The sequence below is a fragment of the Phocoena sinus genome, chromosome 10 (assembly GCF_008692025.1).
Source record: "Phocoena sinus isolate mPhoSin1 chromosome 10, mPhoSin1.pri, whole genome shotgun sequence".
Taxonomy (NCBI): Eukaryota; Metazoa; Chordata; class Mammalia; order Artiodactyla; family Phocoenidae; genus Phocoena; species Phocoena sinus.
In genome coordinates this window covers 62684189-62823743 of record NC_045772.1, presented here as the reverse complement: position 1 = coordinate 62823743, position 139555 = coordinate 62684189, and the positions used below count along the sequence as shown (strand labels likewise).

Sequence of the window (139555 nt, the reverse complement as noted above, 5' to 3'; positions counted from 1 at the left end):
AGATAAGGGCACTTTAGGCTGCTCTGGGCAGCACATCGTTATAGACACCGCACGGAATTTCAAGAAGCAAACCACACCCTTCAAAGCAAATCAAATTTCATCTTTGACCTGTCATGAAAAGGGAAGCATATATACCTGCCACTCCTGGGTATTGATGAACAATGAATTGCATTTGAAAACTTTTATTCTAAGATTTCATCTCTGTCTCATTTCACAGGAGCTAGAGGCAGGCCTGTGTGTGCCAGTGGTTGAAAGGGGTGGAGAAAAAGGAATTGCTTTCCTTCAGGACGCCAACCCCCTTGGAGGGAAGCTGGTTTGGGCACTTGAACGAGGGCTGCATATGCACTAGGACTCTGCTCCCCTGAGACGTAAGCTGAAACCAATTAACCCCAAGCCTGACAGTCCAGATATTTTCCACATAGGTATGTGCAGCACCAATGCAATTATAGGCAGTCTCAGAGTATGGGTGAAAATGCCACCCAGTCCGTCCCTTGGGATCGGAAGGACCCGCTGGCATCAGCCTGGTCAATCAGTGATACACAGGTGGACAACAAAGCCACACAAACCCAGGACTCTGTTCCTGACGTCAAAGGGAAAAAGAAAAAACACCTGAGACTGACAAAAAAAAAAAAAATCCAGAGCAAGCCAGGATTTCTCAATCCAGGAAGAGAGGAGCTGGAAAAAAAAAAGGGGTGGGGGGCGTGGAATTTGCCTCAGACAAATATAGTTTAGTACACCAGCTGGAGGCAAAGCTGGAAAGGAGAGGCATTGGAGTGGGGTGAGGAGAATGGGTGGGATACTGGAAGGAAGACCTTGCTGGCTTCAGGAAGTTTTCTGGTAGTTTTAAGGAAAATCTGCTTAAAAAACATATGCAATAAATGTGATAGAAAAAATTACGTTAGAATGGAAAAGAAAGAAAAGCAGCAATCAATTCATATCCATCTTCTAGCAAGAGGCTCTAGTGCCTACACAGAACAGCCATAGAGTCAGTAGAAGGAACTATGGATCTTCTGTCCTCGACCCAAGACGAAGATCTCTTCATTCAAGTACTAAAAGTCATCTCATTACAACTTGACCTATCTCTTTGTCCTTGTTCTACAGCAGACAAGTTCCCTAAGGCAAAACTGCCTTAGAGGGCATCCCTGGTGGCGCAGTGGTTGAGTGTCCGCCTGCCACTGCAGGGGACACGGGTTCGTGCCCCGGTCCGGGAGAATACCACGTGCCGCAGAGCGGCTGGGCCTGTGAGCCATGGCCACTGAGCCTGCGTGTCCGGAGCCTGTGCTCCGCAACGGGAGAGGCCACAACAGTGAGAGGCCCGCGTATCGCAAAAAATAAAAACAAAAAGAAACTGCCTTAGATTGGGGCTCAATTTGTTCCCCTTCATGGGAAAGTAGAAGAAAAAAAGAAGAAATATGAAATCACCCATGAACTAACCTGTTGCAGGAAAAGGCCCTATTTTGGTTTAGGACTTCCAAAATAGGGATGCATTTTACAATGAGACTCTACCATAGCCCCCCCTATTGCCTCAGGAATTGCTCCCAACTTACACACTCCACTCTTTCCTACTAGGTCCCCACTGTTCACTTATAGTAACTGACAACATTAATGGAATTCTTTTTATGTATCAAACCCCATATTTAACACGTTATAAACAGGAATTAATCCTCGCAATAAATTTGTGAGGCAAGAACTGTAATCTTTATTTTGCATATTAGGAACCTGAGTCTGAGGGAGGTTAAGTAACTTGCCTAAAGACACACAGCAAGTTAGTGATAGAGCCAGGCTTTGAACACAAATTTGTTAGATGCAAGAGCCAGCACTCCAACTACCATACCATAATGCCTCCATCTTACACACCTAAAACAATTCCCTTCCATTCAAATCTCTAGCTTGGAAATGATCTCTTTTATAAAATCCTATTAATGTAAATTCACTGAGCATTCCACATTACCACGATAGCCAACTGATTTCTAAATAGATGTTAATATGTATCTGCATCATGTGTGCTCTTTATTTAAATAGGAGACTTTTCCTCCCATACTCACCTCCCATCCATTCTCCAAGTATTCTTTTTCATGCTTTTGTTTCCCCTGAAACAACTGTCTGAAATTAACTCCTTCCAACCCTCCCTTTCTGTTGGAGGACGCAGGCAACAAAAAGTGCCCATCAAACTGAGAAAGCACCTCGAGACAGAAAAGCAAGGCAAGCAGCTCCATATAAGCAATGGATCAGTTTATTATATGGTAACTTACTCACAGGGTGGGATTGGGCAAATAATGATCCAGAGGCATTCGCAACTGCGCTCCACACCACCGAAGGGCCATTGGGACAATTTTACAGTTAACCTAGGGTATGGGGGTAGGTGCTCGAAACAGGATGTGCACTCCTAAGCCAAGATTTATGAATGGGTAACAAGTCTCGAGGGAACACATCAGCGAAGGTTGTCATCATTGTTTGGGGACCAACAGAGCATCAGGGCCACCTGGTCCTAATGGTTATTAAACAATATCTATTAACTACAAACCACTTGGTAACAGAGAAGTGATTCACGGCACAGTACAGTCCTGGGTTGGGTCAGGGGAAGGACAAGAGGAACTGTAAGGGCCAAGATGGCGTCAGTTACGCTAACAGCCATATACCTTCCTTACCTGGAAAACTCATTATTGTTGTAGTTACTGCTGTTGTTATAGCTTCCACTAAAATATCCCCGTGTTGGAGCATTCCCTGACTCCTCCAGGCAGAATTAGCTCTACATTCTGTCTGCTACTCAAACACTCCTTACTCTACTGTAGCCCCAACTCATTCTGAATATATTTATTGAAAATAACTACACACCAGGCAGAGGATGGGTGGTACAGATACAACACAAATAAGATAAGCACAGCCCCTTAGTGGGTTAATATTTGTGTGCTTTCTTCTCCCACTAAAATGTGAACTTCTCAATAGGGGCGATTATCTTATCTTTGTACACCAGGTGCTAACAAAGGCCAGATACATAGGAGGTGTTCCATAAATATATTATCCCATTTTTTAATATGTTCTGGCTGTCAGGCAATGAAGACAAATAACTAGGCTATATCTGTTTATATTCATGTTTCTATTTCCAAAATTGAGTCTTCATCTATCCTGAAAATATTCTTCCCTGTGATAATGCTGGAAAGCACAGGAAGGATCCCCTTTGAGAAAGAAGGACTTATTACCCCTGTTTGGAGTGGGGATGCTGCTGGCCTCAGGCCTCACGTCAGGCCCCTTTCTCAGGCAGCCCACATCAAATGACTGATCTATGTGGGAATGTAAAGATTCATCCCTCTCACCCCAACCGGGGACAGCTCTGAAGGTTGGCTAAGCCTTTATCCTATGTCACAGCTCAACTTCTCCTGTGCAGACTGCTTCCTTCCCTTCCCTTAGTGTCTATCCCAAGATCACTTCCTAATAAACATACTGCCTCCATCTTGGAGTTGGCTTCCCATCCTACTACTTTCTGTATCCGGAAATTAATGTGTCTGAAAAAGTGATCTGCATTCCTCTACTTCCTTAACACTCATTTTTCCACCATTTTGTGATCCACCCTAGAAATTACTTTCTCGTTAGCTAATTGAGATCATCATTGCCAAGTAGAGTCAGAACCCACGAACTCTTCAACTTTCTCCATATTTGAAAGGTGCTACCATTCCACTTACAACTCTTTCTTCGGCTTCCATCACACTGTGCCCTTTGGGTCGTTCTTTGGGTCGTTTGAATTGCCCTTTTCTTCCTCCTACTCCTTACATGTAGGCATTCCTTAGGTTCACTCCTTTGTCGTCTTCTAATTCGAAACAATCTGTCTGCAGTTTCAACGTAATAATACTGGGGACCCACTCAGCATTAGAGACATTCATGGGACAGGTTAGAGTAAAAAGAACAGCCTCTTAAGGGTAAAATAGACCTGGATTCCAGGTCAAGCCAACTGAGAAACCATGGGTAAATTATTAAATCTTTGTGTTCCATTTCTTTATCTGAACTGGGTACAATACCAGCCTCATAAGGATGCTCGCCATATTTTTTGTTCCCCAAATGCACCAACGTTCTCTTTTCCCTTCCTGTCTTTTCACATATTGTGCCTATGCTGCAACATTCTTGCTCTGCCCATCCTTCATCTAGCTAACTCCTACTCACCACTGATGTCTCACTTTAGATGTTCCTTCCTCCAAAAAGGCCTCTGTGATCCCAATATCTGAGTGAGGTATGTCTTCTGTGACACCCTATAGTGTATTCTTCCCTTTCCCGTAGCACTATCCCATGGAATTGCTTTGGCTGTTTGTCTCTAATCCTCTTTGAGGGCCAGGACTCTGTCCTGTTCACTCCTGTATCCTCAGGGAGGACTCCAAAGCTGGCAGCATCCCTTCACAGCCCCAGCACCATTTCACCTACCTGAGGATGAGTCTTGAGGGCTACTCTCTGTAGCCTCTTTCCCCGAGCTACAGCTGCCATTTTGTCTCTCTTCCCGGATATCCAGCTGGAAAGTCAACATTGCTGTATCCCAAACTATCCTCCTCTCTACTCAGACCATCCTGTTCTTACAATCTGCCTATATTTGCAGTTTCTGGGGCTTGAAAATGGAAAGTTCTCATGGATTCCTCATCCTCCCTCTCACCAAACAATGCCATGACTATAGCCTATCTGCACAAGGTCAGTTGTCCCTGTCTTTCTATTTCAGCTGTCACCTTCCTGCTTAGGCTTCCACTCCTCTGACCTCAACAACCTCAAGATCCTCCTGATCTTTTCTCTTCCCCACTTAGAAACTTCCAAAGGCTCCCTACTGCCTACAGAGAAGGAGAAGGAAGGGGAAGAGACCGCACATTAACTGAGTGTTAATGCCCACATTATCAAATTTAAATACAGAATAGATTTTTCATCTGACATTCAAGGTTCCCCACACCATGGTTCCAGCCTTCTTTCCACCTCACCATCTCTCCACCACGTAAACCCTTCATTCCAGTTGAATTTCATATTCTCTCCATCCTGAACACAACCTGGACTTGCCTGACCCTGTGCCTTGGCTCCTACTGTTACCTCCACCCACACTTCGAGTATTGAAATCCTGTCCATTTTTCAAGACCTAACTCAAATGCCACCCACCCCTTAAAGCCTTTCCTGATTCTCATGGGATGTGACCTCTTCTGCTCCTGAATCTTTGTGCTTTTTTTGGCTCATATTTTTTCTTTTACTAATTATTTGTTTATTCTCTAATTTCTGCCACTAAGTTGTGATCCTCATAAAGACAGCTGTACATTAATTTTATATCATTTACTGCACCTATTACATCATTAGTACTTAACAAGCATTTGAAATATTGAACTTCGGCTTGGATTTGACTTTATATATATATGTGATCTATAACAGTGCTTTTCAAACTGGGCCTCAATACGTGATTGGACTATGAAATCAATTTAGTGCATCACAATCAGAATTTTAAAAAAATGGAATAGGAAATGGCAGAGACTGTCACAAGTACTAAGGTAGGTATTATTTTGTGACACTTTATTTTAATAATGTGTGTGTACTGGGTTGATGTAGTATTTATTTCTTACTGTAGTAGTCTAAAAAAGGTGGAAAAACACCACTGTAATACATATGCATTATTTCAGCCAGCTGATTACAAGCTCCTTGATGAGAAAACAGACCTGGCAAACTCTACCCTTGCAATCTGTGAGAGCCAACCCTCTACACTGAGCCCCGCTCATTCCAGGGAGCTGCCCTAGGGATTAAAAGACTCAAGGCAAGGAGCAAGGTCCTGTCTTTAAGAGAGTTTCTCTTCTATTAAGAGAAAAAAAAAAAAATCAGGAAGAAACTCTACAGATACTTAAGAAAGCAGCTGAAGAGCCACAGACTAGGCTTTGAACTTAGAGCCAAATAACTACTTAGAGTTCTTGCTCTGCTATTTATTAGCTGTGTGTTGTTGGATAAATTGCTTGATTTCTCTGAGCTTCAGTTTAGCCTACTAAAAGAATATATCGTACCTCACATACTCATATTAAAATTAAGTGATACAACCACCTAGAGGGGTGGGATAGGGAGGGTGGGAGGGAGACACAAGAGGGAGGGGATATGGGGATATATGTATACGTATAGCTGACTCACTTTGTTATACAGCAGAAACTAACACACCATTGTAAAGCAATTATACTCCAATAAAGATGTTAAAATAAATAAATAAATACAATTTAAAAAATATATGTGATACATATATACAAGATTATTTTGTAAGCTATATAAATGTCAAAAGTTTTAAGTAAAAACCTGCTTGTGTCATTTAGTAAACAAGTGAAAATTGATGTAGTACAGCTAAATGTGCATTAGACATGATTTTCTTTCCTTTTTTCTTTTTTGGCTGCATTGGGTCTTCATTGCTGCGCACGGGCTTTCTCTAGTTGCAGCAAGTGGGGGCTACTCTTTGGTGTGGTGTGCGGGCTTCTCATTGTGGTAGCTTCTCTTGTTGCGGAGCACGGGCTCTAGGCGCGCGGGCTTCAGTAGTTGTGGCTCGTGGGCTCTAGAGCGCAGGCTCAGTAGTTGTGGCGCTCGAGCTTAATTGCTCCACAGCATGTGGGATCTTCCCAGACCAGGGATCCAACCCGTGTCCCCTGCATTGGCAGGAGGATTCTTAACCACTGCGCCACCAGGTAAGTCCCATAATTTTTTTTTTTTTTTTTTGGCCACTCCTCACAGCTTGCGGGATATTAGTTCCCTGACTAGGGATCAAACCCGGGCCTGGTAGTGAGAGTGCCGAGTCCTAACCACTGGATCACAGGGAATTCCTTTGTTTTGTTTTTTGATTACTAGTGATAGAAACCCAATTCAGAATGATTGTGTTCAAAGCAAACTGAATCACTCACGTAACCCAATGGTATAGCTAGCTTTGGGCAGGGCTTCATCTGGGGACTTAGATAATATCAACCAAGCTGCTGTCCACTTGTCTCTTTCTTTCTTCCTCCCTCTCACTCTGGGCTCTACTTCAGTCCCAGGGTGGTTTTATTCTCAGACAGGTTCCGCCTGCATGGTGGGATGACGGCCACCATCTGCTCTGGGCTTGATGGAATCCTCCCCACTAGCAGGCAGAGTATCTTTTCCCCTATTGTTCCAGCAAAAATCTCAGGGCTCTGTCTGACACCTAGCTTGGGTTACGAGCCGAGTCTCAAACCAAAAATAGTGGCCAGGGGTGCCTGGGACACGAGCTGACCCTTGGAGTTAGAGGGTGAGTCACCTGGACTGAAAAAGAGATCGGTGAGGAGTCTTCTCAAGAGGTGGGGTCAGAGATTCAGAATGACCAAGTTTCCAAAGCTGAATAGGGTTAGTTTAGAAAGACATCTCAGTCTCTTCTATTTAATGTCACCATACAACATTAGAAAAAGGACACACAAACACAGATGTTTGTTCCATTTCATTTGATTGCATTCATTTCATACAGCATTGAGGATCTACTATGTGCCAGATACTGTTTAGACACGGGAAAATAGCAGTGATCAAGACATACAAAGTTCCCGCTCAAGGAACTTACTTTCTGGGGACGGGGGGCAAATAATGAACAAGTCAGTAAGCATATGTCAGGCAGTGATAAATTCTATTTAAAAAATAAATTTAAAGAGCAAGGTAAGGAGCAGCAAGAGCCAGACGTGGGAGGTAAGGACTATTTCAGAGGGGCTGGTTAGGGGAGACCTCACCTTGAAGGATAAATCTGACCGGAGTGAGAGAGCAAGTCACATGAATAGCTATCTGGAGGAGAACTTCCAGGCAGAGGGAAAAGCAAGTATAAAGACCCTGAGACAGGGCCAATGAGTTCCCCCTGAGCAATACATGTGCATTTAGCAACAAACACATTTGCATGTGTGTGTGAACATATTAATCCTTTATTTTCCTACATTAGAACATTTGATAGTGATATTATGAGAGTGACATTAAACTGCAAAATCCATGGGGTCTTTCTAATATTGACTCAGCTAGGTAAGACACTTAGGAATCTTGCCGAATATGCCAATGTGCCTGGACTGAGGGTACCTTGAAGCAGGGGCTTCCTTTTTTCCACAGAATCTGAACCCAGGAGAAGCTTAGTGAATGGTGCAGATGGAATAACGAGCCATGTGCCACAAGAAACATCAAGGCTGATGGTAGAGATCGTGGGTGACCCTGCCAAAGCTGGGTGGGGAGACCTTCTCTCCAGGAATGTCCTCACCTCTGTCCTTTTGGTCTAATTGCTGTGGACATGCCCGGCAGCACAAAGTGGCTCCCGAGGGTGGGTCCTACTGATGCTGGGTAAAGGTCCCCTCATTCAAAGACTAACGCAAAGGAAAAATTCCTCTGATCTTCAGCCTCAGCAAGGGTTATGTTGCCTAGAAGAGGAAAAGCTTGGGGTGGGGCATGTGTGTGGCAGGTGGAAGGGAGTGGAAGAAGTCAGAAGGCAAGAGACCTGCCCTCCCTAACTGGTTGGTAACAGTTTCCCTGAACTTGGAACCCCTATAACCTATCCCTACTAGGCACTGCTCTTCACCCAGCGATGCTCTTTTCCTCGAATTGCAGTGACTTCTGACATGTTTGACGTTAATTCTTTACTGTCCACAGTAGCTAGATTGGTCTACCTCTTCTTTATTGTCATAAAGATATGTCCTTTGTTATCTGCTTATATTAATTTTCAGAGTATGAATTCTTAGACCATGTTCATGAGCAATACATTCTAAATTTAGTTCAGTGTCTACCTTAATTGCTCATTGCAAGCAGGCACTGATAAAGGCTTTTTGATGATTAATAAGACTGCAATGATTACACTAGAAATCAAAGACTACTTCTCGTACTTGGGGATTCTGCTCCTCTGGAAATGCTAGCCTCCTCTCTTACAAATCTTCTCTCATAAATTGGTTTCAAGCTGAGCTTGCCTGAAACCTTCCAGTGTGATGATCAGGAGACCTGGGTTCTCCATTAAATTCACCAACAAATTCTATGTGACTCTATGTGCCTCCGTTTCACAATCTGCTAGTGCAAGACAAAAATAAAAGGCTCACAGGGCTTGAAGGTAGGGGAGAGAGGTAAAATAAGAAAGTAGATGTGGAAGGACTTTAAAAGTAGGACATAAGGGGACTTCCCTGGTGGTCCAGTGGTTAAGACTCTGTGCTCCCAACGTGGGGGACCTGGGTTCGATCCCTGGTTGGAGAGCTGGATCCCACATGCTGCAACTAAGAGCCCACATGCCGCAACTTAAAAGATCCCACATGCCGCAATGAAGATCCTGTGTGCCGCAACTAAGACCCAGCGCAAGCAATAAATAAATAAAAATATTAAAAAAAAAAAAAAAGTAGGACATAAGGATCCTGTCTCAAGTCCACACCTCCTTTCTTTCAGGGCCAGCCCTCTCAGAAACTCTTCTTTCTCCCCACAGGTATAATTCTTCTTCCAGGAGCCTTAGGTTCTTTGTGTAAAGTATGAAGAACCACTTGTGTATCATCTTTTGAAGAGATTCCTCCCAATGGCTCCTTTTACCGCATCTCTGCCACTGGCTTCTTCTTTACAGGCCTTCAAAGAGGTAGTTTTCTAAGCCTGGAGCTTCATTTATATTCCCATTCTGTTATTTCTAGGAGAAAAACTCAGAAGGAGGAGGTAAGATGCCTAGAGTGGCAAAGATTTCTCACTAGAGAGAAATGTGATGAAGAATCAAATGGTGAGCCCCAGAAGTTTCAGAAGACAGAAAAGGAACAGGCAAAAATAAACTCCAGGTGAATGAAAGACCTGAAGTTGTAAAACAAAACAAAACAAAACAAAACAAAACCTTCAAAATTATCTGAAAAAAAAAATAGAATATCCTCATGATCTAATTTCTTAAATCAAATTAAGAAAAAGCAGAAGTATGAAAAATGGACAATTTTGATAAAATTTACTATAACAAATATTAAAATCTCCTACATAAAAGACATCTCAAACAAGGTTAAAATACAAGTGACAGACAGGGAGATGGGGAGAAGGTATCTGCAACATACATGTATATCAGAAAAAGATGGGTGTCTGTAAAGGACTCCTACAAACCAACAACAATAATAATAATAAAGAAGAAGAAGAAGAGAAGCAACTCTATAAAAAAATGGACAAAAGGCATGAATAGTCAATTTCCAGAAGAAGAAATCCAAATAACCAATAATACATAGAAAAACCTACTCTACCTCTCTAGTAATCAGGGAAATGCAAAATAAACTGACAATGAGATTCATTTCACATCTACTGGATTAGTAATAACCTGAAAGTCTGACCATTTTAAGCGTTGGTGAGGATGTGGAGAAACTAGGACTCTCATAACCTGTAACTGACACAATCACTTTGGAGAGCAACTTGACAATACATATTTACTGAGGTTGAAAATGCACATATCTTTTGACCCAGAAACTCTACTGCCTTACAGCAGTGTTTTTCAATCCATTAGTAGGTCATGAAATAAATTTATTGGGTCACATCCATCATTTTACAAAAATGAAATAGAATAGGAAATAGAGCGCATTTAGCAAAAATAGGTGTTATTTTGTTAAACTTTTATTTCATAAACGAACTGGGTCTTGATATAAAATGTATTTCTTATTGTGAGTTACACTTAAAAAGAAATAAAAACACTGTCTAAGAGAAACTCTCATTAATAAGGACAAGAAGGCATGTTTGAGGATGTTCCCTGTGATGTAGAGTTTGTAATAATGAAACATTGAAAACAAAGTACATGTCTATTAGCAGCAAATAGATAAACAAATTGGAGTGTATTCATGTGATGGAACACCACACAGAAGCTACAATTAATGAACTTGTTCTATATGGATGAATTCTGAAAAGAAGTTTGAGGGGAAACAAAACAGAAAAATGTCACACTAAACCAATTATATGAATTTTTAAAACATATAAAAATACTATATCCTATATATATCTATATATATCTATATCTATATATATATATACCACAAGTAGTATATGGTACACATATTTTTTTAAAGTATTAAAAGTGGACTGGTATAAAAGGGATGCCTAAAGGAAGGAAGGGAAATGGAACTTGGGAGGAGAAAATAGGTATGATGTTATTTATTCATTTTGGGTGGTGGACACATAGATGAATATAATAATATTCTTTGTTCTTTTCCTTTAAAAAATTTTTTTAACACATAAGAAAAAATAAATGGAATTATAAAGTTTTTAATCTTGCTCTGAGATGCAATAAAATAAAAATTGCATTAACCATTGGTTATTAAAACCCTTTGGGGAATTCCCTGGTGGTCCAGTGGTTAGGACTCTGTGCTTCCACTGCAGGGGGCATGGGTTCGATCCCTGGGTCTGGGAACTAAGAGCCTGCATGCCACAAGGTGTGGCCAAAACAAACAAAACAAACAAAGAACTCTTTCATCCCGCGATTTTTTTTCAGTGCCTTAAGAATAATAATCTGCCCCAAATCAGCCTGTCAAACTCAATAAATTAGTATCTAGAGGTGGCAAATCACTATGTTTATTATCTGTACTAGCAAAAGAGATTTATCTTTCCCTGAAGCTTCAGTCTTTGCTTTTCACACATGCTGTTCCCTGTTCTCAGAAAGCCCTTCCTCTATTGTCTGCCAGTCAATCTCCCAATCTGCCAGTCATCTCCTCCATCATCTAGTTCAGACCTGACTTTTCATGGTGAAGCCAGAGGCTGAGACCTATCTGGCTGTGGGTACAAGGCCACACACCTCCCCAGGCCTCTCCTAGATACTCTCGCAGTTTCCCTCCCCCCACAGGAAAGTCTGAGGTCGACACTGAATTGGATATCCTTGCGCAACAGGGGTTAAGCAGTTTGGGACATGGAGATTAACATCTAAAATGAAAGGGATGGGCCAGAGGCTAACCCTATTCACTGCATATGGTTTTCAACATATGAGCTCTATAAATATACATGCAGACAAAATTAAGTAGATGACCTTCTTTTCTCTCCCTTCCCTTCATCAACTCCTGGGGATGAGCTTCTCCTCCTCTTCCTCAAAAAAGAAAGTCTTCATGGATGACCCCACCACCACCAGAATTTAGCAATTTACTACTCCTTCCTTTAACTTTCACTGTACCTTGACATTTCTCTGTTATAGCATCTATCACATTAGAGCTCAATTATTTTTGAATATCGATCATCTCTACTAATCCTCTGAGTTTTTTGAAGGAAAGGCCTGCCTCGTATTTGCCTTTATTTTCCTGGAACCTAGCAGAATGGCTGCAGAGCAGGCCCTCAATGTTTGCTGAATTAATAGCAAATGCTGATGACAAGCTAAATGATGCACAGGTTTGGGGAGCTCAAACTGGTTCCCACTTATTGTACCACAAAACTGGAACCACTTAAAGATGGTCATCATTTGGGGGCAGTCTGATGGTTTCTCACTCTCTCTTCTCCAGACCTTTGTAATAACCTTACTGGTATCCTTAACCTCCCATCTTTTCCCACTCTCATACATCCTGGAGGACACTTCTCCAGGCTAGTTTTTACAAAACACCCCTTTCATCTTGTCACTCCCTTGGGAAAAATGCATTATGATTCCCTAATACCTTTCAAATCAAATCCAAATCCCTAATCTTCACACATAAGTCTGCCCAAGCATCCTCCCTTGCTCTAGTATTCCAAATGTATCTCCCAATCATTTTATTTTAATATGTTCCTTATCAATTAATACTGTATCTTTTTTTTTAATTGGAGTATAATTGCTTTACGATGTTGTGTTAGTTTTTGCTGTAGAACAACGTGAAAGAGCTGTATATATATATATATATATATATATATCCCCTCCCTCTCGAGCCTCCCTCCCGCCCCCTCTCCCAATCATTTTATAGTGTGAAATATACTGGGGCTGGAATCTATCTGTCTGACCTCTGATTTATTCCAATCAATAAGGACAATGCCTGGCCTGGGGGAGATGCTCAATAATTGTGGGATTAATGAATAAACAGACTATTTCTAAAATATAACCATTTGTTTCAGCCAAGCTAGTTTTCTTTTTGTTCTCTGCAAGCTCCTATCAGCCCATCTTTGTGTCTGCTAATACTTAATAAACAACACCTAATAAAATGTACTGCACATTTTAATATATGTGCCCAAATATAAGGCAATCCTTGTTTCCCCAAAGAGAAGAACTAAAAAAATAGTTTTTGGTCAACCTGATATACATGAAATAGTCATATGTCTACTTTAAATAGTTACTAATTTAGTGAAAATTTAAGTCTAATGCTATTTAGCAACACATATTTTAAATCATTTATAAAATATTTAGATATAATGCTTTTTCACTCAAATTTCATAACAATTTAATTCAAATTATCAGTGCCTTCATCATCATTCAAGTCACTTTTATTGTCAACTTGCTCAATTTGCAGATCATGTCATCCTACGTATATCTGAATTGTTTGAGGACAGTTGTTTTTTCCTTTTTAATTCATGCTATGCTTGCATATTCATGATATCCACAATATAACCTCTTTCTGTTGCTTTTTTCTGTTGCTTTTAATATTTATTTATTTATTTGGTTGCACCAGGTCTTAGTCGCGGCTCCACGGCTCCTTAGTTGCGGCAGGCGGGCTCCTCAGTTGTGGCATGCTCACTCTTAGTTGTGGCATGCATGTGGGATCTAGCTCCCTGACCAGGGGTTGAACCCCGGCCCCCAGCATTGGGAGCACGGAGTCTTATCCACTGCGCCACCAGGGAAGTCCCTGTGTTGCTTTTAAAACGCTTATTAGTAACAATATCTAACACTTAAAACTGTGAGGTCCTAACCCCAGAATAATTAATTAAATCTGTGTTAAATTTTTTTCCTTTTCTTTTTTTCTTTTTGCCACACTGCTCGGCTTGCAGCGTGCAGAGATCTTAGTTACCTGACCAGGGATTTAACCCAGGCCACAGCAGTGAAAGTGCCAAGTCCTAACCAATGGACCACTAGGAAATTCCCTCTTTTGTTTTTTTAAGTGATTCCATCCAGTGACCTCTATATGCTTGCAGAACTAGCATTGACTGAAGTTATCTCAGGCTGCATCCTCCCAAGCAATACCTTGATTCAAAACAAAATATCATATATAAAAAAAATCAGACATTGTGGACTATAATAGGAGACTTTATAAGAACACAAAATATAAGGCAACTTCCTTTCTGAGGAATTATTTTGAGAGGAAAAACAGTACCTTATATTCAGGCATATAAGGTATTTATTAATTTAATAAACATTTAATGAGAACTGCTTGTGTGCTAGGCACTGTGCTAGGAACTGGAAATACAGTGAGCTTAGAGAATCTCACAGGGAAGACAGTCATTACATGTATAATGCCACAGTTAATTAATTGTGATCATTTAAGTACTGTGAGGGATAAGTTTAGATAGCTACAAGATGAATAATTGGGGAACCTAGGTCTGTGGGGTTAGAAGTCTCCTACACCATGCTGTTTACGTACAGTTTAGCAGTAATTCACGTGCCCAGTCGGTCTGGGTTTAAATCTTGACTCAAACCTTAAGTAGGTTATTTAACCTCATTTTCCTCATTTATAAAGTGGAACTAACAGGGCTTCCCTGGTGGCGCAGTGGTTGAGAGTCCGCCTGCCGATGCAGAGGACGCGGGTTCGTGCCCCGGTCCGGGAAGATCCCACATGCCTGCGGAGCGGCTGGGCCCATGAGCCATGGCCGCTGAGCCTGCGTGTCTGGAGCCTGTGCTACGCAACGGGAGAGGACACAACAGTGAGAGGCCCACGTACCGCAAAAAAAAAAAAAAAAAGTGGAACTAACAGCAGTATCTACCTTATGAAGTTATAGTGATGATTAAATGAGTTAATACACTTAGAACAATGATGGCACTCAGTACCTGCTCGATAAATGTTAGCTATTGTTGCCATTTCAGCTGAAACCTGAAAGACAAGCCAAGAGGAAGGGAAGAAGGAAGAAACTCTAAGCAGAGCGACATGTGCAAAAGTCAAGAGGCATAAGGTTGCCTGGCCTATTCTAGAACTGAAAGGCCAATGTTTCTTAGCATAGAAAGCTAAGGGGGATTCACTTTGTTATAAAGCAGAAACTAACACACCATTGTAAAGCAATTACACTCCAATAAAAATATTTAAAAAAAAAAAAGAAAGCTAAGGGGAAAGAGATACCATGAGATGTGAGGCGAGGCTGGGAAGGTAAGCTGAAATCAATTATGTAAGGCCTTGTAGGCCAGGATAAGGAGTCTGAACTTTATCCTCCAAGTCAGAGGAAAGTTGAAAGGTTTTACAAAAGGGAGTAACAAGCTTAGATTTGCAACTTCAAAGGCGGTCTCTGGCTACAGCATAGAGAACTGGTTGGAGGGAGGCCAAAATAGATGAAAGGAAAACCAGTAAGGAGCCTACTCTGGTAATCTAGATTAGAGGCTTGTCGCTTAGACTAGGGAAGTGGCACAGAAGAGAGAAGGAAGCTGGATGATTGAAGAAACAGAAGACAGAACCAACAAGGCTTAGTGTATGTATGGTAGGGTGAGAGGGCATGGAGGGAGAGGCCCTGAACAGTATATAAATATTTGAGGAAGAAATGAATGAATTTCTGTGTTCCTGCCATATTGTTTTACCACATGAAATGTCTTCCTTCTACTCCATCCTTCCAGGCAAAATTCCTTCTCGTTTCCTCCACAAAACTGTCTGAATGATCTTAGCCCCTTCTTTCTGGGAGTGTTGTAGAATTTTGGAACTGAACTTTTTGGCCTTAAGAAGCGGCATGTGGAACTTCCATGACGAGGGATTGAACCTGTGCCCCCTGCATTGGAAGTGTGGAGTCTTAACCACTGGACCACCAGGGAAGTCTTAGAACTGAACATTCTTGAGAAATACATTGAGGGCTGTTGAGAGAACTTAGAAATTGTCTGAAGATGGAGATGATGTTTTAGTCAACTTTCTATCCCACCCACTCCCATATACCTAACACTTGTAGAAATCCACCCATTTATAGAACTTTTCCTCTGAATACGTGAGTGGTTCAAGCATAAACAGCCTATGCTAACATAAAGCTCTGTGACCCATAAAGCATTATACAGATGTGGGAGCTTTCACAACCATTTTCTTCTCGGGTCTTCACAGAACTCTTACAAAATAGGTACTACTATAGAGGAAATAAGCTCACAACTAAAGTGACATGTCCAGGGCTTCCCTGGTGGTGCAGTAGTTTAAAATCCTCCTGCCAAGGACAGGAATAAAGACACAGACGTAGAGAATGGACTTGAGGACACAGGGAGGCGGAAGGGTAAGCTGGGACGAAGTGAGAGAGTGGCTCAGAACTCAGAAATATTTCCAATTCAGTGTCTATTCTCCAAATTGAGGCAGGACTATGTCCCATTTTAGCAGGAAGTGGCAAGAGCCATCGTCGACCAGTTTCCTGAATTAAAACTGAACAGGACTTTGAGGGGCTCAAGAATACAAATCGTTTCTGTGTCCCCTGTTTCTTGTTTATAGAATACAGACTTCATTCAACTTCCTTGACCTTCCTGGAATTCCAAAGGGCAGACTCAAACAGTTGCTAATCAGGAAAGGGAGGGGATGCAAAAACAGGGGAGAAACAGTCAAATGGTGGTTCAGCCTTGGGCAGGCACCTGGTTCCTCCTCAAGGAGCATGCATAACTGTATCTTTGAGTTCTTCTGCAGAAACGGGACCGCACCCAGGTGGAGGATGGTAACTTCAGGCTGAGTGCAAGATTCCTAGAGCACCGTCCTGTTACCTCACCTCCAACCAATCAGAAGAACCCTGTAGCCCTCACCCCAAATTTTGCCTTCCTTTTCTGGGCCCAGCGATGACCAACCTGTTAGGCCTCCTGTTTGGCCCATGTGTTTCAACTGTTTACAAGGTTCATCTCCAACAGGGTCCAACAGTTTCAGGCTAAATTTAGCTAAATTTGTTACTACGAGGGTGAACGCTAGTTTCGGGCACAGAATTTAGATCAGGTGGGGAGACACTTCTACTCTACCAGGCAGGACTACGCCCACCCCCAGCAGAAAGTAGTTACAGAAGAAAGAGACCTCCGCCCCAATTCCCAATAAGTATCTTGACTATGAAGTCTCTCGGGGGGGAGTTGTTAGGGGAACCACTGACTGAAACCACCCTCCCTGGCTGGGCAAGATAGTAACCACGTGCATGAGTTATCTTACAACAGGAGGTCCTGGTAACGAACGTGGAACTAACGAGCTACAATTCAGGAAAGGTCAAAAGAAGAGAGGAGACGCCAGTCCATATGTCTTACCAACCTCCTAGAATCCTTCTCGCTGGAATCTCGCTGGATGAGCAATGCCTGCACCACCGGGAAGGACCCTGAGTCAGAGCAATTGGCCAGAGAGAACCCGGAAACTAACCCCATCACCATAAAACCTGAGGCTGTGAGCCACCACGTGGCAGAGCAGTTCTCTTGGGTTCCCTGACCCTGCTGCTCTCCACCGGGGTGCTCCTTCCCAATAAAGTCTCTTGCTTTGTCAGCACGTGTGTCTCCTTGAACAATTAATTTCCGAGTGTTAGACAAGAGCCCACTCTCCCACTTCCTGCAATACCAATTCTGGGACACCGTCCCAGTTTCAGGTATTAATTAATGTAGTCAAACATATTTATTGGGCTTCCCTGGTGGCGCAGTGGTTGAAAGTCCGCCTGTCGATGCAGCGGACACGGGTTCGAGCCCCGGTCCGGGAAGATCCCACATGCCGCGGAGCGGCTGGGCCCGTGAGCCATGGCCGCTGAGCCTGCGCGTCCGGAGCCTGTGCTCCGCAACGGGAGAGGCCACAACAGTGAGAGGCCCGCGTACCGCAAAAATAAAAAACAAACCACATGTTTATTGAGCAATTACTAGGTGCCAGGCATGACACCTAGCGGTGGGGATAAGGTACAGCAGAGAACAAGGCAAGAAGATGCTTGCCCTCAGTGTGATTCAGGGAGCCGGTCAAAGGAAACAAATGTATAAATGATGCGGTAACTGCTATAAAAAAAAAAATACACAGGGTGATGGGAGAAAATATATGTCTCTCCGGTCGGAGAGAGCCTCTCAGAAAAGTGGCATTAAGGTTGAGACCCGAGCTTGGTCTTCAGGAGGCACTTACCTTAAGACATTATCCCCACAGACCTACTTTGAAAAACGCCTACAAAAGGAAAGAGCGGACTTGGTCCACAGAGGGGCTGCTTCCAGGCATCCAACCTTAGCTGCAAACTTTGACCGGCACTAGAGGGCGCCGCGGGTCCTCCCAACCCCCATGAGGCACCGTAGACACAGGCCCTGCCTAACTGACCTCCGGCAGCTGCCGCGCCAAGGCCCCGAAGTCCGCAAACGGACAGAGAGCAAGGGCGGCGGCGCTAGGAAGCCCGAAGGCCCTAGAGCATCGCGAGGGGTCACGAGGCCCTCAAACAGAGGACATTCTCAGAATCACAACGCAACCAAGAGCAGATACTCTCTCGCTTCCTCCGGGACAGCCGGTTTCCGGCGCCTCTAAACCAGGAAGTGCCGGCGGCGCCCAATCCTGGCCCTCCTTCCGAACTTAGCCTTAGCGTACGCTCCTCGCCCGGGCAGCGCGAGGCGAACGGTCTATGGTTACCAATCAGCTCTCAGGAAAGGCGCATGCGTCATCAAAAGAACGCAACGTACGGGAACTTTGACCTGAAGACGACTTACTCTCGTCTGCCCCTCTCTCACTGCGAAGATGGCGGTCTCCAGAGTGTGCTGGGCGCGGGCTGCTTTGTGGGGTTCGGCGGGGCCCCCTGGACCTTATGTCGCCCGGAGGCTGCAGTTTGTTCGCTCTGGCATGGCCTGGGGGGCCCCTCGGTGAGGGACTTGGAGAGAGAAAAACATTTTTGACGTTCAGGCTCTTCCAGTGTCTCAGTTTTGTTTGCATGCTGTGTCTTAATTCTCAGGGCTCCACGCCCTGGCCCCTGGATTTTTATTGTGCCGCGCAGAATTCGCACCGGGAACCCTGCTAGAGACCTGGCTTCGTGACCCTCTCAATTCTCAGTGCCCCATGTTGTTTGAATTCCCCACGTGTCCTGAGCCTCCCTTTTTCGGCTCAGATTTTACTGCTACTTATCCGGATCTCACCTCTCTGGCTTTAGCCTGCTGCCCAGATTGCCCCTCAGGCCTTCCGCTCTCTCCAGACTCGCCACTTACCCGACATCCATTCTTGCCTGGCGTCTCATCTGCCCTATCTGTTTTTCTCAGTCTGACTGCTTATCTCTCCATGATCTCAAGATCTTTGGATTTCAGAAGTTTCAGGTCTTAGCATACATTCTCTGAAGCAGATGTTTTACATTATGGACCCCAGGCGCGAAGGGGCTTCCAGGCTGGTTCCCAGATAGTCTCTTTCCTCTTCCTTGTAGGTCTTCAAAGCTTCACCTTTCTCCAAAGGCAGATGCGAAGAGCTTGATCTCTTATGTGGTGACCAAGACAAAAGTGATTAATGGGAAATACCATCGTTTCTTGGGTCGTCATTTCCCCCGCTTCTATATCCTGTATACAATCTTCATGAAAGGTAAAGACAAAACTAAAATAAAAATCCATTGAATCAGCTCTTGGGCAGTGTCAGAGAGTTAGAATAAGTAAGATCACTTGCAGGCTCTGCGATGGGGGTGTAAGCTGGTATGTCTTCTGTTTCATAAATGCTTGAGCATTAAACTGTTTCTTATAAGTTAGCCCTTCTTGATGTTTCTAGAAAGGTATGTTGAGAAACAACTTCTGACAACACCCTGGAGGATTATAGGTATTTTTGCACTTTTCCTAACCACACATCTGACTATAGTAGAAATGATTTGTCGTGCACAAGGGCAGAGATCTATAGCTGCACAGACCTGCCCTGTGATTTACCAGTTGACTTGTCTTGTAAGAAAATGTGGTCTAATGTTTGTCACAGATCTCTCCTGGGTAGCACGTTGTGGAAATAGCACTACACGTACTTGGTTTCTGAATGTTTCGGTTCAGATCAGAGCTCTGCTAGTTACTAGGAGATGGTAGAGTGTCACGTGTCCACTCTGGAGCCAGACTGCCTGGGTTCAAATCCCAACTAGTCACTAGCTGTGTGATTGGACTTGTTACTTAACCTCTCTGTTCTTTGGTTTTCTCATCTGTAAAATGAGGGTAGTAATAGAACCTGCCTATTGTCTGCATGGCTATGAAGGTTAAATAAATCCATACACGTAAAGTCCTTAGGACCAGATTCATAGTGACTGCTCAGTAAGTGTAGCTATAACTATTATACTCTACTTTTTTTTTTTTTTGCGGTACGCGGGCCTCTCACTGATGTGGCCCCTCCCGTTGCGGAGCACAGGCTCCGGACGCGCAGGCTCAGCGGCCATGGCTCACGGGTCCAGCCGCTCCGCGGCACGCGGGATCCTCCCGGACCGGGGCACGAAACCGCATCCCCTGCATCGGCAGGCGGACTCCCAACCACTGCGCCACCAGGGAAGCCCTACTTTTTTTTATCATAACACCAATTATAGTAAACTCCCACATTGTCAGCTCTGAATATTATAATTATTACTAGCTTCATGTACTTGCAAAAGCTGTAAAGTGGAGATAAGAATGACTGCTTTGTCTGCTCCCCAATTTATAACTAGAATCAAATGAAAAAAAGAGTCTGAAAGCATTTTGGTTGTTTGTGTTTAAGCCTTTTATTATAGAAAACTTCAAACATAACACAGAAGTAGAGTAATACAATGAACTTCCATATTCTCAACCTCACTTCAACAATTATTGACTCACGGCCACCAGTATTATATCATTTATACATTGGCTTTCTCCTGTATTATTTTGAAGCCAACCTAGACATTATACCATTTCATTCATAAATAGGAAAACATTTTTATAAACTAAAGTTCTAGGTCAGTGTAAGGATTATCTTGGAATGAAGTGAAAATGCAATCTTAGAAATGTGTTGAATTCCAGTAATTATAAAAGTGTTCTAGGGGCTTTCCTGGTGGCGCAGTGGTTGAGGGTCCGCCTGCCGATGCAGGGGACACGGGTTCGTGCCCTGGTCCGGGAAGATCCCACATGCCGCGGAGCGGCTGCGCCCGTGAGCCATGGCCGCTGAGCCTGCGCGTCTGGAGCCTGTGCTCCGCAACGGGAGAGGCCACAACAGTGAGAGGCCCGCGTACCGCAAAAAAAAAAAAAAAAAAAAAAAAAAAAAGTGTTCTAGAAAGGAGATAAATTAATATCTGGTTGAGATATACAAAGGGTTAATTGAGCAAGACTTCCTGAGGTTAAAGAGCTTTGAATTTTTATTTTCAAAAGGGAGTGAGTAATGAACCAGAAGAGGGAGACCATTCCCTGGTAGATCACAGAACGCCAGCTTGGCAGGAAGAGAGGTGATATGCTGGGGGCAGGGGGGTGGAAGGGGGCAGAGGGGAGAAGGATAAGAAACGAAATATAGGTCAGCCTCACAAGAGTTTCAAGTGACCTAGTTTAAAGCTTTGATTTAGAGTAGCATTGGGGAGGGAGGGACAAGTGTGTGTTGTGGGTGAACATGGAACAAAAGGCTGTGGTAATCAGATTGGGATAACATCACACTCTGTCCTCTACTTTAATGAGGTAGGATTGCAGATGTTATGGGCTGATGCCAAAAAGGCTAGAAGAATAAAGACAAATATGTGGAAGCACAATATAAAGTTTCATCAACTTTCATACCGGGAGATGGAGCATTTGAGACAGGTATGCACCAAGGGCAGATATCCAGAAGTTCACGGTGATGTAATTAAAGTTAACCCAGAACTCATGTCATTTCATTCCTATTTTCTTCACCACTGACCAAGCTGTTGCCCCTTGCCGTGAGATCAGATCATTTGTCAGAATCAGTTCATTCAGAGTTGTGAGCCTCCATAGCAGAGCTCCATAGAGTTTCTGGAACACTTTCTGAATAAAAGTGAACAGTAAAGTCCAGTTCGTTTCTGAACATATAAAAATCTGCAAGGAAGGATCCAAAGGCAGCAGGAAAGTAGTATTTGGTGATAACTTGATGGTAGTTTTGAAGCTGAGAGTAAGAATCTAGGACCATTCCGCAGATCAGGAAGAATTTACTTAGGGATTTGGTATACTGTCAGGCCCTGTACTAGACATTGTTTGAGATACAAAAGTAAACAGATCAGGGCTCCTGTCCTTAAGGAACTTACCAACTAGAGGTAGATAGAAATAACCTTGATCCTTACCTGGGCTCTAATAGAAGTTTACTGCACAGTGGGGTGGAGGGATTGTCCATTGTACTAAAAACTTACTTGGGTTAAAACTGCATCTGTGTTTATTTCTGCTTAGTTCCGTCGAGACGTCACCAAGTGTCTTTTCCTAGGTATTCTTTCCATTCCACCCTTTGCCAACTACCTGGTCTTCTTGCTAATGTGAGTACAGAGTTCTGTCTCTCTGGCATACTGAAGATATGTAGATTTTTTTTTTTTTTTTTGCGGTACGCGGGCCTCACTGTTGTGGCCTCTCCCGTTGCAGAGCACAGGCTCTGGAAGCGCAGGCTCAGCGGCCATGGCTCACGGGCCCAGCCGCTCTGCAGCATGTGGGATCTTCCCGGACCGGGGCACGAACCCGTGTCCCCTGCATCGGCAGGCGAACTCTCAACCACTGTGCCACCAGGGAAGCCCTATGTAGATTTTTTTAAAATTACAAATTAAGAACTTTCCATTTCAGAAGTTAGGCAGAGGTTATCAAACTTCTGCTCCAATTTTCTCATTAGCCCAAGGTTCATAAAAGCCACCTGGGTTACTGCGACGGCTGTAGGAGTAGGTGGCCTGGCTTCTCCCTGTCTCTTAGCTGCTCCTGTGTGATGTGAAATAAGATAATGATCTTTTCCATCATCCCTAGAGGCAGCAACCCACTCTCTAAGAGGCATAGCAACTTGGGACAAATTTTTTTCTTCAGGAGAAAAATGCATTTCATATTCTGATAATACCAATCTTTATTACTTTACCTTATATCTGAAGATGACAGTTTTAAACTATGACCTTGCATGTTGTTCTAGTTATCTATTGTATAACAAACAACCTCAAAGCTTAATAGTTAAAACAACCACCATTTTCATGATTTTATGGGGCAGAAATTTGGGCAGGACTCAGGTGGCAGACAGATTTTTCTCCTGTGTCCCTCAGTGATAGTTAAAACTGGTGAATGGACTAGTCTGGACAGTCTAAGGTCACTCTTAGGTCTGGTGCCTTAGCCGGGATGGCTTTGGAAGACTGGAACTGTCAACTGGGGTGCCTGCATATGGCCTCTGTAATGTGGTGGCTTCAGGGCAGCGGGACTTCTTACATGGCAGCTTAGGGCTCCAAGAATGAGTGTTCCAGCAAATAAGAATCTGCATGGGGCTTCCCTGGTGGCACAGTGATTAAGAATCCGCCTGCCAATGCAGGGGACATGGGTTCGAGCCCTAGTCTGGGAAGATCCCACATGCCGCGGAGCAACTAAGCCCGTGCACCACAACTACTGAGCCTGCGCTCTAGAGCCCGCGAGCCACAACTACCGAGTCCATACGCTGCAACTACTGAAGCCTGTGTGCCTAGAGCCCTTGCTCCACAACAAGAGAAGCCACTGCAATGAGAAGCCCACACAACACAACGAAGAGTAGCCCCTGCTCGCTACAACTAGAGAAAGCCCGCGCGCAGCAACGATGACCCAACACAGCCAAAAATTAAATTATTTAATTAATTAATTTTTAAAAGTTTCAAGAAACTTTAAAAAAGAATCTGCATGGCCTTTTAATTTTATTTATTTATTTATTTTTTGGTTGTGTTGGGTCTTCGTTTCTGTGCATGGGCTTTCTCTAGTTGCGGCAAGTGGGGGCCACTCTTCATCGCGGTGCACGGGCCTCTCACTGTCGCGGCCTCTCGTCGTGGAGCACAGGCTCCAGACGCGCAGGCTCAGCAGCCATGGCGCACGGGCCTAGTTGCTCCACGGCATGTGGGATCTTCCCAGACCAGGGCTCAAACCCGTATTCCCTGCATTGGCAGGCAGACTCTCAACCACTGTGCCACCAGGGAAGCCCTGCATGGCCTTTTATAACCTAGCCTTGGAAGTCACAAAGACTTCTGCTCTATTCTGTTGGTTGATGCACTCACCCAGATTTTAAAAACCAGAGGCACAGACCTCACTTCTCAATAAGAGGAGTGCCAGGGAATTTGTAACCATGTTTTAAAACCACTGCCCGTATAGAGAAATGAATTAGAGGAATTCCATTTTGTATATACATAGGGACTGTGAACAGTTTGAGGTTGTCAACATCACATACAAAGTCCAGCTCTGTCTGCAGCTTTGTCCAAAATATGTTCATCACATGCTTTGATTCAAAAGGAGTCATTTATCTGATTGCTGCGTACAAGGCTGTTCCCATACTGCTTCCTTTTACATAACCTCAGTAACGTTGCTTGAAATTGGGCTTCGGTGTATCTTTAAATCTTGGTCTGACACTCATTTACAGGAAAGAACAGTAAGGTAGGGAAATAGTGTTTCCATCTCTTCCACCAAGCATTCATGTCTGCTAAATGCTTTCTTAGCTCACTTTGAAAGATGCCCGTTTCAGCAAGTGACTTTGTGATTCCTTTTCTTTTCAGGTACCTGTTTCCTAGGCAACTGCTGATCCGACATTTCTGGACCCCAAAGCAACAAATTGATTTCTTAGATATCTATCATGCTCTCCGGAAGCAGTCCCACCCAGAAATTCTTTGTTATTTAGAAAAGGTTATCCCTCTCATTTCTGATTCAGGACTCCGGTGGCATATGACAGAATTGTGCACCAAGGTATTCCTCCAATTAACCCTTCCTGCAAACCAGGAATCTTGCTAGATCCAGCGTGCACTAAAACTGGGTAAGAAGGCTAGTCTGGACCTTCCTAACATCTGCCCATCTCTTACCTCTCCCAAGATGCAACGTGGTACCCACCCAGCAATACATGATATCCTGGCTCTGAGAGAGTGTTTCTCTAACCATCCTCTGGGCATGAACCAGCTCCATGCTTCGCAGATGGTGAGCACTCAGGCTTTCTCCATTCCATGGCGTCACCTCGCTTCAGGTCTTACTTGCAGTAACACGGAGTTGACTTTCTCCCCCTATATTATGTCACAGAAAGCCTTGAGTCGAGCAATGCTTCTCACACCTTATCTGCCTCCTGTCTTGTTGAGATACCGTTTAAAGACTCATACCACTGTGATTCACCAACTGGACAAGGCTTTGGCAAAGCTGGGGATTGGTCAGCTGACTGCGCAGGAGGTGAAGTCGGTAAGTGCTTGATTGCAATATCAACCTGCAGTCCTTGGTGGGCTTTTGAGCTCACGGGGCTGGGAGCTTCCAGGGAGCTCCTTGTCTTGCTTGTTACAGCAGAGCCCAGGCTCTTGATTCTCTCACCTCATTTCTATGTCTTTTTTTCTGAGTGAACTTAACTAGTGGGAAGGAGTTGCCCACAAGAATTTTGGTTTACGTATGTTTTCTTCTGGCCCTTCAAAAAGCAAGGACACTGCACTTTAGGTCTATTGTTTTAGATTGTATAGGCCTTTTTGCTTCTCATCCTGTCCATCAGGTTCATATTGCCATGGTGAAAGGTTTCTTGTGGGGATGAGGTTTTAACTTATTTAAAGGGGATTTGGGATTCTCTGTGGGTTTATACTTCCTTGGCATACTTGCTCTGTGATAATTAAGGATTGTTTCTCTTCTGAGCGATCTAGGCTTGTTACCTTCGTGGCCTGAATTCCACCCGTATTGCTGAAGAGAGGTGTCGAACTTGGCTGGGAGAATGGCTGCAGCTTTCCTGCAGCCTGAAAGGTGAGACAAATGCCTGTGGTTATGCCACTAAGATCCAAGTCATTTTTGTATTTTATTCTGAGGTTTTATTTGGGAGTTAATTATTAAGTAGCGTGAGACCCTTATCTAATATATATGTCTAATTGAAAGGGCGCAGACTCACTTGCCTACAGGGGCTAGGCAGGTAATGAAGTAGACTGTGCAAGACAAGAGGGAGGACTACGGATTATGGGAACCTGAGTGTGAAGCAGGGTTGCCCAACCTTGGCACTACTGATGCTTTGCTGTGGAGGCTGTCATGTGCATTATAAGACGATACAGCAGGCATCCCTGGCCTCTATCCGCTAGATGACAGTAGCACCCCCTCACCCAGAAATGTCTCCAGACCTTGCCATGTAACTCTGGGAGAAGCACCAGCCCCAAGGCATTCAAATTCAGAATGAAAACACTCAGTTGCCTAAACAAAAAGTATCTGCGGGTGGGTATTAGACCTGTGGGTCTCCTGTTTGGAACCTTTGGCTAGGCCTCGATATCTTCTAAGCCTCTGAACATCAGGGTAGGCCTACTAATCTCCTTGGGGCTGAGAAATGTCCCTGGAGGACCAGCTTCTACCGGAAAATTCCGAAGGGTGACAGTGGGGTTTAGTACCATTATCATCTCTGAATTTTCTACTGCCATCACATGAGAATCAAGTAGATATAGATATTCGGTGGAAGGAAAGAAAGTGTACATGCAGGGACTGGAATGAAGCAGGGGAACTTTGAGAACAGTGGCCTCTTAATGTCACACCTCCCTGTACTTGGCTTTCTGCCTCTGGTGTCAAGCCCCACATAACAAGGTAGCTGGAAGGCAGGCTCTTCCCTGGCCAAACCATTAACGTTGATGTTGTTTTCAGAAGCTGAGCTGTCCCTCTTGCTACACAATGTGGTCCTGCTTTCCATCAACTACATTGGGACAAGGCGCTGAGCCGACAAGGAGCGGGTGGCATTGTCCTGCATGCAGTCACATAGTCCAGCAGCGTGGGACCAAACAGCACTTGTCAGCAAAGAGTGTGTGCCCTGTTAGGCGTGTGCAAGGCAGAGGAGCAGGTGCCCGTGTGGCAGCTGGAACTGAAAGAAACCCTCCTACTGGGGCGGCCCACGAGAGGTGTCATCCCAACTTCCTCAGAATTTGCTGGAGCTGGCTGCAGGCTTTGTACTGGGCTTTTACTATGGTGTTTTAAGTTCGGATCCCAGGAAGTGAGCTTTTGACCCAGGTGGGAATCCTCATTTGGCTTAGGACTTACCCGCTGCCACATTCGTTACAGCTGGGGTTTTTTTTGTTTGGTTGGTTTTTTTTGCCATACGTGGGCCTCTCACTGCTGTGGCCTCTCCCGTTGTGGAGCACAGGCTCCGGACGTGCAGGCTCAGCATCCATGGCTCACTGGGCCTAGCCGCTCCGCAGCATGTGGGATCCTCCCGGACCGGGGCACGAACCTGTGTCCCCTGCATCAGCAGGTGGACTCTCAACCACTGCGCCACCAGGGAAGCTCCGTTACAGCTGGTTTTGTTCAGCCTTTATATCCATGCATGTACTTTGATGCCCCCGTCAGCACTTTGGTATGACCAAAAATAGGGATTTTTATTTTTTGTTTCCCTCACAGGGCTAACCACTTCCCTTTTTTTCAAATCCTTTGAGCACCTTAACTTTTTTTTTTTTTAAGTAAATAACTTACGGGAACATTCTAATGGAAAGATAAAAGAAAATACAAGCACTTCTTGACTCAAGTGTTTACAGCCTTCCCCTCCCTCTCTTAATTTCTGGACTGGGCTACAGCCCCTGTGGATCTTAAACGCTTTGCTACTTCCACTGTGTTGCAGCGATCCAACTGTAGCTGACAGTGGCCGCCTTTGGGCCGTGGATCAATCCTGTAAGGTACTAATTACTGCCCAGCCCGAGACCAGGAGAGGTCTACTTTGCGATAGTAAGTTGGGTTCAGCTTTTGTCTGTGTGCATCAGTGACCTGTAGTAACTTATTGTAAACGCATGAAGCACTGTTCTTAAGCTCAAGTAAAGACTTCCTGAAACCAGTTGCTGGAAATTACTTATGCATACCCTAATCATTTTACTAAGGCTCCTTTTACAAGACTGACTGACATAAGCTAACTAATGGCGAGATAACTGGTTGGAATAGAACCTTCTGATGGGATGGAAATGACAAAGGAGCTAATTTGAAGTTGATCCTCTTGCTGGATTTTAAGATGGTAACCAGGAATAGAGAATTTCATATATATATATATATGTGTGTAAAGTAATGGAATTACAAAGTGGGCCCCAAGAGTAGGGACTGAGGAGGGAAAAGCTCCAGCAGGGCAGATCGAGGCCTGCTTCAGCTGAAAAGGTATGTTAGGGCATATGATGCAAGTCAAGCTCTTGATGCTCCAAAGAATGTTCTATTTTTCCACCATAAAACACTCCTATTGTTAACATTAATCCTTAACTGACCTAATTGGTTTTATATACAATGCTAGAGAAGCATCTTTTCTCTAACAAGTAACTGACTTGTGGTCTGCCAAGGTAAAGAATAACACACCATTCTTTTGAATATTTCTTTAATATTACATTTAAATATTCTCTTTAAATACAGCATTATCACAATGTAAAGGACCTAAAAGGCAAAAAAAAAAAAAAAAATTTTTTTTTCAGAGAACCAGACAAGCTTTGGATTCACATTGAAATACTACCTGCGTACAGTATGTGAGAAAGGAAATTGGAAAATAATTAAGCGTTGTAATAATCATTTTTTTATCTAGGCCTAGACTAAGCAGGACTGAAGCTCTCTGCCTCTGTGATCAGAGGCCTAGCCTTTCTAGCAACCATGAACTATAATTCTGTCCAACTCAGGTAGCACCAGAAACGAGATGGATCAGGTTTGTAGAAGAGGCCCTTTGCCTGACAAGACAGTTAATGCTAAACGTTAATATTTAGCATTTAAAAGCTTGGGATAGGTGAGTCAGAATTGCAGAGTTAATGAAGGGATGGACTTATATTAAACTAGTTTTTCAGAAAAATCAAATTATCTTGGAGGTTGGCAATGAGTCTAGTTAGATGCAAATTCTTGGTTTGATCCCAAACGTGTGTTTTACTGAACAGGTGAAATCCACTCCCTAGCTTAGGCTGGAGCCTTCCTAAGGAGGGAATGTATAACGCTCACCTTCACCTTCCAACACAAACTTCTAGAAAGATTTTTCTCCAAATTCCCAATTAAACTTCAGTCTTACATCTGAGGGGACCAGTCTAAGGTGGCAGAGTGTAGCTCAGTTCGGGATAGCACCTAGATCTCAGGTACTTCAGACTCTCAACTCCATTTCGGGACTAGAGAATGGGGAGAGATAAGGGCCTATGACTTATTAACTCCCCTGCAAATGTAAAACCCAACAAAAACAGGAATGAACAGGAGAGGCAGAATGCGTTAAAAGATGTAACTGTGTTAAATATGAGGTCTTTCAGGCTCAGTTTAGGTTTGATAGGTGAAATGCTGCTGCGATGTACGTGAAGGTTGCTTTCAGACACCAGGGCCTTAAGATCCCACAAGAAAAGGCTTTATGAGCAAGATAAGTAGGAACAATTATTTCCTCCACCAAAAAAAAAAAAGTTTTTTACTTTTTTTTTCTTCTGGTTAATAAATCATAGCAGTAATGAAGCATGGTGTAAAGGATGCTAAAGAGTGTTTTGCTCCCTACTGCCTCCCTCTTCAAACAGAGGCCATAAAAAAAAGAATGAAATAAAACAGGCAGAGATAACTTTGCTAGTAAAAAGAATTCAGTGGTGGTCAATGGAGGACATCCTGGAACGTAAGCAGGACATAAGAGAACAGGAACCGTATCCCCCCTAATTCAGGTACAAACTGAATGTGAGTCCCACTCAAGACCTCAAAGGTTACAGTCAGAACCTGACTTCTTCAGAACCTGGAAGTTGTATGTAGCATTTAAGAACTGGTTTGGCTTCCAATCTTTATATTATCGAGATGGGAGGGATCCAATAAGCGTTTGCAGTTATCGGGGGTGAACAGTATAAGAATACAGTGTAAGAACTCTAACCCTGTATATCCAAGAGGGACCATGAGGGCAGATACAAAAAGGAAACAAAAACTAGTTGATGAACTTGCTACATTCTACATTCCTTTAAAGCTCAAATTTCTCAAATTGGGGTAGGGGGGACAACCTGGGTGAAAAAGCAAGCATGGCAAAAAGTCATTTTTCTAGACAGCAGCCTGTTCCTGCTGCCTCCTTTGGACACAGGTTAATGCTCTATATAGGCCTCCCATGGGATGTGTGAGCCCCCGACTAAAGCTGCCTGATGGAGCTGGGGTTAGACATATACAGAAGACTCAGGCTCTCGATGCCACATCCCCAGCCAATCTAGCTCTTTCCCTTCAAAGGAAAAAGGACAGAGGGGTAAGAAAAAAACAAGACCAGTTTAACTCTAGTACCTAAGAACATGTGAAAGAAACAATTCAAGTTAAGACCAGGAATCCCCAGTGTGGGGAGCAGGTCAGAGAACACCAAACATGTCAAATATTAACTTATTTACCAAATAGGGGCCCAGGGAACGCAGGTTAAATTTATGTAGATCCTGGATGTTTTGTACAGAAGCAGAGACCCTTTCACCCCCTCCTCTCCAGACTCAGCCAGCTGATTCCAACTGTATTATTATGATACACCAAAGTGGGATATCAGAGTAACCACTGAGGAAAATGAGCTTGTTCCCCGCCTGGAGCTCAGGAGAGGGAAGGGGCTCTGCCATGCTGTTCCAATTGTTGTGTTCTGGTCCCTACGTGAACAGCTGTTTGAATTACCCAGCTTCTCCTGTGAGATTGTAGTGCGGTTCCAACGGCCCAGAAAGCTCAGTATGCAGCCTCCTCTGCCCCAAGACTCTATCCCCAGACGAGCCGAGGCTGGTCTCCTTGGTTCTGTTGGCCCTTTAAAAAATACTTGTACAGACAATCCTTTCCTTCCCGTTCCCCAAAGACCCCAATAAAATAACATGGGAGCAGCAGCTGCTTCTACAGTTTTGTTTTTGAAATGGTGTTAGATAAAATAAGGGAATAAATAGAGAATGGGTAAGAGGCATAATCTCCATCCCTGTGTCACACTGCCAGAGGGAGCTCCAGGGAAGGCTCTTCAGGGGGCCGGTCCTCATTCTGCCGTGCGGTCTCCACCACACAGCCCTCTTCGTTGTCCGTGCGCAAGGGGAGGTTTGAGGGGCACCAAGAGGGGCGGAAGTCTTCATCCTCAGGCTCCTCGGGGTTACGACCTTCGGGCACTAGAGCTTCTAGAGTGGATGTTTTCCCCACCTCTGACTTGCAGAGGGCAGCCGGGTCTGTGGGGCCACAAGCCACCAGTGAGGTAACCGGGAGAGAGAAGACACTCAGATCCTTCTCCTTGGGGAACGAGGGCGGGACTTCTTCCGTACCAGGCTCTCCTTTCGCCCCCAGGACTGGCCTCTGCTCCACCTGGTAGTAGACCAGGGGCCCACTGTTCAAGTAGGATGGGTTGTTCACGGCTGAGGCAGTTGGCTGGTCTGAGTTCTCGGCAAAACACAGCACGGAGGAGCCTGGGGGCAGCTGAGCCTGGATAAGGATGGGGGCTGTCAGGCCTGGGCACAGCTCTTCGGGAACAGCCAGGGGCTCCTCCAGGATGCACACGCCCAGGCTCTCCATGCTGGAGTCCAGGCTGGCACTGGAGCCGCTCGGGTCCTCCTCCGCCTGGAGCCGCTCCAGCTCCTCCGCACTCTGCAGGTGCAGCACCGCCGTCTCATTCTCAGCGATGAACTCCTGGAAGTCCTGTGTCTCTGAGCCCTGTGCTGCCGCCAGGCTGCAGCTGGCAGCGGGGGAGGGCTCCTCGTCTGGGGCTGGCGGGCGGCTCACCTGCCGCTTGCTCTCCAGCTCCAGCTTCATGATGGTGTGGAGGTAATGAGTCCGGACCCGGATTGGGTTGAATTCAATGCGCCCAGCCATGTTCCCACAGCCGTCCCGGGAGCAGCCACATGGAAAGGACATGCGATCCACCTGAGGAGGGGACAAGGAGGTTGAGGCCAGATGAGATACGAGACGTTAGCTGGCGAACACAGGGAGTCAGGGTTTGAGGTCCTCTTACAAGAGAAACAACCAATTCAAAACACAAGCTGCAGCGTGAGCTACCGGAGCACTAGATGGGAGTTACCAGACCACCTGCCTTTCCATTCTAGCACAGCCACTAATTAGTAGTGTGACCTCAAGAAAGTCATTTCTCTCTCTAGGGCTTTGTTTCCTCTTCTAAATAAAAAGAAGACAAAGATCACGTCAAAGGGCCCTTCCAGTCAAAAGACCAGAGATACCTCTCTGAAAGCTTGACGGTTCTCAGAGAAAAGAAATGTGTATGCCTCAGAGACTTTTCCAGAACCTACCTACTTTATTAAGAAAACAAAAGGCCAGGGCCCAAGCCTACTGTGTTCTTTGATGACAGGGATGGGAAAGGAGGTAGAAGATCTCGCTAGTCCAAAGCAATACATAATGGGGAAACTAGGCAAAGGTGCCTTTGCCAAGGTGCTATAGTGAAGGTTCGAACAAAATAATGACCAGCTTTTCACTACCTGCTTCATTTTCCCTTGATGGTTGGCCAGCTTGTTTTGGAAGCAGTTATCAAGATAATTAACTTCTGCACCAGGGATATCTGGAAAGGAGATGCTTTCTACCTCCTCATCTCCCTTTTGAATCCCCCAAATGAAAACACCCCATACGTATCAAAAATAAAATTAAAAATGTGAGAAGACAAGTCTTCTGTACAAATACAGTGTCTTCCTATGAAATCAACTTCTAGCACTCTCCCTTCCAGTTCTTAGGAACAATCCATTTCTTAGGACTGTCCTCAGGTCTGTGTGTAACAGAGTGATTCATTACAGGACTCAGTCTGAAAAGCATTATCTGGTCGGACCTGCTATAGCTATCTGATACCAACCTGAAAATAAGAAAGAAAAGGTTAAGATAAATCCAACCACAAGGACTCAGCACCACAGCCTCAGTATACAGGTTCCAGATAAATTTCATTCTTTGGGATGGTACTGCCATTTTCAGTTGAGATGTGTCTTCCAAACTGTCCCTTGTCAGAAGGCCCTCTGGGGGATGATGCTTTCTATCTCTTAGGACACTATGGATTTAAGCCCAAATCTGATCCTGAATTAGATTCTGAGGACTATTCTGATTTTTACAAAATTGGAGTAGAGGTACTGTGAATAAGTGTTTGTAGGATAAAATCTAAAGGCCTACCTCAGTTCTCTGCTTCCACTTACCTCAAGGAATCAGTCCACATTCAAGGACAGCTATTAAATATTAAACTCACTAACCCCCGTTCCTCCATGTGCCAGCAACTGCTGCCTATCACCTCTGAAGTGAGATACACAGAAAAAAAAAGATCATTGCTATCTCCACAGCCTAAGAATCCCGTCATACTTGTTTTCTTTGTTGGTGGAGGAGGGCTGTAGAACTGAAGTGTTCACCTGTGCATGGGCATCTCCCACATTCACTGGCACCCACACTAGTCACCCCTGACTCTAGGGTGGATATACTATCACAGCAAAATGTGGACCGACCTGGCATTTAATCCCAGCCTGGCTACAGGCACACGCTTCCGGGTCACAATACAGTCGACAGTCACAACCACACTCTTCCCGTGACAGTCGGATGGCTCGAAGTTCTTGCTTCTCTTCAGCATCAATGCGGTGGACCCCAGAAGCCCTCAGCAGGGCCCGTCGCCGTTTGGTGGGCAGAGGCTGCAGGAAGAAGTAATCATCCACCTCCACGTTTTCCACGTCAATATCTTCGTCTGAAACATCATCCAATGTCAGGCAGTCGGCCTCCACCGACTCCACTGTCCCGTTCTTAGTCAGCTGCCAAGAGACAGAGCATTATCAGCAGGAGCCTTCCCACCGGGTGCGCCTAGAGCAGCTTGGGCCAAGTGAACTTTCTGCCATGACGGAGGTATCCGTGCAGCCCATCCCGACGCACGTGTGGCTACCGAGCACTATAAATGGGGCTAGTGCAACTGAGAAACTGAACTTTTACCTTCATTTAATTTTAATTACGTATAAATAGCCACTAGTATGGCTGGTGGCTACCGTACAGGATAGAGCCGGTGAAGAGAACAGTTCTAGAGCAGGAAGGCAGGAAGCCTGTGCAGCTCTAACACCAGCCCGTCAACACAAGGGACGTCACCTTTCTGGATCAACGCTTCTTAAAACCTCTGTCTCACCTTCCCTCCCAGAAGATGATCTTTTCCCCCAAATATACCCTCCATTCCCAGGCTTGTGTCCCTTAGCTTCGGCTAACCTGCCTTCTCATACACGGAAGAAGAGAAGGTATTTCAATGGCTGGATGTTCCTTGGATGTAAACAACCATGCAAAACACCCTTCAGTTTGCACCCTAAAGGACCCCAAACCACACTGTGGGAAGAAGAGTACATTAACGTATAGCACAAGACTACCTACCAGTCTTTGTCAATGAACCTGAATCCCCACAGTGTGAATAATTATCTGTGCATACACAGAAGAGCTTCATTTTATGTGGAGGAGAAAAAAAATGAAGTTATTAATAATGGCTGTCAAGAAAGCCCTCACTTCCAAGCCACGGCCTAGAAGAAATATATTCTTTCTCCTTTCTTTTGTTTTGGCCGTGCCGCATGGCTTGTGGGATCTTAGTTCCCCAACCAGGGACTGAACCTGGGCCCTCGGCAGTCAAAGCACCAAGTCCTAACCACTGAACCACCAGGGAATTCCCTCTTTCTCCTTCCTAATCCTCTTTTATTTGGTTTCAAAAAAAGTCTGTGTGTGAGGCAGGGTGGCATACATGATACTGAGTGTACTGTCTGCAGGCAGAAATCTGGGTTCTCTGGATAAGAAGGACAGAGAGCCAGGAAAGCGGATCTTAGTGGAAGGACAGGCTGAAGACAATCTGTGGCTGAATGAGTTTTGAAAACTCACTAGAGGATTCAGGTAAAGAAAACGAGGCCTCACAATCCCCAGGGCTCTGGAAGGTACGAGCAGGATAAAAGCCAAGCTTTTGGCAGGTTTGGCTTATTTCATCAGCCAGCCAGAAAAGTGCTGGTAAAGGAACAACTCCTGGGAGAGACGTGATGCAAGAGACCTGGCTAGTAAGGCATATACACCTGTTTTGTTTGTTTGTTTGTTTGGGGGGAGATGATAAGAGAAATGAGAGAAATAAAGTGGTGCTTCTGGGGATCCCCTAGACTACTATTTCTGTCCCAGGCAGGCCAACTACGAGGGGCCTTTCCACAGACCTTAGCATTGCTCCTGCCTGTTTCACCAGGGTTGGCCTCCTCCGAAGCACCCTCCCTCCTTGCTATCCTCGCAAAGGAAAGAGATGAGACATGCAACAGAAAGAAACCCATGTAGATATGAGAATTTAATATATCCTAACAGAGGTGGCATTTCAAATCAGTAAGGAAAAGACTCTTCTAGTCATTAAACGGTATTGGGACAACTGTATGTTCTTTTGAAAAAAAAGTAAGTTAGATTCCCAATTCATGCTATTCATAATAATGAATTCCATATGGATAAAAGACCAAAAAAAAGTAATAAAAATATTAGAAAAATTATAGGTACTAATACTGATGCAAAGCAGCAGCAGCTTTTTTTTGGAGGGGGTGGAAGTCCAAAGGGAAAACAAATATTAGATGGCATAGGGGAGACGCAAAATGTATATTTTTTGAGACCAACTGCCTCCCCTATAGAGTGCTGAAGAAGGAAAAATTTCTAAGAAAAGAGTAAAGTGGACCAAAGTAAGGGTGTTCTCTCGACATAGAAGATGCCACCACTGTGCTGCTCACTAAATCTGCTTAATAAGTAGCAGTCCTGTTCCTCAGTCTCAAGTTTGCCTGGCTTTGTCCCTAGACCTCCTACAAGGGAGGACACAGAACAGGGTGTCTGCTTTGACATGTCATCCCTCTACCAGATTTAGGGGAGGATGTTTCTTCTTAGGGAATAGGAAGAAAACCTTCATTACAAATGATGAGAAGAGTGTTGATCTGCCCACCTGTTGCTATAGCAGCAGGAAGGTGATAGGGTCAGTGACGGAATTCCTCAGACAGAAGAAAGGGAAGCCTGAATGTCATTCTAGTTAGAAAAACAGGTGTTAAGTCTTTAGGCGTAAACTTCGGGCAGCAGACATAGAGCTCTCAAAGGGAGAGAGCAGCGAGATCTGGTTCACATACATCCTCTGCCACCAGTTCTCCAACCCTACCACATTCTGGTGTGTCTCATTAGGATTTCACCCACAACCCTGGAAATAATGCAGCCACCTGTTTTAATGTGGGTCCGCATACTTTGAGCCCAGAAGAACTTGGCCAGGCCTGAAGCAGTGTTCTCCAAATCTGGAACTAGGAACTCTGGGGGCAATTTTTGCAGACCGGTGGAAACTATGGCTGTGGAGTGCCAAGCAGCGCTGAGAGCAAATGTGTAGCTATAAAGAGCCATCTGAGATGGGTCTTCCAGCCCTGTTCTCCTCCTAAACTTGAAGAGCTGGTGTGGCATCAGACTGCAGGCCCAGTACTAAACAGATCGAAATAACTATTTGGTAATGCTATTGTTTATACCCGAAAAACTATCATCTAGCAATGGGAGTTACAGAATCAGCAGGATCCTTTCAGAGGATGTAAAAGATCCCAAACCTGTTCTGTGCATCAGGCCAATGGACAATCATTTGACGAGAAACTGAAACACTGCTTCCTCAGGGTCCAGGGGTGGCAGACTTGAATACCTTCAGGTATTCACACTTTAAACTTTAAAAACACTTGCAGAGCGGGCGAGAATAGAGAATTCTAGGGAAGCCATTTTGCTATCTCTGCTAGACTCCCTACCAGAGACAAAAAGAATGGCATCTCAGACTGAGATTTGAATCCAAATCTGAGATTTCTCACTAGAAAGATACGGAATCTCTACGTACCAAAGGCAACAGTTCAAAAACAAAACAAAACAAAAACACCACATGATAGACCTAGATGGTTTCCTGCTTTATCTTGGCACATGGGAAGTACCAGACCCTAGACCCCTTAGGCACCTTCATCTTCTTGGCGTGGAGCTTCTCCTCCTTCAGGTGTTCACGGAGAATCTCCCGATGGTTCACCTCCTGCTCCTGAGCAAACTCACAGAGCGTGTAGCTGCGTACAGAGTTATGGCGCTGGGCCATGCCCAGAGAGCTGCCGCCCTGGCTGGGCACGCTGGTGAAACCCTGGCGCCGGGCAAAGTAGTACACAGTCACCTGGTCAAAGCGCACATTCTTCCTCCGCAGCTGCTTCTGCCGCTTCAGGATGGATGTGGCTGAGAAGGGAGCACAGAAAGAAAGCTTTTAACCCAGAGATGGCCTGTTTGGGGACCTCATTCTTTCTCACTCATCTAGGCTCTCAACTCTTCTCCAAAAGTGCTCCCTGTATCTAGAGACCTTCCTAATTTTCAAATCTTAAAAGCACAGTGGGAAAGGACCTTGACCATCTGCTGGTCCACACCACTGCCTCCAAACTGACTTCACCCAAACAGATGATCACAAAATCTATTTTTAGACATCAGCTGGGAAGAGAATCTCTAGGTAATCTTTTCAGGATGTAACAATCTACATAGCTTCACTGTCCAATACAGCAGCTACTAGTCACATGTGGGCAGTTTAAATTAATTAAAGTGAATAAACCTTAACATTTAGCTCCTCCGTTACACCAATACAACTCAAGTGCCCAACAGCCACACGTGGCTAATGGCTATCATACTGGACAGTGCAGATACAGAACATTTCTATGATAACAGAACATTCTTTTGGACGGTGTTTTGTTGTTTTGGCCGCACCACATGGCTTGCGGGATCTCAGTTCCCCGACCAGGGACTGAACCCGGGCCACAGCAGTGAAAATGCCGAATCCTAACCACCAGACGACCAGGCAACACCCCCTGGATAGTGTTGCTCTATAGCAGGAGATGGCAAACTTCTGTAAAGGTCCAGGTAGTAAATATTTTAGGCTTTGCAAGCCATGAGGTCTCTGTTGCCAACTACCACTCAATTCTGCCACTGTAGCATGAAAAGCCGTCATAGACACTGGGTGTGGCTGTGTTCCAATAAAACTTTATTTACAAAAACAGGCAGTGAGCCAGATTTAGCCCACAGACAACCCCCGATCTACAGAATCCGAAGTTCTTTCCAAGAAACTAATTGAACCATAAGAATTAAGAAGTGTGGAGATGCCCCAGTTGTCCAGGCAGTAAGCATTTATGTCCTGCTAGAGCTACAATTTTGTGGAACTCTATAGGACTCTAGTGGGGAAGTGTAGACTCCTAGACAACTCCTTCTTCAGTTTAATTCAACCCATTCTGGGGACTCACAAAGCACAGCACAAGTAAAATCAGCTAGAATAATTCACATTTAATATAAGTCTATGATATTAGAGCAATGAGGTCCTCCAAAGAGCAAGGCTGACCTATGTGTGGGAGAGATTACGAATAAGGGCAAATCCCCAAGCTGGACAAAGGGTGTCTCAAAGAGCTGCAATGGGCTCCGATGCTTGGGGTACATGGGGGTAGGCAGGCAGGGAGCAGCTCACTCACGTGTGAAGCTGGCAGTTGTGGGAGGATTGAGGCTGTCGCAGCTGTCAGCGCTGTCACTGCTGGAGATCTCATCATCGGAGTTGGAAACTGATGAACCCACATCCACATCATCAAACTTCCTCTTGAGACCCGAGCCCGTGAATGCATCCATTGGTTTCAAAGGGGTTTCCTTGGGGAACCCACCACGTTGGCCCCAAAGCCCCTGCTCACCACCAGTCAGCCAGGTGCATTAGGATTCTGCCCAGGGGAAAAGAGGGATCAGCATAGCTTCACTTCACCTTCCCTCTTAGGACTCCTGTCCTAAGACAGACCCCGCCCAAGTCTATACACACGGCTCTCCAACTGAAGAAAGCACCCGAGCTAGCACTGATGTCTGCTCTCTAGAAACAAGGTCATCTCTCTCCAGCCAGCACTCTCCTACTTTTGTCTCTCCCAAGCCCTCCAGTCTCAGTCACTCTTAGGATAATGAGATGACTAGCGGCAGCACCTTCCCAGTGGAGTGAAGGCCTTTGCTTCCAAGCAGGCTGGCCTCTAGGCTTCATTAGCCCTGGGGTAACAGTAGCTGCTCTTCTGCTCACCCAGGAGAGCTCTCCACGGGGTCAGCAGGAGGGACTGGGGATCAAAGGCAGAATTAGGCTGTGCCTAAACCTAGACTAGATCCAATTATTATTCCTAGTGGAAATATAGCCTGGCATTTCCTAAAGGGTATCCATTAAATAAACTAGTTCCATAGATATTAATAGCTTTTACATGGAAATGGAACTGCTGTGTCAAAATACTTTAGAAAACTGCTTATGGAAGACCTTTTAGAGGCTTTTAATATGCTAATGAACCTGGTGAAGGGTGGGAGGAAATAGAATGCAGCGTTTTGCACCCATGATTAAGGAACCCTTTGTTTCTAGAGTATCTTGGTGGGGGGCAAATGATCCTGGGAACACACTTCAGGAAATACTGCTCTAGGCTTTCAATTTCAAAGTACATTGGCAGTCAGGGAAATGCTTTACCCAGATCTTCACAAATGTAAAGTGTCTCATCAGCCTCCTAAAAAGGTCAAATTGGGTTCTAAAGAATGGACTGAAGATTAGAATCTGCACTGGCTTCAAAACCCAGACTCTTTCCCAATCGCCTACTGCTCCATAAAATAGGGCTCAGCTGACCTGCCATCATCCTCTGTGCAAGGAAGACGTAGCTTTACAATCTTTGCCCTCTATAAAGAAACGAGCAAGGGCACAACAAACAGCAGAAGGAGTGACAATTTATTCTGGTTACATTGATATGGCAGGCAGTGTTTTCAACATGCTGCCACACAACCAAGGAATCTGGGATTATCCATTTCCCAGGTACAAATCTTTCTCCTCCATCTTTGGACTTAAGTTCCCAAGGATATGAATCTGCTCAGCAGAAACGCTGTCAAAGCTGGAGCCACAAGTGATGATCTGAAACCTCCCTGCTTTTGCCTCAGTAATGCCAGAATCTCCCCAGACTATGATCTCACTAGTTGCTAATTATGCAGCAGGAATAACAACACTGCCCAGAAAGCCAGGGCTGCATTACTGCAGAGCAGCTACCCAGAATATACTGTGGTGTCAAGAGATACCTGCTACAGAGCTGTTTTTCTGGACTGTCTCTTGGAAGCGATTTGCCTGCTCTTGGGTCAGCTCTACACAGTCAACCAGACCTAGTAAGTACTTTAGGAACTTCCTAATTTATCTAGCCAGATCTCATCAAAATTCTGCATTCAAGTCACAAGATGCACCTAAGAAACCTGTCATCATAGGTCTCAGAAAAGCACATTCCTGAAATAAACTGGCCAGAAAGAAAATAATCAAGCACCAGATAAGAATTGTAATTAAATTTAAAAATGAAACCAAAGTATCAATTTTGTTCTTCAGGTTACTGATCTTACCATCAGAGGTCACATTCCTAGGACATGGGTAAGAATGGAGACAGCCAAGGACTTTTATGGGTTAAGACTTCGGCTGGGCTTAAAGATACCTATTAACTAACAAATTTCTCATTCCATTCTATTACCAGGGGAGGGGAGACCTTTGCTATTGAGTACATATGTGGGTGGAATAAAAAAAATAAAAGAATGTTGACCACTGAATTTAATATTTCCTCCCCACTTAAAAATCTTATCGACCACACGAAAAAGCAGACTGAGCTCAAAATCCTTCTCAGAAAGGACGTAAGTCTGGCTTCAGTTTTAACTAAGATCCAGTTAGTGCTGCTACTAGGAAGTGCCTTTTTCCTTAGCCTGGAAGCACTCGGGGATTGACAACTGGAAGCAAATGTGCACCCCGTCCTTTGTTCAGGTGTCCCTTTGCTTCCGGTAGTGTGGTTGCCTTTGAATATTTCCTTTTAAGCCCTGTGGGAGGCTGGGTCTGGTCCAAGATCATCTTTTACTATGAGGATTCTCCACTGTCTTAACCCAGGTACCCTCAGGGTATCCCTTCTCTTCAGGTCACTTTTTGTGCACTCTCTTTTGCAGCCAGGATTGCAGGCTGCTTGTTCTATTCTCTTTCTCTCTTTTTTCTACGTCTTCCTCACTTCCACTTCTGGAGTAGAGGTTTCTAGGCAATGACAGGAGGCAGGTAAGAAAGTAGAAAAAAGATGTGAAACCTAGAAAAAAAGTATTTTCCTTAAAATGTCTGAACGGCTATATATGTAAATAATGTCCATATTGACTGAGCTCTCTTTACCCTATCCAGGATGTTAGCATCACTTTTTCTGCCATTAACCCATTCTTTAAAAAAAAAAAAAAAAATCCGACGATTCTGTCCTGACAACCAATATAAGTTTATATTTCAACCCAGCTCTCCTCATCCAACTCTCTGGTGTGAACTTGACTTGTTAGATAAAGATGTCCACTGGGCACCAAGAAACCTCCCATCCACTTGCACTGTGGCCTGAAGAAATCTTTCTCTGAAATAGCAACAAGAAGAATGGGTTCCACGTTCCAGTTCATCAATCCGACTTCCTTTCAAACCACAATGAGAAGCCAGTCATTCCCACTTCTCTCAACTATTTATTCATTGGCAGAGGATCAGTGCTTATGTTCGAGGAAAACACTTCTAAGTTATACTCCAAGCACTTAAACCATACAGAAATAAACACGATGAGACTGGAAATGCAGGTCATAACTGACAGTTAACTGTCAAAATGATGAACTCAAACAGCAAATGCTTTTGGAGAAAATAATGCAAACCTCTATAAAAGCTTTTATGCCAGTAAAACGAAAGGTCAACTGACCCTTTCTAGCTACATGTCTTTCTGTCTTTTCTCAAGTGTTTCTACTAGTTGAACATTTCCCAAAGGTACATGAAATAATTTAGATCCATAGTATATAGAGGTTTTTAGGCTAGCACCAAATAAAATAGATCTATATCATATCTGTACTTTAGTATTAGACTTAAGCCTTTTCAGGCCTATGTGGATTCCTATAACCACCCCCAAAAACAAAAGCCCAAATACGTGAGACTAGCAAAAAAGGAACTGCCCCTCCCCCCAATTTTGTGGCTGCAGAATGTATTGACAAAGTTTAGGTAATGAAAGCCTCTCTCATAAATGAGTCCAAAATAAGACATGGTACATCTCACAGGGGAAGGCCCCTCTACTCAAGTGAAACCCAACCTGCTAAAGGTCAAGGGCCAAAAATCTCTAGTAAGATCGTCAGTGCTACCAGCTGTGGGGTTAGAGGAACGAAGGCTTGCTGCTAAGTGTCAGGATCAACCTAAATACGATGACAGGTCCTGTTTCTCCTTTTACAAAACACTGTGAGTTGCTTCTCAAATACTATGAATTTCGTGGATCCATGTGTCCGTGTGATTACCAGGACCGTGCACTTACAAAGTGCTCAAGTGAAAACATCTTGTTTAAACTAGGTATTTCAGGGAAGCCCCCCTCCAACCGTCACTCCCTGGTTTTTACCCCTTCACTGACACAAGGTTAGAATTTGGCTTTCCATGTTTAACCTCCCATCGTATGAAGGACATGAGATCTTTGTGGTAGAAATGGAACATGATGCTGCAGGAGCCATTAACTCTCAAGGATATCCAGTCATTTATAACTCTGGCACACACCAACATCCTCCTGGCTTTGGACATTTGCAAAACGGAAAGTCAGTAAAGAAAAGGAAAATCTGAATCAACTATGGATTTACCTTGAACTGAAAACTGCAGGGCAAGGGGACACTGTGTCTCTTAGGGATAACTTCTAACGTTTCATACTGAAGAACGGTTTGTGTGTCACACTGCCACTCTAAACCCCTTTAAAAGGATGAATCAAGACCATAGCACTAAAAGGAATGGATGGCAGTCAGCTGCGTGTTTGGGCCTGTGAAAAAAGATCAAGCTAGCAACCAGGGAAAGTGATGCTTTCGTTTTCCCACACAACGCCAGAAAAAATGGGAGACATCAGGAACCTGGGTTGAAAGGACATGTCAAGTCACCAGTTCCCCTTAACGGACACCCCCGCTGAACCCTTCAGCTCCGGGGCACCTTTCCTGATTCCTGCTAACCTTCCCGCTCATTCCAATCGTCTGCAGCCCCTACCCGGTTTCCCATCCCTTCCTGCCTGCTACTCACAAATTCCCAACCACTCCTCCCACATTTTCCTCTATTTCCCCCCTCCCCTTCCTTCATTTCCCTCCATCGTACATCATCTCCACTCCATTCCGAACTCAACCCGCATCCGAATTCCTGCCGGCTTCTAAGCCCGCCCGTCGGTCTCACTCAAGCTGCCCCCGCAGTCCGGGCCCGCGTCCTCCGTGCCCCTCGCTCCCACGCCTCTCCCGACTCCTTCCCTTCCCAGCGGCGCCCTAGCTCCCCGCCCCCCGCGCCGACCGCTCCCGTTCGTGGCTCCCTCATTTCTGACCCCTCCATCCCCGCGGTTCTGGGCTGACCACTTCTCCACAGCTGCCGGGAGGCCGATCCCGAGAAAGGACAAGGCGGCACCCTCCGCCCCGCACCCCCAGGCCCATTACCGGCTCCGCCGCAGCTGCCTCCTCCCGTGATGGTCTCTGCCACCCCCGCTGCCGCCGCCGTCGCCGCCCTAGCCCGAGTGGGAAGAAGGGAGGAGAGAGCGAGTCCCGGGGCCGCGGAGACGGTCTGGGAGTTCCCAAGGCGGCAGGGCGAGGAGAGACGGTGGGTGGGCAGGTCGGCCGGCAGGCGGCGGAGGGCGGGCGGCGCCGGCAACTCGGGCGCCCCCGGCAGCAGCCGCCCAGAACCGCCCCGGCTCCGGCTAACAATAGGCTTTGGCCGCAGCGTTCAGGGTCTTATAGGCGCCGGCACGTCCGGACCGAGCCCCGGGGCAGGCTGGGAAATGGAGTCTACGTGCCGGCCCCAAGCCCAGCGGCATGCCGGGAGTTGGAGGCGGCTACCAGCGCAAAGCCGAAACTCGCCCGCAAACAGGCTCAGGAGGCTGTGAGTCCGCAGCAGCGGACCCTGGGAAAGCAAACGAGTTGACGCCACAGCAGCCTTTTGAAGAGGAAAAGCGGAGACCCTCAGCTACAGATCTTCGGTGGTTAAACAAATTCTCCTCTGTAACTCCCCTTTTCCTTTCGCCAGGCCCACACTCCCATGCCTAAGGAACTTAATCCCCCTTATCCTTGCTCAGGGGATCTAAGTCTTAAGCAGCATGACGTGCTGCAGCCTGCCCAAGGTATAAAGAAAATACAAGCAATGCAGAGTAATCTCAATATGTATTGATGGGTTGTTTTCCTTCCAGAAATTTCTTACATGACTTCTGATCTTCACAACTGTGCAATCCATTTTCAAAACGGGAAAAAGACTCAGAAATCAGAAGTTGTTACGTCTAGAGTCGCTTATTCACCATATTTCATTGTCTCGATAGGGATTACAATGGTGCCAGTTCGCCCCTTACTTCCCCGTGCCTTGGCTTCCTCATCTGCAAAATGGGGATAAAAGTATGTATCTCATAGGGTATTGTGGAGATTAAATAGTAGTATAAAATGTTTGCAACACAGTGCAATGCGTTTTTCCTGGCCACACAGAAATCAAAAAGGAAGAGAAGACCCCAGACTCTGTAGAATCAGTGGGCTGAGTCACAAAAAAAGCAGCCTAAAGGCCATGCTGGGCAGGCTAAATTGTTTCATATGCCTACACATCTAGAATTTGAGCAGTCATAGAAATTTGTCAGAGTACCATCAGCCTCAATGCCCAAGCTTTGTTGGTTAATGACACCAAACTAGAAGACAGCCAAAGCAAAGTTAGGCACATCCTTTGAGGAGACAGCAGAATCCAATTTGGCAGTAATCTCTAGATCAGTCAAAAAGATCATCTGGACTTACAAACATCCCAACTACTTATCACAGAGTCGCTTACTCACCATATTTCATTGTCTTGATAGAATCACTAGGTAACTTAAGCTTAAGTGCAGTAGAACAGAAGATACAAGGAAAAGTGAAAAGAAATGCTAATATTATTAATATGTAAATTATAACAATGGACATCTAATTCTAAATGTGACTGCTTTGTTCCAGACCACGCATAATTCATGCATGCATGGGTGTGTTTTAGGGACAAAAAAGTCAAGTAGGAAGAAAAGACAGATGATCAAGAACAGATGAAGATGAAAACCAAAGATCAGATTTTATGTCCTGGGCAGTGTTTATGCGTCTGTCTTGCAGTCTTGTCTACATGTAAAGGTGATCTTGTAGTCAATAGTATCCTAAATTTATTAAGCAACTGAATAAGTATATTATGTACAAAATAAAACTGCTTTATACTCATTATCCTTTGTAATCTCCCTAACAACCCTATGAATTAAGCATTATCCCCTTTTTAAGATGAGAAAGTTAAGGTTTAAGAGAATATATTGTCCAAGGTCACATCCAGGAAGAGCAAGATCTGGGATTTGAACAGCGGCTTATCTGACACCAAAGTATGTACTGCATCAACTACTCTTTACCAAACAAAAGATAAAGAGTACACTCTCTAGGGAGGTTGAAAATGAATAGATCAGAGGATACTATGTGCTGAGCTTCTTAAGAGAAAAAGAGTTAAGTAAAAATCTAAGCCATTGCATGTACTTCCCTGGTGGTCCAGTGGTTAAGAATCCCTCTGCCAATGCAGGGGACACGGGTTCGACCCCTGGTCAGGGAACTAAGATCCCTCGTGCCATGGGGCAGCTAAGCCTGCATGCCACAACTAGAGAGAAGCCCGTGCACTGCAAGGAAGAGCCCACACGCCGCAATGAAAGATCCCACCTGCCACAACTAAGACCCGATGCAGCCAAAAAATAAATATTAAAAAAAATTTTTTTTTTAAATCTAAGCCATTGTATTTGTTTTTCTGATAGGGAATTCGTAGATTTAGCCCTGAAGTTGTATGTTACTTTACTAATTTACATTTAATTAGAATCCAGATCTAGAGAGACAGGCACCTCTTTGTGACTAATTCCACACTAACCAAGAGAGATCAATAGAGCAAATCTAGAGCAAAAAAGACGGGGCCACAGCAATTTAAGAGCACAAAAAATCGAAGAAGCTGTGTGTTTTATCAAGGAAGGTTTCACAAATTGATCTATATATGTGCATAACACAAAAACCCTATTAAAAAAGCAAAATAACAAACAGGTTTGAGGGGGTAGAGTGCAAGGGTGAGTTTAGAGAGGTCAAGCTTAATAAGCTTAAAAAAGGTGAATGAAAGTCTGAAGTAAAGTTATAAAGATGTCTAGGGAAAGATATTAACTAAACCCTTAAATGAAAAATTAGACATTAGAACTCAGAAAGAGGGGATTCCCTGGCGGTCCAGTGGTTAGGACTCTGTGCTCTCACTGTCAAGAGGCTGGGTTCAGTTCCTGGTCAGGGAACTAAGATCCCACAAGCCACATAGCACAGCCAAAAAAAAAAAAAAAAAAAACTCAGGAAGAAACCAGGAATCTGTAGTGATTAAAATGAGGAATGTGTATCTCATCTTATGCAAATATATGAAAACACAGATTTACAAGATAAACTGGTTATTACTCATGTCCCAAAAGATCCCATATAATATACAAAATAGTACAATAATACAATAAGTAATACAATAGTATTTTTTAAATAGCAAGTTCCTTTATAAAATTGACTTTAATCCAATTGAAAATTTTAATTCACATACAACTTTTAAATCTCTGAATTTGAGAATGCAAATGCTAGACATCGTTGCAATTTCCAAATTAATCTGTTGAACAGGCCAGAATTCATAAGGAACAATGCAGAGGAGATCTGGAAGTGAAGAGGAAAGACGTGGAAAAAAGAAGGAAGTAGAAATAGATGGAAATTCAAGGTCAAAGGCAAAATACAAAGTCATTAAAGAAGCATAGAGGAGAAATAAAGTATTAACAAAACAGAAAACAAGTGCTGATGGCATTAACCTCACATCACATAGGGCATCTTTCTTCCTTATTTAAGTCTTGGAGTTCGTAAAATGAAACAATAATTTAATCACAAACTAAAAATAAATATTCTAGCAGGAAAAGCCTTAGGTCACGACTAAGAAAATAGAGCATTTTTAGGAGAAGCAGAAGAATGAAGCAGGATTACTTTATACGAACTAGTATATAAAAAGATGCAGCTAGGTGGGGCATTTGTGCCATTCCTGCTGAGACTTGGAGTTCTCATAACAGAGCAGCAGAGGCCATAACAGATCAAATTCCCATACAGGAACCATCCATGGCCAAGTAAGACAACTAAAGATTCAGAAAAATGATAAAAAGGCTCAACTGCAGCTCTCTGGTCCCAAGTTATCTGGAATTGTTAGGTATTGGCCAGAGAAAAAAGCTTCAGTGGAGGAGGAGAAACTCGGTCTCGTTTTCAAATATTGGCACCTGAAATTTGTGTTACTTTCAAAACTGAATGCTGAAGCTTCAGTCAATCCTTCATGGTAGTTTGAAGATAGCCCAAATCTCTGCAGCAACCCTATATGAAAGACTTTCTCAGGAGACTTGGAGATACAAAGGGTTTTCAGAACACTCTTTCATTAGGCCTAAATGAGAAATGGCGAGGCTCATTATGTCAAGCCTTCTTCACTTGCCATGCTCCTCCAACTCACAGTGGTGAGATCATGCCCTGCCCCTCACAGCGTACCCAGTGCCTGACAGTGCCTGACTTCCAGGAATCACGTCTGCCCCCTCAAGAGAACCTCACCTTCTCAGGTCTTTCAGACTCTACTTACTTGTCTTATACCTGTCGTACTGTAATCTCTTTCCAGACAAGATGACCACCCCCATTTCCCCTCCCTTTAAGTGGCCTCTTAAATAAATCATATATGTGGGCAAACATTCTTATTATTGGGGCATAATATTGAACAATCTTATTACTTAATACCCACATTTTACGTAGTGACTGGTATTCAGTCCTTAAGAGTTCTGCAGTGACCCTTTTACTTCCCAATGACTCCCTTTTAACTATCAAGTCTTTATACAATAGATTCTTCTAGATGGAACCTATTATACTTCAAGGAAACAGTACAGACAATACTAAGTTAAACAGGATGCTACCCCACTTCTCAGGAGGGCCTAAAATCTAACCATTCTCCTTCTCATATACCCTCACCCTAATGGAAACATTAAACCATCTCCTTTATTTTAAATATCAACCATCACATGGTTAAAGAGGTAAAATCCAGCAAATTTTACTTTTAGGAATATATCTTAGAGATACACGCAAAAAACCTATGAGAATACATGTTTAAATGGGCTTAACCTAAAAGGCATCCATAAGGAATGGCCATTTCTTTTTTCCAAAAGAATGATGTCAGAAAAAAAAAAACAAAAAGAATGATGTCAGGGCTTCCCTGGTGGCACAGTGGTTGAGAGTCTGCCTGCCGATGCAGGGTACACGGGATCGTGCCCGGGTCCGGGAGGATCCCACATGCTGCGGAGCGGCTGGGCCCGTGAGCCACGGCCAATGAGCCTGTGCATCCGGAGCCTGTGCTCCGCCACCAGAGAGGCCACAACAGTGAGAGGCCCGCATACCGCAAAAAAAAAAAAAAAAAAAAAAAAAGAATGATGTCAAACTATAAATCCTAACATAGAAAGATGTTCAAGACATATTAAACATAAAAAGAAAACTGCAGATCATTAGTACTACATGAGCCCATCTGGGTGTGTGTGTGTGAGAGAGAGGGAGGGAAAGAGAGAAACTTTTTTGCAATGGCTACCTCTACAGAGTGGGACAAGGAGATAAGTAAGTTATACCTTTCTTTATTGTTTGAATTTATCACTTTGTGTATTACTTTCATCATGAAAAAGCTAGTTTAAAATTTTCATTTAACTGCAAGGATCAATAGTGAACAAATGCAATTTTTTAAAGCAAGTTGAATAATTACAATGTTCTGGCACTACACCAATTCTTACCAATTATATGGCATTAGCACTATAAATATTTGTTTGAAGCTAAAGAAAGCCTAAGAGATTTTCTAGTTAATCTGAGGATCTATGATTACAAACTTACATAAATTCATTTCTATATAAATTTGAAAACTACTCTTAAAAAGCCCTCTATCTCCAAGTAAAAATTAGTTAAGTGTAAATTTATAGTAAATATATTAATAGAATTCTGTGTATCATTTACAGTAAACAAGAGTCACAGATTCAGATTTAGAAGGGACCGTAAAAGTCCAACCCTCCCAGCCTAACATTCAGAAAGAATTGGAATAAATAAATAAAAATAAAAAACAGCAGCCTACTGGGGAGAGAGCTGACTTCCCTGAGCTGAGAACCAGTCCTACGAACATAATACAATTAGAAATGTCCCCCCAGAATGGGGACATCTGGTAATCAGTCACTAAAGAAGTATTTTGGCCTCATATGTCAAGTTGTCCAGGTCCATTTTAAACAAGTCATTTGACTTAATTTTCTGGTTTCAAAATTTTCAATTTCTTTCAAACCAAAAGAAAACAGACCATGTTGAAGGTGGATTTTAATGAACGAAAATCTCTGTATAAAAACATTTAAACTTTATCAAATGCTTTAAAAATACACACACACACAGATTCAAATCCAATACAGAATCTTTTGAACATTATCATTTTCACCTCAGCATAACATGTAGAGGGATTTCCGGATAAAACTTTACATGTGAAAAAAGACCCGTAGTCTTACACACGCACACACACAAGAGCACACAATCACAATCAGGAAGAACTAAAGTATATGGTAAGAATGCAAACAGGATGGGAATGAATTTCTTGTAAAGCTTATATAAAAGAACGCTACATGAGTAAAAGAACTTTCTATACCAAGAGAAGATGCAGAGAGGGGAAAGAGAAAGCAGAGGTTAGTCTAACTCATTAATAGTTTGAGAAGGTCATTCAAGAACAGTGAATTTGGGGAGCTACAGATAATCCCTAGTTTTCACCACCTCAAATTCTGTGAATCTGATAACTGATGATGCTTTGAAAGTGTCTATGTTTTCATTTTTTTGTAGGTCTTGATTTGTTCATCATTATTTAGGTGTGGTTCGTCCCTTTTGGTGTTAATTCCTCAGTTCTCGCTCAGTGTTAGATCCAATTCACCAGAAGAGCCACAGTAGGAAACGGTGGCAAGCACAGAGGACTGCAAGGGTGGCAGTCACGGATGGCAGTTAATAAGAGCCAGACGGCCTGGGTTTGCATTTCAGTGTCGCTAGCTGCTAGCTGCCTGTTACTCAGCAAGCTCCTCGGCCACTCTGTCTCCATTTCCTCATCTTCAATTAGGGATCATTATTACCTACTTCATATAGGGCTATTAAGAGGATTTAAACAAGGTAATCTATTTAAAGAATTTATCACACTGCCTCACACAACTAAATGTGCAATAAATGTTACCTAAAATTACTATTAGTCATAGAATTACAGGGGAATCAAAAGAAGAATTTTCTTCTTTCTCCATATTTCTCTTTAATGAGGTTTTTCAGGGGCAAAAAAGGTTGAGGATCTAGTCTTATGAATATAGATGTTTGCTTTTATGTTAGAAAAAAAAATTACATGGCTCCATATCACAAAATTTAACATCTTTCCATTAAACATCACACAATTCTCATCATCATTATGTCCTACACACACCCTAAATGATGTGGAGTTTCTATTGATATTCAACAACAATAGGGTCCAGAAATTTTAAATAAGAAATCGTTGCAGAAGTTCATGTTGGGCAATAATCTGTGGGTGCCCTAAGAGCCTGGGCCAACACAGATGCCTGGGATTCTGCCTCCAAGGCCTGGACACAGTCAGATGGGTCAGGTTCTTGCAGCCCTTCAAAGCTCCATTTGCGACCCCCTTCAAGAGGGGAGTTCCCAATAGGTGAAAGCAGCAGCAGCCACTGAGGATGGAATGCCCCACACCTACTTCAGTATGATATGATAGCTATCATTGGTTTCTGCTGTAAAAAAAAAAAAAAAAAAGAACAAAGAACAAAGAATAATCTTTAGTTACCTCTAAAACACAGCAGGAGAAAAATATATGTGGTAAGGTTCTTTAGAGAAAGAAAAAAACAGAAGGACAGAGGGCAGTATACTTAATTATCATAGAATACTTGTAATAAACATGCATTATAAGAACAGCATGCCTCCGTTTCATCCTTTGTCCATGGAAGGTGGAAGAAAATGGCAGGAAGTCATCAGTTACACTGTCTACTCTAATAATGGCAAGAAGCCAATTCATAAAAAGGAACAATCTCTAATAATGTCACTTTCTTTACCTCAAATATGGCAGTTAATACTTTCCCTCTCTCCTCAAAGTACTATAAAAAAACCCTCAAACCTCTTCGAGAAAGGCATTTGTCTTACTACTTCATTACCTTTCATTGTGTCCAGAATAAAACAGGCTTCTTCCTGAAAGTTCTGTATCATCTGAAAAAAGCAAGAAGTTTTGCTGATTATTAAAACCTTGGTTTGCTATATTTATTTTGCCTGTGTGTTTATTATACTAGATATAAGTGAAGAATAATCCTTTGTTTTGTTTTCTCTCCTATTTCGTTTTCAAAAGCTTTAAAAGCTAAGCATTCTAAAACAGCTTTCTTAAAATTCGAGTGTGCATTTTCCTGGGCTAACCCCCAAGACTTTCCAAGGGGCACACAGATACAGATAGGCCCATATGGGAGGAATTAAACTTCCATATCTGTTCTTTCCTAAAACCATCTGAGAACCTCTTCAGTCTTCCTTTCCCACTTCCCTTCTCAAACTCCCTTTTCCCATTTTATAAAATAAAGGCAAGAGCTTCACCTTCCTGAAATCCTGTGAAGATGCACTACCCTGGACTATAAAAGCCTCCAGGATGCAGAAGTGTAATTGCAAACGGGAACTCAAATGACTGGGTAATAAAGTCTTATTTTCAATTCTTTCCTTTCACCAGAATTGCAGTGATCTAATCACAAATTGTCAAATGACAGATGATGCAAAATAACTTTTGATAATATCACTATGCAATTTTTGGCACATAACTCAGAAGTTAAAAAAAAAAATCCAGCAATGCTGTTACAGCAAACTCCATCCATTCCTGTCTATCAATTTATATGGAACAGATTCCACAGCACTTATATCTAGGGGAAAAAAAAACGGGATGGAATTGATGCTGAACTCTATTTCATTCTAGCAATCAATAGGCAGTATTTATCTATCGATGAATTAACTGTCTGTGGGAGGGAGGGTAAGGAATCGAGTAATCTCATCCATCTCATTAATAGATGCACTTTTACTGTATTTTATTTTATTTATTTATTTTTGGCCACACTGTACGGCTTGCGGGATCTCAGTTCCCCGACCGGGGATTGAACCCCAGGCCCTGTCACTGAAAGCTGAGAATCCTAACCACTAGGCTACCAGGGAACTCCCTAGATGCACTAATGCATTAATAAATTTTTTCTTAATGTTTAATAATTACTTATCAAAACATATAATACATTTATGTTATTTTAATCCATTGTATAATTATGGTGATAATTCTATTCAGAAGAGATATTTTTTACTTTTATTGAAGCAAATTTTTGTTTTAAAGAAATATGGTAGGATAATTAATAAAAGATATTCAAAATAAATAAATAAAATGGTAAAAAAGAAGATATTCAAGCATAAAAGTAGGTATGGTAAGATGAAATTCTATGGGGGAAGTGAATGAAAATATGAGTTTAAGGAAGCAGAGAAATGATATAAAAATTCTGTTAAAAAAGTATATTCATGTATTTTTTTAAACAGATGACAGTATTAAATTACTCTTGTATTTAGGTTACATGGAATATAGCTAGAGTAATGAAGTAATCATTTCATTTTTAAATGTCATATAATATGCCCAGAAATGACATCTTTTGCAACTATTTAAACTTAAAACAAAAAATTTTAAGTCAACCTAAAAACGTGCAAGGGGATACACAGTTTTAAAACATCATTGTAGGAGGTAAGCAAACAAAAACATTTGAAAACCTCTTGTCTTAGAAAACAGAGCACTCTGCCCCAGTAGAACAGTTCCTGCTCCTGTCATCTGCCCAGACAAATCACTGTCGTCTGGTGAGTCAGCTGTGCTGAAAATCTACCTCGTCACTAATGAGCACATGGATTCCTGTGGGCCCCTGCTTGTAGATCTGGCTGATCTGGCAAGGGGAAATGCTGAAAAGCTGAGCGATTTTTTCTGTCAGTTCAACAGCTGTCAGTTCTTCTAGGTAGATGGCATGGTAAACTGCAAAAAGGAGAAAGCAAAGGCAGTCAGTACAGAGTGTCTCTGGTCTTAAATGTAATCTGATCACTAGGAATGCCCACTTTCCTGAAGGACTCAGAGGCAGACTGCCTGAATTGAAATGCCAGCTCAACCACTCGCTAGCTGTGTGTGACCTGGGGCAAGTTACTTAACATCCCTAAGCCTCATCTTCCTCATCGAAATGTTGGCAAGAACAATAAAATCTACTGCAAAGAGGAAACACCGGTTGTAAAAATTAAAACATGTAAACGTGCTGAGAATAGTACCTGGCATATATTAGGAACTCAGTAAACATTAGCAATTACCATTCCTTCTAGCAAATGCTGAATCTGCTGTTTGATAAATTCCCATCACACATGCCCATAAGTCATCTCTTCATTTTTCTTCATATCTGTCCTGGCCTGTGCAGAACGACCTACCGAAGAAAGTACCATTTGAGTCTCCATCCTCATGCTTCTGCTGCTGCTGCTGCTGCTGTTGCTGCTGCTCCCTCAGCTGCAAGGATTCCTGACAAACGTAAATGGTTAGCCTTGGGCGCACCATCCTAAGGAGGAAAAAAGAAAGCTGTTACTCAACTCTTCCATGGTGAGCACATTTTAAGGAAGAACTTGTGTGTCTACATTTTAGCTCCCCACTGGTGTGTGTGTGTGTTTAACTGAATTCATTCCAACAGAAGCCCTCATATAAACCTCTGGTTTTCCTTGAAAAATCAGATCTGGTGATCCAAGGCCCCCATTCTTACAAAACACCCAATCAGCTGTTCTACTTGTGCGGTGCATGCATTCTTCAGTACCCCCCAGACTTGACTGTCACTCATTTACATGTGGTCTCTGTAGTCATTTGAGTTTGTAACCTTTGATGTAAAGGTTAGAAAGATTCAAAATGTGTGAGCCACTGTTTTGTGGGTCAGTTCAAGACATACCTTCTATTGATACTTAAAAGTACCAACAGGATAAACTAGAAAATCTTATTTCCCTCATTATCTTCTCCTAAGCGTCTTGAGCCTTCTTTCTGTTCTTGCTTCTTAGACAACAATATTGAATTACCTCTTGCTCTGATCATCTTATTCCTTCCTATTTCTAAATGCTCTGTAGGTAATACTTTTTTTTTTTTAATTATGGCTCCAGGTATTTATTTATTTATTTATTTGCAGTACGCGGGCCTCTCACTGTTGTGGTTATCTCCCGTTGCGGAGCACAGGCTCCAGACGCACAGGCTCAGCGGCCATGGCTCACGGGCCCAGCCGCTCCGCGGCATGTGGGATCCTCCCGGAGCGGGGCACGAACCCGTGTCCCCTGCATCGGCAGGCGGACTCCCAACCACTGCGCCACCAGGGAAGCCCACTTTTTTTTTTTAAATAAATTTATTTATTTTTGGCTGTGTTGGGTTTTCACTGCTGCGTGCGGGCTTTCTCCAGTTGCGGCGAGCATGGGCTACTCTTCGTTGCAGTGTGCAGGTTTCTCATTGTGGTGGCTTCTCATTGCGGAGCATGGGCTCTAGGCACGCGGGCTTTAGTAGTTGCGGCACGCGGGCTCAGTAGTTGTGGCTCACGGGCTCTAGTGCACAGGCTCAGTAATTGTGGCACACGAGCTTAGCTGCTCCGCGGCATGTGGCATCTTCCCAGACCAGGGCTCGAACCCGTGTCCCCTGCATTGGCAGGCTGATTCTCAACCACTGCGCCACCAGGGAAGCTCCTCTGTAGGTAATACTTTTAAAAAAGAAAGATCCATTCTTTTCCTTCCAGTCATCAACCCTTGAATTTCACCTCTTTCCTTAAAAGTTTCCAACTTGGGAAAGGTGGGATGGGGAGAGTGGGAGGGAGGGAGACGCAAGAGGGAAGACATATGGGAACATATGTATATGTATAGCTGATTCACTTTGTTGTAAAGCAGAAACTAACACACCATTGTAAAGCAATTATACCCCAATAAAGATGTTTAAAAAAAAAAAAAAAAAAAAAAAAAGTTTCCAACTTGGGCTTCCCTGGTGGCGCAGTGGTTGAGAATCTGCCGGCCAATGCAGGGAACACGGGTTCGAGCTCTGGTCTGGGAAGATCCCACATGCCACGGAGCAACTAGGGCCGTGAGCCACAACTGCTGAGCCTGCTCGTCTGGAGCCTGTGCTCCGCAACAAGAGAAGGCCGCGACAGTGAGAGGCCCACGCGCCGCGATGAAGAGTGGCCCCTGCTTGCCGCAACTAGAGAAGGCCCTCGCACAGAAACGAAGATCCAACACAGCCAAAATTAATAAATAACTTTATTTTTTAAAAAAGTTTCCAACTTGATTCAATTATCTCTTGTAATATACACAAACACAAATACTTCACAATCTGTTTCATTATTTAGTCACTGATTTGGTTCTATGGCACTGACCTGTATTTTTTTCCATCAATATTACTACTTCCTATTTTAAACTGTAAATCCCAAACAGAGACTAGAAATTCCTCTGTATTACATGTAATATTTGTAAGCAGACACTTAAGCAATTCCTACCCAAACTTAAGAATAATCTCTTCTTTAGTAAAACTGAGTTCAGGACCTTTGCACCCACTGTTTCTTCTGCATAGAATGTTCTTCCCTCATGACTCCAAAGCTTCCATCCTTCTCATAACTCAGTTTAAATGCCCCCTCCTCAGAGAGGTCTTTCCTGACTATATTCTGTACTCTGTAGGCCACAACCTTATTTTTGTTTGTTTTGTTTACCTTCAAAATACTTATCACTATTCAAAATACTTATAGTTTATAATCTTCATCTCTCTCCCCATCAGAAAGCTCATCAATGTATCACCAAAGCCTAATGGCTCATAACAGGGACAATGGATATTTAACTGAATGAAAAAAACTAATGAAAAATGGAGTATCATGAGGAACTCCTTGGATCAAGTACAGGAAAAGATATTTTTCATCTTTATTTGGCACAAAGCTGGCATTCGAAAAGAATGTTTCGACAAGATGTATTTAGCTGTCCAAAAAGTATTGCGAAGAGTCCCTGAATCCAAATCCATTTGAAATCCAGCCCCACTGATATTTTAACACTAATTACATACCGGCCTTTCAATGCATTAAAAAGTCTGATTCCATCTGCAGGGCCACAGATTTGAATCACATCATCTCTAGTTAGCTTCAATAAATCTGCCCCTGGAATAAATATAAGAAAATGGGTGATAAAGGCAAAGATTCTCCTTGTTAATGACTTAAAATGGACTCTGTTACAGGACACCTCATTACTAGTATGCTACAGTCATAATCTCTTGCATGGCATGTAAGGCCCTCCATGACCCGGCCCCTGCATCCTCTCCCACCTCAATTTCCACCCAATTAACTTATTCATTTAACCCTATGCTTTCATCATGCTGATCACGCCTAATGAGCAAGTTGTTCCTCCTGCCTGAAATATCCTTCCACTGTCTGACCAACAGACTCTTCCTCAGCCCTCAAGATTTACCTCACGCATCACACATATTCCCAAACTCCAGAGCCTTACACTTATCTATTGCATTACAACTATTTGTTTACCTTTTTCAGGGTTTTATTTCGATTTGGGTTTTCTTTGATACTAGATGGTGACTGATCAGGAAATATGCCTTATCCATTTGTGTGTTCCTACCATACCTGGTACACAGAAGGTGCTAAATAAGAGTGGAATGTGCAAAGAAAACATAATATAGTGATATCAAGGGGAAAATTTCCGACTACCTGCAATGCTCCTTGATAAAATATTTTATGGATAATATATTTTAAAGTATTGTATAGAATAAATATTTTAAAATTAAAATGAGTTTAAACTAAGAGGTCTTTCTTTTTTGAGCATTTCACAGCACAGCTGCAGCTGGTGAGAAAGTCTGAAGGGTTCAATGAAATTCATTTAATCAGAAAAATGCATTAAGATCTCCCCCCTCTACACACAAAACAACACAGGGATACCAGGAGGCCCTGGAATGTAAAGGAAATCCCATGCTGGGGAAAACAAAAGGACAAGCAAATTTAACCTGAGAAGTTTGTAAAAAGCCTTGTGAATGTGGAAAAACGGTTTCGATGCAACCACTGCTGAGCCTCCTGAGGTGTGGTTGTTGGCAAGAGGTTCTGAAAGAGGGAAAGCATTTTTTTTTGTAACTAAATAGACTCAACTTTAAAACGGTAAACGTTACATCATTAGGTGACAACAGCCAAATACACCCACATTCAGACAGGCTGAGTTTGCTTGGAAGTTGTTTATACAACAGTCTTCTTTCTCTAACCATGCAAGATATCCATAGAATTCCATCCTTATCTTCCCCACTAGACTGAAAGTTCCTTAAATACAGCACAGTATCTGGTTCAGGCCAAAATTCAATAAATGTTTGCTTAGTGAATGAATAATACTCCCTAAAAGTTGGGCATTTCTACTGAATCACACAGTCACCAAAGTATTATTAGACATCAGACTATTAGACTATAATAACTGACATTTATATAACTTTAGACTTACATCTGTGACTGGAGGGGGTGGCTCTGGCTGGTGGTTTGGTGAACCATTTCTAAAGAAACATTTAAAATGGAAGGATGAGTTCATGACACATACTAGGGTTCATCGCCTCATTCTTCATCATCGTAAGTCTTAAGCTAGAGATTTACGGGAATCTGTGCTATCTCATAAAACATTCTTACTCTTGGATCCAATACTTCTATTACCTATTATTTTGGCATAAAGACTTTTGTGTGTTGGGGCGGGGTGGTAGCAGCAGAAACTATGTCATTTTTTATTATTGAAGAAATTGAAAAAAATACCAAAATTCCAGTAAGTTGGGACTGATTAGATAAATTATGGCATAAACAATACTTAACATAAGCTTATTAGAATGTAAACTAAAAATATCAGAATATAAAAGTAATCAATATATTACTACTGTATGAAGTGTATAAATATACACACAGATACAGGAAAAAATTAGAATAAATAGTATACAATGCAATGTGATCACATACTTTTATAATAAAAAACACAATAATTATTTTTAAAATAGCTTCAAAAATTAGTGCTAATTTGTGATCCAAGGGTTATCTCCACAGCCTTGATCTTCCCCTATACTTCCTTTTGCTCTACAGATTGTCTCTCTTCCCTAATGATTACTTCTTTTATGGGAGAAAAATTTGAGCCTAATAATGAACTACATGACAGAAGAAAATTTTAAAACTCTCATTCTATATAATATTTTAAATTGCCTATAAGTAGACTGCATAATCCATAGTTTGGTAACAGATTTTTCTTTCAAAAAAGATCTTTTTCTTCTTCTTCTTTTTTATTTTGGCCTTAGCTGCAAAATTCAAATTCAGTTATCAAATTTAGTAATTAACTTATCTCAGGGCTCTAGTTACCTATTTTTCCTACAATTTCTACCTAGTTTTATTCTTAACTGTTACATTTTGAATATTTAAGCTACCTTTTTTTTTTTTTTTTTGGCCGCACTGCATGGGCTGTGGGATTCTAGTTCCCGATCAGGGATTGAACCCGTGCCCCTGCGGTGGAAGCACAGAGTCCCAGCCACTGGACCACCAGAGACTTCCCTAAACAACCTTAATTAAATACTTTCAGAAGTAGGATGAACATAGAGCCTAAATAAATTCAAAAACGAACATCACAACCAAACAATATACTCACACATTTCACAACCTAACTATTTCAAATTTCAATATGACCTATGTAGAATATGTGTTAAATGCTGGAACTATAAGACAACTTTCTTTAACTAGAGTAGGCGTCTATACCAACTTTCAATTATCTCTGATGGTAAAACACAGTAAGACTAAATGCGTCCCATAGATAATTCCCAAACTTCATTTTAGCTCTCATCTTCACCTTCTTCCCCCAATTATCAAATAATAATTAGGTGTTGGGATCATTCTTAATAAGTAACCAAACAGATTTTACTGTTTGCACAACTGTGTTTCAACTCCCAACGACCACTCTGATCAGGAAGTGAAATAACTTTAAGAGAAGCAGTAAGAGGGAGAAGGGAAAAACCCAGAAAATCCATTCCCTGAATCACTAAAAACTGACCATAAATGCTGTTTCCTAATAGTGGGGAAAAGGGAATTCCCTGGAGGTCCAGAGGTTAGGACTCTGCGCTCTCACTGCCGAGGGCCGTAAGGGCAATGAAAAACTAAATCCCATAAGCCTTGTGGCGTGGCCAAAAAAAATGAGATAAAATAAAATAAATAAATAATAGGGGGGGAAAAAGGCTACATAAAACTCTTTCAGTCTCTTTTGAAGATAACCCAAACCTCAGTTAATATATAAGTCCATCAAAGACTGACCAAATAGAAGGTCTTATTGATTTGGAAAGATTTTGTTTATGGAGACATAACAAAAGAATACATATTTAGGACAAACACAAGCCAATTTCCCAGACTTACCCTTCCCCAAGAGAAAAATTGTTATGGGAACTGTTGAAGCCAGGTGATGGGGAATTATTGACATATGTGATCTCGGGCCATGGAGAACACTAAAAACAAAGGACAACTTAGACACAGAAAGTACATTTGACTCTTTCTGTGTCAGAATTCCACAAAGATGTACTACTGTTACTCAAATGGCACATCTTTTTTTTTTTTTTTTTAATTTTATTGGAGTATAGTTGATTTACAATGTTGTATTAGTTTCAGGTATACAGCAAAGTGAATCAGTTATACATATATATATATCCACTCTTTTTAAGATTCTTTTCCCATATAGGCCATTACAGAATACTGAGTAGAGTTCCCTGTGCTATACAGTAGGTCCTTATTAGTTATCTACTTCTTATACAGTAGTGTGTATATGTCAATCCCAGTCTCCCAATTTATCCTTCCCCCAGCTTACCCCCTGGTAACCATAAGTTTGTTTTCTACATTTGTAACTCTATTTCTGTTTTGTAGATAAGTTCATTTGTCGAATAGCACATCTTGATTAGTAAATCTTAATTCCTCAGAGGCCCTCACAACTAAGAGGACAAGTAAGTTTTGACCAGACTGGAAGTGATGTTTCTTTTTTTTTTAAATTGAAATATAATTGACATGAACATTGTATTAGTTTTAGGTATACAACATAATGATATATGTATACAGTTGACCCTTGAACAACGCAGGTATTAGGAGCACCGTCTCCCCCTCCACAGTCAAAAATCCGGGTATAACTTGACAGTCAGCCCTTTGTATCTGCATCCTTGGATTCAACGAACTGCAAACCATGTAGTACTGTAGTACATATTTAGTGGGGAAAAAAATCTATGTATAAATGAACCCATGCAGTACAAACCTGTGTTGTTCAAGGGTCAACTGTATATTGCAAAATAATTGTATTTTTCTTTTAAGAGTAAAAAGTACTGATTGAAATTGTCACCAAAAGAAATCCTTTTACCTCTGTGAGTATAGTTGTCTCATAGGAAGGTTGATATTTCTCCTTCTCATGAGGCGTTCGTTTCTCCATTTTCTCCCTATCTGTTTTTTGTTTTCTGTCTGCACCTTTGGGCTAAAATGAGAAATATTTTGTTTCAAACTCACATACTCACCCTTCGACTCAACAATATTACTTCTACGAACTTAAAATAGTCACATGTGAAACAAAAAGGTATGTACAATGAGGTAAAGACAAGATCCATCATTACATCTAAGTCTGAAAATAGGATATTTAAATGTGTGATGGAGTTGAAAAAGAATGAGAGATCTATAGCTACAGACGTGGAAACATCTCTAAAGCACATAGTTAACTGAAAAAAACAAGCTTCAAAACAATTCATATAATCCCATTTATGTTTCAAAGAAAAGAAAATATGTGTATATCTAGGTACCTGTGTATATAAGAGCACAGAAGGGAACTAGAAAGATACATATGAAATTATTGACAGTGGTCACCTCTGGGGAGAGGTTGGGGAGTCAGGGTAAGAGTGGTAAAGGGGGACTTCAGTGTCATGCTCTGAATACTGCTGTATTAATCAATCTTTCGCAATGAGAAGGCATTTATCCATATGATATCCATATGATCCCTTTTCCAAGTTCCCCTTCTCCCATGACCATCCCTATTTAAATTTCTTTACCAGGCATATCAGTAATTATTTCAATAACTCTAATTTAGGCTGAGCTTTCATAGTTTTTGAAGATGGGACAAGCTGACTTTCTCACTTGGTGACTAATGTCGCAAATGAAAGATGAGAGAGAAAGTTCCAAGGGCCAGCACAGTGCCCAGGAGTACCTTGAAGACTTTGATCTGGCAGCTGGCTGAGTGTAAGTGCTCAGTATATTCCCCGTTCTCATTCTCCTTGAAGGTATCGATTTGTACTCGAAATGGCACTCCCTTCTCTCCACCATGCTTCCTCATAGTGAACTCTGTGCTAATACAATGCACCTGAAAAGAATACAACATCCAGCCAGGTTTCAGTACTGTTAGCTAGCCAAACCAGTCAGCAACATTTTGGGGGCAGCTACTAACAGCAAAACCTTTAAAAACCTACAAAAAAACTTCTCCTCTCTTTTTGATCATGAAGAATTCACACTCTCATGAGGAAACGAAAACTTAAACGATTTACAAGTGCAAACAAAGTAAATGTACATATCTAACGTTAACAAAAAGCTACCGTGAGGAATTCATTAATCGTTTCAGAAAAGACAGAGTTAACATAAAAGAGAACTGGTTTCTGTTAGTAAAACTTTCCTGAACTTTAAGGTAGATTTTAGAAAGCACAGGCACCATCCATGCTGGGAACACAGTAAATACGAAAGCTCACAAGCAATAGGAAGAAAAAGGTTTGCTAGGCTACTGCATAAAGTCCAAGATCTTGGTAATCTTAATAGTGGAATCTTGGTTGACCAAATACTAGCTTGGGTAAGTTATTTTCTCTAAGCCTCAAGGACTATTCTTACAACACAGGACTATTTTTGAAAGTCTTAAGTAAAATCGTGTATAAAAAGTATTTACTTAACACAGTGACTACCTGATGAGAAGTGCTCAAACTACTGGTTATCATACAAATAAACTCTAACAAATAAGACTTTTCAAGTAATCTACCCAAAGGACATAATCAGATATGCAAATCAAATTCTAAGTATAAAGATGTTCAAAATAACTTCTTGGATAATAGTGAAAAATTAGAACATTCTCAAAGCTAAATAATTGTTAGGTAAGTACATCCAAAGAATAAAATATTATGCAACCACTAGCAAGTATTTTTGAGAGAAACAAATAAATAAATTGGGGAAATTAGAAGAGCAATTCAGAAACTCCTCATTGCTTTCAGGCACATGTCGAGTAAGTCTGCACTTGTTGAGAGATTCAACCCTGTAAAGATTTCAAATTCAACATGTTTTATCCTTTAAGAACCAAACTGGTAGTAAGAGATCCTCTTCAAAACTGGAGCCCTATCTGCAGGGTCTTACCTGAATGAACACAGATGTCCTCTTTGCAGGGTCCCACAGGAACTCCACTGTATTTAGTTGGTTTGGATTAGCCCTAGGATCGATTATACCCACAGACATTGGGATATCTGAGAAACAAATAGTTATCATTGAACAATTCTGAGTGCTACTGGGTTTAAATAAGAAAGCACCGATTCTTACATTATTGGTCCCTAGTTACCAAGATTTTTGTGTATCATACCTTAAACCTTTTTTTGCCAATAAAAAGAGTTTGATTAGACCTAAAATTGACCTAAATACTTTCCTTTTGAGTACCTTTTTTCCATTTAAAAAAGTTTTTACAATAAGACAATTTAAAAGTAGTTTCCTTTTAATGTGCCAAAATTCTATTTAAAGATAGATTTAGTCTACACACTGGCTCTAGTGTCATGAAAAATTTAATTCACAATCTGCTTCACTTACAGTTTTAAGGTTAGTATTACTGCTAGAAGTAAACTAAGAGGATTGTCATAGAAGGATAAAGCAGAGTGTCTGAATAAAGGCAGAAAGTGTTGTATCACAAATATAAGTGGGGAAAATTTAACGTAACAATTGATGCTGACTTATGAAGTCATCAAAGAATCCTATAACAGAGTGACACATCTTATTCTCAGGAGGGAAGAAAAATGAATGGGCTTTAGAACTTTGCTTTCCATTCCATATGGCATATATTTAAATATCATTCCCTGACTTCTATTAATATTCAAACTGGGGGATAAGGCCAGGCTGATATTTATTATCATAACTATGCTATAAGTTTTCTACTGTTTTAGTTATCAATGATTCAAACAAGAAAGCATTAAGTGGGTTCCACTCCACAGCATTAGCTATGTTGGATTTATCCTAAAGCCAGTTTATCAAATATATATCAAGATATCTGTAGGAGAACCAGTGTTTTCTCAGATAAAAATAGTAGTACTTAGATTTGTTTAACAACTATGCTTACCAATAGGAGATGACAACCAATAAGAGATCAAAGACACAGATCCCAGAATTAAAAGTACATTCATGAAGAGAGGCTGCATGTGTGTTTGTAAAGATCCTTCCCTTTAGGATTTAAGAAAAAAAAATTCTTTTTTGTTTCATTCACTAGTTTGTTGCATTTTTTAGATTCCACATATAAGTGATATCATACAGCATTTGTCTTTCCCTATCTGACTTATTTCACTCAGCATAATGACCTCCAAGTCCATCCATGTCGCTGCAAATGGTAAAATTTTGTTCTTTTTTATGGCTAATATTCCATTGTGTGTATATGTGTGCATAAATATATATATGTATGTAAGTGTGTGTGTATGTGTATATATATATCTCACATCTTTTTTATACATTTATCTGTTGATGGACACTTAGGTTGCTTCCATATCTTGGCAACTGTAAATAATGCTGCTATGAACACTGGGGTGCGTGTATCTTTTTTTTTGCGGTACGCGGGCCTCTCACTGTTGTGGCCTCTCACTGTTGTGGCCTCTCCTGTTGCGGAGCACAGGCTCCGGACACACAGGTTCAGCGGCCATGGCTCACGGGCCCAGCCACTCCGCGGCATGTGGGATCTTCCTGGACTGGGGCACGAACCCGTATCCCCTGCATCAGCAGGCGGACTCTCAACCACTGCGCCACCAGGGAAGCCCCTGCATATATCTTTTTGAATTGTTTTTGTTTCTTTTGGATATATACCCAGGAGTGGAACTGCTGGGTCATATGGTAGTTCTATTTTTAGTTTTTTGAGAAACCTCCATACCGTTTTCCATAGTGGCCGTACCAACTTACATTCCCACAACAGTGCACAAGGGTTCCCCAAAAGAAGGAAACTGTGGCACATGCTACTATATGTATGAATCTTGAGGATTATGGTAACTGAAATAACCCAATCACAAAAAAGACAAACACTGAATGATTTCACTTATCTGAGGCACCTACAGTAGTCACATTGATACAGACAAAAAGTAGAATGGTGGTTACCAGGGACTGGGGAGCGGAGGGAATGGGAAGTTATTGCTTCATGGGTACAGAGTTTCAGTTTTGCAAGATGAAAAAAGTTCTAGAGATGGATGGTAGTGACGGTTGCACAACAATGTGAGTGTACTTAATGCAACTGAAATGTACACTTAAAAATGGCTAAAACGGTAAATTTTATGTTATGTATATTTTACCACAACTAAATTTAAAAAACAAAAACTCACCCTCAAGTTATGGATGCAACTGTTACAGAACTGAAGTGTCTACACTTTCAACTTCAGTTTTGGAATCATTATATCAGTAATTTCTTATGCTTAATCAATAACCACTTCTAGGTTCATGTTAACTGAGCCCCTGAAGCATTTTGAATCAAAGTAAACATCAAGGAAAGAAAACCAATTCTCAGACCATAGTTATAGGCATTTCCTGGGCAATAGATTCTCTTAACTTACCTATGTCAAGAATTCTATCTCCAGGTCGGTTCCACCTCCAGCCCTCCAGCTGCTGATGTTCAGTGTATTGTAGCCGTCTGTCATGGAACACGACACGGAATATACTCTAAAAGGAAGCAACAAAATCAAATGTTAACAGGATCCCTTAAAAATCAGTGCTGACAAAGGAAAACTAGCAGGAGTCACCCCCAGTTGGTTTCCAGACACAACTTAAAATTATTTTTCTTGAGACCTGTTTTACTCTAAAAACCCATACCATACTGTATTTCAAGGCAAACTTTATAATTGCTCAAATATAATCTATATTATAGTTAACTAGTACCATATTTAAAACTTGGCTTAAACATCAGCCCTGATTGGTAACTAGGCATAAAGGACTCCACTGGAAGCATTTCTCCATGCCTTTACTGTTACCGTGTAACATCTGGCTCAGCTCTTCAGATACATATGAAAATCTCACCAAGTCCCCTGCTTGCTAACCCACCATACGACCTGTAAACATTGAGGGTAGGTAGGGGCTGTTTCCATCAACTTTCCTTTTGTGGAAGTGCCTATTACTATCCCTCTCATCATCTCCTACAGCAGCTGACCAAACTCCTCTGTCTCAGTTATACTGTGAATTCATCACTGTCAGTCCAGATTAAGAAAACTGCTATTCATCAACAGGAGCTTCTGGGTTCTTTGCTACTAGACCACGTATCCAAAGAGACACTGGAACTTCTCTAAAGATCTCAAAGAGGTGACTTTATTCCACCCAAAAAGAACTTCAATGAGCCATGAGACTCTCCTGACATGGAGTGCTAAGCTTTCGTTTCTGCAGCTCTGAAAAATCCATGTGAACAGGTGGGCTCACTCTGACCCCAAAGAAGTAACACAGCAGTTTACCACTCTGCTAGCAAACTGTAGCAGGTAAGAGATACCACCAAGCCCTTTATGAAAGAAAAAATATTAATCCAAAAAGGGTCAGTAAAAGGATATTATGGAGAGGAATGATTTACTTGTTTTCTTTTACCTTCACCAACTTGCCATTAATTTCTGGAAGTTCTCCAAGTTTCCTATTGTCTAGCATTCGGATTTCATAAGACTGGCCTAGAACAAAAAGTAACTACATATTATATTCATCATAAATTAACTTCCCAAGATTCAGAAAGAATGAAATTCAGTTGGTTGAATATACAAGAGTATATAACATTATTAGTATTAGTAACAACCGTAATCTTTTACTTTATGCTAGGCACAGTGCTAAGTGTTTTCATAAATTATATCATTTAATTGATACAATTCTCTAAGGTATTATCGATTCCAGTTTCACATATAAGGAAACTGAAACACAGAATTTAATCAACTTGTCCAAGGCCACACAACTGGTAAATAACAGAGTTGGATACAGTAATACTTCTCAGACAGTGACCACTGGGGATGTCCAGGGAACATGGATTAGAAAGAGGGAGACTGGAACTACAAATGGACAGGTAGACAAAAGAAACCAGTAATATATATCAAATACGACACTGAGGCTTTGACTTTAACAGGTCACACTAGAAAGATGTACTTTTTACATATAAGTGTACCTAATTAAGTATCATGAATCCAGCAGGTCTGCAGTAATACTAATGAATAACACCATATCTAACCTTGATTGAGATATGTCAGGGTTTCATCATGGAGTTTCACTGCTGGAGAGGTGGCAGCACAAAGCACGTATTGAAAAGGGAGGATTTTATTCTCATTATCTGGAGGCAAACTTGACTCTTCTTGCTTAAAAATGGGCAATGCTAGGACATCACTGAAATAAAACAAACAAATGACTTACTTTAACATCTGACAATGGTGTAAGAGCCGATTTATTAATGAAATCATTTAACTGCAATTCGCTTTGGAAAACCATAAACATGACACACCTTGGAGAAGTTTCTTCCTAACCATTCAGTTCAGATTACCTGCTGTAATATCCCTCTGACCACAACAATGTGGGCAATGACAGACATTCACTACTAAAACCACTTAAGTGTCCAAAGAGAGTGTTTCTAGGAATCATAGACAGGGACTCCTTAAAGGGCTCTGAAAATTGTATGCAGAGTTCCCAAACGTCAATTTAGGACACTCAGTAATGTATTTGTTCCCAGAAAGGTACCAACTGCAGAATCTTTATAACCACATCAGCTCATCTACTCTAAGGATTAAAACAATAACCCAAATTCCAAGAAACCACATGAAAAGCACAAATCAATGACCAGTATATATTTCAAGGTCAGTTTACATTCTGTGGAATACAACTAATATTGATATATCCCTACCAGCTATCTCCTCCAAGAAAAAGCTTCTTATACTTCTCAGTTTATCTAAACTTGCAAACCAAAGAGACACATCCAATGAATTCTAATATGTTGCTCATTCTTATGTCCTGGACCAAGTTTGAATCCTAGCTTTCAGTCTCTAGAACCTTTGGGCAAATCCTGGGCAGGCTCTCTTGAGTCTTCATTCCTTCATCTATAAAATGGGAACCACATTTGCTGCAAAGAGTAAATATATGAGAAAATATTTCAGAAACAATAAGGGGCTAAAATGGATGGAAAAGATTAGAAATCATTTCCCCTCAGGGAGAGATATACCATGTTCTTGGATTGGAAGAATCAGTATTGTGAAAATGACTATACTACCCAAAGCAATCTACAGATTCAATGCAATCCCTATCAAACTACCAATGGCATTTTTCACAGAACTAGAACAAAAAATTTCACAATTTGTACGGAAACACAAAAGACCCCGAATAGCCAAAGCAATCTGGAGAAAGAAAAATGGAGCTGGAGAAATCAGGCTCCCTGACTTCAGACTATACTACAAAGCTACAGTAATCAAGACAGTATGGTACTGGCACAAAAACAGAAATATAGATCAATGGAACAGGATAGAAAGCCCAGAGATAAACCCACACACATATGGTCACCTTATTTATTTATTTTTTTTTTTGTGTGGTACGTGTGCCTCTCACTGCCGTGGCCTCTCCCATTGCGGAGCACAGGCTCCGGATGCGCAGTCTCAGCGGCCATGGCTCACAGACCCAGCCACTCCGCAGCATGTGGGATCTTCCCGGACTGGGGCACGAACCCGTGTCACCTGCATCGGCAGACGGACTATCAACCACTGCACCACCAGAGAAGCCCTGGTCACCTTATTTTTGATAAAGGAGGCAAGAATATACAATGGAGAAAAGACAGCCTCTTCAATAAGTGGTTCTGGGAAAACTGGACATATACATGTAAAACAATGAAATTAGAACACTCCCTAACACCATACACAAAAATAAACTCAAAATGGATTAAAGGCCTAAATGTAAGGCCAGACACTATCAAACTCTTAGAGGAAAACATAGGCAGAACACTCTATGACAGAAATCACAGCAAGATCCTTTTTGACCCACCTTCTAGAGAAATGGAAATAAAAACAAAAACAACAAATGGGACCTAATGAAACTTAAAAGCTTTTGCACAGCAAAGGAAACCATAAACAAGACGAAAAGACAACCCTCAGAATGGGAGAAGATATTTGCAAATGAAGCAACTGACAAAGGATTAATCTTCAAAATTTACAAGCAGCTCATGCAGCTCAATATCAAAAAACCAAACAACCCAATCCAAAAATGAGCAGAAGACCTGAACAGACACTTCTCCAAAGAAGATATACAGATGGCCACTAAACACATGAAAGAATGCTCAACATCACTAATCATTAGAGAAATGCAAATCAAAACTACAATAAGGTATCACCTCACACCAGTCAGAATGGCCATCATCAAAAAATCTACAAACAGTAAATGCTGGAGAGGGTGTGGAGGAAAGGGAACCCTCTTGCACTGTTGGTGGGAAGGTAAACTGATACAGCCACTATGGAGAACAGTATGGAGGTTCCTTTAAAAACTAAAAATAGAACTACCATATGACCCAGCAGTCCCACTGCTGGGCATATACCCTGAGAAAACCATAATTCAAAAAGAGTCATGTACCTCAATGTTCACTGCAGCTCTATTTACAGTGGCCAGGACATGGAAGCAACCTAAGTGTCCATCGACAGATGAATGGATAAATAAGATGTGGCACATATATACAATGGAATATTACTCAGCCATGAAAAGAAACAAAATTGAGATTTGTAGTGAGGTGGATGGACCTAGAGTCTATCATACAGAGTTAAGTAATTCAGAAAGAGAAAAACAAATACCGTATGCTAACACATATACATGGAATCCAAAAAAAAAAGGTTATGAAGAACCTAGGGGCAGGACAGGAATAAAGACGCAGATGTAGAGAATGGACTTGAGGACACGGGGAGGAGGAAGGGTAAGCTGGAACGAAGTGAGAGAGTGGCATGGACTTATATATACTACCAAATGTAAAACAGATAGCTAGTGGGAAGCAGTTGAATAGCACAGGGAGATCAGCTTGGTGCTTTGTGACCACCTAGAGGGGTGGGATAGGGAGGGTGGGAGGGAGGGAGACGCAAGAGGGAAGAGATATAGGAACATATGTATATGTATAACTGATTCACTTTGTTATAAAGCAGAAACTAACACACCATTGTAAAGCAATTATACTGCAATAAAGATGTTTAAAAAAATTTTGTTTTCCCCCTCAGAAGTCCTAGCCATGGTTAGTGAGAAAGAATATTCTGGGCCTTGGAGACCAACTGTTGTGATCAGCATTCAGTCCAGATCAAACTTTAAAAGGATCTTAAGAGCTGTACCAAATTAAAGAGTATTTCAAATTATCTCAAGACATGCCATGAAATTCTCAAAATGAAATGTATTTTAATTTAAAAAATATGTACATATACTCACTAGAACAGTTAAAATGAAAAAGAATGACAACCCAAATATTGGCAAGGCTGTAGACTAACTAGGACTCTCATACTTTGCCAGTAGGAATGTAAAATGATACAACCACTTTAGAAAAAGGTTAGGCAGTCTCTTACAAGAGTAAACATGCATATGCCCCTTGATCCAGCAATTCTACTCATATGTATTTATCCAAGAGAAATGAAAATATAAGACCAACCACAGACTTATACATGAATGTCCATAGCATAAAAGCAAAAACTGGAAAGAATCCAAATGTTCATAATTAAGAAAATGGATTACAAACTATGGTATACTCATACAACGGAATACTACTCAGCAAAACAAGGAATGCAACAAAATGGATGAATCTCACAGACATGATACTGAACAAAAGAAGCCAGAAAAAAAGAATATATCATGCATGATCCCATTTACATGATGTTCTAAAACAGGCAAAATTAAAGAGAACAGTGGCTTGCTAGCAGGGCGGGGACTGACTTGGAAGGTATATAGGGAACTTCCTGGGGAGAGAAAAGTGTTCTATATTATGTTTAGATGTGTGTGGGTTACATGGTCGTAACTGTACAGCTGAAATTTGTGCATTTCAATCCATATAAATTTTACCTAAAAGAAAAAAATAAATTATTGACTGGAGGATGGGAAATGGTATAAATGATAAAAGAGTAGTAACGTTGTAATTTTTAAAGCTGGGGGATAGGTACAAGAGGGTTCATTACACTGTTTTGTTTATATATGTTTGAAATTTTCTACAATGAAGTTTTTTTTTTTAAATAGAAAAAATATGTATAGGCCACAGTGTACTTCCAGGTATAAAAGAAAGGCAACAGATACATAACATAAAAAAACCAATTGAGATTCTAAAGGGTTAGAGGTCAGGGATCCAGTGATTCCTGTCAACATTCCCCACATTCAAAATGAAATACACTCAAACCTTTACCTGTAATTTAAATATTATGCTTATACTGTAAAACAAAGAGATCAAAATCAATTTTACTATCTACAGATGGAAAGGCATTCCTTATATGCACGTATATCCCTCAGCGGTCTACATTATCCCCAAACATTAGATTATAAGGTTATTACATTCAGGCAAAAACAACAATTAATAGAAAAGTGACTGCAATCATATGAATCATATATATAAGATTATAAATTCTTACTGGAATATAAAACAAGCAGCAAATGTTCTCATTATTGACCTAAGAATACACATAGGTACAATAAAAATTTAATGGCATGAATGTTAAAAAAAAAAAAAAGAAATTTCTCTTTCTGCTGATGTCTAAATAGCAAAGACATGTTATGAGTTGAATCCAGTCAGAAGAGATACAAACCAGTGTTCATGAAACACAGGTTTCTTGTTGCTAAAAAGTATTTCAAAGGCAAGAAAAACAAAGGGTGCTCTTCCTCTTCCTTAGGCCTGAAGGTGTGTGTGTTTTGCTTACAGGGGTGGGGTTAAGAGTGGAGAAGGTGGGGGATCCTTCTTTCTGTCCATATTAATTTGTCAGGTGAAACATACTATTGTTCCCTTGAGATTATACAAAACTGTAGAAGCACTGGGGTTTCTAAAAAAGTACTGTCCCAGTTCTTCCTCTTCTCAAAATCAGGAAGCTACCACTGCTCCCACAGCAAACAGTATAGAAAATAAAGCAAAACACTACAAAATTAAACGTGAATTAGTCTTTAGGAGACTTTGTTGCCTTATCATCCTCAAATGCATCATATCTGATAATTCCTTGAAAGATTAGTGGCTATTACCAGGAATCAAGGCAAACTGGATTTTGCAACATAGCAACAGCTGAAACATTACGAATGTAGGGGTTTTTCTTCTTCTCAAGTATCAGTGCCTAGTAAGGTTAATATATAACAACAGTTCCTAGTCTTCTCAATATAATATGGCATTACACCTAACCCCTCACGACTAAGCAAAGGACTGTCACTTGAGGCCGGAATTCTAAAACTGATTCTAAAAGTTACCCATAAAATTACCTCAAAACAGCACAGCCAACCGAAATACACAAAACTGTGTTATCTCATGAGAGATTTTAAAATCTAAAATGCTCAAATATATTTGAATTACTCATGTTCCCACCACACTGTGTTGCTTTCACTGCTGCAGGAGCAAGAATACCACTCAGTTCCACATTCCCAGAGGTGGAGGCTAAAGGTCACTGGCAAACCCAGCTCTAGGCCCCTGTTTACACCAAAACTATAACAAACAAATTCAGCGAGAAACAATTTTAGAAATACAGAAGGCTGCTCCTTCTCAGACATAAATTGAGTACAGACTTGGAAAACCAACTCTAGTGGACTCTAAGTAGTTGTTACCAGTGTATAATTCAGCATTTTATTATATTCTTTGATTGCCTCATATACTTAATTCATTCCAATGAAACATGAGCTATTTAAAGGGAGTAACTTCTCTTTTGTGTGTTTAGTAAATACGTGTTGACATGATTTATATTTTTGTTTCTCCAGAATATTCAGCCCTAATACATTTTTTAAAAATAACTTTATTTATTTTTGGCTGCATTGGGTCTTCATTGCTGCACACAGGCTTTCTCTAGTTGCAGTGAGCGGGGGCTGCTCTTTGTTGCATGCGTGGACTTCTCATTGCAGTGGCTTCTCGTTGCGGAGCATGGGCTCTAGGCACACGGGCTCAGTAGTTGTGGCTCGCAGGCTCTAGAGCGCAGGTTCAGTAGTTGTGGTGCAGGGGCTTAGCTGCTCCACGGCATGTGGGATCTTCCCGGACCGGGGCTCAAAACCGTGCCCCCTGCATTGGCAGGTGGATTCCCAACCACTGCACCACCAGGGAAGTCCAGCCCTAATACATTTTGATCATTTTCGAATTTTCAGCATCTCACAGTATCTCTGATCAAATATAAGGATATAGAAATCTTACCTGTTAAAGATAAGTATATGTTAAAAATGTGCACTGCTAAGCAGAAATCCACACCTGAGAGTAGAGGCCTAGCAGAAAGCATTTGAGTGGAAGTAACTGAGGAACAGAAACAATATCAGGTATGATCTTTCCTGTACGTAACTGGGATTCCATGAAGAGCTGCTTCAGGGTCCTCTGACGTATAAGTTACCCTGTGACATAAGACAGCCTCTTAATGGTCTCTACTAATGCACAGCTATGGTTTAACCTTCTCCCCCAGGCTTACCATCTCTTGAAACCCTCTTCGAGAGAGCCTGGAGTAAAGACAGGGTGAGGTTTGATGAACTTTACCTTGAGTAAGAGGCAAACAGACAGATGTCCACAGCACCTAAGGAAATTAGAAACTAACTTGGGACAATAAGATGCCATGAACTTCTGGGCTTCCCTGATGGCGCAGTGGTTAAGAATCCGTCTGCCAATGCCGGGGACACCGGTTCAAGACCTGGTCTGGGAAGATCCCACGTGCCGCGGAGTAACTAAACCCGTGTGCCGTGAGCCTGTGCTCTAGAGCCTGCAAGCCACAGCTACTGAAGCCTGCACACCTAGAGCCCGTGCTCTACAGCAAAGCCACAGCAATGAAAAGCCCTCGCACCACAATGAAGAGTAGCCCCTGCTCTCTGCAACCAGAGAAAGCCCACGCGCAGCAACAAAGACCCAATTCAGCCAAAAATAAATAAATAAATTTATTTTTTTAAAAAATGCCATGAACTTCTAACTCCCCTATTTATAACACTTATTTAGACTCCATCATTATGAAAATAAAACATGAAATAAAACATGTCAATATCCCTATGTTAGTTACAGAATGAAAAGGCAAGAACTGAAAAGACTACACCCTACACTGAGGTCAGCTTCAAAAGAAAAAAATATCCAGTAAATAATTGGTCATAACACTTTTAAAGAGGAGAGGACAGCAGACTGATTTCCTTGGATTGTGGGAAGGATGGAAGGGCAGATCAGGGAGGACACCTGGCCAGGAGAGATAGCCCTGCAAGTTTTAACATGAAGCCAGTGCGATGCCCTAACTACCGAGGAATGGTGAAATTAACTGACTTTCTTGGTAGGAGCCCTCTGTCACAAAGTGGTAAAAGATTTTTGCTACCTGAACATCTGGTGAAAAATCTCATTCAACTAGAAAGCAGCATATATAGTAAAAAATTTGCCTTGCTAATTGTTCTATCACCCAGATGGCAGAATAAGTAGAATTATAATTCTGAACCTAAGTTTGACCAATCAACTTAGGTTCAGAAAGAGAAACTGATCAGAAAAGAGGAATTGGTGAGAGCCTCAAAAGAAAGCAACCAAACCAGGTAGGCTGGAAGAAGAAGGAACACAGTGAGAGCAGGCTTCAAACAGTGAAGAAGACAGGACTCAAGCTCAAGGTCTGAGATGGGAAAAAGTTCTCAAAAATGAAATCTGCCAATCCCACATTATCTGAGATAGAGGGAGAAAAGAAGGGAGGTATCTAAAGAGACTGGATGGAAAGGTCACCAATCAACTCAAGACTTAGAAGGACATGCACAAGAAAACTAAATATATGAAAGGAAAGAAACCATTTTTTAGAAAGTGGCAACAATATATTTAAGAAGCAAGCTTGAGCTGAAGCCCAGAATGTGCTGAGGCTTGCAAAACAGAGAAGGTACAGGTACACTCTTTGATGCAAATGGCATATTACTAATTAATATAAAGCAGAGACAGAAGAACATCTCAATTCCTGTTTTTTCTTCTATCTTTTCTGTAAAGAAAAACCATCTTGAGAATAGAAAAAGACCACCAAATATGGGATTAACAGATCATGATACATAAGACTATCAAAAAGTACCTGGAATGAAATTATATACCTAGATGAAATTATATACCAGAAGAATCAAAGAATGTGCAGATGAGATCCATTGGTGACACTCTGTGTGTAAACTCAGACAAATCTCATGATTCTGATAATGCCAAATACCATATTAGCTTTTTATGTCTGTAGTAGCAATTTTCAAAATGAAAAAAGAGTATATTCTTCCTACCTTATACCAGAGCGATCTGATATGAAGTCCAAGGCAAGACTGCAGAAAAGGTTATTCAAAGAATAGTTTATGAGTTATTTAGGCAGGGCACCAAGAATCACTGGAAGCCATAACCAAACTGTCTCATTTTCCTTTTTGAATATGGTTTGACCAGGGAATGCTATAAGCATAAATATATCTGGATTTCAGCAATGCATAAACCAGTCTCTCTTGATATCCTTGTTGAAGGTGAAAAATATGAATTCTATAAGTTAAGTGGCTTTAAGATAACTACACAACTGCACCTAGAGTGCAGGTAAGTCTAGAAGAAGGTTTAGTGATACGCCACAGGACCCCAGAGAAACCTGTCCTCTGCAACATGTTTTAGAAATAAATGACTTCGATGAGGACACTAAAGAGGACGATGATCAAATATGCAAATGACAGGAATCTGGGATGGGAAAGCAATTTCATATATGATAGGATCAACTTTTAAAGTAATTCTAATTGGCTGGAATAGGAGGCTAAATCTAACAGGATAAAATGTAATAAGGATAAATATAAAGTCATGCACGTGGTACTAACAACAGCAACAACAAAATGGCCCAATATATGTGAGAAAGACCAGGACTTAAAAAAAAAAAATTATTTGTGAGACAAGCAATGTAACATGGCTGCCAAAAATGCTGATACCAGGTTTCATCAAAAGTGAAGTCTCAGGGGCTTCCCTGGTGGCGCAGTGGTTGAGAGTCCGCCTGCCGATGCAGGGGACACGGGTTCGTGCCCCGGTCTGGGAGGATCCCATGTGCCGCGGAGCGGCTGGGCCCGTGAGCCATGGCCGCTGAGCCTGCGCGTCCAGAGCCTGTGCTCCGCAACGGGAGAGGCCACAACGGTGAGAGGCCCATGTACCGCAAAAAAAAAAAAAAAAAAAAAAAAAAAGTGAAGTCTGAGGGGCTTTCCTGGTGTCGCAGTGGTTAAGAATCCGCCTGCCAATGCAGGGGACACAGGTTCGAGCCCTGCTCCGGAAAGATGCCACATGCCGCGGAGCAACTAAGCCCGTGCACCACGACTATGAGTCTGCGTTCTAGAGCCCGTGAGCCACGATTACTGAGCCTGCATGCCACAACTACTGAAGCCCATGCATCTAGAGCCCATGCTCCACAAGAGAAGCCACCGCAATGAAAAGCCCACGCACCGCAACAAAGAGTAGCCCCCACTCACCACAACCAGAGAGAAGCCCATGCACAGCAACAAAGCCCAATGTAGCCAAACGTAAATTAATTAATTAATTTAAGTTAAAAAGTTATAGGGCTTCCCTGGTGGCGCAGTGGTTGAGAGTCCGCCTGCCGATGCAGGGGACCCGGGTTCGTGCCCCGGTCCAAGAAGATCCCACGTGCCGCGGAGCGGCTGGGCCCGTGAGCCATGGCCGCTGAGCCTGCGCATCCGGAGCCTGTGCTCTGCGACAGGAGAGGCCACAACAGTGAGAGGCCCGCGTACCGCAAAAAAAAAAAAGTTATAGATAAGATCCCCTTACAGAGCACAGAGCATCACTGTCATCTAAATTTCTATCTCTGCACAGCAACAAATCTTACTAAATTATTCTACAAACACCTAGTGTTTTCCTACATTCCAGTTCATTGTCCTTACAGTATTACTCATACTTGAGGAAGCATAAATGAATTATTTAAAACTAGTAAAGATTACATAACTCAACAGGGCCTACTATGTTTATGGTAGGTGCTTTATACGACTCTACCCTGAGTAGCTTAACTCTACTCCCCTGGAACTTCAAACTTCAACTTCAAACCTGGAAAAGGGACTGTTCGGTATGACCTCCAAACACAAGGAAGCAGTAGATAAAAACAACACATCTGGATTTTATGCTGATGATGTCCTTGAAAGAGATACTGGTCATCTGACAGTCTTTCTTTATGAATACTGTTTCTGGAACTTTTTTCCAGATCTCAATACTGGGCTTAATGTTCTTTAAACACTTTAAGAAATGCTTCTAGGTATAAACCATTCTTCAGCAGTTAGGAGACCAGAAATTTGAATTGTTGTCATTTATTATGTACATCTCAAAGTTTACCCAAAAATGAAGCTAATTTCTTTTTTCCCTCCAAGTCTTTGTTGTTGTTGTTTTAAATATTTATTTATTTGGCTGCACTGCGTCTTGGTTGCGGCACAAGGGATCTTTTTAGTTGCAGCACGCGGGATCTGTAGTTGCAGAAATGTGGGATCTAGTTCCCTGACCAGGGATCGAACCCGGGCCCCCTGCATTGGGAGTGTGGAGTCTTAGCAACTGGACCACCAGGGAAGTCCCCCTCCAAGTTCTTGAATCTCCCTCATTTCTACCATGCTGAATTATTTGCCAATTACCACTTATTTCCTTCTATAAGCAATGTTTTTTATTTTCCTTTAACTTAGAAAGTCACTAAAAACTTCTCGTTTCAAATCTGTCTAGAAGCCTTACTTACTTTGGAAGCTGAAAAGTATCTGACCAATATCAGATACAAATTTACTTCCAGAGAGCTTGTGAGATATTAAAAGTTTAGTCAAAGCAACCTGAATCAGCAAAGCCCGACCTCAGGAGATTTGCCAGATATAGGCCTGCTTTCTGTTTTTTTCCAACATTACAGGATTAGCTCCTACAGCCTACAAATCTCATTAAAACACTGCTAATTGAAAACATCACCTGTGGCATCATTAGTACCAGGCTCTTTCATTAAATTTCTGAAATCACCAACTCTTCCCATTTAGGTGATGGATGACAACCATGGGTTCTATATTCCAGGGAATCTGGCAGTTTTGATATAAAAAAAATAGAGCTCCCATTTCAGTATTCAAAGATCTGATATCCAGCATCATATTATGACCTATCTGGGAAAACAACAATAGATTTTTGTTTTTGTTTTCCTGTGACTAAGGGAAACCACGCTTAGCCCCTTATATTGCCGAACCTCAAAGCTTCTTTTCAGGTCCAAAATGTCTACCAATTCTTTTGTTTTTGTTTGTGTTTTTGTCTTTGTTTTGCAGTTAAGCTTCCCTCCCTCTTCACTAGCAAGAATCACTCACCACCTTTGAGGTTCTTCTGCCTCGCTCATTCCATCCCCGCTACCAAGCCCAGCTAGCTAGCTTCAAAGCTGGACAATCTCCCTAGTCCCCCATTCCTCCCTGCAGTGAAAGACAAACACAGACATTTTTCTGTTTGTTAACGCTTTAACCACTAATGACTTTTGGGGAAATCCTAAAAGTATCAGAATACCAGTCCCATGAAATGGTAAAAAGACTTTAGCTATCCCTCTCCCCTTTATGCTCACAGTGGCAGGGCTTATGAAAATTTCTCCTCCTTCAGACCACATCTTTGAGGAAGGTCCTTTCTTCTAAAATGGCCAACATATTCCCTGGAGATGATGCAGTCAAAGCAGATGTTATTTTCTCCCTTCCTCTTGTAGACAGAAGGCAGATAGGTAGGTAGGTAGATAGATGAATAAACAGATGATAGAGAATTAATTTGCATTTCTAAGGATATGCAGAGCAAAAGACACCCAGTTCACTAAGCTTCAACCCTTCTCAGGAATGATAACTAGCTTTTTATCATTATCCTCCAATCTACAGCCAGAGTAACCTTTAAAAATGTAAATCTAAAATGTCACTACTCTGTTTACAATGCTTCAGTGGCTTCCCAATGAAATCGTGATAAAGCACCAGCTCCTCAACACAGCACTCAAGGCCCTTCCAAACGACCCAGGTTACTTGTTCAGTCTCATCTCTCATTATACTCCCCACCTCTCTTTTCCCTTTTTAAAAGTTTCAGCTGACAAACTGTAGCTCTCTTCCCTTGCTCCCCTCCATTCCCACTCAACTACTACCATTGATTTTTTACATGTAAACTAGCACTTAATCCACACAATAACACTGTGGGGTAGGAGCAACTGTCTCCCCCCCTTATTTGCCAGTTGAAGAAACTGAGGATCAAGTAATTTGAGATGTTAAATAATTTGCCCATGGTTAAACGGCTAGTAAATAGCAAATATAAATCCAAGTTTATTTATCCATTCACTCAATATTTTGTGTGCACTTATGGGCCTGGCACTGTTTTAGGCAGAGAGGAAACGGTAAACGAGTTTTATCCAAGTTTTATCCTTCTTTATTATCACTCAGTGCCTGGCATAAAGCAGCACCTGTTCAAAACATTCCTGAGGAAAAAATGTGATCAGGAGCTCCTGTTCGACGCTCCGAAGATATTTCTAACGGTGGTGCACGCTAATACTCCGCGCGTGGCTATCTGTACAATTCACACGAACAGAACGATAGTGTCAATTAACTGATTCCTCCGTCCAGAAGCTGAACTTCCAGAATTCTGCCTGCCTGGCTCATTTGCATCCTTCAGGTCTCTGCTATACTGTCAGGTCTACACAGAGACATTCCCGGTCACTCTACCTAAAGCAGATTGTACGCATTTTCATCAGGGCACTTTTTTCTGAAATTTCCTTGTCTATATATCCGTCTATCTATCTACCTACCTACCTATTTACTACTCCTCCCATAAGAATGCAAACTCCAAAGAGTGCAAGGACCTCACCTGTCTTGTCATCCTAGTATTAACAAAGCCTGGCCGTAGTAGGTACTCAATAAATACTGTTTAAATGATTACAACAACAGTAATAATAGGAATAGTAATAATCCCAATAGAAAATCCAGGTCTTTATAATTAGGTTATTCAGCAATGATTGGGTTATACTTGTGGATGAATAGTCCAGAAAATGCTGCTATCATTTATTATCAAATCTCTATTGAGCACTTGGCTGTCTACCAACCCTGTGAAGAGCTTCTGAGTATTTGCATGTTACTTACAACTGTCTCCCCACATACAATTTTACTAATTAAATCTCTCATACAATATTTCTAAGCATCTTTCACTACCAAACCTACAAACCTTGAAAGCATCTTTTCTTTTGCTCCTGATACAATGAACGCAAAATTCCTCCTCCCAGGAAAGGCTAATCTTTACCCACAGACTTACAATCCATGCATTCTCAATTCCCAAGAACTTTATTCCCTTGTTTGTCCCCATGCATGTACCATCAATCTCCCTTTATTGGATTATACCCATTAGCATATATTCACGTTTGAGTATTTCCCATCTTTAACAAAAAAAAAAATCTTCTCACATCTCCCTTCAACTACTACTACACTTTGTATCTTTCATAACTAAAATTGTCTATATGTATTCAGAGTGTCCATTTCCTCATCTCTGATTCATTCCTCAAACCATGACAGTTAGGTTTTCACTCCCCATGGAAAGTGCTTGTCTTAGTCACCAATGACTTCCATGTAGCCAAACTAAAAGTCACTTCTCTGGGCTCATCTTACTTCGACTCTCAGCAGCATTCAACATAGCTATAACTGGGACTTCCCCGGTGGTCCAGTGGGTAAGACTCCGAGCTCCCAAAGCAGGGGGCCCAGATTCAATCCCTGGTCGCATGCCGCAACTAAGAAGTCCGCATGCCACAACTAAAGATCCCGCATGCCACGACGAAGATCCCGCGTGCCCAACTAAGACCCGGTGCAGCCTAAATAAATATTAAAAAACAAAAACAAAAACCATAGCTGTAACTCCTACACTGGCTATTCTCCTCTCTGGCCTCCTGAATATCCTCTCCTAATTTTCTTCCTACCTCACCAGCAATGCCTCCTCAACTCCCTTGTGGCAACCCCTCTTCCTCCATAAAACCTCAGGACTTGATTTTGGCTCTTCTCTTTCTACACTCCCAGATGATCTCATTAATTCCCATACACTTAAATAATACCTTATTCTGATGACTCCCAAACATATCTACTAGGTCCAGACTTCTATTTTGAACTCCAAATTCCATATTTAAATACCTATCTAACATTGCCTCTTTGATGTCTCTCAAGGATATCAAATGGGCCAGGTCCAAAAGAGAACTCTCAATCCTCCTCCAAACCTGCTCAGCCTACCTCCCCTCCCCCTAGTCCTCCCACCCTTGTACTGGATGGCAAACGATTCATCAGAATGCTCAAACTAGAACCCTTGAAGGAATCCTAGATTGATACTTTTCCCTTATCTCATGCCCATTAACAAGTCCTATGAATTTTTATCTGAAAAATGTATCTTGAACTCATCTTCCTTTCAGTAAAGTATAGGAATTAAGAGTGTAGGCACTGGAGTTAGACTACTAGAATTTAAATCACAGCAATAATATCAGCTGGCATTTATAGAGCATTTACTCTTTGCCTAACACTGTCCTAATTGTTTTATAATACGTATATTAACTCATTTAATTTTCATAAGAACCTCATGAGGTGGGTACTATTATTATTATTTCTATTTTAAATTAAAGCAACAGAGGTTAAGGAACTTGTCTAATCCTGATAGAACCAGAATTCATACTCCTAAATCTAGCTCCAGATCTCACTATGCTAGGTTGCCTCTTGGAAAAAGGAGACAAAAGATAGGGGGAGATCAGTTTAAAGCTAAGGCAACAGTCTGGGTAAGAAATAATGAGAATCTGAATGAGTAATGAAAGTAGGGACAGATTTATGAAATATTCAGGTAAGTCTTAAATAGAGAGTTATATCATGTTCAAGGACTGAAAGACTGAATATTATAAAGATGTCAATTTTTCCCAAACTGATCTGTAGATTCTATCCCACTCAATATCCCAACAGATTCAACTTGACAAGTTGATTCTAAAATTTTATCAATTAACAAAACCAAGAATAGCCAAGATACTCCTTAAGAAGAAAAAACAAGAAATTTACCCTGTCAGATATCAAATATTATTTCGAAGTTTTTAGTAATTAAGACAGAATGGTATTGACTCAGATAGACAAATTAAACTATTTCACGAATACAGAACCCATAAACTGACCCCACATATACAAAAATTTGATTTATGACAGAGCTGATATCACTGGTCAGTGAAAAAAGGACTGACTTTTTAATTAACAATGTTGGAAAAACTGGATATCTATATGGGGAAAAATGAAATTGGATCCTTAACAATACCCAATACAAAATTCAAGTAAAAAAAACAATTCTGGGGGCTTCCCTGGTGGTGCAGTGGTTAAGAGTCCGCCGGCCAATGCAGGGGACACGGGTTCGAGCCCTGGTCCGGGAAGATTCCACATGCCACGGAGCAACTAAGCCCGTGCGCCACAACTACTGAGCCTGGGCTCTAGAGCCCACAAGCCACAGCTACTGAAGCCTGCACCTAGAGCCCGTGCTCTGCAACAAGAGAAGCCACTCAATGAGAGGCCCACGCACCGCAATGAAGAGTAGCCCCCGCTCTCCGCAACTAGAGAAAAGCCCCCGCGCAGCAACAAAGTCCCAACACAGCCAAAAAAAAAGATTTCCCTAGAGGTCCAGTGGTTAGGACTTGGCTCTTTCACTGCCATGCCCCGGACTCAATCCCTGGTTGGGGAAATAAGATCCCACAAGCTGTATGGTGCACTCAAAAAAAAAAAAAAACAAAAAAACAAAAAAACTAAGTGGATTAAAGATTTAAGTGTGAAAAGCAAAACTGTAAAAGTTTTAGAAGACAATATAAAAGAATAATTCTGGGGGCTTCCCTGGTGGCACAGTGGTTGAGAGTCCGCCTGCCGATGCAGGGGACGCGGGTTCGTGCCCCGGTCCGGGAAGATCCCACATGCCACGGAGCGGCTGGTCCCATGAGCCATGGCTGCTGAGCCTGTGCGTCCGGAGCTTGTGCTCCGCAACGGGACAGGCCACAACAGTGAGAGGCCCGCGTACCACAGAAAAAAAAAAAAAAAAAAGAATAATTCTATGGCCTTAGAGTAGGCAAGAATTTCTTAGACATTAATGTCATATACCATAAAAGAGAAGATTGATAAATTATAATACACTAAATTAATAACTTTGGAACCAGTGACACATAAAATGAAATGATAAGCCATAAACCAGGAGAAGATACCAGCTATACACATAAATGATAAAAGATGAGGATCCAAAATATATTTTAAATTCCTATAAATTAATATAAAAAAGACCAACCTCTCTGCTCCCCACAAATAAAAACTTGAATATTTACTTCTCAGGAGACAACATAAATAACGTAACATTTGAAAAGGTGCTCAGACTCACAGGAAATCAGGAGAATACAAATTAAAACCACAATAAAATCCACACCCACTAGATTGACAAAAATTAAAATTCTGACTAAATAAAATATTGGCTAGGATACAGAACAACCAAAACACTTAAAGTATACCAGGAAAAACAATTTAGTATTATTTTTTATGAAGATGCACAAACTTCATAATCCAGCAATTCAATTATTCCTACAATCCCTCTGCCTGGAATAGATTCTCCAACTTTGCATGACCAAATCTTACTCTTGAGATACCACCTTCAGAAGGTAGAAGTAGTATTTCTATGTTCTGAACTCCTATAGCACTTTATAAGTGTTTCTGGCATACCAATTTCTAGCCTGCATCATACATATTTATATTCAAGTCTTATCTTCTCTACCAAATTGTAAGCAAATACAGAACAAGAACCTGCTTGATTTGTCTTTTAATCACCATAGCACTAGACACAGCACCTGCATAAGGGAGCATATGATAAAGACTCAAAGCTACAGAATCAAGCTGTAGAAAACCTAGCACATAGAAGGCACTCAAGTATTTGTTAAATGGGTGAATAAAAATTTGCTTAGTGACTAACTGAATCAACCAGGAATTGCTGTGCGTACCAAACATGAACTAGTGGTGAAATAAAAATGAGAACGCTGATTCGTGTATCCAAAGTCCCAAATGAATTTTTCTCCCAGATTCTAGCCTGATGATGCATAGTGAGAGTCAACTACCAGCTACAACTGGAAACTACTGCCAACAAGGCAGATAAAGAATGAGGGCAGGATAGGAGGAGGTGGAAAAAAGAAAAAGAAGGTAATAAAGTAGAATAAGTAAGGAATGGCAACATTATTGGATTGTAGGTCATCTTCCATAAGAATTATAAGAGGGCAAGAAAACTAAGAAAGCAAAGAAATATTTATAGGGGCTTCCCTGGTGGCGCAGTGGTTGAGAATCCGCCTGCCAGTGCAGGGGATACGGGTTCAAGCCCTGGTCCGGGAAGATCCCACATGCCGCGGACCAACTAAGCCCGTGCACCACAACTACTGAGCCTGTGCTCTAGAGCCCGTGAGCCACAACTACTGAGCCTGTGTGCCACAACTACTGAAGCCCTCACACCTAGAGCCTGTGCTCCACAACAAGAGAAGCCACCGCAAGGAGAAACCCGCACACCGCAACGAAGAGTAGCTCCCACTCCCACAACTAGAGAAAGCCCATGTGCAGCAACGAAGACCCAACACGGCCAAAAATAAATAAATAAATAAATAAATTTATATATATATAAAAAGAAACATCTATAGACCTTTAGTAACAAAACAACAAATGGGATAGGACGATTTTAAAGATGAGGAAAGCTAGCCAGCAATAGATCACGCAGTAGAGACTTTTTTCCTTAAATTTATTATGCAGTATTTCAGACATATAAAAAGGTTTAAAAAAAAAAAAGTATAAGAAATACCTGTATATACTCCACTCAGCTTAAGAAATAGAGCATTAACAGTTAAAGCCCTCTGTATACTTCCTCAGTTATAGCCCCCTTCAACTCTCAGAGGCAACAGTATCCTGAATTTGGAGTTCAACATTCTTACTCACTTCTTTATATTTTTACAGCAGTGTCATTTTTTTAAAAAGTGTGGATAAATTTTGTGACAAAGGGAGGAATTTCATCTGTCCATCATAAGGGACTCTGAATGAAAGGGAAAGAAAAGGAACAGTTAGTAACAACTGATTAACTCAGGACAAAAAGATGAAGCTTTGGAAGATGGATAGGTGACAGCTGAAGGGGAAAAAAATGAAAGTAAACAGTACTGAAAAAGTAGCACAGCAAAAAAGAAACACCAAAAAAGAACAAAACTCAATGTGAATGGAGAGAAACAGCTGCCTCAGAAACTGCTATACTATTGTACTTGCCTTTGAAACAAAACAGAGTGAGAGTGAGTTCAGTTCATTCACTCAACAAATCAGCACAAACTATTTACTAGACACTCTTCTAAGGTACTAGGGATATAGCAGAGAACAGAACGAAGTCTGTGCCTTCAAGGAACATTTATTCTAGTTGGGGAAAGAGGCAAACAAATGAATAACACATCAAATATTGCAGAAAAGATAAAGAACAGAGAAGGCAGAGTTCTGGTGTGAGCGGAAGGAGATGCTTGCTATTTTATGTGAAGGTAGTTAGAGAAGGCCTCTCTGATAAAGTGACATTTAGGCAGAAACCTAAAGGAAGTGAGGAATGTAGAAGACTATCTCAGGAAGAGTTACAGCAAATACAAAGGCCCTGAGGTGGGAGTGTGCATAGCATTTGAGGAACCGAAAGAAGGCTAGATGTGGCTGGGGTCAGCAGCAAGGAGAAGGGTAGACATGGACAAGATGGTCACAGAGGCACCACATGTGGAGCAATGCCAGAACCGAAGCTTTTATTCAAAGTGAGATGCAAAATCACTGGAGCATTTCCAAGAGAAAAGTAACATGATCTGGTTTACATTTTAAGTCAGATAATCATATAATTTATCACTCAAACAGGGACACTGGTGAGTGAAGGAGGGTGCTATTGATAGTTATGTTAGGACAAAAGGCATTAAGAAGACTTTAATTTTTACAGGCTGCTGTGTGGAGCCAGCCTGAAGGGGTTCCTCTGGCCAAATCTGGAACAATTAATCAAAATATAGAGTGATAGTAAAAGACTGCAATCTACTGAATAAAGTAAGAATCTATGAGGCTACACTGATAAAAATAAATAAGAAGGAAAAGCTTTTTTAAAAAAGTGATTCAGTTGTGTATATATATATATATATATATATATATATATATACACACATATATATATAAATTTTTTTTCATATTCTTTTCCATTATGGTTTATCACAGGATATTGAATACAGTTCCCCCATCCTATATATAATAGTTTGCATCTGCTAACCCCAAACTCCCAATACTTCCCTCCCCCACCTCCCTCTCCCCCTTGGCAACCACAAGTCTGTTCTCTATGTCTGTGAGTCTATTTCGGTTTCGTAGATATGTTCATTTATGTTGTATTTTAGATTCTATATATAAGTGATATCACTTATTTGTGATATTTGTCTTTCTCTTTCTGACTTACTTTGCTTAGTATGATAATCTCTAGGCCCACCCACGTTGCTGCAAATGGCATTACTTCATTCTTTTTTATTGCTGAGTAATATTCCATTGTATATGTATAAGACATCTTCTTTACCCATTCCTTTGTTGATGGACATTTAGGTTGTTTCCAAGTCTTGGCTATTGTAAATAGTGCTGCTATGAAGATAGGGATGCACGTATTTGGAAAAGCTCTTTCATATAGTAGAAAGCCAACTAACCACTTTAGAAGGAAGGATATAATCAGAAAATCATCTATTAGCAACCATCATAATGATAACTGATTAGGGCAAAAATCATCAATAAACACTAAAACTGATAGGTAAAAGTTTGAAAAGTAACAGGATATTTACATAGTCTCGAAGTATCTCCCCACAAGATACTTATCAATTACAAAAGACAAATTTACAAGGGAGAAAACTGGCATATGCCACTTTCACTAAATGGCCAAAGTTAACATTGCCAGTGATGGAACAAATCAATAGCATGTGTATCCTAATATGATACACAGAGAAGAATTCAGCATCACTTCTTAGGTATTACTACCCAAAGTGCATTAACTGAATTTAATCATGAGAAAACAACAAACCCAAAGTGAGGGATATTCTACAAAATAACTGCCCTGTATTCATCGAACTGTCAATGCCATGAAAATACAAAGAAAGACTCAGGAACTATTCTAGATTAAAGGACAAGAAAGACATGTCAGATGACTGACATGAGATGACTAGCGAAATGTGAATAAGTTCCATAGCTTGATAATGGTATTGTGTCAGTGTCGAGCTCCTGATTTTGATCATCGTACTGTGGTTGCATTAAGAGAATTTGTTTCAAAAAAAGGCACATTGAAGTATTTAGGTGTTAAGGGGCATCATATCTGCAACTTACTCTTTAACAGTTCAGAAAAAGAATAATTCTAGGTGTCTGAAAAGAGACAGGCAGAAAGCTAAAGCAAACTTAGTAAAAGTTAACATTTAAGGAATCCGGATGAAGGGTATGCAGAAATTCTTCAGATTATTTTTGCAAATCTTCCACAAATCTGAAATTATTTTTTATTTAAATGAACAAAATACCCACACACAAAGGTTTCAGTGTAGACAATAGACTGGGTGGGGGGTGGTGCGTGCAGAGTAAAAGCAGGGTTGGACCATTTAAAAGGCTATTGTAGATTAAGGACAGAGGTCATGGAAGATAGCAGAGTAGGAAGCTCTAGGAATTGGTCCTTTCACCAAAAGAGCTATTGAGCTGGCAAGAAATGCTTAGAGTAATTACTTTGAAACTCTGGAATCCAGTCCAACACTTTCAGCATCCAAGGGAGTGCCTGATGAAGAAAGAGGCTGGTAAATTTTATTTAATTTCAGCATTTGGCATAGCACCTATCATCCTCCAGCTCCCAGTCCCATGGGAGGCAGCAGTGGGAACAACAGCCCAAGATCCTGTTGCAGCTTGCTGGTGCTAGGGTGGACAATAGGGATCTTGTCCTCCAAAAATAAAGGTTATGTGTCTTTCTTTCTTTCCTTTTTTTTTTTGGCCACACTACACAGCTTGCAGAATCTCAGTTCCCCAACCAGGAACTGAACCCAGGCTACAGCAGTGAAAGCCCAGAATCCTAACCACTAGACCACCAGGGAACTCCCAAGGTTATGTGTCTTGATCACCGCTTTTGACTGCTGAGGAGTTGGCAAAGAGGCTCACCATTGTTTCAACCCCCATGGCTGAAGTGGCTTCCCTAACAAAGTGAGACGAAGAGATTCAAAAAAAGAGAACACTCTCTTTTTTCCTTGTCTTTTCTTATTGGATCCAGGCATTTAAGGAAATCTCTGTCAAGTCACTGATGGGGTGGAGATAACAGAAGCGACTTCAGTGACCATATACAGCAAGGAATATAGTCTTTGCAAAACTAGTTTGGAAGAGTCACTAAACTTAGAGACAACTGCAGCTTTCATCCAGTAATGACAGTAATCTCTAAGAAGGGAGTAGAATCTGATTTCCAGAGTTACCACATTACAATACTCAAAATGTCCAGTTCTCAACAAAAAATTACAAAGCATACAAGCACATGAAAAAATACTCAATGTTGCCAATTATTAGAGATATGAAAATCAAAACCACAATGAGGTATCACCTCACACCAGTAAAAATGGCTATCATCAAAAAGTCTACAAACAATAAATGCTGGAGAGGGTGTGGAGAAAAAGGAACCCTCCTACACTGTTAGTGAGAATGTAAATGGTGCAGCCACTGTGGAAAAAATTATGAAGCTTCCTCAAAAAACTAAAAATAGAGCTACCATAAGATCCAGCAATCCTGCTCCTGGGCATATATCCAGAAAAGACAAAAACTATTATTCGAAAAGATACATGCAGCACTATTTACAATAGCCAAGACATGGAAAGGACCCAAGTACTCATCAACAAATGATTGGTTTAAGAAGGTATGATACATGTAGATACACAAACACACACACACACACACACACACACACACACACACACACACACATATACAATAGAATACTACTCAGTCATAAAAAAGAATTAAATATTGCCATTTGCAGCTACATGGATGGACCTGGAGAAAATTATACTAAGTGAAGTAAATCAGACAGAGAAAGACAAATATTATATGATATCACTTATACATGGAATCTAAAAAAATAATACAAATGAATCTATAGGCAAAACAGAAACAGACTCATAGACATAGAAAACAAACTCACGGTTAGCAAAAGGTAAAGGGAGTAAGGAGGGATAAATTAGGAGTATGCAATTAACAGATACAAACTACTATAAATAAAATAGATAAGCAACAAGGATTTACTGCGTAACACAGGGACTTAACTATACTTCAATTAAGAAAAAATTACGAAGCATACAAAGACAAAGGAAAATACAGCCTATTCACAGGAAAAAAGAAATTGACTGAAACCATCCTCTAGCAAGCCCAGATACCAGACTTACTAGACAAAAATTTAAGTTAACTGTCTTTAATATGCTCAAAGAGCTGAAGGAAACCATGGACAAATAACTAAAGGAAACCAGGAGAACAATGTATGAATAAGTACAAAATAGCAACAGAAAGACAGGAAGTATAAAAAGGAACCAAACAGAAATTCTGTACAAAAAAGTACAATAGCTGGAATTAAAAATTCACTAGAGGGGTTCAATATCAGATTCAACCAGGCAGAAGAAAGAGTTAGTGAGCTTGAAAACAGGAAAATTGAAATTACTCAGGCTGAATTATAGAGTATTGAGTAGAGTTCCCTGTGCTATACCGTAAGTCCTTATTAGTTATCTATTTTATATATAGTAGTGTGTATATATCACATTTTGTTTATCCATTCATCTGTCCATGGAGCCTTGGGTAACTTCTGATATTTGGCTATTGCGAATAGTGCAGTCATGAACATGGGTGTATAAATATCTCTTTGAGACTCTGCTTCAAAAAAAAAAAAGAAAGAAATTACTCAGGCTGAGGAGCACAAAGAAAAATGAAGGGACTTCCCTGGTGGCCCAGTGGGTAAGACTCCATGCTCCCAATGCAGGGGACCCAGGTTTGATCCCTGGTTGGGGAACTAGATCCCCCATGCACGCTGCAACTAAGAGTTTGCATGCCACAACTAAGAAGTCCGCATGCTGCAACTAAGAAGCCCACGTGCAGCAACTAAGAGTCTGCATGCTGCAGCTAAGTCTGCATGTTGCAACTAAAAGATCCCACATGCCACAACTAAGACCCAGTGCAGCCAAAATAAATAAATATATAAATATTTTTTAAATAATTAAAATTAAATAAAATTTTTAAAAAAAGAATGAAAAAAAAAAAAAAAGAATGAAGAGGACCTTCCCTGGCAATCCAGTGGTTAAGACTCCATGCTCCCACTGCAGCGGGTGCAGGTTCAATCCCTGGTTGGGGAACTAGGATCTTGTGTGGCATGACCAAAAAAGAAACAAAGAAAAAGAAAAATGAACAGAGTGTAAAGGGTCTATGGTACACCATCATATGTATGAACACACATATTCTGGGAGTCCCAGGAAGAAAAGAGGAAAAAAAAAAAATTTAAAGAAAAAAATCATCAAAAACAGTCCAAATAGATGAAAGGCATGAATCTACACATCCAAGAAGCTCAACAAACTTCAACAGGATAAATCTAAAGAATTCCACACCAAGTGCATTATATTCAAACTGGTGAAAAACAAAGAGAATATTCAAAGCAACAGAAAGGAAGTAACTTATCATATATGAGGGACCCTCAATGAGATTAACAGCCAATATCTCATCAGAAACCATAGAGGCCAGAAGGCCGGGGATGATACATTTAAAGTGCTGAAGGTAAAAACTATCAACCGAAAATTCTAAAATAGGACTTACCTGGCGGTGCAGTGGTTAAGAATCCACTTGCCAATCCACCTGTGCAGGGGACACAGGTTTGAGCCCTGGTCTGGGAAGATCCCACATGCTGCGGACCAACTAAGCCTGTGCACCACAGCTGCTGAGCCTGCACTCTACAACCTGCGAGCCACAACTACTGAGCCCACATGCCAGAACTACTGAAGCCCATGTGCCTGAAGCCCATGCGCCTGAAGCCCATGCGCCTAAAGCCCGTGCACCTAGAGCCCGTGCTCCGCAACAAGAGAAGCCAGCCCACGATGAGAAGCCCGTGCACTGCAAAGAAGAGTAGCCCCCGCTCGCTGCAACTAGAGAAAGCCCACACACAGCAACAAAGACCCAATGCAGCAATAAAGACCCAATAAATAAATAGCCATACGTGGGAAATGTTTTTAAAAAAAAAAGAATTCTGAAATAAAAGAGAAATCAAGACATTCCTCAACAAAAGCTAAGGGAATTCATCACCAGTTCACCTGCCCTATAAGAAATACTAAAGGGAAACGAAAGGGAAAGGCTAAAATGAAAGAATACTGAGTGGTAACTCAAAGTCATACAAAAAAATAAAGATCATTATATCATCAAAAGTATACAAACAATAAATGCTAGAGAGGGTGTGGAGAAAGGGGAACCCTCCTACACTGTTGGTGGGAATGTAAATTGGTACAATCACTATGGAGAACACTATGGAGGTTCCTAAACAAACTAAAAATAGAAGTATCATGTGATCCAGCAATCCCACTCCTGGGCATATATCCAGAGGAAACCATAATTCAAAAAGACACATGCACCCTAATGTTCACTGCAGCACTATTTACAATAGCCAGGACATGGAAGCAACAGAGGAATAGTTAAAGAAGATGTGGTACATATACACAATGGAATATTACTCAGCCATAATAAGGAATGAAATAATGCCATCTGCAGCAACATGAATGGACCTAGAGATTACCATACTAAGCAAAGTAGGTCAGGCAGAGAAAGACAAATATCATATGATATCTAGAAAGATGACACAAATGAACTTATTTACAAAACAGAAACAGACTCCCAGACTTCAAAAACAAACTTATGGTGACCAAAGGGGAAAGGTCGGGGGAGGGATAAATTAGGAGTTCCAGATTAACATATATACACTACTATATATAAAACAGATAATCAGCAAGGACCTACTGTATAGCACAGAGAACTCTATTCAATATTCTGTAATAACCTATATGGGAAAAGAATCTGAAAAAGAATGGATATATGTATATGTATAACTAAACTACTTTGCTGTACACCTGAAACACAACATTGTAAATCAACCGAACCCCAATATAAAATAAAATTAAATTTAATGATTTCATATTTTAAAAAAGATCATTACAAAGTTTATATAAATACACGATAGTATACCGTATTTTTGGTATGTAACTCCTCTATTTGTTTCTTATATGATTTAAAAGACAAATGCATAAAATAATAATTATAAATCTACAGTAACAGGTACATGATGCATAAAGATGTAATTTGTGACAATAACAACATAAAGAGGGGAAATGGAATTAATGTATGCTCTTTTTTATTAATTGAGATATAACTGATATACAACATTATATTAGTTTCAGGTATACAACATAATGATTTGATATTCATACATACTGCAAAATGATGACCACAATAAATGTAGTTTAATGTATGCTCATGAAGCTAAGTTGGCATCATTTCAAATTAGATTGCTATAAACTCAAGATATTAACTGTAATCCCCAGAGTAATCACTAAGAAAGTAACTTTAAAAATATACAAAAAAGAAAATGAAGAGGGAAACAAAATGGTACAATAGAAAAAAATCGAACACAAAAGAAGGCCATATTGGAGGAATTGAGAAACAAAAAAAGATATGACATATAGAAAACCATCAATGGCAGAAGTAAGTCCTTCATTATCACTAATCACTTTAAGTACAAATGGGTTAACTGACCGATTAAAGACACAGATTGGCAGAAAAGATGTAAGAAAAAAAGGCCAACCACATGCTGCTTACAAAGACTCACTTTAGATACAACACACAATAGGGTGAAAATGAAAAAAAAATGAAAATATTCCATGCAAATAGTAAACAAAAGAAAGCTGGAGTGACTATACAAGTATCAGACAAAATAGAACTTAAGTCATAAATTGTTACAAGAGACACAAAGAAAAAAAGAGAGACGCACACAAAAGACATTTTATATTGATTTAAAAGGCCAATTTATCAAGATAGAATAACTATAAACATGTACACACCCAAACAACAGAGCCCCCCAAAATAAGAATCTAAAAAAAAAAAAAAAAAAAAGAATCTAAAACACTGATAGAATTGAAGACATAAATAGACATTTCTATCATTGAGGACTTCAATACCCTACTTTAAATAATGAGTGGGACATCTGGACAGAATATCAATAAGGTAACAAATGATTTGAACAACACTATAAACCAATCAGGCCTAACAGACATATACAGAACACTCCACCCAACAGCAGAATATATTATCTTCTCAAGGACACATAAAACATTCTCCAGGAGAGACCACGTTAGGCCATAAACCAATTTTCAGTAAGTTTAAAAAGATCAAAATCATACAAACTATCTTCTCTGAACACAATGGAAGAAAGCTAGAAATCAGTAAAATAAGGAAAGCTGGAAATTTTGCAAATACATGGAAATTAGCTCAGTTTTTTGTTTTTTTTTTAAGCTCACTCTTAAACAACTAATGGATGAAAGAAGAAATCACTAGGGAAATTTAAAAATACTTTGAGACAAATGAAAATGAAATCACAACATACTAAAACTTATGGGACACAGTGAAAGCAGTACTTAAGGGGAATTTTATAGCTGTAAATGCCCACATAAAAAAGGAAGAAAGACCTCAAATCAAATAAACTAACTTTACATCTTAAGGGACTAGAAAAAGAGCAAACTAAATCCAAAACCAGCAGAAAGAAGGAAATAACAAAGATGAGCAGGAAAAAATAGAGAATTTAAAAGATAGTAGAGGGGACTTCCCTGGTGGTCCAGTGGTTGAGAATCCACCTTCCAATGCAGGGAACACGGGTTTGATCCCTGGATGGGGCACCAAGATCCCACATGCTGCGGGGCAACTAAGCCCATGTGTCACAACTACTGAGCCTGCACACTCTAGAGCCTGCACACCACAACCAGAGAGCCCACGCACTGCAACTACTGAGCCTGTGTGCTCTGGAACCCACACACCACAACGAAAGATGCCGCATGCCTCAACGAGGATCCCATGTGCCACAACTAAGACCTAACACAGCCAAATAAGTAAATAAATACTGTTTTTTTAAATAGCAGAGGATCAAAACCAAAAATCAGTTCCTTAAAAAGATAAACAAAATTGAAAAACTTTTAGCTACACTGTCCAATGAAAAAAAGAGAGAAGACACACATAAATAAAATCAGAAATGAAAGTGGGATATTACTACCAACCTTGTAGAGATTAAAGGATTATAAGAAAACACTGAATAATTATATACACACAAATTAGATAATCTAGATAAAACAGATTTCTAGAAACACACAAAGTACCAAAACTGACTCAAGAAGAAATTTAAAAATCTCAATAGACCTGTTAACAAGCAATGGAATCAATAATAAAAAACCTCTCAACAAAGAAAAGTCTAGGACCAGATGACTTCATTGGTAAATTCTACCAAACATTTAAAGAATTAACAACGGACTTCCCTGCTGGCACAGTAGTTAAGAATCTGTCTGTCATTGCAAGGGACACAGGTTCAAGCCCTGGTCTGGGAAGATCCCACATGCTACAGAGCAATGAAGCTCGTGCGCCACAACTACTGAGCCTGCACTCTAGACCCTGGGAGCCACAACTAGTGAGCCTGCGTGCCACAACTACTGAGGCCCGCGTGCCTAGAGCCCGTGCTCCACAACAAGAGAAGCCACCGCAATGAGAAGGCTGTGCACAACAAAGAGTAGCCCCCGCTTGCTCGCTGCAACTACAGAAAGCCCACACACAGCAACAAAACACCCAACACACCCAAATAAATAAATAAATAAACTTTAAAAAAAAATAAGTAAATAAAGGCTTAACACCATTCTTACTCAAGCTCTTCCAAAAAAAGAGAGAAAGAGGTAAGAGGAGGAACACTTCCTAAGATTCTATGAAGCCACATTATCCTAATACCAAAGCCAGAAAAAGATACAAGAAAAGAACACTACAGACCAATATCCCTTATGAATAAAGAAACAAAATTCTCAACAAAATACTAGCAAACTGAATCCAACAGCACATTAAAATGATTCTAAACTATGACCAAGTGGGATTTATCCCAGGAATGTAAGGGTAGTTCAGATAAGGAAATCACTCAATTCAATACCCCACACAATCATCTCAACAGAAAAGGCACTGGACAAAATTTAACACCATTTTATGAAACAAACACTGAGCAAAACCTTGAAGACACTATGCTAAGTGAAAAAAGCAGTCCCAGTAACATCCAAAAGAATAAAATATGTAGGAATAAATTTAACCAAGGATGTGAAAGACTTGTACATTAAAAACTACAAAACACTGCTTAAAGAAATTAAAGATGACCTAAATAAGTGGAAAGACATCCCATGTTCATGGATTGATGAACTCGATATTGTTAAGATGGCAATACTCCCAAAGCTATTTACAGATTCAATGAAATCCCTATCAAAATTCCAATGATATGTTTTGCAGAAACAGAAAAGCTTACCCTCAAATTTGTATGGAACTACAAGAGGCCCTAAATAGCAAAAAACAATATTGGAAAAGAAAAACAAAATAAGAGGAATCACATTTCCCAATTTCAGAGCTTATTACAAAGCTGGTAATCAAAACAGTGTGGTACTGGCAAAATAGACATATCAACCAATGGAACAGAATAGAGTCCACAAATAAATCTTTACATGTATGGCCAACTGATTTTCAATGAGGCTACAAAGAACATTCAATGAGAAACGAACATACGGCTGGGATAACTGGATATCCACATACAAACAAATGATGCTGGAACCCTACCTCACTTTAGATACAAAAATTAACTCAAAATGGATCAGTGACCTAAACATAAGAGCCTACACTATAAACTCTTAGAAGAAACCACAGGGTAAATCACCAAGACTTGAATTTGGCAACAGATTCTTGAATTTGACATCAAAAGCACAAGCAACAAAAAGAATAGATAAATTGGACTTCATCAAAATTAAACTTTTGTGAATCAAACAAAGGACATTATCAAGAATGTGAAAAGACAACCTGCAGAATGGGAGAAAGTATCTACAAACCATATATCTGATAATGATCTAGTAACCAGAGTATATAAAAAACCCTTACAGCTCAACAACAAAAGTACAACAACCCAATTTAAAACCGGGCAAAGGACTTGAAGAGACACTTCTCCAAAGAAGATATACAAATGGCCAACAAGCAGATGAAAAGATGTCAACATCATGGTCATCAAGGAAATGCAGAACAAATAATAACAGATACTACTTCACACTCACTAGGATGACTTTAATAAAACACAGAAAACAACAAATGTTGGTAAGGATGTAGAGAAGTATGAACCCTTGTACATTGCTGGTGAGAATGTAACATGGTTCAGCTGCTGTGCAAAACTGCTTGGCAGTTCTTGAAAAAGTTAAGCATACACTACACACCTTTCACAATGGCCAAAATCCAGAACAGTGACACCACCACATCCTGAGAAGATGTGGAGTAACACAGGAACTCTCACTCATTGCTGGTAGGAATGCAAAATGGTACAGCCACTTTGGAGGACAGTTTGGCAGTTTTCTACAAAACTAAACATACTCATACCACATGATCCAGCAATGCCATTTCTTGGTATTTACCCAAAGAAGATGAAAAGTATCTGCACACAAAAATCTGCGCAGAGATGTTTATAACAGCTTTATTTATAATGCCAAAACTTGGAAGCAACCAAGATGTCCTTCAGGGTTTCCCTGGTGGTACAGTGGTTAAGAATCCACCTGCCAATGCAGGGGACATGGCTTCAAGCCCTGGTCCGGGAAGATCCCACATGCCATGGAGCAACTAAGCCCGTGCGCCACAACTACTGAAGCCCATGCTCCGCAACAAGAGAAGCCACTGCAATGAGAAGCCTGCACACTGCAACGAAGAGTAGCCCCCACTCACCGCAATTAGAGGAATCCCGCACACAGCAACAAAGACCTGATGCAGCCAAAAATAAAGAAATTTATTAAAAGAAAAACATAGCACTATGTTTATAAAGAAAATGTTTATAAACATTTGTGTTCGAGTTTCTGTGTAGACATTTTTTAATTGAAGTATAATTGACGCATAGCACTGTATTAGTTTCAGGTGTGCAACATAATGATTCCACATTTGTATATGTTGCGAAATGATCACCACAGTAAGTCAACATTCATTACCACACATAGTTATAAAATTTTTTTTCTTCACCACTTCAGTGGTGAATGGATAAACTCTGATACATACGGACAATGATATATTATTCAGTGCTAAAAAAAAAAAAGAAATGAGCTATCAAGCCATGAAAAAGACATGAAGGAACGTCAAATGCATATTACTAAGTGAAAGAGGCAGATATGAAAAGGGCTACATACTGTATGATTTCAGTTATATGACATTATAGACAGGCAAAACTATGGAGACAATAAAAAGATCAATGGTAGCAAGGGGTTGGGGTAGTGGTGGGTGAATGAATCAGCAGAGCACAGAGGATTTTTAGGGCAGTGAAAATACTTTGGATGATACTGCATTGATGGATACATGTCATCATATATTGTCCAAACCTACAGAACATTCAATACCAAGAGTGAACCCTAAGATAAACTATGGATTTTGGGTGATTATGCTGTGCCAATGTAGGTACAGAGTGTGTACCACTCTGGTGGAAGATGTTGATAACAGGGGAGGCTATGCATGTGTAGAGGCTGGAGGTATATGGCAAATTTCTATACCTTCCTTTCAATATTGCTATGATCCTAAAACTGCTCTTTAAAAACAAACAAACAAACAAGAAAAACTCTTTAAGTTATATAAAATTTAAAAAGTTAAGTGTAGCATTATCATATGGCTCGAAAATTCCAATCCTAGGTATATAACCAAAAGAAATAAAAACATACGTCTAGTACAGCATGGTGAATATAGTTAACAATATTGGGCTTCCCTGGTGGCACAGTGGTTGAGAGTCCGCCTGCCGATGCAGGGGACACGGGTTCGTGCCCCGGTCCAGGAGGATCCCACATGCCACAGAGCGGCTGGGCCCGTAAGCCATGGCCACTGAGCCTGAGCATCCGGAGCCTGTGCTCCGCAACGGGAGAGGCCACAACAGTGAGACGCCCGCGTACCACAAAAAAAACAAACAAAACAAACAAAAACAATATTGTATTGCATATTTTAAAGCTGCTAAGAGACTAAACCTTAAAAGTTCACATCGTAAGAAAAAAAATTTTATAACTATGTGTGGTAATGAATGTTGACTTACTGTGGTGATCATTTCGCAACATATACAAATGTGGAATCATTATGTTGCACACCTGAAACTAATACAGTGCTATGCGTCAATTATACTTCAATTAAAAAATGTCTACACAGAAACTCGAACACAAATGTTTATAAACATTTTCTTTATAAACATAGTGCTATGTTAGCATTATTTGTAATAGTCGTCCATCAGTGGATGAATGGTTAAACAAATTGTGATATATACATACAATGGCACATTATTCAGCCACAAAAAGGAACAAATTACTGAAGTATTGATACATGCTACAACACGGATGAACCCTGGAAACATTAGGCTCAGTGAAAGAAGCCAGATACAAAAAGTCACACATTATATGATTCCATTTATGTGAAATCCAGAATAGGTAAATGCATAGAGACAGAACGCATATTACTGGGCACCAAGGAGAGGAGGGAGGGAGAAATGGGGAGCAATTGTTTAACAGGTATAGGGCTTTCTTCTGGGGTGATGAAAATGTTTTGGAACTAGACTGAGGTGGTGGTTGTGCAACACTGTGAACATACTAAATGCCACTGAATTGTTCACTTTAAAATGGTTAACTTTATGTAATATGAATTCCACCTCAACCTTAAAAAAATGAAAGAAAAAAGTTTTAAGAAAATTTTAATGTTTACTCTTTTAATAATAGCTTTATTGAGATACAATTCATATACCATACAATTCACCCATTTATAGTGTACAATTTAATTGTCTTTACTGTAGTCAGAGTTATGCAATCTTTAAATTAAAAAAATTTTTATCAGCCCCCCCCCAAAAAAAAACCCCGGTACCTATTAGCAGTCACTCCCCATTCCCTCCTCTCCTACAGTCAACCACTAATCTACTTTCTGTCTCTATAGATTTGCCTATTTTGTACACTTCTAAGAAACAGAATCATATGTAGTCTTTCGTGACTGGCTTCTTTCACTCAGCATATTTTCATGGAATTTGCTTTATTTTAAATATAAAGTTTGTGCCATGTATTAAAACGTAAGGATAAAAGTAAGGAGACTATTAAAGGATCACTTATGAAAAGAATACAATCACTGAATGCAATGGCAGATCAAGAATCAAAAACAGGAAACCAGCTAAGATGAATTTTTATAAAATATAAACCAATAGATGTGAAACAAAACCATTATAAGATGCAGTAGAAGTAAGCAAATCAAGGTAAAACAAATACATTAGGGAAAATATTTTACAAAACAAATTGCTGTCAAAAAGAGAAATTTTTCCCTAACAAAGGTTTAGGAAAAATAATCACAGGTTTAGTTAAAAAAAGAAACAGGGAGAGCAAAGAATCATTGTCTTTGAGTATAAAAACTCCTCCAATCAGTGTTTCTCAAAATGTGGTCCCTGGACTATGTGCATCAAAATCATCTAAGAACTTGTTTTTTAAAAATCAGGGGTTCCCTTGTGGCGCAGTGGCTGGGAATCCGCCTGCCAATGCAAGGGACGTGGGTTTGATCCCTGGTCCGGGAAGATCCTACTTGCCGCGGAACAACTAAGCCCGTGCGCCACAACTACTGAGACTGCATTCTAGAGCCCTCAAGCCACAACTACTGAGCCAGCGAACCACAACTCCTGAAGTCCGTGCACCTACAGCCCACGCTCCACAACAAGAGAAGCCACCTCAATGAGAAGCCTGCACACCGCAAGGAAGAGTAGCCCCCGCTCGCCGCAACTAGAGAAAAGCCCACGTACAGCAACGAAGAGCCAATGCAGCCAAAAATAAAATAATTTATTTTAAATAAAAATTAGATTTCTGGTCTGTGCCCCAGACAATCACCAAAGATGGGACGCTGTAAACTATTTTTTATAAGTTTCCAGATGACTCTCATAAACACTAAAGTTTGAGAACTAACTTAGTATCTAATTAACACAAATTAATGCAAATGATTAAATGTGTGTAAGAGACAAGAGAATCATGACAGCAGTAAAGTGCATGAAAAAGAGCAAGGTGAAAGAGAGCAAAGAAAAAAATTTTTGCACATTGCGCTGTTGAGAAAACATAAAGTGATGTTTGAAAACTCTTGTCGATTTGATCTTGGAAAAAAATTCCAAATGTATAAATATGCAAGCCATTCTACTAATACTTCTGAGGACCACTAAGGATATGAATAGGAAGGCACTCATAAATGGAAAGTTGCATGGCAGAGAGAGCACATAGTTGATACCCAAATGTTTGTTGATGTCAGACTATTTTTATAACAAGTACTGTTAACATTTAATTATCTCCATTCTTAACTCTGATAACCTAGACAAAACTAAACTTTTTGCAGCAGTAATCTTTACAGGAACAACAGCATAAATTGTCAACTATCATGTCACATACTGACGTGCAAGTTCAGGGTCAAGACGTTTACTTTCAGACCAAGTTAATCTCTGTTTTTATGGTAAGACTTATGTAAACAAGGACAGACAAAATTAGAGTTAAATTTCTCAAGGCTAAGAGCACTGCATGATAGAACTCAAATTTCCCTGAAAATCACTAAAATATGCATTCAAGGATAGCCTTTATTATTTTAAACTGTAAGCAAAGATTCCTGAAGATGAAGTACTAAGTTCTAATTCATAATTTTACTTCAGTGAGGAAATTCCACTTTGGCTTAGCAGAGTTAAAGAAAGGAAGTCCACTTTTATTAACTCTCAAAGGAGCTCACTAACAGAATGCAAAATTTGTCCATTTTCCCCATAAAAGGCATCCTCCCACTATAAACTCATAAACCTAATTAAAGTGCTAAATTCTAAAGTCTCTTTGACTCATTTAGATTAAGCCTTACAATGCATCTGGAAACCCAATTATATTCCATCAAACATTAAGAAGCAGATGTTTCAACATTTCCAGACATGGCTCTTACACATCTTGTAAATGAAACAAACTATATTGGGGGAATGAAGTAGCTAACACATGCAAATATATTACATGGGAGGCTTATGTTGCTTTCAAAGGAGATTTTTATTTCTTATCAACATTTGGCTTGATACATGAAGGTCTAGAAGCATCTAAGAGTTCTTTTTGACACTTTTTCATTTCACAGCTTATATTTCAAAAGTCAGAAACCCTAGAATTGAGTAAAGCCTGAAAGCAGGTTAAGATACAGATGTGTGGACTTCTGCATTAAAGGTTTCACATTTCCTCCCAATAAGCAGTCAACCAACATTCATCATTAAGCCCCAACTCCCTAAACATCTCTCACATGTTCAATGTGGCCTCTTCTTCACACAAGTCCAGTGCAACCTATCCACACGCGCACACACACCAACAGTCTCCAAGTCACCCACACTGGCACAAAAGCCTCTCAACATTCATCTGGTTGCTAATCAAGGGCTATTCTTGACACTGCCTGTAATCTCTTTTTCCCTTTCTACCGCAATACTCACTACTCAAAACAACAAAAGAAACAAGTTCGTTTTCTCTAACCACTGAGAGCTTCTCTAACTCTATACACCTCTCTCTCTTTTCCTCCCTTATTCTCTATCCTGCCTTTGTTATTCAGAAGGTGCAGGGTCTGGGAAAATCTCACTCACCTCATGCTATAGGCACCAGCACCCAGTTCCTGGCCGATCCCGGATAGACTAGCATCAAAGTCCTGCACCAGCCCGGATTCAATCACCTCATCGGCCAGAGGCAGCTTCAGAGCCCAGGCCATCCTGGCTCCTTCCTTGCCTCAGGAGACACCGTTTCTTGTACAAAGGCGAGCAGTGTGATTCTACCCAACGGGGGCAAGACTGCAAGACTGTAGAAAACTCCAAACCAAGATCTCCCCCGCAGTACTCACCAGCCGCCCCCAAGCCCCACCCGCACTGCCCACACAACTAATCTCCCGCACCCTTGTCTCCTCGCTCTTGGCTGCCCTGACTTCCAAAAATCCCTACCCCCACCCCCACCTCCACCCCCGCCCAGCTCTCCGGAGCCGCGCGAGGGTCCTTTGGCTTCACTTTTCCCGACTGCCCAAAGGCAACCCTGGACTCCTCGCACTCCCACTCTTTGGGCTCTCCCCTTGAACTCGTGGTGGTCACTCGCTGCTTTCTAAACAGACCAGCAGCAGCGACCCGCTACCTACCCTGCGCGCCCACGCCGCTTTCCCACCTTTTCCCCACGCCCCTTCCTGCGGGAAACCCCCCTCCCTCCCGGGAACCAGTCTCCCTTTCCCCTCCAGGCCTCGCTTCCGGTCAGTCCCAAAATCACTTCCGGTCACCCCTTCTCAATCCCACGGCTCTTAGAACCAAATCCAGGTTTCCGCTGAGTCGACTCCCAGCCCTCTGCAGCCCCCCCACGGCCTCAAAGCATGGGTGGAGAAAGCTCAGCACCGGCTTGAATCCCAGACTCGCCAGGTTCCTCCACCGCCCACCGCCCCAGCGCCAGCCAATCATGGCGCCCTCTTCCTTCTCGAGTCCGAAGAACGTGTATCACCCTGACGCTAGCCAATGAAGAAGCGGCTTCGCCGGCCTCGGCAGTGATGATAGGCTAGCTACGCCACGGCTCTCTGCCCGCGGGAGATGGGCGAGGGGATCTGGCAGAGGAAACGGCGTGCGTTCAAACGTCCCTCCTTGGGGCTACCTGAGTTCTGGCGTCCGCTAAGTAAGCGAGTCAGCACCCTACGGCGTGGGTGGAGCTTTGGCTCTAGTCTTATTGAACCCACACCCACACCCTGGCTGACTTACCTAAACGCTCCTAACAAGCGTTTGTTTGCTCGTGGAATACTGTCTCATTAAACTCACCTCTTAACGGGGTCAAGACTGCTTCAGTCCCACTTCCCTGGATAGTCTTTCTTTTTTTTTTTTGCGGTACGCGGGCCTCTCCCGTTGCGGAGAACGGGCTCCGGACGCGCAGGCTCAGCAGCCATGGCTCACGGGCCCAGCCGCTCCGCGGCATGTGGGAGACTCCCGGACCAGGGCACGAATCCGTGTCCCCTGCACCACTGGCAGGCGGTATCTCAACCACTGTGCCACCAGGGAATCCCTGTATCACATCTTATTTATCCATTCCTCTGTTGATGGACATTTAGGTTGCTTCCATGTCCTGGCTATTGTAAATAGTGCTGCAATGAACATTGGGGTGGATGTATCTTTTCAAATTATGGTTTTCTCCAGGTATATGCCCAGGAGTGGGATTGCTGGATCATATGGTAGTTCTATTTTTAGTTTTTTAAGGAAACTCCATACTGTTCTCCATAATGGTTGTACCAATTTACATTCCCACCAACAGTGTAGGAGGGTTTCCTTTTCTCCACACACTCTCCAGTATTTATTGTTTGTAGATTTTTTTGGTGATGGCCATTGTGACCGGTGTCAGGTGATACCTTACTGTAGTTTTAATTTGCATTTCTCTAATAATTAGTGATGTTGAGCATCTTTTCACGTGTGACTATCTAGTTTTAACTCTTCACATCTTCCTACACTCCAGACAGCAAGCCTTTGAGGCCCGGTCTGGCTTTTTTGATGGACCCTGCAGTTAAGAGAAAAGGCATCTGAAGTATAGGGCAGTCTTTTGGGACTGAGCCCTTTACCTGTGGAATCTGATGCCATCTCTGGGTACGTAGTGTCAGAATTGAACTGAGCTCTCAGACACACTGCTAGTGCCTGAGAAATGCTTTTTGGTGTGGGGAAGCCTGCACACACACCCATTGGAGTTGGGTTCGGGAGCCCAGAGGAACATCCCAGACTTGGGAATAGAAACTGCAGTCCCTCCACAAACCCACCCCTCTTCCTTTAAAGATTTCCTGGGCCAGTTTGCCAAGAACCACACTCAAACTGGTCTGAGCCAGTGGTAACAGCTTCCACTGACTCTTCTGCTGGGAGCTTTTGGGAGATGCCTCTCTCCATTCAGGGCCAGTTGCGGCCCAGATTCCATTCACTCCCACACATCACAGTCCAAACCTTGCAGCGCTGATGCTGAAGCCTCTGTACCTGCTTTCTCCCAGTAGCTTGAAGTCAGGGACTCAGCTCCTATTGTTTCCTTGAAAGGGAGGGTACAAATGCGTTCAGTCACCTATCTGATATTTATCAAGCACCTGCTCTGTGCCCTTGGCCTCGGTCCTGAGGGGTTGCAGTCTAGTGTGGACAGCCAATATTAGGGTTGTGAGATCTACGCAGAGGTAAGTGCTGGCTTCTGTGTCATTTTGGGCCTCATTATTTCAAGTGCTGTAAAGCTCCTCTGATCCCCAAGCCTGATGTCAGAGTCTTAGACATCTCTTGTCCCTTGGGTTGGGGAGGGGGGTGGAGCATGATCTAGAACCCAGCACAGTGCCTGGCCCAGGAATGCCGGTTGGGTGGAATCAAAGGTGATGCCTTGTCGTCACCAGTTTAGATTATGTAGCCCAGACCTCATCAGTACCGAGGAGGTGGAGGGGGGAGGAGGGAGGGTTGCAGGGGAGCATGGCATGAACCCTACTCCTAGGAGGGAGAGACCCTTTTTACAGCCATGCTCTCCCAGCCCTGAGCTCAGGTGGCAGGCCTGCCCATAACATTTGCAGGCCTGGGGAAAAGCACAAAGGAAGACCCATTTACCATATATCTAAATTTTTATAAAGCATAATCAACCTAATTGTGACTGTTCTCGCCTCCTATCATGATAAGCATACCTTCATAATGACCGGGAAGGCCAGGTTTGAATTTGGACTTCTAAGACTCCTTGATGTTCTGTGCTAGAATGTGCCCCAGTCGTGGCACCCAGCCTGCAGCCTGCCTTCTCTTCCCCCTCGCAGCCCCCCCTCACATTGCAAAGGGCTCTGTGTATATGTATCAGCATTCAGTCTGCACAGCCAAGCTCCATCCACCCAGCTTTCTGGCAAACAGCTGCCTCTTGGTCACCTCTTGGGCCAGGAGTGTATACACCAACAGCACAATCTATTATCAGGACCCAGGGAAGAGGGGCTAGAAAGTGGGCTTGGCAGGGAATTGTGGGATCCTAGGTATCAGGGGGTGATCTAGAAGGAAAAAGGGCACATCCCCAGGCTTCCCTGGTGGCGCAGTGGTTGAGAGTCTGCCTGCCGATGCCGGGGACACGGGTTCGTGCCCCGGTCCGGGAGGATCCCACATGCCGCGGAGCGGCTGGGCCCGTGAGCCATGGCCGCTGAGCCTGCGCGTCCGGAGCCTGTGCTCTGCAACGGGAGAGGCCACAACAGTGAGAGGCCCGCATACCGCAAAAAAAAAAAAAAAAAAAAAAAAAAAGGGCATATCCCCTTGACCCTACACCCAATGAGGAGAGTCCCGGCTGGAGGGCCTGAGCGGGGAAGTAGGAGTTCAGGGCACTGATCCTCTTGCAATGGGATTTTCCCGGCCACAGACTCTGACAGCAAAGCCAGCTCCTCCCCTGGTCTCTGACACTGATTCCCTCACATCACCCTGAGAGGTAGAAGAGAAACAAGCAGACCAGTACAAAAGAAAAAATACTGTTTATTCCACACAACTACATCAAGTGCTTCTCCCCCATTCTCCCCTCCTGACCCCTCACTCCAGCTCTCAGCGGACTTTGTCCCACGTCTGGGATCAGTCAGAACCTCAGCGTCAGAGCCTGGCCTAGGAGACCGGAAGGGAATCTAGGCATCGAAAGGTGATTGGATTTCCAAGGACACAGAAATGTCAGGGTCTCTCATTCCAAAGTCAAATGGGTTCCTTAACCCATTGGACTGAATTCTTTCCCTGGACCCCACCTGGATAAAATGCCTTGATTAGTGCAGGGTCAAAGGCCCCAGCCAATTCATTAAGCCATAGAAAGTTTTGGTCTTTGAAACAATAACAAACAAAACACATGCAAACAGTTAAGCCATTTCTGCCCTTTCTCCTGCCTTTCCATGGTAAAGGAGCCACTGAGATCTGGCTGATAACCAGAAAGGTGCTTTCAAAACAAATTTGATATCAACTCCCTTCAGAACCTGATGCTACTCAAAACAAAAATATAAACAGAACAAAAAACCCACCTCAGGGCCACTGCTGCTCTCTGGGGGCCCTGTGGTAGGGGAAACAAGAGCAGAGATCAGGCCAGTGAGCTCTGGTTTGGGCACACTTCAGGGGCATCCTGTACCACCCTGCCTGGGGAATTCAGCCTGCAAACATTCTGCCCCTGGACTTGTTCCTCTGAAAGACCAACTCAGTCATTCCAGCAGAGGAAAAAATGCTTTAGTTCTAGCCCAGCCTTGGGAAGACACATTTAGATGCGGGAGGAGCTAAGAAAGCATGGCCAGGCCTAATTTAGAGCAGCAGTGCATCAGCTTTTTCCCGCTGTGACACGGGACAGATGGTGTCCTCCTGCATATCCACTGCCACGGACACACCCTGGGTTATATGCTACTCCCAGGGAACCAGCCACGACCCACTTGTCTCTCCCAAAAAAGAAAGCATATCTGAACACAAGGGCTTGAGGGTAAAAACCCGTATCTGTCTAATTTATTGAACTATAAGTGATTGAATCCTTTACAAACTCTGGCACTACTTTATTCTTACTGAAAACTTGTTTACAACACCCCTCTCAAGTGAGCTCGTCATCTCATCGAGACAGGTTGATAACCCTGAACTTGAGTGCGGAGCCTTACCCTTGGAGACGCGGTCTCTCCCGGGAGGCTGGAGCAGACAAGGTGCCCACCTGCTTCCTCATCCTCCACCACACTCGAGCACGTTTCGTTGGTCAGGATGCAGTGGCGTGGGGTAGGCGGGAGCGGGCCATTGGACACACAACTGCCTTCTCACTGGCAGAGCTATCAAGAAGCCGGCCACACTGGCTTTGTAGGGCCTGGGAGGGGGCAGCTGCAGGCAGGAAAGGAAACACAGCATGCCAGAGGAAGCGAGGCTAGGCTCTGCACCAGTGTCTGACAGAGGTGGTGATGTGCCCTCGCCTGGCAGTCACCTCTTCAGGGTTTACTGTAGAGACCTAGAGACCTGGCTCTGTAAGGAGAGGAGTTGTGAAAGGAGGGGGTGGCTCACCCGTGACTTGTGTGTGACCCTTTAAGTCTAGTCTACACAGCAAGTCTGGGCTCATCTCAGCAAACCTTGCAGTGCTCTCCTGATCCCCTACTGAACTCCAGGGGAGGCCCAGCCACAGTGAGGCTGGGAAACTCACTTAACAGCTCAGATGAGATGCCAACCCCCAATGTACCATAGCTACCCTCTTTGAAGGCAAAACCCAGCCTGCTCCAGGGGTATTCTTAGCTTAGAAGCGCACTGCGGGGATTGCTAACACAAACACGTGGTCTAAGACTCTGGACAAAGTTAGATTTCTCCTCCAGTATCCAAGACTTCAAGTTCCAAAGAAAATTAGAGTTAAGTCACTTTCCACAAAGAGACCTTCCAGGGCTGCCATCAGCTCTTTCTGGATCTTGGCTTTTTTTCCCCAGGGCCTTGCTGTCTGGCTTCTTGTTTAATTTGCTGCTTCTGAGAAGAGCCCAGGACTGGGGGTGGGGAGGGGGGCGGTGAGTGTGAAGACAAGAGAGAGTCAGCATTCCTTTCCTCATTCCCCCCCACCCCACCCAGTGCCTGCTTAGCTGGGCCGGGGGATTTTCCAGGCTGCAAGCTCTCTTAACCACACCATTCTGATATGGAGATGGCCAGGGACAGAGATCAGATTAAAATCTGGGCAGATGGCCTTATTTACTAAGTTCCCAACCTGCTATAGACCCAGGTCAACTCCAGGACAGCTAGAGTTCACTGTTGCTTCCTTCCAACATGATTTACAAAAGAAAAGATTCTGTTTTAGGGCAATTTTCCACCCTCCCAAAGGAACCAGGGAGAGATGGGGAGAGGAGATCACATGTTCTGGCCCCAGGGCTGTGGAAACCTTCTGACCTTGAGGTCGAGGCAGACATGGCATCTGACCTTCTGAGCAGCACATCACCCTTTTCAGAATTGTATGTGTTGGGTTCTTTCAGGGGACAGTGTACCTGCAGGCAGAGGGCAGGGGACGAGGGGTGGGGTGTGAGGCTGTGTTTCTGCTGGACTAGCCACCGTACCTGCCAGAGGAGCAAAGGAGGAGGGAGAGTGGAAAGAGAATGCTGTCGGAAACAAGAGCTAATGGCCAGTGGTCCTCAGAGGCTGCTGCAGCCCTGCCCCAGAGAGGGGAGTTTCCGGTTCCCAACCAGAATTCACCCTTCAAAAACCACATTAGCAAAGTGTTTCTTCAAGTGACACCACAAATCCCCTCCCTTGGCGTGACCATGCCCAAGCCTGGAGGTCTCAGACGGGCCCCACTGCCCTCCCCAGGATGTGGACGATATGGGGAGGGGGAGGGGGCTGAAACACAGGCGCACCGTGTAGTCTCACGACCCAGGGCAAACACAGCCACGTGTGGCAGAATGACAGATGCCGCAGGGTGGTGGCTGCAGCCGGGTGCCAAGGGAAGGTACAAAGTGCTGGAACACAGGGCTGGGGGCTCAGCCCTAAGGGATCTGAAAGACATTCAGCTTGCTGGTGTTCTTGAGCGTCTGACGCCGGTTGCAGAACCAGACCCGCACGACCTCCCGGTCATAGTTGAGCTCCTTAGCAATCTCGGTGATCTCCTGGCCTGTGGGCAGCGGGTTCTTCTCGAAGTAGGCGTTAAGAGCCTCTATGGCCTGGGGGGTAAAGGAGGTGCGGCGCTTGCGTTTCTTGGAGGGCTCGCCTCCCACAAATTCCATCAGGTTCTGCTGGCCTTCCTGGTTCCGGAGTTCGGCTTCATTCAGCCACTTCTCCAGCACTGGCTTCAACTTCTGCGCACTCTTGGGCGTGATGTCCAGCTTCTCAAACCTGTAGGTGACCCAAGCCCAGGAAGGAACAGTGAGAGTGTCTTACTCCCCACACCGGGCGTGAGCGCTGTCCACAAGGGGCTGCTCCTCTTGGGGCCGGTGGGGCTGTGCTCAGTGTTCCCCTCACCACCCCCACTAAAACGCCCTGGCTCGGCCAAGCCCAGACTCCTCAGACTGTCCTGTATCCCAGGTCATAACAGGGAGACCATTCCCATGGCCTCGGTTCAGTAGTGCGATGATAACAGGGCAACTGCTTTAATGAGCACCATTCCAGAACTTTCATATCCAAATGGGTGAGGTCCTTTAAGGAGTCATCTTGAGAGGCCTCCAGAGATGCCAAACGGATGTCGTAAGTACTGTCCTCCTCCAACTGCAGCATCTCTAAGACAGAATACTCTTTCTGGCTGAGCCCCGATGTGACTACAGAATTCCCAACATGGCACGGTAGTCTAATAGTCACTCTAGTCTAATCTATATAATTGGCAGGCAGATGAAACCTTTTGGCCATCCCTGAACCGTGTGTTTTTTCGTGTTTGAAACCCTCGGCTATCCTTCATTTCTTTTCTTTGTTTGTTTGTTTGGTTCTGGCCATGTAACGTAGCTTGCGGGATCTTAGTTCCCCGAACAGGGGTTGAACCTGGGACCCTAGCAGTGTCCTAACCACTAGACCGGCAGGGAATTCCCTACCCCTCCTTTAATACTGGCACCAGAACCAGTCTGTATGCTGCACACAGAAAAATCAGCTACATCACTTTATAGTCATGCCTCAAAAGAGGGGGAGACGGGAGCATGATAGGGGTGATAGTGGGTCATCGTTGAGAACCAAGCCAGAACTGAAGTTCTCACTTTTGTGACTAATTTCATAAGCTGTTCTCCTGTCCCTCTAGGATTCCTAAATGGATTATGATCCTGGCTTTCCCATAAAAGACAATATAAAGGCTCAGGATTTGGGGCTAAACTTCAGAGGGCCCCCAGAAAGACTTTGGCTACTCGAGGTGTTCATGTCTACCCTTAGAACAGCTTTCCTTGTCCGGAAGAGGGCGGAAGCCAGGGAGAATATGGAAAAGGGCCGGATCACCTGGGCCCCTGTGAGTGCCCTGACAGTGTCCAAGGCAGCCTTACTCACCGGCAGATGGCTGACTGGCTGTAGGCTGGGCCTTCCGTCGCGGTCAGAGCCTGACCCACCTGGGTCTGCGTGAGGCCCAGGGATAGCCGCCGGATCTTAAAGTTCTTGGCAAACTCCCGGATCTCTTCTAAGTTGATCCCGTCCTCATCCAGACTCGGAGTATGTGGCTCTAGGCCAGAGGAAGGGGGCAGGGGTGTGTGTGAGACAGACAACCTTCACTGCTTATCTTGCCCATTGGCCTAGCCCGGTGCTGTAGTGAGGGATAAGGACATTTGACAAAAGACCTATGTACCCTTAAGACCCTCATCACCCCTGTCCCCAAGACATATAAAACTTGAGGGTAAGGGGCCAGGACCAACGTGTATAGAGGTAGAGGCCTATTTTCAAGTTCTTCCAGCTCTAACTGTTGACCCTCCCCCATTCTCCCCAGCCTGGCCCCAAGCACACCTGTTGGCCATCCACATTCCTCAAATGCTGGGTGAGAGACCATAGGGGAGACAGCCAATGGCTTGGCTTCTCAGAGAAGCAGCCAGACAGCTGGCTAAGCAGCCTCCACCATCGTCATGCATAGAATCCAGCTCCACAGAATGAGAATAAGAAAGCCAGTTCCTGGCAATGGGCCTATGCCCTTCCCCTGTGGACTCAAGGAAGTTTATTAAGGAGAACGTCATCTAATGAGGTCATCGTGTCCAAATAAATGCCTCTCCCCTTCTCCACAACCTCTCTAGAAGCCACTTACTGGACACCAGCTGGCTGACAGTAGGGGTCTCTGAGCAGGTGATCGGGATAGGAGCAGAGGCAGCTGGCTTGGCCGCTGGGGCTGGGCTGGCGATGACCACAGCTGGCTGGGGCATGGCTGCCGGGGGCTGGATGGGCTGCACCTGCGAGGAGAAGTGCCAACAAACCCCACTGCCCGCCTGCCTGTTTCCGGGGGGTGGAGTCTCTGGTGGGGCCAGAGGCAGGGCAAAAGTGGGCATGGAGGGACTTCCCTGGTGGAGCAGTGGTTAAGAACCCGGCTGCCAATGCAGGGGACACGGGTTCGAGCCCTGGTCCAGGAAGATCCCACATGCCGTGGAGCAACTAAGCCTGCGAGCCACACAACTACTGAGCCCGGGTGCCACAACTACTGAAGCCGCGCACCTACAGCCCGTGCCCCGCAACAAGAGAAGTCACCACAATGAGAAGCCTGCGCACCGCAACGAAGAGTAGCCCCCGCTCGCCGCAACTAGAGAAAGCCCGCATGCAGCAACGAAGACCCAACGCAGCCAAAAATAAATTAATTGATTGATTAATTTTTTTTAAAAAGTGGGCATGGAATCCTCACTCACCCCAGCACACTCCTACCTGTGCCCCACCAAAAAGCAAGACTAGAAGCTACGCATTAGCACCCACCCAATGATAATGACCTCCAAAATAAGCACAGAACGTGCCCCACCAAGCTGGGGCCTTGTTGCTGCCTATGACCCGGGCAGGTCAGAGGCTCAGAAAGGTTCAGCACACCTGGTCAAAGCCCCAACAAGTGTCCGCCCTTGAGATAACTGCTCTCAAATCTCTGCCCTCAAAGGAGAAACCTCGGGGCTTCCCTGGTGGTGCAGTGGTTGAGAGTCCGCCTGCCGATGCAGGGGACGCGGGTTCGTGCCCCGGTCCGGGAAGATCCCACATGCCACGGAGCGGCTGGGCCCGTCAGCCATGGCCGCCGAGCCTGCGCGTCCGGAGCCTGCGCTCCGCAACGGTAGAGGCCACAACAGTGAGAGGCCCTCGTACTGCAAAAAAAAAAAAAAAAAAAAGAGAAACCTAAACCTGATGCTAGAGCCTCCAGGCCCCAAATATCCATTAACAGGGAACTGGCAAATTACTCCTGAGACCTCTCTACATTAAGATACTGTGCAGCCATGACAAAGAATAAGGTTTCTCTCTTAACTGCTGCCATGCAAAGAGCTCTGAGTCACAGTGCTAAGGTGAAAGAAAAAAAGGTAAGGTGAAAAACAGTTTTTACGGAATAATTCCTTTAAAAAGACATGAATTACCCAGAAGAAAAATCTTGAGGCATATAAAGCAGACTGTCAACAGAAATCATCTCTGGAAGTAGAGTTAGAAGGGATTTTTACCTTTTGACATCACACATAATGTTGGAATTTTTATAAATAACATGTATCGAATTTATAATCAGGAGAAACTATAAATATATGAAATTAGTATTTTTAGTATGATTCTTTTTTGTTTTGTTTTGTTTTTGCGGTACGCGGTCCTCTCACTGTTGTGGCCTCTCCCGTTGCGGAGCACAGGCTCCGGACGCGCAGGCTCAGCAGCCATGGCTCATGGGCCCAGCCGCTCCGTGGCATGTGGGATCTTCCCGGACTGGGGCACGAACCTGTGTCTCCTGCATCGGCAGGCGGACTCTCAACCACTGCGCCACCAGGGAAGCCCTAGTATGATTTTTTTAAAAGCTTCCTGAAAGTGCAGATTTCTTTAGGATGGGTCCTGTTCCCTGAATTCTACCTCCCGGTAGCTTCAAGTCATTCCCTCGTCATCCCCAGGGCCTTGTTCAGAGCTCCTTGTCTCTGGCTAGAATTGTTTAAGCTGTCTCCTAACAGGGACGATGACTCAAGTCTCACCACAGTCCAATTCTTGACTCCACCTGGATAACGGAGGGAATTTTTTAAATGCAAATCTAATCAGCCACTTCCCTGCTAAAAACCCTCCCGCGACTCCCCACTATCTAATATTAGTGATGACATTAAAAGCACCATTTTTCAAGTGCTCTCTGTGTACCAGAGTATAAACTGCCTTATGTGTAGTCTATGCTTTAACATTCATAACCTTGTGAAGTTGGTACTCTTATCACCTCCCTTTTATAGATGAGGCTAAGAGGTTATTCAATGAAGCTGGGAAGCTACATACCACTAACTTGTTAGGGATGTGAATTCTTGGATGCCACTCCAGACCTACTAAATCAGAGGCTCTGGGGTCGGGCCTGGGAATCTGCATCCCAGCAAGCCCTCCAGTTGGTTCTGCCGCACACTCACGTCTGAGAACCTCTGCTCTGGCACACTGTACTTCCTGCAGTTCTGTGGAGGTGGAACACCTCTCATCCAACTCATCCCTTTAGGGTAGTTCAGTGTCCTACTCTACGAAGCCTTGTCAAACTCCCCAGTCTGCGGAGAGCTCCCTTCTCCGGGTTCCCAAAGCACCTTATCCTGACCCTGTCACAGCCTTCGCCAGGCTGACTTATAATTGTCTCTGATGCTGGGCTACCCAAGGTTAGGAAGGGCATCTTATTCAGCTCTACATCTTCAGCACCTGGAATATAGTAGGCACTCAAAAACTGCTCCTAGAATGAACACATAAATGAATAATCAATGCCACAGTGCAGGGCGGAGGGGTGGAGGGATGAAGGGGTGAAGAGGGAGAGGGTACAGAACGAACCTCCCAGGGCCTTTCTAGCGATCTGTTCACCCTGGAGCTGACCGAGGCCCAGTTTACTTTGACCACCCCTGCCTGGCTTTCTCAGAGTGCTATTGACCTCTGAGGGCACATATACACATGCTCGGTGTGTGTAGGTAAGGGGTCAGGGGACGGTGGTGCTGCTTTCCCAGGCAGAGAATGCGTGGACTCGTGTGAACCTTCTACCCTGGAACCTCCCCCCGCTTTGGGGAGGTGCCCTGCTTTCCCAGGGGCTTCAGGAAATAGTGTCGTCCAGCTCACAGCCTGGAGGGAGGCCACCCATGCCAGACGGCACTGCCTGCCCCCATCCCCCAACCCAGCCCTTGTACCTCACTCTTAGCGGGGGACTCAGGAGTGCTGGGCTTCCGGACAGCCACGGGAGAAGGCAGGGGGCTGCTGGCCAGGGCTGCGATCACCTGGCCCTGGGCGTTCAACAACAGCTGGGGGGTCACAGCCTGGACCTGCAGGCTTTGGGCTGGTGCTGGGGCCGCCATGCTAGCCGAGTTCACTACCCACGGAAGTGTTCCAATAACCTGGGGGGAAACATAGGGACCCCAAGTGTGAGGGCAGCGTCCAGGTCCACCCCCAACCCAAATCCCCACATTGGCAGGAAGGGACTTAGACAAATCACTTAACCCCTCTGGGCCTGTTTCCTCACAAGAAAGTGAAGGATTCCCACTCTAGGGGCCGCTTCCTTTATTCTCTCTCCAGAGCCGTGGTGGGGCAAGAGTAGGTTTGCATGTGCATTCAGACAGATCTGGATGTGAATCCCTGCTCTGCCACATTTTAACGGTGTGGCTTAATTTCTCTGAACCTCAGCCTTCTCCCCTGTAAAACGGGAATAAAAATCTCCACCCAGTAGGTGTGTACTCAAAAAGAAGTGGGATAATGTATGAGAAAGCACCTAGCACAGAGGCTGGTCACAAAGTGAGTGTTCCGTAAACGAAAACCCCCAGCTAGAGTGAGTACCACCAGGGCTGGATGGGGGCTACGCCCCTGCCTGGCCTCAGCAGCAGCAGACAGCTGTCACACAAGAGGTATGAACAGCAGCTCGTCACCCTAGTTGAGTTCCCATGACCCTCAGCCCACGTCCTGCCCCTCGTCCACAGCCAGCATCTCCACCAGTCCCCACCCCTCAGCCTGGCTTTGACCACTTGCCTGTCCCTGAGCGTTGGTGAGGATCTGACTGCTGATCCCCGGCATGCTGGGAACGGCGTTGGCAATGACCGGAGTTGCAGTGAGGGAGCCCAGGATCTGGGTCTGTCCCCCGAGGGAAGCAGCACTGATCTGTGGGTGGAGGAAGAGCCTTGCTCAGAGGCGATGGGGCGAGAAAGAGCCCAAGGCAGAGGGAAGAGGGCCGAGGGTACTGGGGCAGGGGGGATGGATGCTGGGCAGAGGTAAATGTGGGCTGCAGGCCCAAGTCCACCAGCTGAACAGTGTCCAGGGCCAGGGGCTGCAGGGGGTGAGCAGGGAAGGGCGGGGTCGCAGTCATGGAGGAGTAACTCTGGCTGATCTTTCGGGCTAGCCCTGGGAGAGTAGAAAGGCCAGACTGGAGGGGCTGATGTGACTCTAGTCACATCGAACAGCCTCTAGCTCCACCTTAGCAACAGCTCACAAGTTTGCAATCCCCAGACATCGTCCCACCCTCCAAGGCTGGTCCAGTGGTTCAGGTTCTGGAGGATTTGCCCAGCCCTCTTGGCAGAGGTTGTCTGCTCTTGTCTGGGACGGATGGGCTGGCAGCTGCAGGGGAAGGCCTCAGAAGGAGCCCATCTGTGCCGAAGTGTTGCAAGAGAGCCGTGTTCAGGGGGCTGGTCCTCTACCTCCTTCCTCCCCCGAGGGAAGGGTCAGGTTCACCCTTGGCCAGAGATTCGGTCCATCCCCGTTTAGCCCCTGGTGAGGGCAGCAGCTTACGATTCCTGGGCTAAACGCGAAGCCTGCAGGCTGAACGGTGATCTGTGGGGGGCTGTCCACTGGCTTGGGGGTGGGGGCAGTCGCGGTGGCAGCAGTGGACTGCGGCAGAATGGCAGGTGTGGTCTGCAGCAGCGGCTGGGTCTGGATCAGCGTCTGGGGCCGGGTGGGCGAGGAGGCCTGGGCCGGTGGGGCAGCTTGTACAGGTGCCGGGAGAGCGGCGTTCAGCACGGCAGCTGCTACGGAGCAAGGCAGAGACAGAGGTGCTCAAACGCCTAGCCGTAGCCCAGGGAGGCTCCAATCCCAAGGGATCTGGCACGAGAACGAGGGGGGGTTGGGGCAGGGGGGACAGGCAGCTGTGATTCACTTGATCTTGGCGGGGGCGGCACATGCCAACTTCTCTCATCCCCCCTCCCTTGGGCCTGGAGAGGAGTAGATTCAAAACCAGAAGTTGAATCTTCTTGCAGTCCTTCTCAGGAGGCTGGTCACGGGGTGAGTTCTGGCGTAGGGGGGAGGGGTAGTCTCAGACAGTTGGCTGAAGGAAGAGAGGCCTGCTGGGCCAGCATGGTGCCATGGCCTAGAGTCCCAAGGTGGTGCAGCAGCTCTGTGGCTGGGTGCCTGGGACACCAGATCCAGACTCCAGGGCTGTCGCCCTGGGAGGGCTGCGGGTTTGGAGTCCAACATGGCAAGCACGCGTGCAGGGATGGTAGTGTAAGGTGATGGGGAGCCTGGTGCAGTCCTGGGGAGAGTTGCCGTTACCTTGGAGACCGGCTAAAGGTGGCTTGAAAACTCCCCCCGTGGGAGAAGCAGCGGTCAGTCCTGGGAGGGCAGCCACGGTTGCTGTAGGAATTGTCCACACGGCCAGCCCCTGCTGACCAGCCACTTGACCTGCAATACTGATGGGGATAAGAAGAGGTTGAGTAACTGCCCCTGCTGGAACCATAACTCCTGTCAGAACTGTGGCTAAGTTTTCCTGAGTCAAGACCTGCAAAAGCAAACGAGATTTCAGAAAGAAAAGAAAAAATACAAAATCAACATCGACAGCGCAAACACTGGGTCTCTCAGACCCAGCTGAGCACACACAAAGCATTCTGAGGGCAGTGGGAAAAGGCCGCATGAGGGCGGGGAAGAGACAAGCCCTAGCTGGAGGCCCAACCCCGCCCGAGGGGGCACCTGGACTGGACTATACCGCCTTCAGAGAAGCAGCTCATATCAGGGACAAGGCCTAGCCCTGCTCAAGGGCCAGAAAGGGTCACAGGCCTCTCCCACCACGGTCTGGTGCCTCCCAAGCCTTCCCCGGGCCCTTGCCCACAGGACCAATGCTTTGTGGCCAGGAAGCAGGGGGCAGGGGCTGGTGGAACCAAGTGGTCAAGACCCACAGGGGCCTCCGGGAGGTTCTGATGGAGGACAATCCTGATGGATGCCTTGGAGAACTGTGCTTGCAGTGAAAGGTCACAGGGAGCTCAGCATGCCTGGAGGCCCCTGGAGACAGCTTCTCACTGAGCTGGGGCTGCCCCTGGCTCTAAATGAGGACCAAAAACCCATGAACTCTTCTAGGCATCCCCTAGAGGGGCTGACAAGGGTATTCACTCACTTAGTCATTAGATGACTTGAAGGAGTTAATGTAATCTCTATAATCCTTCCTGAATCCAAGGAGATTACCTGGCAAATGCAGATCTACTTTTCCCAGGGGGCCTGATCTGGGGCAGGGGAGAGGCCAGGGGTACCTAGTAGGAGACTCCCTCCCTCAAGCCACAGCCCCTTCCCCATCCTGCCTCATGAAGTTCCCAGATCCCATGGCCAGCCCATGTTGGCTATCCCATGCCTTGCTCCTGCCCACTGCCCTCTGTCCAGCTCCCTGGGGTGGCCCTTACCTGGGGGGCAGCTTGTACAGCCAGTGGCGTCAGGGTCTGCGATGCCTGAGGCTGGCATGGGGCTTGGCTGAAGGTGGCAACGGCAGGGGCAGGGCTCGGAGGCATCCCCGGGAGTGACTTCACTTCAAGTGGCATTGGGACAAAGAGGGACAAGGAGTGAGCCTGGGTGAGTGTGACAACCCTCAGCCCTACACTGTATTTCTGCATAACCCGAGGCCAATCACTGGCCTTCCCTGGCCCACAGAGGCAGCTTCCCAAAAGCTACGGGTAGTGAGAATAGGAGGCTGGAGAACCCTGTGCCAGACCTGGAAAGTAGGCCACCCTCTTCTCAAAGGTGGATGAAGAAAATGCAGACCCAGGCACAGCTGGGTATCAGTCTCTCAGCTCCTGGCTCTGTAGGATGCTAGGACCTATCACATAATCAGTAGTGGAAAGGAACATGTGTCAGGGAGAGAAGGAGCTAGAATCAATGGGATCGACTGGCTCATCCAGCAACCGGATCATTGTTCAACCTTCAGGCTACTTTTTGGACGCAGGTGCTGGCTTGGGGAAGGGGCGGGACTCCTGTAGGGTGAAGTCTTGGAAGTGACATGTCTTGGATACACTCAGGATTAACGGGGCTCTCCAGGCCAGGCAGCTTTTCTTCTTGCCATTCCCTGAGGTCTGAAGTCTGGGTGAGCAGCTTCTAGGAAGTTCTAAAGGAACTTCCTATGCATTGGAGCTTTTCACCCAGGTGAGAGCTTCCTCTTGCCACCTGGATTTAGTTAGGTACTGGGACCCGTACCAGGAAACCTCTTTAAAGCCACACAACAATGCGGAGAGGGGTTATTATTTAATATATGGTGAGACATTAAAGAGAATCTAGGTGTTGTGTGTTTGACCAGATCAGTGGTTTCTTTTTTAATTTTTTTTTTATACAGCAGGTTCTCATTAGTTATCCATTTTATACATATTAGTGTATATATGTCAATCCCGATCTCCCAATCATCACACCAGTGGCTTCTAAATACTGACTGGGTATAGGTTTCCAGGCCCGAGTCTAGGCCTACTGAGTCAGAACGTCCAGGAGTGGAGGCCAGGAACCTTTCATCTCTCTCTTTTTCTTTTAAGCTCCCTTGTGATACAGCACACAGACAAAGTGGGAACCACTGAACTAGATAACCTTCCAAGGCTGCATTCCCAGCCTGTGTTTTAATCTGGAAAGGCACCAACCTAACTAAGGACTAGACTGTTTACAGTATATAATTTAAAAATGCAGATTGCTTAAAGAATGAAAGAGACAAGCAACGACCACAAAAGCCTTATAAAATACTAAAGAAAACAAAATGGCAGATTTATCTCCACTGTGAAGGGGAGATACATTTCTAACTATTGAAAAAAAAAAATCAGAGAAGGATAATCTGAACCTCTGGAAATTTAAAAAATATTTTGCTTGACAAAGTATAATGAAACCTAAAAAGGAAAGTGAGGAAATGGGAATGTGATAGACACGAGTGATGAAAGCTTACCATGTGTACAGTCATTTCATTAGGATATGCTGTATTTCCAGAGTAGGACCATGGGCCCTAGGGTCTGCCTACTTTTAGGGTTTTTGTAGCTTCCTGCTAGACTGCTTTTCAGGAAGACTGAACCAATGTACAGCGCCATCAACAATGTACCCGTTTCTCCACAGCACCACCCAATTTAGGTTTTATCACTGTTTATTTATTTTTCTGGCTTAATAGGCATAGGTGGTACCTCATAGCCAATTACTTTTTCCCTCATTGATGGCAAGGTTTTGTATTTTTCCGTGTGATGACTTCCTCCTATGTAAACAATCAGCTTCTCTTCAAAAGGAATTTGGGTGGACTACACCTCAAAGAAAAATTAAAATGAAAGGGCCATTCAAAGCAGCACTGTTTATGACAATGAAAAATCAGACAGTTTGATAACAGCCAAACCCAGAATCAGATGAGTGAATCTGTCAATAAAGGACATGGAATATGAAATAATATGGTGGTAAGCGTCATATGCTACTTAGCCTGCCCTCAGGGGCCACACCTATAAAAATGTGTAGGTGTGACAAGGTTTGGGTAATAATTTAGAGTGACACAAATCGCTAGATTCTTTTTTCATCCTGAAAGTTTCCTATTACTTAGTTTTATTTTGTTTTAAGAGGAAACACTTCTCAATATTGCATACACAGAGACGTTCCATCAAAGCCACAGTTTAAGCTGGCAGCTCCTTAGGAGGTACCATCAACATACCACCCTTCCCTGCTTGACAATGACGGAAATCCCTTTATAAAGAAGACTTTGGCGAAAAGCTTAAGTATACAAACCTCTGGAAGAAGATACACACTACCATGAACACTCATGCTAAGGTGTAGATCACTGGTCTCTGATCAATTCCTGAGAGCAGGTTTTGGATAAGGAGCAGAATTAAGGCGCCAGAGATACGGAAGATGGATGAAAGGGTAAAAAAGGAAGTTAGGGCACTGTGGATAAACCAGGAAAGGGTGGCCGAGACGGAGAATCCTTGTCTTTCCTGTCTGCTCACCAGGGCACCGGCCCATGGAAGCAGGTGGTGGCCCATCCTGGCCTCAACAGGGAAGCAGAACATTTCCAGGCTAGGGGAAAATGATCACGTCTCTTGTCATTCCTTTACTCAAAAGGAGAAAAGATAACCCGGGTTACTAGGGTCCCAAATGGATCTGCACACTGATTTGCGAGTAGAACGAGGGAGGTGAGATCTGGCAGGGGTTTTGTTAAAGAGTTGCCTGTTCTCTTTGCTCTCTTCCTGTCTCCCCCTCTTGGCCCACACCCTCTCCCCCAACCACATCTCCAATCTAGGGAAGGGGCGAAGTTCAGCGGAAAGCAAGGGGAGATGAATCATGGCTTTCTGGGGGAATTGGCAAGAGAGGCCCCAGGCTTCCTGCAAAAGGTGTTAATAAGCTGTTAATGAGGAAAGTCAATGAAAGGGTGCCCTGTGCCCAGAGAGCAGTGCCTAGGACCAGCCCCAGCTTCCAGAACAGCCCAGGCGGTCTCACAGCTGTACTGCAGGGTCATTAGGGGAGACAGTGTGAGTCAATCAGCCATATACATTCCACATGCAGGAGAATCAAACTCATGCCCTGAAGTCATCTTTGGAGAATAAGAGCACAAATAAGCCCACCAGGCTAGACTCATGCCAGCCCAGCTGGGAGTGAGGGGCTGGGATTCTACAAGGCCCTCCCTAACACACACATCCTTAGTCCAAGGTGGGTATGATGGCCTCCCATCCCCAACTCCTGGCACCGCCCAGCTCTACCACAAAAGGTACTGATTTGGAAGGGCCGTCAGGATCCTGAAGGCTTAGTCCTCTCTGCATTGAGCTTGAGGGTCTGGTTTAGACCTGGCAGCCCTCTCTGAGGTTAATTCAATCCCCTCACCCTGACCCATCCCAGTTTAGGTCTGTAAGTGACTGAAACCAGAGCTAAAGTTCCAGGGACAAGGAGTGGCCTAGGAGCTGACCAACAGTACAGACTGTGACCAGAGGCTGTCCAGTGGACAGGAAGAGAGTGAGACCCTAAAGCCACCTAGCCCGCTCCAGCTTCATGCTGGCTCTCCAGGGGGGAACACAGGAGGGAACTCAGGCGGAGCAATGCCACATGGGAGCAGGTAGCCTCATACCAGTTGCCTCTGCGGAGGAGTCTGGGTTGTCTGGCCCAGCTTCACCAGCAGCTTCACTGGCTTTGGTGGGGCCTCCGCTCTGGGAGCCCTCGGCGGCCACACCTTCCAGTGCTTTGCCCTCCTCCTCAGCAGGGATCTGGGCATCCACTCCAACCTCCAGAACTCGGATGGTCTCATGGCCTGACATCACGATGACCTGCAAACAGAGGACGGGGACACTGCTGGGGGGAGGGGCAGATCAGCCCTGGGGAACCGGAGCTCTAGGTATGGCTGAGGGAGAGAGGGGAGAGCATGTCAAGATGAAGACCTCCTGGCTCAAGGACTGTGTGCTCTGTGAGAATTCCAGAGCCTGGAGCAGACTGCAGCTCCCTGATTCCAGGGAAGGAGGTACTAGGAGAAAGTAGGCCCTGGTGACAGGGAGAAGGGCCTGACACAAGCTAGGAAAAGTCCCACAGAGCCAGACCACTTGGGGACATTTCTATTTGTTTCCTCTCTTGGATTCAGTTCAGGGAGTGGTAAATGGCCTCTCCCACAGCCTTGCAAGGTTGTCTTCTTGGCTGCTAGGATATTGGAGTGTGATTACGATGGCCCCTAACACCATATCCACAGCTTAAGCTGGGACAAGAAGCAAATCCCTCTTCACGTCCCTTGAGTTATTATAGGAGTGGAAAATGAATGCTCCACGATACTGAGTAACTTTTTAAGCTCATGGTTCTCTTATTTCCAAAACTCTGGGGTACGGGCCAAGATTTCCCTCCAAGCCAACTTCCTGAAGCGAGGGTCAGGAATCCTGAAGACGTGGCCTCTCGCTGGCCCTCCTGGACTGGAGCTTTGTACCCTGTGGGCCTGCAGCTCCAGTGTGCCTTCTGCTGTGGGCGTGCTCCGACCTGGAGCGGAGCCCCCATGCCCAGCAATGCAGGCAGCCCCTGGGCCTCCTCGGAACACTGGGTCCCCTTTCCTGCTGAAAGAGCCAGCACTCAGTGTTTTACCTCCAGCACTGACACGCTTCCAACTGGGCCATTCAAGAGTCAGGGACACCCGATACATTAAAAAGCTCTGTGTCAGGCCTTCCCTGAGCTCCCGCCTAGGCCTGAAGACACTCCCACAACACGCTCCTTAGGCCTGAAAACTGGATCCAGCCAGAGACTGCTGGAAAAAAGCAACACTGTGACCCATCAGGGGAGTAAGAGTGCAATAACCCCCCCAGCAGTTCCCTTTCTGACTCAGACTTGACCTGTGAAGGACTTTACTCCCATCACACTTTAAGAGAGGTTAGTTAGTCTTTTTTCTCCTTTTAAAAATTACATAAGTCGGAAATTCCCTGGCGTCTCACTGCCAGGGACCTGGGTTCGATCCCTGGTTAGGGAACTAAGATTCCATAAGCCACGCTCTCAAAAGGAAAACAAAATTACATAAGTAATAAAAGGTCATTGCAAGAAAAATTAGAAAATGATATATAAGCAAGAAAAAAAAATTAATTCCCTGATATCCAAATCTTTCCCCATGTTAACTTATACATACTTTCACATGTTAATTTCACTTTTTAAAGTCACAGCTTAAGTCCCCAAACCCAGCCCCTGAGAAATCCTAGCTGGCAACTACATCTGGATAGGTAAAGTGACGATCTGGACGGGTGTTTCTGGTAAGAAACAGATGAGGGGCTCTATGGAGTTTTCCTCCTTTCCCACACTCCTTGGTCCATTACCCTCACTCCCCCACCTCTTCCTGCCCCAGAAGATACCTGCTCATTGACAGTCAGAGATGAGTCTGGCCCGGCTCCAGGATCCATGGTCACTTGTCAGGGTGGGGTGGGGCTGGCCCACACCTACACATCCTGCAGGGTGAGATGGGATGGGAAAAGCAAAGGCTGATATGACATAGTCATAAAATTTCCATGCCATCTCAAAAAGTCAGAAGTAGAACGGAAGGAAGAGAGAGAAGCTAAGGTCTCCCAGGTATGTGTAGAAGTAAAGGAAATAGGATTCTAAGGATTTTAAAACTAAAGTGTCTCACTTCCTACAGCATCCTAGGAGAACCTACACTCAAGAGGAGCGAGTGTGACAAGAGGAAAGAGGGGGCCAGGCATCTTTCCCTGGGAGTTCCCCAGTCCAGTGGGAAAGAGCAGACACAGTAGAACCCAAGGTGACTTTGACCCAGACTCTCAGAACCAGACACAAGTAAGGAGCACACTGGGTATCAGAGCATGTCTCAGGGGAGGGGTCTGAGTGGACTTCCTGGAAGAGATGGTAAAGATAGGAATAAATTAAAACAGTTGTCTCAAACGAATGTCTGATTATCACCTGGAACACATCAAAAATGCAGGACCCCCCTACCCCGATTTCCCCAGACCAAACATCCCCAGAGTCTGATTTAGTAGGTGGGTGCCCCAAAATCAGCACTCAGGGGATTCTGTGGCAGTGGTCCGAGAACCACACTGGCCTTTAACATGGGAGGCAGGACAACATCCCAGATGGTGCAGCAGCTGCCACATGCAGTGAGACAGAGTGAAACAAGCCCTTGTGAGAAACAGGTGGTCTTGCTGGAGCCACAAACCACAGTCACAAGAAACAGAGGTAATAAAGGGGACAACTAGTTTTAGACACTTATATAGAAAAGAGTAAGTTAACCTCTATTCTGAGTGCCCACTGTGCTAAGCATTTTACGGAATACTAATTCACATTATTACTCATGCCAGCTGGGGGAAGGGAGCGTTAGTATCGCCATGTTATGGATGAGGACACTAAGCTCGGAGAAGTGTTCCGGATTCCTCACCTTTCTCTTCCTCTTCCTCTTCTACCCCTGGGTCCGCTTCGTTTGTTTTCCTTTTTTTTTTTTTTTTTTTTTGTTATTTTATTAATTGAGGTAAAATTCACATAACATCAAATTTACCGTTTTAACCATTTTAAAGTGTAGGACTCAATGGAATTCAGTACATTTACAATGTTGTGCCACGATCACCACTATTTAGTTCCAGAACATTTTCATCATCCAAAAGGAAATCCCATACCCATGAGCAGTCACTCCCTTCCCCTGCCAACCCCCAGCCCCTGGCAACCACGAATCTGCTTTGTCTCTGTGGATTTGCCTATTCCCAATATTTCATATAAATGGAATCATACAATATGGGGCCTTTTTGTGTCTGGCTTCTTTTACTTTGCAGAAGGTTTTCAAGGTTCATCTGTGATGCAGCATGTATCAGTGCTTCATTTCTTTTCACAGAAAAGAACTGTGAAAAAATTCCATTGTATGGGCTCTCGCACTCTCTGGGGAAGGCGGAAGCACAGGTAAACCAAGATTTCACTTCCAAGATGGAAAGTCCATCAGGCTCAGCTGTGACTTTACCCAGCGCTCCACAGGTCTGTGCCAATCCATCACCTCCCCCACACGAATAGTTCAAGAAAACAATCTGTGAGTGCAACACTTAGAGAACGATTAAGGAAAACAAGATCTTCATTTAATTCCCATAATTAAATGGCGTGGTAAAGTGTCTTAAAGTCAAGAATGAAAAAAACAATCATTTTGACCCACCTCCTAGAGTAATGGAAATAAAACCAAAAATAAACAAATGGGACCTAATGAAACTTAAAAGCTTTTCCACAGCAAATGAAACTATAAACAAGATGAAAAGACAGCCCTCAGAATGGGAGAAAATATTTGCAAATGAATCAACAGACAAAGGATTAATCTCCAAAATATATAAACAGCCCATGCAGCTCAATATTAAAAAAACAAACAACCCAATCAAAAAATAGGCAGAAGACCTAAATAGACATTTCTCCAAAGAAGACATACAGATGGCCAAGAGACACATGAAAAGCTGCTCAACATCACTAATTATCAGAGAAATGCAAATCAAAACTACAATGAGGGGCTTCCCTGGTGGCACAGTGGTTGAGAGTCCGCCTGCCAATGCACGGGACATGGGTTCGTGCCCCGGTCCGGGAAGATCCCACATGCCGCGGAGCGGCTGGGCCCGTGAGCCATGGCCGCTGAGCCTGCGCGTCCGGAGCCAGTGCTCCGCAACGGGAGAGGCCACAGCAGTGAGAGGCCCACGTAACGCAAAAAAAAAAAAAAAAAAAAAAAAACAACTACAATGAGGTATCACCTCACACCGGTTAGAATGGGCATCACCAGAAAATCTACAACAACAAATGCTGGAGATGGTGTGGAGAAAAGGGAACCCTCTTGCACTGTTGGTGGGAATGTAAATTTACACGGCCACTACAGAGAACAGTATGGAGGCTCCTTAAAAAACTAAAAATAGGGCTTCCCTTGTGGCACAGTGGTTAAGAATCTGCCTGCCAATGCAGGGGACACAGGTTCTAGCCCTGGTCCGGGAAGATCTCACATGCCTTGGAGCAACTAAGCCCGTGTGCCACAACTACCGAAGCCCGTGTGCCTAGAGCCTGTGCTCCGCAACAAGAGAAGCCACTGCTATGAGAAGCCCACGCACCGCAAAGAAGAGTAGCTCCTGCTCGCCACAACTAGAGAAAGCCTGTGTGCAGCAACAAAGACCCAACGCAGCCAAAAATAAAATAAATAAATTTAAAAAGAGTTCCACTATTAAAAAAAACAAACGAACAAAAAACTAAAAATAGAATTACCATATGACCCAGCAATCCCATTACTGGGCATATACCCAGAGAAAACCATAATTCAAAAAGACACATACACCCCAATGTTCATTGCAGCACTATTTACAATAGCCAGGTCATGGAAGCAACCTAAATGCCCATCGACTGATGAATGGATATAGAAGATGTGGTACATATATACACAATGGAATATTACTCAGCCATAAAAAGGAATGAAATTGCATCATTTGTAGAGACGTGGATGGACTTAGAGACTGTCATACAGAGTGAAGTAAGTCAGAAAGAGAAAAACAAATATCGCAATTAACGCATATATGTGGAACCTAGAAAAATGGTACAGATGAACTGGTTTGCAGGGCAGAAATAGAGACACAGATGTAGAGAACAAATGTATGGACACCAAGTGGGGAAAGTGTGTGGGGGGGGATGAAATGGGAGATTGGGATTGACATGGATACACTAATATGTATAAAATGGATAACTAATAAGAACCTGCTGTATAAAAATAAATAAATAAATAAAATTTTTAAAAATTCAGATCTTTTCAGAGAATCCATCATCTTTAGCAGAAGAAAACTGGAATTTCAAGAAAATTTTAAACACATAGTGAGGTAGAAGAAAATACACATTTGAAAAATACTTTTAAGAATATCGATGCAAGTGAATCTAAATCACTGGATACTGGGTCACGCAGAGGTCTCCAAAATGATTTTGTGAATGAGAATTCTTCCCAAACAAGGATTAAATGAAGAAAAAGCAAAATAGGTGGAGATTCGGGAGAAAGAAGACCTTCTTCACAGGCTAAAACTAGTCAAAATGAATCACTCAAAGAATGACCTGTCCCAGTTACAGCTGTTAATAAGGAAGTGAAGAAGTTGTAGGCAGGTGTTACTCTGTGAGCTGCAATCAACTATGTCTGAAAAGAACAAGAAACTGAGCCTCACCCATCTGATAGATCACTATGTATAAGATGATAAATTGCTACACTCTAACAGAAATGAAGAATTCGTACGAGTTTCATTCATATTTTTTTCTCCAGAGTATCTTTGAGAATGACAACATAATAAAAAAGATGCTTATATATTTTAAAGAGAAGGTATCAACCACTAGAGCTTAGAGAAAGGTATCCTGATGAAAGCCAATTTGGGAACTCTGTTATTATCTAAATATAAACCAAGTTCTAAAATGAAAATTCAGTATTTTGGATAAATTTGCTAAAGGAAACAACATTTAAATAAATATGAAAAATGTTAATAATGATTAAAAAATAATTTGGACAATCCTGGAAGTAGTTTTAATACATTGTTTTGTTTATTGTGGTAAAAAAAAAAAGTTTTATTGTAAATGTTAAAAAACAGTCCAACCAGGTGAATGTCTAAACCAAAATGGGTCTAAAAATGCCTGCCTCTTTCATTTTATGACCCTTGTTTCCATCCATTTATCACATATTTCCATCTGGCTGGTCTAGTAGATAAACTCCTATGTCAAAAAAAATTCCAACGTATAGATATGCCATATTTTGTTTATCCATTCATCTGCTGATGGACGTTTGGGTTGCTTCTACCTTTTGGCTACTGTAAATAGGGCATCTATGAATCTTTGTGTAGAAGTTTTTGTTGCAACACCTGTTTTCAGTTTTGGGGTATATACCTAGGAGTGCAGTTGCTGGCTCACCCTAGGGGTTTTAGGGTTTCCACCCCAATGACTGTGGTAAATAGCACATCTGGATGGCCTCCTTTGAGCCCATGATGCCATGCAGTGCCCACAGCCTGACAGCAGTGAAGAGAGATGATCGACTGTCTGTTTTAAGAGAAGGGGCTCTTATGATCACCCCAGCAGTAGAACTCCAGTACACACATAGATCATGGTTAAAGCTGGGACAGGAAGCAGTGCCCAGATAGAGCCTCCTCCTTTGCCTTCTTTTTTTTTTTTTTAATTTTTAATTTATTTTTGGCTGCATTGGGTCTTCGTTGCTGCGCGCGGGCTTTCTCTAGTTGCGGCGAGCAGGGGATACACTTCCTTGTGGTGCACAGGCTTCTCATTGCGGTGGCTTCTCTTGTTGCGGAGCACGGGCTCTAGGCGTGTGAGCCTCAGTAGTTGTGGCTCGTGAGCTCTAAAGCGCAGGCTCAGTAGTTGTGGCGCACGGGTCTAGTTGCTCCGCGGCATGTGGGATCTTCCCGGATCAGGGCTTGAACCCGCGTCCCCTGCATTGGCAGGCGGATTCTTAACCACCGTGCCACCAAGGCAGTCCTGGGATTCAGACTTTTAACTCAGACTCATTTCTGTGCTTTTAATCACTTTACACTTAATGTGTCTGAGGTTTTCAAGGTGTAAAGTACCTTCTCATTATAATCATTTTTGGGGGTGGAGAGTACTCTGCGTGTATTGAAAGAATGGCTGGTTAAGCTGGAATGAGTTTTACTGGTATTCACGGGAAAGAAAGTCACATTTGTTATGGGAAATTACCTTTCAAATTTTTGACATAATCCTCTCCAGCAAGGTTGTTTGTTGACATCAGCATCTCCAGCTCTACACCATTTATATTTAAATTGTGCACCTACTTACCTCCTGCAGAGCTGCCATCTAAAAAGGCCACAAGGACAGGAAGCAGGAGATTAGTATAGATTGGTAGCTGGGGCTGAGCTGGATCATCCAGACAATGCTCCCAAGACGGTCTCACCCAGTCTGACAATCACCAAGTCTAACTCTCCAGCTTAGACCTCACCTGGAAACTTCAGACTCATATATCCAACTACCTGCTGATTGCTCACATCATCTCCTACTCAACATGTTCAAAACCAAACTCCTGATTTCTACCCCAGACCTGCTCCATCTGCCTGTAGCCTTCCCCATCTCAGCAAATGGCGGCTTCATCCTTCCACAGATGCTCAGGCCCCAAGCCTTGCCATCATCCTTGCCTTTTCTCTTACATCTACCTATACATCTAATAGTAACTCCTTCAAATCGTGTTGGCTGTCTTTTCCAGTGCGCCCAGAATCCCCCCACTTCTTATCACGACCACCATGGTCCATGCGGATGTAGTACCTGGTGTAGAGAAACACGAGACAGCCTCCCCTCCTGCTTGGCAAGCATCGTCTGCCTGGTTCTTAAATCGTGAGTCTCCAGGCAGGTTGCTAACCTCTTTCAGGTTTTCATTGTCTGATGGATTTTCTGCCTATCCTCCCGCCCTTCTCCATTTCTGGCCCCAGGACATAGATTTCCCTTCCCACCTGCTGAAAAATAATCATCATCAATAGTTTTTTGGTCCTGGGATAAACCATAATAGAAAGAATATAAAACAGAATGTATATGTGTGTGTGACTGAGTCACTTTGCTGTACAACAGAAATTAACACAACATTGTAAATCAACTATACTTCAATTAAAAAATAAATTTAAAAAATAGTTTATTGGAACCCAGCCCCTTTAAAGTGAGCACTCTTTGGAGACAGACTTCTGGGTTCACCATCTCAGCTTTGATACTCACTAGCTGTGGGACTCGGGTGAGATGATTTAACCTCTCTGCCTCAGTTTCCTCATCTGTAAAAATGAGAGTAATAACACCTACTTCATAGGGCTATTATGAGGACTGAATGAATTAATGCATGTAAAAAGTTTAGATCCATCTCTGGCACATAGTAAGTGCTCAGAAGATGGTAGGTATTACAAAAATTTACATACATTATCTCAGTTAAATTTAGTATAGCAGTTAGGAACCTAGGTTCACCTCTCAGTTTCACCATTTCTTAGCTGTGAGGCCTTGGACAAGGACCTAGCCTCTCCATGCCTCAGTTACCATATTTGAAACGGGGATAGCTAGCGTTGTAGTAAATTGTATAAGGGTTCAATAAATGTTAACTGTTGTTATTCAGTTACGACACCAGCCCCATGAGACCGCAGAGCAAACACATAGTGAAGCTTGACCAATTGTGTCACTGTCTGCAGGTGGGCGGATTACTCTCTGTTTTTTCAGGGATAAATAATAAGAGAGCTTATCTTGGAATTATCGTACAAAGCACAAATAACAATTAGCTATTACGATCCCCATTTTTATTGATGAGAAAGTTGATCATCAAAGAGAGGTAAGGGCATAGGCTTAGGATAAAAACCTAAAACAGGGGCTTCCCTGGTGGCGCAGTGGTTGAGAGTCCGCCTGCCGATGCAGGGGACACGGGTTCGTGCACCGGTCCGGGAAGATCCCACATGCCGTGGAGCGGTTGGGCCCGTGAGCCATGGCCGCTGAGCCTGTGCTCCGCAATGGGAGAGGCCACAACGGTGAGAGGCCCGCGTACTGCAAAAAAAAAAAAAAAAAAAACCTAAAACAAATCCCAGCTTGGTCAGGAAATAGCTGTGCCATCCTGGGCAAATGATTTAATCTCTTTGAAGTTTAATTTCCTTATCTTTAAAATGCTGATTAAATGGGCAAGACTTGTGGGGTTGTTAAGATGATGATATGAGATCTGTAAGTAAAATGCTTAACATGGTATTCTTACTATGATTCTCATTTTTATCTACAGGAAGATGGAGGTTGAGAGAGGTCAGGTGACTTGCCCAAGGGCACAGAAGAGTCTGTGGCAGATTCAAACTTCAAGGCCACATCCACCTGCTCCAGATTCCTGTCCTCCTGACACCACACTAAGCCTCCATTCAGGACATGGGAGGAAGGCTGACGGGGGCTGCTCTGGCCCCCAAGGATCAGGACACGCTGGAAAATGGAAGCTCTCAGTTCTGCTCCAGACTTAATTTATTAACTTCCCTCCCCACACCCCGATTCATGGACAGAGATAAACGACTTGCCAAGCTATTGGTAGACTGGCTAGGCACACACATGGGCCAGAAGGGAAGGAAAGGGCAAAAGACAGGAGAGTCGTGAACAACCTTACTTCTCCTTTCCCAACCTACCATTTGTAATCTTACACATATATAGTCAAACAGTAAAGACTAGTTTAATAGGATAGATTTAGTTTCTGCCCCCATCCCCTTGTGCCCAAACTTGATTCACCCAGGCAGGGGGAAGGGAGGGGGCAAATGAAACGTGAACAATAACAAGTAGGTGTGTTCCCCCACTAGACTGTAAGGACCAAGAAGGCATATCCACTTATCATCATATCCCAGAGTCTAGTATAATTCCTGGTACACAAAAGAGGTTAATGAATATGAGAGGAAAACATAAATTATGATGTCGGATCATATCATTTAGCCTGGTCATATTTCCTACCTCCTCCTCAAAACACACAGCCTATTTCAAATTTTGTGCCCTCATTCCCAATGCTAGGGCTGCTTAAAAACGATTTCAAAGTAGTATTAAGTTCTGGAGAACCCCAGTCACACTCGCCCCTTCCTAACGTGCCGGTCCAGCTCCTCATTCCCAAGCCTTCCGTCATTTGTCCAGTTTCTCCCGAGTCCCACTCCATCTGTGGCCTGACTGACCCTCATTTTGACACAGAAGGAGCTTGGGGTTTAAAGGCAGAAGACCCACATTGAGTACTGCTTCTCTTTCAGGTAACCCCTCAAAGCCTCAGTTTCGTTATCTATGAAATGGGGCTAAATTATAGTACCTACCCCATTGGCTATTGTTAAATCGATAACATTTATGGAAGGCTCTTAGAACAGGGCCTGGCACACAGCAAACACTATGTAATTGCTTTAAATTGAAGTAAAGCATGCATATAAAATGTTTTTAATTGTAAAGTGTTATAAAAAATGTGTAAGATTACTACTTTGACTTTATAGTGAGTAAATCTTTGGGAGGGGGGGATATGATCTTGTCCCAAGTTCCTTCATAATGCAGAGAATCCTTAGAGAAGCAAATTTCTTCTGATTCATTTCTTTTTTTTTTTTTTTTTTTGCGGTACGCGGGCCTCTTACTGCTGTGGCCTCTCCCGCTGCGGAGCACAGGCTCCAGACGCGCAGGCTCAGCGGCCATGGCTCACGGGCCCAGCCGCTCCGCGGCATGTGGGATCTTCCCGGACCGGGGCACGAACCCGTGTCCCCTGCATCGGCAGACGGACTCCCAACCACTGTGCCACCAGGGAAGCCCTGACTCATTTCTTAATTGCTAGGTAGTAACTCCAAGAAGAGAATAGCCCATCTCTCTCTCTCTCTCTCACTCCCTCCCTCTCTCTCTCTCTCTCTCACACACACACACACACACACACACACACACACACACACACACACACACAGTATCACTCTATATTATCTTGTTTGTTTTCACATTTATGATCTGCCTGTCCCCACCTCCACTCCCAAACTGGAATTAAAACTCCAAGACAGGGGAAGTTCTGTCTGTATTGTTCAGAACCGGCACAGAGTGGATATTTTTGTTGCACTAACGAACAAATGAATGAAGGTCTACCGCAGATATGCAAAGAAGTACCAGGTCACAGAAATACCACGCTGAGAACCAACCCGGACTTCAATCAAAATGGAATATACAGGGCTTCCCTGGTGGCGCAGTGGTTGAGAGTCTGTTTGCCGATGCAGGGGACACGGGTTCGTGCCCCGGTCCGGGAAGATCCCACAGGCCGAGGAGCGGCTGGGCCCATGAGCCATGGCCGCTGAGCCTGCGCGTCCGGAGCCTGTGCTCCGCAGCGGGAGAGGCCCACGTACCGCAAAAAAAAAAAAAAAAAAAAAAAAAAGGAATATACAAAATTATTCCTCAGAAGGCCCTGCTGGTCAATCGTGGCTGCCTTAGATTATCAAGAAAAGGGAGGTGGGATATTGTCTATGAACAATTGAAGACCAGCCTTTTACTTTTGGCACAAGGAATATGGAAGAGCAGATTCTAGCTCTCTGCAAAGAGCTTCTTTTCATTTGCCCACGAAGGCTGCCCGACCGCGTTTTATTTCCCCCCCACGCGCCCGCACACGAGGCTGTTCTGTGAAGATTTGAGGCTTCCAATGACAAATGAGTAGGGGATCCCAACGCTAAAATGGAGGTTACAGGGCACCCTGGGGCTCCCCCGGCCTTGCCAGGTGAGAATGCCTAGGGAAGCACATATCAGGTCCATTATGATGACTATTTATTAATAATAATATTGTCACTAAATATTTATGAAGTGCTCATGATCAGCTATACGGTGACACTCCCACCACTCCGCCACCCTTCCAGCAGCACCCAGCTCCCTAACCCCAAGACCCACAGTCCTCCCGGTGCACTGTGGTTGGAGAGAATTGTGACAGGTAGCTCTGGCCGCCTCATTGACCTTAACTGCTGGGAACCCAGGCGTCCGGGTCCTCCAGTGGCGCGAGAATCCATTCGCGGTCGCCACGGGGTCTTGTAAAAACGTCCCCTTGGTCCGTACCCCACCTGGGCTCCAGGAGCAGAAATGGGGAGGGGCCAGGTCCAAGCTCCCCACGGGGTCCACCTGGCGGCTGCCCCCTCCTCTCCTCAGTCCAGACCAGCCCGCAGGCAAGCGAGGGCGCGGCCCCCGGGGTCTCCTGTCCACAGCAGGCGGCCGCTAGCCATCCCACTCCCAGAGCTCCCCGCCGCTCCGGCCCAGCATCCTGGAGCCGCGGCCCCGCGGCATTTTTTCTCTTTATCATAAATATATAAATTATGCTAATTACGGGCATTGCATATTAACCAAACCCGAAACCTCCCCTGCCCGGCCCCCTCCCCCTCCGTGCAAACCCCTCCCCGCCCCGGACCCCGCTACTTACCGGAGCCCGAGCCGCCTTCGCCCCGGGTGCCCGGCGTCCACCGATTAGAGATTCATCTCACAGCCCGAGCCAGGGGGCCGGGGGCCGCGGCCGGGGCAGCCGCCGCCCTCAGACAAAGAAGCCAGTGCGGTTTGGCTGGGCTCGGCTCGGCCCGGGAGCCGGTCTGGACCCGCCGCCGCCCCCGGGCCCTCAGCCCGGGCTGGGCAGAGCCGAAGGGGGCTCCGCGGGCTGCGCTGGGCGGAGAGGGGACGGGCGGGAAGCGAGAAGGGGGAGCGGTGTGGGGGGCGGTCAGGTATATATATATTTTTCTCCTCTCCCCCCCTTCCACGGCCCCCCCTCCTTTTTCTCCCCCCCCCCCCCCCCCCCGCCTTTTTCCCTCCTTCTGCTACTTGGATTTTTTTAGCTGCTGCGTCATGAGCATAATTTATGCAAAGAGCTTTGCCGCATGCTGCACAGCGCGCGCCAGCCGCCGGGGGCGGCGGGCTGGGCGGGCCGGCGAGGAAGGGAGGGGAACTGGGGAGGCGAGAACGAGCGACTGGGGCGGGGAGCCGGGGGTCTCAGACCCTTGCCACCCCGGAGGCCCCAGAGGCTCACTCCCCGGACAGGAGTGGAAGGCCGGTGGGGCGGGTCACGCAACCCCCTCCGAGATGCCGCTTCAGGTCGTTCCATTTTGGAAGGTGCGGGAGTGGGTGCGGGAGCACGGGAGTCCGGACCGGGGACCCTGTGCCACATTCCCGTCAGCCTAAGATTGCGGCCGTGACTCCCAGCGGCCGCCTTTGCTCTCTGGGTTAGTCACTTGCCCTCCTCAACGTTGAAAGTCAAGACCATGTCCATTCCCAAGCCCCAGGCCGGGACCTCACTGCTAGAAAAGGGAGGGAACGCAGACATTGTTCAGCCAGGGCCTAACCAACCTTCTGAGCAGCTGTGCCCCAGCTCCATCTCACGGAGGGGACCCTGGGCCTGAAAGTTCCCTCACCCCCACCTCAAGAGCAGTTGTGGGCTGTCTTGACTAAAGACAGCTTTCCTGCTTTCTTGACCAAGTAGACTAGGAAATGTAAAATATAGACAAAGTTCTGTGGCACGGAGAAAAAACAAGTTTCTGCTTTGGTGGTGGTGATGGCGAGGAGGGTTTGGATTATTCAATAGAGGCTCTGGAAGGTATGGAAAGGGGAAGGAATAAGACGAGGCACCGTTTGGGGCTGAGGGCAAATGGATGGAGAAGTAGTTGACAAAGAAGCCTGTGCTGCGCCACGGGAGAGGCTACAACAGTGAGAGGCCCGAGTACCGCAAAAAAAATAAAAAGAAGAAGAAGGAGTTGGAAGAACAAAGGGGAAGATAAATAATGAGGGGAGGAGGGAGCACTGTAAATCCAGTAAGCTGTGGATCCCAACGTTGAGGCAGCCTGCCATCAGCCTGGGCTGCTTCCCCTTTGCCCCTTCACCCATTGCCACCGCTCCCCCCTTGTGATGAGCTAAGCATAGATGAGTTAGAGGTAGTGTGGGAATAGAGGTGGAGCCCTCAGCCCACTGTTGCTTAACGCCTCCTCCCATGGAAGGACACTGGGAGGGGAGAGGAGAAGAGAGCAGCCCCAGATGGTAGACCATCACTACACGCTTTTCCAGAACGTTACCTGCACCTGGCAGATTTATGAGTAACCAAACGGATTAGGAGTCAGAATATTTAGGTTTTAGTCCCAACTCTTCCACTAGAAGTTCAGGCAGGTAGTTTAACTTCTTCATTACTTTTAAAATAAAGAGGGTAATACCTATAATCATTACTTCACAAAGTTAAGAAGTTTAATTGTGAGCCTGTATGTGAAGAAACTTTGGAAATATCTGTACAATAGTTTTAATCTGTTTTTTAGGCTCCGGACGCACAGGCTCAGCGGCCATGGCTCACGGGCCCAGCCGCTCTGCGGCATGTGGGATCTTCCCAGACTGGGGCACGAACACGTGTCCCCTACCTCGGCAGGCGGACTCTCAACCACTGCGCCACCAGGGAAGCCCCAGTTTTAATCTGTTTTAACTGGCCTTGTGAAACTAATACATGACATGGTATTATAGTTCTTGGGGGGTTTTGTTTGGTCTGTAGTCCCTATGGTCCTTCCTCTCAGACTGTAAATTCCACAAGAGCACAGATTGTGACTTACTAACTTTCGGATTTCCTACTGCTCTTTATGTGAAGAAGAGGCTCAGTATTGTTATTGAATGTTGTCACATGAAGACAAAAACTCTTAGTCTATATGACTTGGTTTGGTGCTACACACAGATAAATCAAATGCTTTGGATGACATGAACATCAGGGATAGTATGAAGAAAGAAATGGATGTGATCAAAGGGGTTCATGGACACATACATCAAAATGTTAATTGTGGGGCTTCCCTGGTGGTGCAGTGGTTAAGAATCCTCCTGCCAATGCAGGGGACACAGGTTCGAGCCCTGGTCCAGGAAGATCCCACATGCCGTGTAGCAACTAAGCCCATGCGCCACATCTGTTGAGGCTGCACTCTAGAGCTGGTGAGCCACAACTACTGAAGCCCGCGCACCTAGAGCCCATGCCCCGCAACAAGACAGCAAAGAGAAGCCCACGCGCCGCAACAAACAGTAGACCCCGCTCGCTCACCGCAACTAAGAAAGCCCACGTGTAGCAACGGAGACCCAACACAGCCAAAAGTAAATAAATTAATTTTTTTTAAATGTTAATTGTGGTTTTCTTTGGGAAAAGGAAGCCTTAATTTTATATTGTATACACTTCTGCTTAAATTTTTGATGCTGAACATATACTACGTTTTTGTTTAAATTTTTTATTGGGGTATAACATGCACACAGCAAAGTACACAAATCTTAAATGTACATCTTGATGAATTATTTATATATATATAAAATATTATCTACATATATTACTTGCATACATCTACATATATAACAGATTACATACATTATTTATTATAATCATTATATTTTATTATATCACACACATATATATATTTTATAAATATATACAAAATCGGGCTTCCCAGGTGGCACAGTCGTTGGGAGTCCGCCTGCCGATGCAAGGGACACGAGTTCGTGCCCCGGTCCGGGAAGATCCCACATGCCGCGGAGTGGCTGGGCCCGTGAGCCATAGCCGCTGAGCCTGCGCCGCCGGAGCCTGTGCTCCGCAACGGGAGAGGCCGCAGCGGTGAGAGGCCCGCGTACCACACACACACACACACACAAAATATATATATATATATATATATATATATATATATATATATATATATATATATACAAAATCACCACCCACAACATGATGTAGAGCATTTCCAACAGCTGAGAAGACTCCCCTGTGTTCCTTGTTAAGTAAACTTCCAGTTATCACCATAGCTTAATTTTGCTGGTTCTTGAACTTCATATAAATGGAATCAGACAGCATGTGTACTCTTTTGTGTCTGGCTTCTGTTACTCAGCATATGTTTTTGAGATTCACCCATGTTGTTGTGTCTAACAGTATTATTTGTTCTTTTTTATCGCTGCATATATTCCATTGTATAATTATACCACAGTTTATCCATTCTACTACTGATGGGCATTCGGGTTGTTTCTTTTTGTCTTTTATGAATAAAGCTGCTGTGAACATTCTTGCATAAGTCTTTTAGCAAATGTACGCACATATTTCTCCTGGGTAGATACTGAGGCGTGGGATTGCTAGGTTTGTGGTATATGTTTAACTTTTGTAGATACTGCTAAATACTTTTCCAAAATGTTTGAACCAATTTATATCCTTACTAGTAATGTATGAGAATTCTAGTTGTTCCACACCCTCACCAATACTTGCAATACAGTCTCTTTTTTTTGCAATATTGAAATACAAGATTTTTAGAATAAGCATATATTTTATAATCAGAAAAAAATGTCAACAGTACAAATATTTCCATGGCTGAGTTGGGAGAAGATGTCACTAGTGACATTGCCATGCCAAAGAAAACTCGTGAACAGTATCCTCAGCCCAGCACTTTTTCTTTTTTTCTCCTTCACTCCACTTCCCATGCCTCTGAGCCTACATTTATTCAACAAATATTTATTGTCTACTATGTGCCAAACACTGGGCTGGATGCTAAGTGTCCAGTGGTAAACAAAACAGACAGCTTTCTTGGAATTTATGGTCTTCCGGGGAAACAGATGTTAAACAAAAAATAAACACAGAAATATATCATTACACGTGATGATTAAGAAAACCAGAAGGTGATATGAGAGAGAATAACACTGGGGGCAGGGAAGGCCTCCCTGAGGAAGTCATATATAAGGCAAAGTTTAAAAGATGTAATAAGCAGGAGACCGAAGGAACAGCAGAGGCAATGAGGCAGGAATAAATTTGTTGTTCAAGAAACTGAAAGAGGATCAATATGGCTGGAACACAGCAAGTGACAGGGGAGAATTGCACACAATGCAGTTGGAAAGATAGGCAGGGCCCAGATCAGGAAGGCCTGGCCATGTACACCTCCAATCTTTCCATTCAGTTGGGTCCTTTCTTTTTTTTTTTCATGGTACGCGGTACTGGAGGGCCAACTGTGCTAGAAGGAGGAGACCTTTAAAATGGAGGAAAATGCTGACACTTGGGTTTCATATACATTATCTCATTTAACACAAAAAACTCTAGAACTAAGCATTATCCCCATTTTACAAATGAGAAACTACAACCTAAAGAGGCTATCTTGCAGCAAATTACACAGCTAGTCAGTGACCACGATCAAATCTGAACCCAGATCTGTGGATTTGACTGAATTATAATATCTCCTCCTGGCTCCTGTGGCGAAGGAGGTTGGCAATCGTGGCAAACTGTCCATTTGTTATTCTCTATTCTATAGAACTTTGTTTTATTTGATGCCTTCAAGCCTATATTGCTTCTGTAGTTCACAGAAATAATAAAGGTATTAAAAAGAGAAAACAGGGGCTTCCCTGGGGGTGCAGTGCAAGAGAATCCACCTGCCAATGCAAGGGACATGGGTTCAAGCCCTGGTCCAGGAAGATCCCACATGCTGCCGATCAACTAAGCCCGTGTGCCATAACTACTGAGCCTGCATGCCGCAGCTACTGAAGCCTGTGTGCCTAGAGCCTGTGCTCCGCAGCAAGAGAAGCCACCACAGTAAGAAGCTGCACACCGCAATGAAGAGTAGCCCAGGCTCGCCGCAACTAGAGAAAGCCCGCGTGCAGCAATGAAAACCCAACACAGCCAAAATAAATAAATATTTTTAAATAAATAAATATATAATAAAAAGAGAAAACAATAAAATTAATGGTTCTTGGAAAACAATGTGAAATGCCTCTATCTTGGGAGTGGTGAGTTTTATCATCCAGAGGATTTAGGAAGACAGAGTATAAGGAACATGGAATATGGAAGAAAATGTAGGTTCCAGTCCTGGTCTGCTCACCAGCTGTTTGCCTTTAGATACGTCACTCAACCTCTCTGAGCCTCAGTTTTCTCATCTTGAAAATTATTCCTATCTCACAGACTTGGTGTGAAGGTCAAATAAGAAGATAAATGATAATACTTCTTGGGCTGTAGAAGGCAACCTGGATCTTAATATAAGTATTAAGTCTATCAGATTTGATGAAGCTATTCTTTTGCTGCAAGAAAGGGGACCCCCTATGGCCACTTCCCGGACACAGTTTCTGTGGAAGCAGGAGTCAGAGGCCTTTAGCCAAGTTAAATGAATGATGGTTGATCCTGCCAATTTATTTCCTACTCCAAGTTTTATTTCCTCTTATCTACACATCTACATGTCAGGCGTAAATTTTTTCCCCTACAATATCATTTTTTGATGGAAACTTCCAGACTTACTCAGATGGGAAAAAGGAGGGGGGGAGAATAAAAGCCCACATTTCTTCAGGATTTCAATCAACAACCTCATTTTCTTCTAACAGTTGAAGTGAACTTCTTATGAATAATGGATGATAACCTGATGAATATGCACACAGCCTATTATGCCTGTGAGGTTTGGTGAATAATTTATGAGCTAAAATGTTCCTCACCTTGTTACTGTACAAAAATTATGGAAAAAAACCCTTATTTACCCTTTGAGCTGGTAAGGTGATCTGTCAGAGTGACAGCAGCCCAGCAATAATTTTACATCATTGCTAAAATTAAAGTAAATAGAGTATATGCATTTCAGGGTGGGAAGTCTATAAAAAATGGAGCATGCCCAGCCACGCTCCTTGCCACATGCAAATTTTTCAGAACTCTGGCTTCTCACCTTAAAATAGCCCTGTATTGTTAACAGCACCTTTTCTTTGATGGCCCATTCTTCTCATAAGGACTTCAATATAACCAGTCAAGGTGGACAATAGCTTCCTTGTTTTAGGAAAGCTGGCTAACCACAAACTATTGACCTTGTAAAATTAAAGACATTAGAGATTTTTAAAAAAGAAAGTCCTAAAAGCTTTCAGAGAACAAGCAGATAAACACATGGCGGGCGGGGGGGGGGGTGGGGGTGGGGTGGGGGGGGTGGGGGGCGGGTGGAGGCTGGGCGGGACCCGGCCCAGAAGCACTTGAAAATGCTTTTGCATTGCTGTCTTTCCTCACAGCTGAGAGGTTTTTTCCCTGCTGACCAACCTGACTCCCTGCTGTATCATCCTTCAACTCACTCCCACCACCTGCCCAAGCCTCCTCCCCTTAGCAACAGCAGAGATGCCTTTAATCTGGTGATTGGAGGGGGGAGGGGCAAGATTAACTACGCGGTTAAGGAAGGTGTTTGGAAAAATACGCCTGGATCCTGGAGAAATGTGGTTGCTCCA

The 139555-nt window shown here is 43.4% G+C and overlaps 4 protein-coding genes and 1 pseudogene across 16 annotated transcripts; 2 read left to right on the top strand and 3 right to left on the bottom strand.

Moving 5' to 3' along the window:
• Positions 1-18636: 18636 nt before the first annotated feature.
• Positions 18637-27823, top strand: LETMD1 (LETM1 domain containing 1). 7 transcript variants are annotated; one of them, XM_032646718.1, is made up of 9 exons: positions 18637-18793; positions 19342-19493; positions 21545-21664; positions 22262-22344; positions 24559-24745; positions 24869-24970; positions 25070-25222; positions 25666-25762; positions 26636-27823. In XM_032646718.1, exons 3-9 carry the CDS (start codon positions 21557-21559, stop codon positions 26704-26706), a joined length of 801 nt encoding a protein of 266 aa, XP_032502609.1. In that variant the 5' UTR covers positions 18637-18793; positions 19342-19493; positions 21545-21556; the 3' UTR covers positions 26707-27823. The 7 variants fall into 7 exon arrangements, 6 of the variants coding, with proteins under 6 accessions (XP_032502609.1, XP_032502607.1, XP_032502606.1 ...); XM_032646716.1 differs by having other exon boundaries at positions 18651-18793; positions 21549-21664; positions 26639-27823; XM_032646715.1 differs by having other exon boundaries at positions 18651-18793; positions 21549-21664.
• Positions 27824-28323: 500 nt separating this feature from the next.
• On the bottom strand, positions 28324-43607 carry CSRNP2 (cysteine and serine rich nuclear protein 2). Of its 3 annotated transcripts, none has more exons than XM_032645717.1 (5): positions 43343-43607; positions 38359-38595; positions 36831-37090; positions 33349-33645; positions 28324-31789 (listed from the first exon to the last, which is right to left on the bottom strand). In XM_032645717.1, exons 2-5 carry the CDS (start codon positions 38507-38509, stop codon positions 30869-30871), a joined length of 1629 nt encoding a protein of 542 aa, XP_032501608.1. In that variant the 5' UTR covers positions 38510-38595; positions 43343-43607; the 3' UTR covers positions 28324-30868. The 3 variants fall into 3 exon arrangements, with proteins under 3 accessions (XP_032501608.1, XP_032501610.1, XP_032501609.1); XM_032645719.1 differs by lacking the exon at positions 43343-43607 and adding an exon at positions 42521-43221; XM_032645718.1 differs by lacking the exon at positions 43343-43607 and having other exon boundaries at positions 38359-42489.
• A 4941-nt stretch (positions 43608-48548) lies between these two features.
• TFCP2 (transcription factor CP2) lies at positions 48549-101905 on the bottom strand. 3 transcript variants are annotated; one of them, XM_032646306.1, is made up of 16 exons: positions 101869-101905; positions 101333-101514; positions 66476-66627; positions 65854-65930; positions 64842-64947; positions 62413-62519; positions 61232-61384; positions 60401-60511; positions 59419-59507; positions 57494-57542; positions 57015-57108; positions 56073-56163; positions 53447-53571; positions 52867-53009; positions 51139-51190; positions 48549-50721 (listed from the first exon to the last, which is right to left on the bottom strand). In XM_032646306.1, the coding sequence occupies exons 2-16, from the start codon at positions 101452-101454 to the stop codon at positions 50684-50686; spliced, it is 1509 nt and encodes a 502-aa protein (XP_032502197.1). In that variant the 5' UTR covers positions 101455-101514; positions 101869-101905; the 3' UTR covers positions 48549-50683. The 3 variants fall into 3 exon arrangements, with proteins under 3 accessions (XP_032502197.1, XP_032502198.1, XP_032502199.1); XM_032646307.1 differs by lacking the exon at positions 101869-101905 and having other exon boundaries at positions 48549-50718; positions 101333-101674; XM_032646308.1 differs by lacking the exon at positions 101869-101905 and having other exon boundaries at positions 53459-53571; positions 101333-101674.
• A 3277-nt stretch (positions 101906-105182) lies between these two features.
• POU6F1 (POU class 6 homeobox 1) lies at positions 105183-133056 on the bottom strand. 3 transcript variants are annotated; one of them, XR_004351898.1, is made up of 12 exons: positions 132780-133056; positions 122263-122355; positions 120522-120717; positions 116872-116993; positions 115757-115982; positions 115001-115236; positions 114248-114376; positions 113419-113622; positions 110385-110526; positions 109646-109814; positions 107585-108520; positions 105183-106549 (listed from the first exon to the last, which is right to left on the bottom strand). XR_004351898.1 is itself a non-coding variant. In XM_032646591.1 (11 exons), the coding sequence occupies exons 2-11, from the start codon at positions 122308-122310 to the stop codon at positions 108175-108177; spliced, it is 1818 nt and encodes a 605-aa protein (XP_032502482.1). In that variant the 5' UTR covers positions 122311-122355; positions 132780-133056; the 3' UTR covers positions 105183-108174. The 3 variants fall into 3 exon arrangements, 2 of the variants coding, with proteins under 2 accessions (XP_032502482.1, XP_032502483.1); XM_032646591.1 differs by having other exon boundaries at positions 105183-108520; XM_032646592.1 differs by lacking the exon at positions 132780-133056 and having other exon boundaries at positions 105183-108520; positions 122263-122826.
• LOC116761178 lies at positions 123800-126166 on the top strand (annotated as a pseudogene).
• Positions 133057-139555: the final 6499 nt, after the last annotated feature.

Excerpts from the sequence above, each read along its gene's own strand:
- LETMD1 (XM_032646719.1), top strand. The coding sequence starts at position 18,672 with ATGGCGGTCTCCAGAGTGTGCTGGGCGCGGGCTGCTTTGTGGGGTTCG. Across the intron at positions 18,794-19,341 it reads ATGGCCTGGGGGGCCCCTCG|GTCTTCAAAGCTTCACCTTT; the intron begins GTGAGGGACTTG and ends TCTTCCTTGTAG. Across the intron at positions 24,746-24,868 it reads TGACAGAATTGTGCACCAAG|ATGCAACGTGGTACCCACCC; the intron begins GTATTCCTCCAA and ends ACCTCTCCCAAG.
- CSRNP2 (XM_032645717.1), bottom strand. The coding sequence starts at position 38,509 with ATGGATGCATTCACGGGCTCGGGTCTCAAGAGGAAGTTTGATGATGTG. Across the intron at positions 37,091-38,358 it reads CACAACTGCCAGCTTCACAC|CCACATCCATCCTGAAGCGG; the intron begins GTGAGTGAGCTG and ends CTCCCTTCTCAG. Across the intron at positions 31,790-33,348 it reads AGGCTGGGATTAAATGCCAG|GTGGATCGCATGTCCTTTCC; the intron begins GTCGGTCCACAT and ends TCCCCTCCTCAG.
- TFCP2 (XM_032646306.1), bottom strand. The coding sequence starts at position 101,454 with ATGGCCTGGGCTCTGAAGCTGCCTCTGGCCGATGAGGTGATTGAATCC. Across the intron at positions 57,543-59,418 it reads AATTTTTCTCTTGGGGAAGG|AAATGGTTCACCAAACCACC; the intron begins GTAAGTCTGGGA and ends ATGTTTCTTTAG. Across the intron at positions 57,109-57,493 it reads CACCCCCTCCAGTCACAGAT|AACCTCTTGCCAACAACCAC; the intron begins GTAAGTCTAAAG and ends TCCCTCTTTCAG.
- POU6F1 (XM_032646591.1), bottom strand. The coding sequence starts at position 122,310 with ATGGATCCTGGAGCCGGGCCAGACTCATCTCTGACTGTCAATGAGCAG. Across the intron at positions 116,994-120,521 it reads CTCCTCCGCAGAGGCAACTG|TGAAGTCACTCCCGGGGATG; the intron begins GTATGAGGCTAC and ends TGCCACTTGAAG. Across the intron at positions 115,237-115,756 it reads ACCTTTAGCCGGTCTCCAAG|CAGCTGCCGTGCTGAACGCC; the intron begins GTAACGGCAACT and ends CTTGCTCCGTAG.